The 144,179-nt window shown below is 35.9% G+C and overlaps 1 protein-coding gene across 2 annotated transcripts; it reads right to left on the bottom strand.

Moving 5' to 3' along the window:
* Positions 1-34,809: 34,809 nt before the first annotated feature.
* syndig1l (synapse differentiation inducing 1-like) lies at positions 34,810-87,394 on the bottom strand. 2 transcript variants are annotated; one of them, XM_087812282.1, is made up of 5 exons: positions 87,175-87,394; positions 76,451-77,059; positions 56,406-56,543; positions 37,500-37,661; positions 34,810-37,351 (listed from the first exon to the last, which is right to left on the bottom strand). In XM_087812282.1, exons 2-4 carry the CDS (start codon positions 76,952-76,954, stop codon positions 37,503-37,505), a joined length of 801 nt encoding a protein of 266 aa, XP_087668408.1. In that variant the 5' UTR covers positions 76,955-77,059; positions 87,175-87,394; the 3' UTR covers positions 34,810-37,351; positions 37,500-37,502. The 2 variants fall into 2 exon arrangements, with proteins under 2 accessions (XP_087668408.1, XP_087668407.1); XM_087812281.1 differs by lacking the exon at positions 34,810-37,351 and having other exon boundaries at positions 37,478-37,661; positions 87,175-87,389.
* Positions 87,395-144,179: the final 56,785 nt, after the last annotated feature.

The following is a 144,179-nucleotide window of genomic DNA, read 5'->3' as shown; positions in this document are numbered from 1 at the left end:
AAAAAAGGAAAACTTAAGGATATAATAAAGAAATATTGTATATTAGTTAATTTAAACCCAATATTTATTCATCCATTTCTGTGCCGCTTGTTCTCCCTTATGGGTCTTGCTAATATAAACCAGATAGAACAATGGACCAAAAGTAACATACAAATATAAAATGTTATTTTGACATACAATGACTATTCAATGTCAATTTCTCCCTTTTCTTCATAATAAATACACTCCTGTTGTAAATATTGCAAGAGCTACAAAAAGGTAAAGCTAAAGACTTGTTTAATTTTTTTCTCCAAATAATTCCTCTTATCAAGGTGTCACAACACATTACGGTTTAAGGTATGTTCTTTTTTTTTTTTGGACGAAGATGAAGATTGATTGAAGATGATTACTGAGCATCATTTGCTAGGTCAAAATATACATACATTTTATTCTATGACTTCAAAAAGGAACAGATTACTCTAAAAATAACCCTAACCCTTAGTCGACATAAGGGTGAGTAGAAAATTAGATCATTTGAATTTCAGGTGGTCTTTGACTTTGTTCCAGTCCGTGGTGTCCACAACTCTATTTTGGTAAAATTTACTTCCCTGTTGTTCCTGGTTTTCTTTCTATTTATGTTTATATTTCGCTATGTATTTTGTTCTGTATTCTTCCAAGATCGTTCTGGTTTATATTTTCAATCTTTTTCACGTTTTCTTGTGGTTTTTCGTGTTAAAGAAGAGAAACAGTCTGTTCTAGTTTTGCCTCACTTAAGTCTTATAAACAAAGTGCTTCAACAAGTTATATTAAGAGTCGAACTTGTATTGTTGTATCAGTTTATCTGGCCTCATGAGGGCTGTTTGTGGACCCCGGACACAGATCTGCTCTAGAATACTTAATAAATATTTCATGTTGTTTCAATCTTGCATACTCCATGTTTAAGTATGTTAAATTAGGTATGACTCAAATGTAGCCCTTTGAAGTTAGCATCATGTGAGAATAGGTCTTAAAATGTGTATAGTTCAAAATTCTTCTGTAATTCAAGGCTTAAATCCTGCAGGGAACTCGGTAGCAAATAAGTCCCATTTAGAAAACTTCAGGAAATGTGTGATTAGTACTCCACAGTGGTTCATGGGTGCTGTGGCAGGCAATACTGGAGCACGAAACCTCTGTCACCCCTGCCGGGTGTAGGGAAGCTTAGCGGCATCAAACATCTGGAGTGTGGTGTGGGGACCTTTGAGCAAGGCTTAAGAGCAGCATGCCGTCTGTGCTTCACAGTCAGGAAGGCATTGATGCACGTGGAGCGGTGGCCTTGCTGCACGACGACACCTGCATAATCTCCTTTAATTCTCCGACCACCCACGGCTGTTTGCTCTCTCCAGTAGTTACTTCGGCTCGAATCAGTCATGTTGATGCTGTTATTAGACACTCACATGCACCGAGGCCTCAGAGTACATGAGTGTGATGGTGGTAAACTTGGCTCAAGCATAAATAATAAAGCAAGTGCTGCACTGGAAACCATTGAAGTGGATCAACTACCACTGCAATGCAAATATTGAGCACTTTCTGTCTCTCTAAAGACTTTTTAAAAATAAAATAACAGAATTTAACTTATACCACAAAAGTAGACTATAGAAAGAGTAAAAAAATTAAACTTGACTCATGACTGTCAATCTGTAAAACTCAAATAAAAGGTTTCTGACTGTAGTGATGTAATGAAGCCTCGTGAAACCATATTAACATTTTAAAAGTCCACTAGGTGGCACTCTCTGCCCCATAATTGTTGGCATGACAGACCTTATTTTTTTTATAAACTAAATGTGACATCATTTTTAACAAAATCCGAAAATTAGGACATGAAGCTTCATGAAGCTTCTTCAGGAAATCAATTGCTAATTGAACATTTCTGTCTGTTATTATTTTATTCAACTCCAACTTAGAATTATAATTATTTATAAGTACTTGTTTTCCCTTAAATATTTTGAAAAATAATTTAAAAACCATAGTTCCTTTTCTTTTTTCCTTTTCCTTTTTCCAGTCACAACATTCACTGTACATAATGTGAATGGGTTAATGTCAATTACTTACGGTATATAGTAACTGTGATTTTATTTTCCGACAGCCATTTTGGTCCATATTCGGTCCAAAATCAATTTCTATATTTCATGTTCTCTGGGTACGATTTGTTGTGTATCATCCAACACAACAGTACATACTGAATGGACAATGTCAATGGTCTCAGGAATACACTCACTGAGTTCGATTTTTATATTAACTACGGGACGAAACGTAGCCACAAGCTAACTCAACTGCAATAATTTAACTATGGTACTGATTAATTCAGCTATGATTCCATATTTGATACTTCCCAACACATTGCTTGGCTACATGTACCAACTTTACTGAGTGTTTACTGCATAGTGGGTTGAAAAGATTCACAAAGAATAAAAAAAAAGTTTACAGAGCTAATAATTCAGGAAACGGCTTTGGGGTTTAAGGCAGAAGTGAAATGACCTGTCCAAGGTCCATTTGCTTGTTTGCTGGTCACCGGAGCAGATAAGTGGAAGTGTATTGAAACAAGCTACACACAGCTGAGAAACGCAACCTTGCCGGATAATCCCTGCACACTTGTCAGCTCGGATGTATCACACACACTTTGGGCAATTACCAAAGTTAAAATGATGTCACCGCTGAGATGAAAGTGTCGCTTCCCACTGAGTCGGCGCTCGTCTGCCAGGCGCTCGTCCTGCTGAGTCCAAGAAACGTCTCCAACTGTGCCAAAGAAGATGATCTATTCCTGTGGCAACTATTGCAACCTTTGAATTTTGTTTGGTTAAAGTTAGTCTTTGAGTCAAACGCAACAGCAAGACTGGATCAGTCAGAAAATAAATTAAATAAAAACATTAAAGGATTTTTTCTAGTTATTTTGAAGCAACACATGTTACTTAAGGTTTGTTGTGCTACACATCAGTCAATAAAACAACAACATATCTACACATACAAAAGTCGTAATTTCTTTGGGATGAAATACATGTATGTGTCACAAGCTGAAATACTTAGATATAAAAAAAAAACCTAGATAACCCAAAACTATAAGGCCCCACAATTGCCAGAGATCCTTCTTTCATTAATATGTAATATTTATATAATCTTTCTTTTAAAATATGTTTATTGATAGCTATACAAAAAGTTAGGAAAAAAATATATATAATAACAGTGATAGTGGAATTTAACAATAATAATATAAAATGAAAATAAATTGATATTTTTCAAACCAACAAGCGAACCCTGAAGTGAAGACATTCCATGAAAATACTAGTATGTTACAAGTATTCATACATTCAAGTTGAAATATCTCTACACACATTCAATACCTGTGAACTCTATTCCCACATCGGATCAAACCACTTCAAGTCGACACCTACTGCATATAATCTATAGTTTACCTTCTGTAATTAATACAGAAAGAAAGATAGTTTCCTTAAACCATTTTGAAATGGATGGATCTCCAGGTGACATTGCATTCTTGCAAGCAATGAAGTGAATTATATTGTTTCAGTGTGTGTGGTTATCAGTCCAACAAATATGGTATATATTTAATTGAAATTAGAATTATTTGAATATCCAAATGGGTCTTCTGCCTCGCCTTGCGCTGCCTTACAATTGGTTAAAGTAGGTGGAGCTCTGTGCTGGTGTTCTCTCTTACTTAGTATGCAAAAATTGTTAAAATTACATAGAAATTTGACAAGACAATGACTACTAAGGCTATTTTTTAAATGCACACAGTATCGAAAAGGGGTGAAAATAACTAATTAAAAACATTATTTTATTCAAAGACTGCAGGGGGAAGGAAGGAGCAGAAGGAAGAGGTTCTGTATTGTAATGTATTAGGACATTATAAGATGTTAACATCAGGAGAACGCGGCATAAAAATGTTGTTCCATATACAAGCAAATGCAGGACTATATAGAAACCCTCTTGCTGCTCTATATGTTTTCAATAAGAGGGTCTCTGATTAAAAACCCGGTCAGGAGTGTAGACGAAACCTTTGGCTCCCCCTCATATATGTTTAGTGTTTCATGAAGTTAGACTTCCTGCGCTTGGCTTTCCTTAACAGCAGACTTATTGAACAAGCGTTCAAAGAGGAAGAACCGGTGCAACAGAATTAATAAAAGGGAATCATAACGCTTCTTGGATGAATTGGTTTTTCTCTCATCGTCATCAAAGAAGAAAAACATCTGAGGTTTAAGCTCAACGGTGAGAGAAGAAAAGCTTACTCAAGGTACATAAAAGGCCAGTTCAGGTTTCTGGAGCTGGATCTTTTTTTTTATACCGTCTTGTCCTAGTTGGTTAGAATATCAGATGAGAAGGAAGAAAGGAAAAGAACTCAAAGAAAAGGACAATGGCCATTGATGCGTCACCAACACAAGAACATTTTTTTTAAACTGTTGTCACTCCTTAAATGTTTCTGTTCAAGGTTAGTGTTAGGAAAAAACGTCACGATATAATATGCATCACAATTTTGGAATCTTAATGAAATATATATGTGTGTATTCCGATATTTCTTTATTGTGTATATATGTATACCAACAGAGTTACCCAACCTAAAAAGCCAAAATACTAAAAGAACCAAGAAAAAAGTACTAAAAAGTTTTTGTTTTTTTAAAATGTGTAATTTGTTATTTTATTTGTAATTCTTTGTAATGTGGGAAAAAAGGAAAGAAAATAAAACCATGTTGTGTGTTGCAAACTATGATCAAATTTCCAATAACATTTTTTTTACAAGATAAAGGTACTAACAATAATCAAAGTATTCAAACGGGATTGCATATATACAACCCGTTTAATTTGGAAGCCAAATAACGCCTTTAAAATCTGCTGATTTTAATTTTTGGACCATATTTGCTACTTTTACTTTTACAGTTTTACTACTTCTACAAGGAATGCCGCAGTGGAGTAGCTCCTCAGCGCCATCTACCCTAGTGGAGGTGTAAAGATCATACTTTATTTCAAATTAAACTATTATTATTTACTTACATATATTAGGATATTTAATATCAATTTTAAATCTACGGTCAAAGTATCACTATATTATTGTGTTGCACCTCTAGTTATTATAAGCACAATTTAAATAAAATTCAGGATCTAATGAGACTATTAAAATATTAAATCTAAATTTAATGAGTTTTTATTAATTATTAAACTGTACTGCACCGGTGTTGATCCGTGTCCTTGTGAACAGTGGGGTGAATTATTTTTCCGAAGGTCAAAGGTGTTAGAGCAAGCGACTTCTATATGAAAATGTCAAAGAGTCAGATTTAAATATTCATAGATTTTAATAATAAATGTGGTCCGAGTAGGTGGGAAGAGTGGAAGCAGCACTGAAACAAAAGTGGTTATAAATTATATTGTTTTAAAATCAGTGAACGTTGACACCTTAATGTCATAGCTGGATTCATGCAATGAAAGATTTAATTCCTGATGAACATATCAAAGACAAAATATTGAAGATTACGTCTATAAAATATAGCACTTTATATGAAAATGTTACATCAGCTGTTGATTATTAGTTCAAGTTGCTACTTCCAGGCATGGTTTCTACCTCAGCTCTCAGGTCTCTCGCAGAACCCACGGACCACTGAACCGACTGCGCTGATGGCAAATGTGGAGCTGGTGGCCCCCGCTGGGATCACCAGGGTGGCTTTTCAAATGATCCTTTAATGACATTATAATTACATTTTCATGTCAATGTGTTTCAGTAATGGTCCCCGTGGTTCTGAGATGCTTATGGACGAAAGTCCAGGGAAATATGGAAAAAAAAAGGTATCACATGCTGATGCTGGGAAAAGTGGAGGTAATTGTGGGTGAGTTTAGTTATTCTTCTCACTCATTAGACCCTTTAACTTGAAATCTGACTTCCAATCTATCTGTAACAGAGAACCATCCTCTTGACTTTAGAAATCCAAGCTGGATCTCAACCAATCCTTTTGAAAAAAAATTAAAAAAAGATGTTACAAACTTTACCCTTACGGGGAATAGAATATTTACTTCAAACTCAATGTATATATTGATTCTATATTTTCACATATAGGCAAGTAAAAAAAATAAACATTATTACAATATAGCACGGAGGCGGAGAGACTCAACACAAATGTATGTTTAACAGTTTTATAACTAAAAGGATAAAAATCCAAACAATAAAAAACAATGAACAAAAATCAGAAGAAAAAACACACAAAAAACAGGAAAAAAAATCTGAAATGGACAAGTACTAATATTTGAACAATTGCAGAAAGAGTTCTCTCTCAACACAAAATCACTAGCAAAGCTCAAAAGCACAAGGAAGGTGTACAAAAAACAATCAAGAAAACAGAGGGGAGACCATCATCAGCATAGAAGCAAGGATGATCTGACACTGCAGACTGGAACCAGGAAGCTTAATTAGGAGTTTAGGGAGTGCTGATTGTTTATTGGTTCCGGATGGTTTCAGTAACCTGTCATGGCAGAAACAGAAGAAAGGGAAAAATGTAAGATAATTAAAGTAAATTCAATAACAAATAATGAAAAAAAAATCCATTTGAGGGAAAATAAAACTCTGCTAAAACTTTTCTCAGATTAAACACAAACAAAAGGATAATAAGGAAATTGCACAAACTTGGATTGTAGCTCATGTTTGCAAAAAGTGTTTGAGTTGACAATTAAAATCAAAAATTGTATTTTTTATTGCGAGTTAAGAGAGACACAGTGTCAGGAAGCTGACTTTAACTTTCCCTCTTTAGACAAAACAAAGCTTTTAGTGCTTTTTAGTGATAATTAAAAGAAGCTATAAACATAAAATGTATGCTGAACAACTATCCAACAAATGTAAGTAATCATTTATTGTCGTATTTTAAACAGTTTGCCATTATTTTTTTTAAATATTTTCCAAAGAAAAAACACAATTTCCAGGTGAAGACGATCTCTCGGGCTTGATATCTCAAATTGCCTCTGGTGAATGCATTAATTTACATTTAATTTACACTCGACTTCCCTCATGGAAGATTACATTTCCCACTTGAAAAAAACAATTACATGCTCTCCCGACGAATGATGAGAACAAGCAAGAATTAAAATAAAATAATCTCAGGAATATAAAATACAAAATTAGCTCTGTAATAATAATTGTGATTAATCCTTCACTGCTGCAAAATGAAGAAAAAGAAAAAAGGAAAAACTATTATCAGGGTGAAGCCATTTTGTATTATTTAAGTCTAAATACTACATTGATTAATGCTGTGAGTACAATTCTATCAATGACACATTGTTTAGTTATTACACTCTTTTATCATCAGTTTAATTATGAAATTTAATTTGCTGCCTTAATTTAATCAAAAAGTGATTCATTAAAAGCAGTGAGCTGTGCTGTTTAGCCTTATAATGTTTGATAACAACATCATTATCATCCATAGTAAATGGCAATCATTTTAGAGAATTAAACAGTCATTTATTCATTAATTCCTTTCCCTGGACGGCAACAATTAAATCTCTTACAAAAAGGATAAAAGGTTAAATCTTTAATTCCAGAATAAATTGAATATGATTATGTTCACAACCTTCCATCACATAAAGTCAACTCAAAAGATGCTTCGATTTGACTCTGAAATGTAGATTTAGGCAAATCCCTTGTGGTCTGTTTCACCCTTCACTCTACACTCTATTTAGGAAGAACATTGATTTTCCTCTCAAAAGGTTTGTGGGAAAATTTCTCCGGCATCAATCACTCTTGTTTGTGTTGTGTGACTCGGCTCTATTGGTTAGTTTACAGGCGAGCGCTCATGTGAAACTCATCCCCGTCCCGAGACCACCTTTGTCCCCGATCCATTTGTCACCTCGTGCGGAGGAATGATTGCTTATGTCTACAATATTTCTCCATAGGATTCTAATCTGGGAACCAAATTGGGTCGTGTCTCTGCGAGGTTGTGTCGAACTATCATGCTAACTTGCATTCTGAACCGAGACGGTCGTTCGTCTACATCTTCGTTTTGTTTATTGAACTACAATTTTGATGAACACTGAAACACATTTTGGGTGACAGGTGAAAAAAATCTAACAGTTCTATGGTCAGGAGATTCAAAGCCACAGGAAGATGTTTAAAAAAAACAATCAAGGAAACAGTAGGGAGGTCATTTTTCCCAACATAGATGCAAGGCTGCTCTGACACTGCGGACTGGAACCCCAAAGCCTAAGTAGCAGCTGCAGGTGTGCTTGTTATCTATCGGATCCAGCTGGTTTCATTAACCTGTCAATGGAGAAACAGAGGAAAGTGAAAATACAAGAAAAACATTTTAAACACACAAAAAAACAACAACTTGGGTAGTGACCAAAATAACAGAAAAAAGAAAAATTAGTTTTTTTCCGCAGGGTGTCTGGACTATATTAAAGATAAAGTGAGCAGCTCTGTCATTTAGGAGAGACTCAAAATAGAACGGCTGCTACATAAGGAGACGCCAGTTGAGGTACCTTGGTACCACATCCATCTGGGAGGAGACCTTGGGGCAGACCCAAGACACTTCTGTGAGACGTCTTAAGCATGTTACTGGACGAGTTTTGGATGGAACAGAAATGTAACTTTTAGTTGGAGGTATTAAAGGCATTGAAAGCAAGATGGTAGAAGTTTTTATTTAGTTCTTAAAAAAATGAATCGGAAACTTGAGATTCAAATCAAAAGGAAATGCTATCAACAAAATGTTATCAAATGGTGGCTCATATGGGTGAGTTTTAAGAACTGATACCAAACAGTCTTATCCACATATTTAGAGAGTAGTAGTTGAATTTATTTTTATTTTAACACAATTTATTTTTGTTTTAGTGTCCTTTTGATCTTTAAAATATATACTTTATTGAATATTTTTTTAATTGTTGAAGCGCTTTGTGACCCTGGTCTGGAAAAGCGCTACACAAATAAAAATTACTTACTTACTTTTAAATCATACTCAATATAGTCTTTTCCTTAAGATTGCATTGTAAATATTTGAAGGTACATTTTCTAAAACAGGTTATTTTTCACATCCATGTTCGCCTTTAACCGTTGCATGAAGTCAGTCTCTCTTCTTTAGAGGAATTGGACTCAGACATTTCATTTAAAAAGGCGTCAAAACAGCTGGTGGATAAATGAGGTGCGCCCCGAATGCAAGCATGAAGAGTGACCACAGGGCAGAAACACATTATGCAGAATGCAGCGGCCAGATTGCCCAGACGCATCAGCAGTCACGGCTAAAACAAACCTCCCAAAAAACACCATCGATTGTGCTTTTAGGAAAGGGAAGACTAATGAGAAACGGTTTTAAGGCAATAATATCCGTGGAATGAAGAATGGATGTTCTTCTCTGGAGGTGTTGCAGAAAAACAAAAGCTGGAAGGCATCATTTGAGAAGAGTTCTCGGCCCACAAGTGGCTCTGAAGATGAGCCGGTTATCAGAGCGTGTCTCCACGATTTGGGTGGATCTTCCAGCTTTGGATGAACTATGAATGTCCCGAAATGAACCTGTTGTTGTATCAATTGTGCAAATGATATTTAGACAAAACAACATTTTCTAAATGATTATACGAATCCATTTTTTTGAATTGGTCTTTTTTAAATCCTCAGCAGGTTGAAAAAGGTATTTTTGTTAACATTATCTTAACACGTGACAAAGAAATGACACAGATCTACTTCTTGTTGTGTCAAAAAACATGATTTGAGCTCATGATTAGCAGTTGTTATTTAATGGGCGGAGCTTAAGGACATTTTCAAATGCGAATTAATATATATATACAGTATATATATATTAAGAGTCAATTTAATTGCACAAACCAATGTATTCTATATGAGATGAAGTCTTAATAATGATGATGAATGATACTGAGATTGTCAATGTTCGTTTTCGATTCAATATTTTTTCCAAGATGGCGGCGCACAGTTGTGCTGCACCTTCCTGGTTTCAATATGCAATATAACCAACGACCACTTGTAGGTTAGCAGTCAAAAAGAAATATCCCAAAACCCTGGTGACCCAGTAAAACTCGAAGCCTGTAAATAGATAATTCCAGAATGTCTATCATTAGCACGTCCCATAATGCACTGCAACAGCTAAAGCTCTTTAAAGAGTCAAAATTATAAAGAGATAAGATATAAAGATATTCCTTTATTTATCCCCTAGTGGTTAAATATATATGTTGTCACAGTAGGACAAGGTAAAACATTAAACATGTAATAATTAAAATATAAATAATAATTAAAAAAATGTATAGTAATATTTGTTTTAAATAAAAAGAAACAGTTATAGTACAAAAAGCAGAAAAAAATAATCAACTATATCTAATCTATTATGACAACCCACCGATTTGTTCATCTCAATGACCTGGATTCAAAAGCTGAAGCATATATTTAAAAAAGTCTGGATGCTTTAGTTAAAATATTGATGGTTTTCTTTTGAAGCTGATTTTTTTAACAGCAAACATCAAACATCTCTGGTGAATCAAGTTGATCTCTGGTGAGCCTGAATATAATTCTGGGTCCATTCGACTTATAGGATATGTGAAATCCCCAAAAGTCAATGCTGCTTCAAAGCCAACATCAGGGGTATTTTCAAGGTTACCTACTAAAATCGGGTTGTTCAATATTTAGTTTACACATTAATAAATGTCTCTTTTTATCTGGAAATTGCTTTGACGGAAACTATAATTTAAGGTTGGAATAATGAATTTAAAGCACCTTTGGCCAAGACCTGAATCGTATTTAAAGTTATTTTATGATTACATCTCTGCTCCTCAAAAAAAATCAGACTCAATGAAATATACGTGCAACTGTGAGTAATTTGTTGTTTGAATTTCATTTTAAAAGCAGGATTATATACAGTTTCAGGTCGGCATCAAGAAATATTGAAATGTGGCAAAAAGAAAAGAAAAACAAACAGTGACTGGTGCAGCTTGACCAGAACCCACTCAAGAACTTGAAGGACTTGAAAATAAAAACACAAATTATCAACAAGTTGCATTTGTTGATCGATGTTGTACTACTGTTTGAGAAGAATCATCTCTGCCTATGAGGTTAACTGATGGTTCTGTCTAGTTGTCTGTTTGTAGCAAAATGATTAAAAAACCGATGAAAAGAAACATTAAACAAACAATATTATCGTGCATTGATTGTGTTCAGTAGTTCAATATAGATTTAGGAATTAAGATTACTTCTGACTATTGCAACTCAAAAACCTAAAGTTGTTACAATGGAATCATTACTTACAAAGTGAGATGCTATTTATCCTTCAACAGCTTTAGAATTGTTTATTTTCTATTTTCTGTTCTTAAATCTTAACAATTTTTTTTTAATGTAATTGTATGCTCAATTACGTGAAATGGCAGAAGTATTTGTTCTCTTAGTGCCTTATTTAATTTTGGGGATTTCTAAACTTTTATATAAATAATGCTACCCTTTATTCAAACGGGAAAACACACACAGTTCCATTTAAATCATCAAAACCTGTAGGAAACATCATATAATCTGGTCAAGAAAAAAAATGAAAAGAGCCTCAAAGTCATCCAAACATCCAGGCCTGACTGTTCATAAATTCGCATTAGTGTTCATGTCAGTTTCAATAAAGTCTGAAAGGAGAACCAGCGAAGAGAATATTATATATTAAACATCCATTTACATGAAAGAGGTTGAAATAAACCGGCGAAAAGCCGGGAACATGCACACTGCTGAGAAATGTCCTCTAATCTGATGGAGACATTCAGACTGGAAGAGAACCTCAATCTGGGATTTATGTGGACACACAGATGGACCTGGCGTCTCTCCAGTATGGCGGGATTTTCCAACGGACCTGAAAATGGGCTGGTGAGTCCCATCTGTTTATCTACGTACTCAGTCGGTCAGATGCAATGACTGACAGGCGTAGTCAAGGGGGAATGTTTGTGGGTTAATTTACAAGTTAATTTCGAACTGCATAGATTTCTAGGCAATTCAAAACTGATTATACTGACTCTAACTTCTGACATTTCACTTTTGCCATTTAAGTACTTGATATATGTTAGACAAAAAACTCAATTACAACAATCAGGAATTATAAAAGTCATTTCCAATACAAAGACAAAGAGACACATGGGTCATTCAATTAAACTGGTGCCATTTCCACTTGGCATTAAACAATTCTCTACGACAACCATTGTGTTTTCACTGTATTATTTGTCCACCTTAGGAACATGAATATAGTTCTTTAAGAATTATTTTGATCCAGGGAGTCATTTATTGCAAGATGTTTTATTTAAAAAAAAAATCTATCTTGAACATCCTATTTAAGAGAATATCTACTAAATTGTACAACATTAATCATACATTCATTTAAGAACTTAGGTTTTTGTCCTATTATCTTGTTACATGCTGGTAAAAGAAACAAACCAAAATACCCAGATCCAGTTTTTCTTTGCTTTTTATCTCTGTCTTGACAGGTTGAAAACACCGAGCTGGTACTAATCTGCAATCAGCACCTCTGCAGCTGCCACTGAAAGTACCAGGTTCCAGTCCGTGGTGTCAGATTGTCCTCATCCCTCAGATGATTGAAGTTGACGTCCCTATTGTTGCTCCATTATAATATATTGTGTTGACACCTACATTGCTTAGAGTGTATCTTGCTATTATCTATCTGTGTGTGTTTTACGATTTCCTTCAATTTTTCGACTGTTTCATATTTCCACCCCTAAACGGTTGTGTTTCCTAACCTTTTTGTTCCACCGCTTCTGTTTTTTTGTATTTTATTTGTGTGCAATTTAATTGTTAAAACACTAAGTCTTATTACCTCCACTCACTAAAGGAACTTACGAAAAGTTAGCTGTGTCTGTCCTGAAAAAAAAAGTTCTGGGTAGTACAATACAGTTTAATGGGTCCAATGTAACAGAAAAAAAAAGATAATAAATCTGATTTAATGAGTTATTAACTTCCCTGCTTGAGACCTTAGGTCCTGAAAGGGTTTGAGTCTTATGTTTGGTGATATGTTTTAAAGAGACAGGGTCTTTGTAATAGCCAGAAAATGTAAGCAATATCGGGTGGTATGTCAAACTTCGGGTAGACATTTGGATTTTTTAAATCAAATTAGTGTTGCTGAATGGATTTTCAATGAATCAGTTAATAAATTGGTCAATGATCTCTGTATCCACATTGAAAAGCAACTCTGTTATGCATACATGTAACACGCATGAGTTCACATATTGACTTGTGGTGTCTTTTCCTGTGTCAACAGCCGACGGGCTCCTGTTGCCAAGAGTATATATGTGCTCCGGGTCTGCTGGGACCTGCAAAGCCAACAGAGATCCTCGCTGCTGCAGAAAAGTGAGGCGGCTAATCCCCCGCGTTCCAAATCTTCTGACTGGGTATATCAGGCAAATGAAATGAACACACATCCCTGAGTCGATGAGCTTCTACTCCAGAAGCTTGCGGAATTAAAACGCGAGGCCTCTTTGCTCGCACTCTCGGAGGAGGGAAGGAGGAGGAAATGACAGTCCGAATGTCCCACGGGTCGAATGATGGATTGGAAGTGAAGGGACTTTATGACGGGCTGAAGGAGCAGGATACATTTCACAACCAAAGAAAAGTGTCAAAGGGCTTTATAGCTGGGATATGTTCCCTGCTGTGTCTTTAATAATAGAAAACGCCTGCGAGTCTAAAGCTTTCCAGATATTCCCTGAAAGAATATTCAAATATTACCATTAAATTGTCTGAAGAGAAACCAAACAATATAGAATGTCCACCGACATTTTCTGTTACATTCTGCACTACTCTTTGCTTTATTGTATATATTTACTGCATGGTTACGCAACAGCGGTCAATACAAGTGTAGGTGGATGTTGGAGTAATGACGTGCAAAAGTTGCAGCATCCAGTGTATTGTGCTGGAGGAAGCAGGAAGGTTATGAATCACAATCGTCTCTGTCGAGATGCTTCTGTCACAAGACAAACAAGCCCGGGGTTGCCAAGTTCATCACATCCTCAAAAATCTAGCGGACCAAAGTTTTCTTTTCGAGGAGGAGAATTGTGAAGTCTGCTAGGGAATTAGAGGTTACAGAAGCTGCAGGATAAAAAGTCAAATGAATTAATTGAGTTAAATACTTACATTAGGGTTGGAGGAAGAAGAGCCTGGCGGGCATATGTGGGTCTCTCGGCACCACTTTTTTTTTAATTTAAAGACCTTGAACACGGAGTCAAGATATGGTTATAGGCGAAGGATTAACATAATTTGGAGAAACAAATCACTTGATCTGAGTAGAAACTCAACCTGTGATAGACAGGTACGACAACAAAAAAGAAACAATGAAAAAGGGTACATTTTATACTAGTAGCTAAATAAAAATAAACACAGTATGTTTGTTATATTTTAAACCTACATTATGTGCGCTCTAAAAATGTCTGGTTTGAAAGAGATCAACATTTTAGGGTCTAAAATTCTAAAAAAAATAATTCTGGGAAGAATCCAGACAGGGTTATTTGCTTATTATTGATTTCATCAATAGTGTTATTATTAATTTCCTGACTTTTTACTGTATATAATCCAGAGAGGGTTATTTGAGTATTTGTGGCTTTCTGGAATTGGGATTTTTTGTTACTAACTGACCGTGGCTTCAAATCAGAGAAGGGAAAGTTACGCGGCCCTCACAGGAAAAAGTTTGGGGACTTGGCGACATGGAAAAAAAGTCTAGATTTTTTAGGGTCTGTTTTGTATTACGATGTCAGCTGAGATGCTCCGTTGGCACTAAAACTACGTTGGAACATATTATTAACCTAATCTAAGACAACCTTTAGATAGCCTTCTAGTTTTCATATCATGTCACTTTAGGGGCTCTGTACTTAAGGGTGTCTCTGCAGAAAATAGGATTTGCAACGTTACTTAGGGTTCCTAAGATACCATTTTACAGCCTGTCTACTTGATTTTAGGTAAACTCCCTTGTTATTTATCATTTTATATGTCTCAAAATGTGTCCTCCATGCATTAATGTCTCAGACTATGGTGCCTATGACTGTTCCTTTAGCTCATACAGTGCTGGGTAAAACAGATTCATGATTAATCAAATGGTCACAATATAGCTCATCTACATTTGTTTGGTTTTTTTCTTCTAGATGTGAAGATTCTTAAGCTGTCCATCACACAATGCTACGAAAAAGATAAAAGACAATTATACCAGACAATTTTACCTTTGATCTCTGTCGGAAAAAAGGTTGTAGTTACCAAAAATAACTTCTGACTGTTCAGATCTTGTCGATGCTTTCTGGTAAACAGGGATACACATCTGTATCTTCGTCGTTACGCTCCGCACATCGTTTCAGTCGAGCAACAAGTTCCGCTTTATTGCTCAACCAAAGTCAAAAGAAATCCAATCAAAACTGTCCCGAGGCTTCAGCTAATGAAAATAGTAGATACTATCAAAGGGATTATTTCAATAGTTTGGTTTAAAAATAGAAACAGTGTTAGCATGTAAATGAGCAGCGTGTGCTGATGTGTAATTAACAACCGCACTTAGGTAAACAAAACAGCTCTTTAATCAAAACAATACTATAACTCATGGCTTCTGTAAACGCATATCCTTCTCAAAGGAGGCTGAAAAACACATAGTAAGGAGTTAGTGTTGAAGAAAACGAAGAGGAAATGAAAGAGAAAAGCAAATCCCATCCCTCCTTTCATTCCGCTGATTAATTAGTTCCAAGTTATCCATGAAAGTAATACACTGATAAGAGCAGGCACAAACAGAAGCCAATTACCAGCGTCTCCTTGTGAACCCGGCGCTCCGGCAGCACTGATGAAAACATTTAAGGACGGTTCTCTGGAGCTGATTGAACAGGTGTTGTCGGGCGTTCGGAGCCTCTTTTTTTTCAAGCCCCGGGGCTCGTCTTTTCATTAGCTAGCCAAGTTCATCTCCTCATCACGCTCTTTTGCTCCATGATGGAAGATGAGACCTTGGTTGGGGAAAAAAATGATGTACAAACCACAGATGTGACTGAAGAAATCCTTGAGAACGTCCGTGCACAATGAAAGCCAGAACAGGCGAATAACGACTATTCAGTCAAAACATGAAACACTTTTTTAAATTGTTTTACTGGTGAAAGAAATGATGTGCATCTTCAACTCTTCTAACTCTTAGTCATGTCTCTTGTTATTTCCGCCAGTAAAAGAATGCCAGGAATATTCAGTTTGGGATTATAGAATTTGATTTTAGTGGTACAACCTAACTTTCGGTTTACTTTTTATTTAAATCAATTTATTTTTAACCTTATTTTAGTTTGTTTTTTTTACATTAGTATCCATCTCTCAATCCTTCTTCCCATCTATCCATCCTTATACCATCTATCCATCCTGCTAACCATCCATCCTGCTAACCATCCATTCATCTTATACCATCTATTCACCTTATAGCATCCATCCTTCTAACCATCCATTCATCCTTATACCATCTTTCCATCCTTATAACATCCATCCTTCTACTCATCCATCATCTAGCCATCCTTCTAACCATCTATGCATCCTTATACCATCTGTCCATTCTTATATCCATCTACCCATCTATCCATCATTCTAGCCATAATCCATCTAGCCATCCTTCTAACCATCTATCCATCCTTCTTCTCATCCATCCATCGACCCATCCTTCTACCCATCTATCCACCTATCCATCCATCTATCCATCTTTCTACCAAATTTACTAATTTCTTATAAATAATAAAACAAGCTTAAGGAAACAGCAAAATGATATGTATGTGCAATGACAAATTATTGGGAAAGGAACGGACTAGAAATGAACCTGTAGAGCTTAACATAAATTCCTCTAACAGTATGCCTTCTCTTGGAACTCAAGCCACTGTTAAAGACAGCTTAAAAGTCGCCAATCTCTTCAATTACTTTTTGATTACGTCAATTACACAACTGAGCAGCCACTCAAACCTACAGCCGCCTTCAACGCCACCGCACGCATCTATGAGGGTTAGGGCCTGTGGCCATTAAATCTTCACCCTTGAAGGTATAATGGAGTTTGAACGTGTGAGTGAGGACAGGGTGAAAAAAATAATCTCATCACTCTCAAATTCTCATGGGGACTATATTCGTGTTTCCTAAAGAAATACAAAAACGTTGCTGCAACACCCATCACTCACATAATCAGTCATTGAGTGAGTGTGTAGTTTGATTTCAAAACTGCAATTGTAACGCCCATTTTCAAATCAGGAAACAGAGAAGATATTAAGAACTACAGACCCATCAGTATTCTCCCAGCTGTCTCTAAAGTCACTGAAAAGGTCGTAGCTGAACAGTTGATTGAGCACATTGATAACGGAAACATGTTGCATCCTATGCAATTCGGCTTCCGGTCAAAAGATTCCACTGACACGGCATGCTGTGAGGTCTTCAAATCCTCATGGGAGGAGGGGTGGGGGCCGTGTTCCTTGATCTTCATGAGGCATTCGACACTATCAACCACTCAGCGCTGCTAAAAAAACGTATTCATTTTCATCTTTCTACAAACTCCATCAGTTTGTTTCAGTCGTACCTCGCTTACTGTTTTCAGTGCATTAGAATCAACGACAAAGCGTCACTGTTCAAACCCTGTACTACAGGCGTCCCACAAGGTTCCATTCTAGGGCCCTTACTATTCAGCTTGTGCATCAATATCTATCCCCCATCTGCGACTATGTCGACGTCTTGATATACGCTGATTATACAGCCTTCTTAACACACGGGCCCCGACGCAAATTCTGTAGCAGCTAAGCTCTCTACAGCAATGAAGATAGCAACTGAGTTGCTTGACAGGACCTGCCTTACACTGAACAGAAAACGGTCTCAATGTTTTTCTCGAACAGACGAATCCAAAGTGTCCTTCCAAATAGCTATGTGGATAATTACACAATGACAAAAGTAGAGGAAGTGAAATACTTGGGTGTCATTTTGGACCCTATACTTAATTTTAAAAAACATGTAAAAAAAGGTCTGCAATGTGCTGAAATTTAACATTGCCAACTTTCAACACATCAGGAGCTCCTTATCATTGGAAGCAGCGAGATCTTATTTTGATGCAATGATAATCTCACATTTTTTGTACAAGGTCCCAAGCGACAGTTTAAAACTTGCTTAGATCTTTGCATAATCAGGCATTAAAATCCTTGATCAAAAACCTTGGCGTTACCGCCATTGCAACATACTTGAAAAACAAAAACTATTGAGCTTTAACAACTTGATACTCCAATATCCTACTGGTACATAAAATCCTGCATGATGCTGCTGGGTATTTATACTATCAGTTAGGCTACCCTTGCTGGGTACCATCTGACAGCTGCCACACTGTGAATGATGAATTTCAAAATCAAACTAAACTCTCACACTTTATCTACTTCTGTTCAAATGTTGCTGTGAATAAAAAGAATGCACTTATTTGTACCGTACCTTAATAGATTGTTCTGTGTTTTTGTATATTTCTCATTCTTTATCCTTCTACCAATCCATCCATCCTCCTACCCATCTATCCACCCTCCTACCCATCTCATCATCTTTCTACCCATCTCTTCACCCACATCGATCTATCTATCTATCTATCTATCTAGACAGCATTCTACCCATCTATCCATCCTTAACCCATTCATCATCTATCCATCCTCCTACCCATTAATCCATCCTTCTTCCCATCTATCCATCCTTTGACACATCCATTCATTTATCCATCCTCCTACCCATCTATCCATCCTCCTACCCATCAATCATCTTCTACCCACCTAGTCATCCTTTAACCCATTCATCATCCATCCATCCTTCTACCCATCAATCCATCTTCCTACCCATCTATCTACGCTTCTACCTATCTTTCTATCAATCTACCCACCTATCCATCCTTCTATCCATCCCTCTACCAATTAATCCATCCTTCCACCCATCTTCCCATCCTTCTACTCTTCCATCCATTTATTCATTCACCATCCTACCCATCTATGCATCTTTCTACCCATCTATCAATGCTTCTACCTGTCTTTCCATCCTTCTTCCTTTTTATTCTTAAAGAGACATTCACAATTCACATTGAGTTTGAAAAAGTAAATCAAAACATGATTAAATGGTAAAATACAGCCTCATTCTTGAGCTATTATATGTCTCTTACATAGTTGCTAAATACATGAACTGATTTATTCTTTTTTTATTTTGGAGAATCTATGAGGATAATACATGTAGTTTTAAAACTTTTGCAGATGTGCCAAAAATGACATCATGAATCAGCTTGCAACCTCATCATTAAAAGACTGAAAAGTTCAGTCATGTAGATAAATGGATTCCTCCATGGCGGAACTACCGTTTGACCTCTTTTCTACAAGAAATCCCCAAACATCGTGACTCCTCTGCCTGCGTAAAAAACCCTCAGATTGATTATGTCTGAATGGTCAAGCTGCAAGCTCACAAGCTTTTACCCTCCATCACTCTTGTGGCACTTTGTGAATGTTTGTTCTATAGAAGCTGCAGTGGAAGAATGTTCATTAAGTCCCTCCATTGCAGGTTCAGTCAACACAGCAGGCTCCCCCGCCTCCAGACTTCACCTGACGTGACATTTTAAAATGCCACATCCATATTCTTGTGACTGACATTTGTGATCATTATCTCCCTCCTTGTAAACAAAACACTCAAGTACAATCACACAAGCCTTTTGTCAGACTATCTAAAAGACTTCGGCGTCTTCGTGCGCATATAGACCAACTATTTCTTTAATCCCCCTCATCCCGAGGGAAATGACAGATTTGGACGTATGCTTTAGATGTCAACAAATCTTAACGCACACCGTTGCATAGACATGTGGTTGAGAGATAATGGACCGTCAATTAGCAGCCAAGAAAACCCGGCTTGATCCTGTGGGATTTTTGTTAAATCACTACCTGTCTGCGAGCTGGCCTTGGCAGCTCCTCTTTTGTTTACATTCTCTCTGCGTCGCTTCTTCGTGCACGTCTCAATCCAAATCAACCATGTGGGAGTCGCTCCATTGTTAACATGCCCTGAATCAGTCGCATTGATGATCTATAGAGAACATATTTTTGTGGGTTTAATATGTCACAATGAAGGGACAACCATTTATTTTTGTGTGTATATTACGACTTTCCTTAAAGTAATTGAGCTGGAAAATAAATCTGGAAACCTACGTAAATAATCACTTACACTTACATTAAAATCTCGTAACTGCTCAAGAATGTCCTCAATTTAACTCAAACATCCAGAATACTTTCCTGTAAGTATAAGACAACTTTTTTTCATGTCTTATTGTCATGTATTTAACAAAAATGGTAACTTCAAATATGACTTGTCCAGAGAGATAAATAAAATAGGGAATACACAGAATTATACTGTAAATACCATATGTAAAATGATAGATTATAACTAGATTCAAAACGTAGAAAATCAACCCTTTTTTAGTTTGTTAAGTCAGAATAGAAAAGTTTATTTTCTGCATTGATCCATGTTACAAAATACTATATATTTACCCCTGCAATTAAATTAAAAGAAAGACAAATAAAATTCAATATCAGTAAATATCTGTTTACGTATACCATTGATCCAGATACTGCAGTCAATCATACACAATATTTTCTCTAAAATCATACACGATATAGATAACAATAACCAAATGAGTTCAAGTTGCTACTTACAGTTGTTTTCAACTGGCTAGCCTCAAGTGGAGACTCGGTGAACTGCAGCTTCTTGCATTTCAAATATCTCATCAAAATATCAAAACAAATATTTTACTCATCGTGTACTACACTGTACCCAAAGTGCTGATCCGATTTCCCTTGAACTCATGATCGTTCATTTACCAGGTCAGCTAACGTGATTTAATTCCTTCCTTTTTCAAAGGTCACTACAAGTGATTCCTCATTTTTTAAATGCCAGATGTTCTCTGTAAGCATACATTGTCTCATGTATGTAGTGAACTTTGTGTCTGCTTGTTCATGTCCACATGACGCTGACATCGAACAACATTTACACGCAGAGAACCCGCTTTTTGCTACCGTTATGATAAATCCTCCACTCAAATAAATAGATTATAATGTAAACAGCCATTTAATAAAAGAGGTTTACACACTTTCAAATAACCATGCAACATGACCAGAAGCTAGTTTTGTATTTGCAAACAAACAAGCTCATTATACCGTTATGAGTTTGACACACACATAAATCACTAAGCTGCTTAAATTTTAGTGGAAAACAAGAACTCCTGCGGTCAAATGCAACTTTGCTTTTTTCCTCTTCAAGCAGGTTTTCTTCTTGCTAGCTTTTTAAAGTGCCAACTGCAGGATTGTTTTTCAATGGTCTGCTTAAAGAACGCCTACTTATCACACATAAAGAAACATAAAGAAGTCAAAAAAATACACAAAACCTCTTTCTTTCAAATGTGCTGCACCATAAAGCAGTGGCAGCTGGTGCTTTTACTTAAATAAGGAATAGAAATCAGCTATGGTTTAGTGTCGCACATTTTTACTCGGAAGTAAGAAAGAAGAACAGGTTACATGTCAGTCTGTTTTTCTTTATAGTTTCACAATCTGGCAATTATCTTAGTCCAAGAGTTTAAACCAAAAACATTAACGAGTGAATATTCTCAATGTCAGGGTTAGCTGGTCACGCCTTCAGAAATCATACCTGCGGCACAAAGGCATCTGTAACTCCCCTTATTCCTCTTCCACACAACCAGTGATAAGATATACCATCATATATTAAATATGGATTAGTAAAGTTGATAAACATACTTACTCCAGGACTTTTCACTGTGTTTGATGATTTTGTTGGTTCCTATCTCTATGTCTGCTAAATAATAGTTAAAAAAAATGTTGTGCCTGTCTGTTCATCCCTAAAACTTTTACGTGTTAAAAAAAAGTCAAATGATAACATTTTAATCTGCACAATCATAGGATAACTTTTGGTTCATATTGAATAACGATTAATAAGTATCATACATTTTATCATTATATTTGAATCAGATTTCATTTTGTTTGAAGAAACAGATTAAAAAAAGAAGGCAATATAACTATCCACTATATTTAAAACATGTAAAAGATAATTTTTTCACATTTAAGTGTCAATGTTGCTTCCTTTTTCAACCAGTTACTAATACAAAATAACTTCACATTCTCCAAGAGAAGCTCTGCTAGAATCTTAAATTAAATTATATTCTAGTATTATCGTATCCATATTGTACTGTAAAAATTACACTATAACGATAAATACGACATTGGGACTCTCAAACTCAAAAACAAGTAAAGAAAAAAATCTCCTTTTGTTATAACCTGGAATTACGACATCCTTGAACGCATCGGTGGGTGTTCATGGTGTAGAAAGCATACTGATAGGTTGAAGATCTGTTCATAGTTGTTTCTGTGATATCTTATTGCTGGAAATAATGACACTTTGTTAACAGACAATATTTGAACTGAGCAAGCACTGTTTCCGATTGGACATACAACTCAACAGGCGGTCTGTGCTCTACTTGCTCCCTCATACATTTCAATGAGCTTCAGCAGAGATCGGCTACGGCGCTCTAGCGCAACCAGTTTCATCGAAATGATACCTCAGTTAGTTATTCTATGCTGCTGATAGGTAAAATATGGTAACTCAGATTAATCCTGATCATTTATTTATTTTTAGCCCTTGTTTTTCTGTGTCCTTGAAAATAAGATTTTAAAAAGAAGTGTTGCCATGTGTTGCCATAGCGACAAACCTTCGGATTACAAAAATGTAAGCTTCAATGACTCTTAAAAATCATCGATTTGTTCTCCTAAACCAACACCAACAACAACGACATTTCATCAGAAGAAGGTTTTATAACTAGTGATGTAACGCTGCAATTACCTTGGAGGACATGTGGAGTTGTGATGGGGGAAAAGAAGCAGGTTTGTGTCGCTCGCAAATATATTACATAGACGTTTATAGAGACAGTCGTGCCTTTCAGACATTAATTTGCTCTCAATTAACTTGTGCAAATTGGTGCGATAGAGTTATAAAAACACTGCTTGAAGGGAACCAACCCTCTTGATTAGTCGCAGCTCCGTCGTAACCGGGCTGGTGTGGAAAGAAAGAGGCTCTGGTGTCTTAGCTCATCCCTTATTAATGTTTAAGGTAATGAAGCAGCACTTTAATCCAATTTGTGACACTGAAACTCTCGCGTCTGTTGCGGCGGTGGTCGCGGCGATCATTCCCTGCAGCGGGGCGAGACCAAGAAGTCGAGGATTCTCCTCGTTTATCAGAGAAGACTTGTGGCGTCTCCTCTGGACGATCGTCTTTCACCTCCCCCCCCCGCCTCCTCTCGTACTCAGTTGAGTCGTGGATTTTATTAGGTTTTTATCTCTGCTGTTCTTTGTCCCGAGGAGAGATCCCTTCGAAAATTGGACGACATTTGTAAAGCCGCCTGAAGTGAAGGTCAATATGAAAGGAAGAGCAGTATAGTTTTCACTTCTTCTCTAACACGAACTGATGTTTGCTTGAAGGCAAACAACTTAAAAAAATAAATATTTCCCTTATCTTTTATTGCACAATATGAGGAAAATAAATCTCAGCATCAAACACTTGCAGTCTTTTCTTTCTTTCATTTCATTACAGTTCACGACAATAAAGTAATTACTGCGTGCAAAACAATTTGAGGGAGAATAATAATAGTTGCCCTCTGGCTCAGCTCTTTTCATTGACAGAAATTATCATAATTTTTGGCGAGAACTATTCCCTATTTCACAAGTCTTTCAACATAGTTTTGTAGTCGACTAGAGAGGGATTCAACAGGTTAACAGTGTTCCAACAAGTTTCTACTAAACTCTGGCTGTGTTTGTTAGAAACTTGTGCTGGCATTTGCTATATTAATATATAATATATATATATATATATTAATATCAAATGCCAGGATTAAGATGATGTAAAAAAAAAATAATGCAACAATAACCATTTGAATTTCATTATGTTTCTTTATTGATTGATTTTATCCCCCTCTACAATATTAGTAAACGTCTGGGGACTAGCCAGCTACATAGGGCGACACCCAGAAATGTAGTGGACACACAGAAAAGCTTATCAACAAAGAAAAGCCACCTAGGCTGGGTTTAAAAAATGGAAAAAAGCACCAAACATTTAAATGAAAACACTATAAATTTATATCCTTCCAAAATGTGCTGCAGGAAGATAATCTTCTTCAAATGTGGCTGTGATCTATATCTCAAGTAAAAGGCTTGGTCTCTACTTCTGTGTGTATTGGTCATGTGACTTGGAAGGTCTAAATCTATGTTGTGTATATGGTGATATGGTGAAAGGGTGTCATATTGGCAGTTTTCTTTTCAAAATATGAAATTCTGAAAGAACATCTTAAATTATTAGTATTTATTAATTTTATTATGAATGTTTAGCAGGTCAATGCATTGAAACTTAAGTGCAAGGCGCTATAAAACGTTCAACTGCTACAGTACAAACTAACAATTTGGATTGCACATTTACAATTCACTTAACCAACTTACAATTTTATCAACTTATTTACAATTCGCTAAACAAATTTACTATTTTCTTAACCAATTAACAATTTGCTAAACCATTTCACAATTTGATAAACCAATTTTTACAATTTTCAATTTGATAAACCAATTTACAATTGAATAAACCAATTTACAATTGAATAAACCAATTTACAATTTAATAAACCAATTTACAATTGAATAAACCAATTTACTATTTAATAAACCAATTTACAATTTCTAAACCATTTCACAGTTTGATAAACCAATTTACAATTAGATAAACCAACTTGAAATTTGATAAACCAGTTTACAATTTGATAAACCAATTAACAATTTGATAAACCAATTTACAATTTGATAAATCAATTTGCAATTTGATAAATCAATTTGCAATCTGCTAAAAATAATTTGCAATTTTTTTAAACCAATATACAATTTGCTAAACCAATTTAAAATCTGCTAAACCATTTTGCAATTTCATATACAAATTTATTATATGATAAACCAATTTGCAATGTGATAATCCAATTTGCAATCCGCTGAACTAATTTACAATGTATTAAACCATTTTGCAATTTGATAAACCAATTTACAATCCACTGAACCAATTTACAATTTGATAAACCAACTTACAATTTGAAAAACACAATTTAAATTTTGCAGCAGACATTTACAATTTGCAAAATTAATTTTCAATCTGATGAACAAACTACAAATGTTTATGTTTTTTTAAATAATTAATAAAAAATAAAATTTGATAGACATATTTCCTGAAAAGATTTTGGAACTAAAAGAGGACTGGAATGCGTGTCGCAAGATGATATCAAAGAAATGTTCAATTTAAAGTCTGAACGGTCCATTGTAAATGTGCTTTTCACTTCAGTACCTCTGTTATAACATCTGATTTTGAGGCCAAACTCACTCTTCATCCCGTCACTTTTTTATTAGTAGTATTTCTCTCCGAGCCTAAGAATTTTATTCCTTCACTTTCAAATCAAATCAAACTCATGTCTGTTTGGAAGACCACAAAAATGTTTTCTAAAGAAGACTAAAAAAGAATAAGGGGTCATTTTGTTCTGATAAAGGCAGAAAAACTCAAACTCAACATGTAATGGAGCAAAACTCTTTCACAAAAGCAACTGCTGACATGTTGAGCTGATATTGTCCTTTAATGACTCCTTTATCTTGTAAAAAGACCTGCTCCCCTCACTGCTGTTTTCAATAACCATTTACCCAGAACACAATGTACCACTCTGTACACTCATCCTCTTCAATCTCTGCCTTTTCCTCCCTTTGACTTGATAAATAAATCCTTATAGAGGCATCTGGGTTTCTCCCCGCGGTCCTCGAAATCCATGAAATTTGTTCCGCTGCTGCTTCTTTTCTTTCTTTAAGTTCCAACCCAACAAGTGCAGAGGCAGATAACAGCTGGAGGTGGCGAAAAAAAAGAAAAAGATGAGATTCTATGCTTTCGATGCATTTATAACAGCTTTCTGGGAGCTTTGCAGAGTCATGGATGGAGGTTCAGGTCGGCAAAAGGTTGGACGGAGAATAGAAATGGTTTAAAAATGCCTTTTAGCTTTACCTCAATCAATCGTTGGATGTATTTGAGTTTGTCATTTTGGACAAAGAATAAATAAAAAGCTTAAGCAAAAACAAAAAAAATGACAATACTAATAAATGAATTAATAAAATAAAGATGATAATAGTAACGTCCTACCTACAGTTTGTCAACGAGGAGACTGAGAAATGTCTAGATCTTTAAAGATATCATTGTGAAAATAAAGGAAATAATTAATGGATAATGAATTATACCCCTAAAGTCAATTTTAAGAAAGTATGAGTCCGAATGTAATGTTGTCCTTTCATTCTTGGAGGTTCAATCTATTAGTTGTCGGTTTGACATCCTTCATAAATAAATAGTTTTTGAAAATACCTTTTACTTCTTTGCCAGTTTTTGCTCGTATTAGTAGTCTGTATAGACTGTTACTTAGCTTATTGAAAACATTTGTTTAAATCACAATATCAAAGTATTAATCTACTTGGATTTTGAGCAAATCTTTTGACACAGAGGTTCTATGGAATGTGTATGTGATGATGTCATCACATACTACTGTTAACATTTCATATTTGAGTTATAAAATCTTCGAATGGACAGATTGGACAACATTTTATAGGTTTTATTATTAGAAATAAAAAAATGTCTTTGTCAAAGTGATAGTCTTTTATGCAGATTCCTTAAGGATTTAAATCACTTTTAATCAAACGTATGTTATTGTTTTGATTGTTTAAGCGCTTTGTGACCCTGGTCTAGAAAAGCGCTATATAAATAAGAATTACTTACTTACTTACTTAAAAATGTTCCTAAAATAATGAGTTGCCTTCATAGATATATATAGGGCCGTCCATAGAGTTGCCTGATCATTTTGATCAAACGTATTTGGCAAGAGCAATAGTGATTAATATATGTAATTAAGAGACAGCGATACAACAGGAGAGTTGAGGGAAGATATCAGGCTAACAAATGTGTAGATTTACAGGAACATTTAATCTAACAGGTGGATGACAAATGAGTGGAGCTCCGAAAAACATCCGTGGGTGTTGTTGCGACACTCGCTCAGTTAATAAGATACATGGAGTCTGTGGCTGTGTACTTGGATTTTCCTCTGGCTTTGGATCAATTCTAACAATTTTACTGCTAACAACTGATGAAATCATAAATAAGAGTCAAATCCATTACTGTCATCAAACCAAGACCAATGGCATCAATGGAAAGACGGATGAGTATAAGCTACATGCTTGCAGAGCATCCAGACTCATAATAGACTCCAGGGGAGAAATGGAGTTGTGAAAAAAAGCAAGTCCCAAAACGAGAACGAGATTTTTTTTTTTCTTTTATTTTGATCTATTGCCTGAACCTCAGAGACTGATATGGAAATGCATCTGAAACAGCCTGGAGCTCCGCAAAGTCCCATCATCCAAGAAGAAAACACAACACTAGTATGCAACATCTGGCTCTTTTTCTTACGGTCTGCTGCTCAATCTTCTGTTTGCTCGTTTTTCTTTTTTATTATTTGCATCACAAATGTGGAGCCGCACTTTAGGAAGAACCGGCTCTATGTCACGGGTTGTTTTTGTCATGTACAAGTAAGTTAGTAAGTAAGTAAGTAATATTTATATAGCACTTTTCCAGACCAGGGTCACAAAGCGCTTAAACAATCAAAACAATACTCAATAAAATGTATACTTAAAAGATCAAGTACAAGTATTTCCAAGATAAATTAACGAATATTCAAATATGTTTTGCTATTTTTTTTTTAGCTCATTTTATTTTGCAAACTATCATCTAGAGAAAGTTAGCCTCATGAAGCAGTGTCATTATATTCAGAGCCCACTAGATGGCAGTCTTTGCACCATTTTCCTGTTCTACTTCTAATGAAACATCACATAATTTTTAAACTGATGGCGCCACCTACTGAACTCTTAACAACATGACACTGCTTCATGAACTTTTATCCCCCCATCACTACCATCATGTATGTGACGTTTAAGGAATGCAATAATTATTTTAGAAAAGTCCAAGTCAGTTAACAAATCCAACCCTGCATGAAAAAACACACAAAAAATTAAGAAAAACCTGTTCCTCTTAATGTTATACATCATTTAATTGAGTAAAAGTGCATAGAAAATGAAGAAAAATAAAATAAAAGTACAAAATAAAACAAATGGAGGCTCAAACATCGTTTAAGATATTGAAAATAAAATACATAAATAAACATTATAACTGATGTTCATAAAATAAACATGTGACAAATGTATTTATATTTAACATTTGTTGTTTGCAGATATATTCTGTAGCACTTTTAGGAGAGCACAAAGTAATGAGTGAATACATTGACAGCATCAAGAACTCAATAACCAGCTTAATTAGTTCTGTAACATTGACTTTACAAACAAGTCATTTGTTTGTGTTCCTATACAAACAATATGTTTAGTGTAATTGATTCATCTTTAGCGAGCTGATGCCGTCGGTGCAACAAGGCAAGTCTATAAATTATATTTCCTCTACATTCAATGAAAACTGCTTTATATTTTACCAAAATTAAATTTTCTGCTTTTGCTACATTCATGTTTTTAAATCCTCTTCCCGGTTAATCTTTTTTTCCGACAACTCCCAAATATCATTTGGATATGAACCGGTTGGGTCCGAGTATTGAGCCTTGTTGAACTCCACAGTATATTACCACATATTATTGAAAATGATGGTATGGTATGTTGTTTATTAACTTAATTCAAATCTTATTCAAAGAGATACATTTAAAAATACGATCATCTAAAACCACATCTAATAAAAATAAAAAACAGAGTCTAAATACATTAAAAAATGTATTATAAAAAATAATAAAGGACTGCTCAGCATAGATAAATATTGATTATGTTTTCAGAAAAAAACAAGAATATTGTGATTAAATAGACTCCAAATTATTAAAAATGCATGGAAGTATTTAAAATAAAATACAAAATGTCATTATTTGAGGCAGAACAAAGTTACAAAGCTAACACATTAGTTTAAAGACCTTTATCATAAAAGCAGGGAGTATTAAATTAATTAACTAGATGCTCGAAAGTTATTTCAACACTGACAACAACAAGTTTCTATCCCGAGATATTATCAAGTCACATTCTATTTGAATCATTTCAACAACCGCAGTATACAACAATAGAACAGCTCTTTGGGATGTTCTCTGTGACTCTCCAGTAATAATGCTGAGCTCCATTTGTGCCCAGAAGTGCATTTACGAGTTGTTTTTCCAACTCAAAGTCATAAAGATTCATTAAAACGACTCATCAACCATGTTTAAGGGACCCGGAGCTCACATTCAAACTCTTGGTTTAACCTGTAAACAAGGATCTGAGTTTACACTGTTTTAGCACATGTACTTGTTAGCCATATCATTATGACCGCCTGTCTGATAATGTCCCAGGTTCCTCCTATCGCTAAAAATAATCTCAACCTTATCAGTGAAAGCAAATTTACAGTGAGACAAAGACAGTTTTATCTTGTCATCATCATCGTAGGCCCACAAAAATGTGGGTCACTGAATTTAAGACAAAGTACTTTTTCTGGTTCAGTGTTGGTCCCAGAAAAAAAACAAAAACTAAATGATCCCCATACATCATCCAGTTAGGAAAAATTAGCTGCTTATACGAGTAAAAACTGACGCCCTAATAACTGGAGGATCTTGTTTTGCTGAACGTGTATCGAGTCAAATATTTATGAGGGATTATTTTTGGAAGGGAGTATATAAAATCCATTTCTCACGAGGCAGTCAGACAATAACACAAACAGATGAGAAAATGATTTCTTGTCTGTTTACTCCGAGTCGAGTGCTCCGACACTGTGTAGGAAAACAAATGGACTTTGTTTGATCTGGAGCTTATTAATTCCTTCCGCACGTGCCTCCACTGTAAAGAAGTTTCATTTCACATCAGCACTTTTACGACTGTGAGGAAACAGAGCAACATTATCTTGAAAATGTGTTATTAGCTGATATAAATAAACTTTATTTTTGTTAAGAAATGAAGGATTCTAGCTAATTATGTTCATAAGAAAATTCAGATTTAAAAGATAAATGGCTTCTAGGATCATGGAAACACAACAAATGTGTTTAATTAAAGTCTTATGAATTCCATTGTTTATGTTTCAATGTAAATTTCAATCGTAAATATTCACATTTTAATAAAATTATATTTAGTTATTTCTAGTGTGTGTTCCTTTGGAGCTTTGCGAGAAAAAATATGTTTTTAACTAACAATATTCTAGATTTATGATTATGTAAAATAATTCATTAGTTAAAAATGTCATTAACCATATGTTTAAACTCAGATGTAACAAACACGTCAGTATCAGAATGTGTGTGCCCACTACCTACTGAAATGGAAAACATTCCCATTGTGAAGAACTTCAAAAATATTGAATTATTTGACACTAAAACTCAATGTGTATGTATATATAACAATATTAAATGAGCTTATAATTTATTATAAGACACAAATAAAGACTGTAAATTCAATGAACAAAATTACCTTTATGTAAGTATGTTAAGTATGTAAGTTAATAAGCTGTTAAGTGACACAAGTCACAAGTATAAATGAGGGGCAGAAATAATTCAACTGTTCTTAAATATATATACTGTATATATATGTATAATTTATAAGATGAAAATTGTTTGACCACAGATGAAAACTGTTAGATTTCAGGTTAACTTTTGTTTCACAACAGCTGAAAAGGTTTGATTGTAGCTGAAATATTTACAATTATAACTGCAAAAAGTTAACACTGTAATTCATTTCCTGAAGAATTTACTAAACATACCAGGCAATAAATGCCATGCCATACCATGTCATTAAGTTCTGTAAAAGTATTGTTAACTAAAGACAAGGAGTTCTGGTAAATTGTTGGATTATTTCCCAGTTTTTTGCCGTATACAAATTACAGCAATGTATTGTTGTTTTACAATTTAATTTAATTTTTATTTTACAGTACTTTTACTGCAGTTTATTGAAACATTTTCCCGTTATATTCTGCAAGTTTTACAGGAAATTCATTAAAGTTCCATTACTGTAACCTTGAATTAACCTTTAACCTGTTAGCATTGCTAACATTAGCCAAACAGTGCAGTACATAATATTTCGTATAAAACAGGATTATGGTAAATAAAATGTAACATACAGTCAAACACACAAGGAAAGGCCACTCACCTTTTGTCCCTGTCAGCAACAAATACATGTATTACAAGCATATCCTTCAACTAATAAAAACATGCAAAAGGTCCAATTATATTGCATGCTTTTACTACTTGAATCAGGTTATAATAATATTTTAAGGTTATAATAACTACTGTTACTTGCAACTTACTTGTCATATGAAATCCAAGCAAAAACACAACTGTCCTAAAATTTTATATAGTGATACTACTACATATTACTGTAATATTTGATTTTATCCATAATATATTGCAATATACACGAACAAAAAAATACTATATTTTTATTCAAGTATTCAAGTATAAATAACTGACTGATTTATTTCAGTGTACGAATAAAGGAACACAATTGTGAAAAAATGACAAAGCCGAAAATGTTGGATTGTATCTAAAAAGTTTACGCTTGTAGATGTATAATGTAGAGATGGCTAAAAACACCTTATGGAACGGCTGATCAGGTATCATGAAACAGGCTCTTTATATTGAAAGGACACTAGATGGCACTCTTAGTTAAAAAACAATGCCAGGTTTCAATGGATTAGGAGACAAGATCTTGTTAGTAGTAGTGTAGTACTAGCATGTACTATCCTGTAGTGACACCTGTATTGAAAAGTAAGAGGTCAAGATTATTAGGGATTAAGACTGTGGTGAGAAAATAGTTCTTAGCATAAGTCTTGAATAACGTAAAAGCTTGGCTGGTCCTCGTCAACTGGCGACATCCGGATTGTAGAAGTCACACATTGAACATTGGTCATTTCAAACTAGCTATCAAAACTGTTTCATTTCAAAGGTGACGTGGTTCAATAACAAACTGGAAACTGTCAATACCTTCATATCTAATACAGTCAATGCTGCCCTATGTTATAAAAAATTCAGAACAAAATGTCTTTGACTGTAATGGAAAAGGATTACCTCTCTGTGTCTTTATTTAAGGGGTCTTTATTATGGCAGTTCAAAACAGTATGTGCTACTTAATCACCGGCTTTTAAGAAGCCTGGCTTTGTGCCCGAGTAATCTGGGGACCTCAATTTCCAACAGCGTATACTTCTATTTAGGCATACAATTAACTCTCTGGGGGGGGGGTTCTAAAAGCTCTCTGATAAAAATAAGAACACAACATGAGTCCCTTTTATGCAGTCTGGATTTTAAAGACTGTCATGCATCCTTGCAATAAAATGATCTTCAAATATGGAATAAATCTTGTGGAATTTCATGGTTAAATATTAATTTGAAACTGGATTATTACAGAATATATGAATCCAAATTATGGATCAAAGCTGGTCTGATCGGTGACCAATTTAGTAAGTAAGTAAGTAAGTAAGTAATATTTATTTATACAGCGCTTTTCGAGACCAGGGTCACAAAGCGCTTAGACAATTAAAACAATACTCAAAAAAAGTACATACTTTAAAGATCAAGATAATACTAACAACAACACAGGAGTTCGAGAAATTCAAGGAAAAGCCTGAACAAATAGAAACGTCTTAAGGTGTTTCTTAAAGGAGTCCGTAGATTCCATCAAGCGCAAAGAGAGAGGAAGATCGTTCTAAATTTAAAGGCTATAGAAAAAGAGTCGACGTCATAGGAGGGATCTAAAGGTGCAAGTCTGTGGTGCAAGAAAAGCTAGTAGTAGACACACACATGGAGTTCCTCAGCTTCTTGGTTAAACTCCTCACGTCTCCACCTGCAGTATTGCCACTCAGTCAACAGTGCTGAGCCCGAAAGATGCAGGTTTGCTGTGCCACGATAATCCACCAATCAAATCAAAGCCGAGAAGAGAAGTTACCTGCTGTGTGGCTCACCTCAATCAACCAGCCGCGACTCAGACGTCAACCATCGGCTTCTCTGTGATTGACGAGGACTTCATCCAGGACGCCGGGTCTTCTGCCGGCACGTGGGTTCAATTCTGATCTTGATGACTCAAACACTCTTGATGTGGCTGCAACAGTGGGAAGTTAATCTCTGTTGGAGATAGATGTGTAGGGTAATAACAATTGAAAATAAATTGGTCCAAGTGAGTGAGTTTTTTTTACAATTCTCTATTTATTTTCTTAAAAGGTAAAGGTAACTAATATAAAGTCTTAATATATTAAAGATTCTTAAAGAAAAAAAAAATCTCTGTAATTGCACTTTTTGGATATCTGGGAAAAAAAACCTATTGAAACTACTTATTGATAGAAATAAACAAGTCTTGATTGAAACTTTTTGCGTGAGAATTTGTGAACTTAACATGCGTTACAAAAACAAAAAGTGAAAATTAATAGTATATATATTATTATTAGTAATTGTATTATTATTTATAGCTATTTTCTACAAAAAAGTTATAATTAATAAGAAAATAGAAACCATATAAAAGCACATTTTTAGTTTTAGTTTTGCCCTCTTTGATTCTAACTAAAATGTCTATTAAATTAAAATATTTACATTAGAAAATGTGCTTAAGCCCCGCCCACTGAAAGCCCTTCTTATTTATGGAGATGTGATCTAGTTTACCATAACCACACCCACTCTACTGTGATCGGTCCAACATTGAAGTTTTTCATCACTCTCAGAAGTCTCTACCTCCACGGGACTCGTTGTATAAACAAAGCGGGGTGTGATTACAGCTGGCCGCGAGAGGAGGGAAGACATTATTAAGATATAATGGACTTGTAACCTCTTGTTCGCCGAGAATTCAGACGGGAGAGAACTGTATAAAGTAATTACATGGTGAGGGAATTACTGCATCTTGGAGAGGAGGACATCAACATTTGAAATGTGAGTGAATCAGGAGATTTGAGTTGTCACATTGGAAATATTACAATTAATTTTAAAACAGTGGATGTATACACTTTAAATCTTTTTTTTTTAATGAAAAACCTGAAGACAACTAAAAAAAATCTAGGTTTGAAAGTTAATTATGTATACAAAAGCAAAACTTGTATGATGGTTTAATAATAACCTCTATTGAAACGGATTTAAAGGGTTAAACAGAAAACAAATAAATAATATACACTTTAATAAATAATAGTCATTTTAGAGCCTGACCACTCAAAGATTGTATCTGGAATATCAAGACATACAGTATATGTTCCGTGTACAAAAGGAACTTATTTTCTTTACGAAACCTGCATAAACGATGGTTAAAATCTGTATAACTTATGTTTCTATGTGTGTGTTATAAAATTGTACTTATTTCTCCATGTTGTGTTCACCGGTTGAGTGCTTGATCTTTCTTAATTTATGCAGTTTTCGAACACTAATTGCGCCTCTGTTGGGAGCAAGCACAAACGCTGGATGTGAAATGTCAAGTTCGTCATGCTCCTCCATTATCCGCAGAAGCCCGTGTCGATGTTTGAAGGTGCACTCTCCTTCAGGCGGCGATCGGATTGACGTTGCTACAGTGTTCTGAAGCCGCTTCTCTCAATCTTGTTGGCAAAAATAAAAGCGACTCCTACACTCCGTGACTCAGTCTGTGCCAGCGTTTTCATATCCAAGCTTCTCAATTACTTACCCTATTCATCCGCCCTATGGAGCTCAAATGAACCCAAATACACCACGTTACACAACATTTGACCCTCTTTTGTTTATTTAACTTTACATTTTGACAGATTTTTACTTGCCATATGTACACGTGTTGCCTCAAACTTAAAAAAAAAACAACTTCCGTCTCTGCTGAACACATTACTATGGTCATCGGGGGGGTTAGCATGTGTACATCAGCTCATTACTATGAGTTAGGAAACAGCAATCGGAACCACAGATGGTCGTGACACATCGCACTGTACTGGGTTGCCAGATAAGAACACATTACTGGAATGACACAATATATAACACAAACCATCATTATCAGCAGATCTGGCCAAGAAATGATGGCTAAACGTTTGGTCATTTCTCACCGTGGTGGTCATGACGTGTGCGTACAAACATTCGTCTTCTTTTCAAGGATGGTAAACGGAAAACTAAACATCCTCAACATCGCAACTCTTGGAGCGAAACACACGTTTTAGATGTTTCCGGGGCTCAAGGTGTGTAAAGGGATTGATTACTTGCATGGTTTGACAGCAGCAGGGCGACAGGGAAAAGAACAGCTTATTAGTGAAATTAATGTTTGTGGAGCTATTTTTGGGGCTGTATGCTCCAGAGAGTACACACATTCCCTCAGAAAAAGTCATTAGGAGGAGCTAATTGTCGCTACGTCAAGTATGACTAATGCAAGACCCGCTGAAGTGAAAGTAAGCGTAAAATGTCACATAATGTCGCGTCTTCGCTCGAGCCAGAGAAAGTTTAGCCCTTTTTGCAAACTCGTGAATACTTTTGCCCGTTGTGGTATTTTGGAGTCCATAAATTACACATTACATGGTTGCACGGTAAAAGTAAAGATGCCTGAAATTGTACAGTTGAGCTTGGTTTTGTTTATAATGCATTCGATTTTTTTTACATTTGTTCCTCAAATAATCCTCAAATTTTCTTTCTTTAGTACATACAATTTGACGTCATGTTCTTCATGTTGATATATATATGTATATATATATATATATACATATATATATGTTTGGGTTTTTTCCTATACCGATCCAATACCCATGCCAATATGATGTTCATTTCCCTCTTTTTAATTAATACTAATGGCTACGTTTAGAATTACTTTCTCAATCTGTAAATTTCTGTGTCCTATAAATGTTTGTAAATAGACAATTTATATATCATTGACCAGTGTCAAATCACTAGAACTGCATTTGTTCAAGAAACAATAAATGACCTCAATGATAATCATTAATTCATCTATTGACAGACCATTTACATTTTTTTTCCTCAATACTACTCTGAACATATTTATATATATATATATATATATATATATATATATATATATATATATATTATATTTTCCATAGTTACATAGAAACCCAGAGGTTTTTTTATTGTTGGGGTTAAAATATATAGATTTTAAAGTGCTTACACTCGATAAATGCACATGACGTCAAGTTTGATTTTGTCAGCTGCCATTAGTAAATTAATGCAGTCTTTATCAATGCTTCTGACAATTTGTAGAGTAGAGATTTAACCGCAATTTCTATTTCTAGCTTTTGGAGACACCTTTAGACCATTGAAGGTCCTGGAAATGTTGGGCTGTAAAGCTGATCTACAGTGGCTCAGTCAAGGCAACATCTCTCTCTAACTCAACACCTGTTTTATGTTCGGCTTTTGTTGATAACCATCTACGTAGTGAGCTGTTTCGCTGTCTCACACATTCGCTGCTGGGTTTAAACTCACGTCCTGTGTGATTGTGTGTTCTCCCAAATGCTCCCATTTTACACAGCAGATTAATTCAACCTTCATCTTCTTCACAATTTGACAAGAACTGTAAATAAATGGGAAAGTCGTGCATATATTAAAGTTTAAGGCAGAATATCAAGGTGAGTCCTTCCGTGTGATTTATCCCAGAATGCAAATAGGTTAAAGTGAGTTGTGAGCATTTATGTTTTGAGTGGTTGTAGGAGAACATTCCAAACAGTAGGAAGCAGGGGGAAATAAAATGAAATAAGATGAAATAAAATGTATTTTTTCTCGGGGTGTAAAGGATGAAGATCGTGAGGGCAGATTCTGACACATTTTTAACATCTGACATTGACAGATGCCGAGAGACTTGACGCCCCATTGTAATGATCCCGTTAGATTTCCTTCGAGAACTTTCATCCACTTCATGACGTGAATCATTAAACAGTTCTTAGTTGTCCTTCCATGATTGATGATCACCACGTCCTGGGTTGCAATCAAGGGTAAGAGCAAGGCATTACGGGGGGGGGGGGGGTCTCCGACTCTCAGTCTACGATGACCACCTGTGAAGGGGGTGATTATCGAAATCACCAAACCGCCTTAACTTCTCATGAAGATGCTTCTCCGTGTTCGTAATGAGTCTTGTAAGTCCATCAAGGAGGCCAATAGGGTTTGCGGGGTTGATCGGTGTGATGCAAACGTGCGACAACATGAGAGTTCCTTCCATTCACGCCGACCCACTCTGCGCCTTCACAGACCATCTATACCCATTTCCCCTTCAGCCTGACCTCTGTCCAGTCACTGTGGCTAATCCTGGCTGACAGACGGCCTGCGGGGAGAGAAAGCTGGAAAGACAGGAAAGTGGAGGAAGAAACTATACATCCGCCCCAAAAACCTTCTGCGAAAAAATCTGCGAGGGCAGCACGGATCCCTTGGAGTGGGGTTTCTCTTTTTATTTTTTTTGTATGGGCTCCCTGGAGTGTGAAGTCATACCTGCTAAATGTGTCCTGGTTTAGAAAGGTAGGCGATGAGAGCTACAACCACCCCCACGTACACGCCGGTGCCTATAGTGATGGAGAGGGCGGCCAGGAACAAAGCGCGTCTGGAGGCGATGTTAGCCAGTGGGAAGTCCCCTTTGTGCACAGCCTTAGTGGTCTGCAAGAGAAAGAGAAAGCAAGGGGAATTATCGAAAACATTTTTTTTCATCCAAATGAACATAATTATAAGAGGCGAAGAGGAGGAAAAAAAAAAAGGGAGAGCTCATCACGCACGGCCGAACTCAGAGATGGCAATTAGTGTGAAAATGTCACGGACTGGACGTAATGACCGTATCAGCTTCGAGCTGAAAATGATAAACACCACTGGACGTTTATCATCATTTATCATTAGAATAACAGAAATAGGACACGGCGAGAAAAAAAAAAAGGCAGGAAGTGACATTTAGGAATACAGAGTTTACAGAAAACTGTTGGAGAGAGAAAAAGGGACTTGAATCGGAACATTTTGAGAGAACACAAACCTATAATTGGGTTTTAATAGCGGAAACAAATTCAATTATAGGTAAAGTTCATCCTGTACTTGTGACGGAAAGAAAAAGAAGTATTTGCACTTGAATAACAGAAATAGGAAACCGAAGAAAAAAGGCAGCAAGTGACATTTAGGAATACAGAGTTTACAGAAATCTGTGGACGAGAGAAAAAGATAATTTAAGTCCTCCTTTTAAATCAATATTAGAGACTGTTGAGCGAACACAAAGCTATAATTGGGTTTTAATAGTCGAAAAAAAAGGTTAAATTATAGGGAAAGAAAAACATGTATTTGCATTTAAATAACAGATTTATTTTGTTGGTTTTTAAAGAATTCACAAAGAAATAAAAAAGCAATAAGCTGTCACATCATTTTTATAGCCTGCTTCTAAATTGTATTTACATAAAAGTTTGAGGCTTTATGTGAATATATAATCATGAGAACAAAATCGAGGCAAAACTGCTTCTGAACAGCGTGGGAATCATCAAACGTTCTCAACCACCTCCTTCCTCTTTTTTAGAAATGGCCGCCACTTGAAACTCCAGCTGCTTACACGACAAGTAGCCCATCACACACACACACACACACACACACACACACACACACACACACACACACACACACACACACACACACACACACACACACACACACACACACACACACACACACACACACACACACACACACACACAAACTCAACACCAACAGAGCGATACAGAATGAATAGCAAAGTATTACATATTAAAGTCTATGACCCAACAGATCGGCTGCACAGGCTCCTGCTAAAACTTTATATGTTCGTCTGTGGGCAAGTTTTGTCACAGTGACCGTGAGAGAGTCAGCCATGAAACTTTAATGGATTGAAAGGGAGATTTAAAAATACCTCAGTCTGAGTTCAGAGCCAAGCAATATATTATGTATCAAGCGAGTCTCATCTTCATGATGAATCCGTGTTGTGGGTGTCGGTTGAAGGCTGGGATTCCACATCAAAAGTAAATGTAGCCGATTGAAATAACAAAATAAAAAATGATGATAAGTTGTAAACAGTTGCTTAAATCTGGTAGTTTTCAACAAGAAAGTATAACATAAAACCTTGCTAACACTTGACACTTGCATTTATGATAGCAAAATTTTTATTGGCTAGAATGCATTGTTGGCTAAGGCTAACAAGGCGTCAAGTAAGCAAGCATTCCTCCTACAGCAAGGTCATTGATTCTTATGCGGAAATTTAAAAAAAAAAAGCAGTTTGAGGTTATCATTTTTGGAAGGAAAAAATAGAAATGTACATAATTCCCAAATGCGAAAATCATTTAAACATTTTTTAGAAATGTGTGCCATTGAACGCTGATATTTTTACAGTATCAAACTTGGACTTTGAATTTGTAAATCCATCGAATTTCAAGCACTATATACGTTATAGTTTGGCCATCTATTTACCTTTAAAAGCATGAATGCATTGAGTACAAAATCAAATCTGTAAATAAATGCAATTTAAAATAAAATTAAACGTAAATGACTTCAGTGTGAGAAATTAGGTGAAAACAAAATTCAGTGTGAATACACGGGCAACCAGGGAGAAGCAATGGATCTGACATTACGCTGCAACATCATGCAAAGTTCACGGGAAGAAGTGAGCGGGGGAAGCCATATGATGCTTATTAGATGAGTCTCATTCCTTTATGTGCGTAAAATTGCATATTAGATATTTATTTATATGATATTTAATTTTTTTTTTTCAGTGTCTGAAAATGATATTGAAAATTACATCTTCAGATGTCAGGATTACACAATTTGAGTTTTTTTCTGTTTCATTGCTGTTATTTTTTCATTGTTAGAACACATTTGTTGTGTGGCTCCTTCTCCAATTTCATGCTCTTACCCTTCTTTGGAGTGTACACACAATGTTTTTTTTTATCACAAGAAGAGAACAAAGTTTAGTACACACCAACAGGGATCTTGTTAATTGAGCCTCACTTGTTTACTAAATGGCTTGTGCTGATTGCTAGCAAAAACCTTGCTCTGTATTCAAGCCTCGACTCATTTAACACATGCTTAGAAATACTGAATAAAAAATATTTTTTTGGATACATATCTGAAAAACCAACACTATCCTTTTTAACTAATGCTTGACAAATCCGAATAATGTGGTATAACACATGCTTAACTTCCACCAACTAAATTGACGACTTCAATTTTTATAAATTTATCGTATAGTTTGTTAATAATGTCAGGAATAAAAACTTGTTTGACAGCTTCCTCACGCATGTTAGACAAAGCAAACTTTTCTACATTAAATGGAAGCACATTTCTGTTCCACATTTAGCAGAACTATTGCAATAATATGCAAATTACTAAACAATAAAAGCTGTTAAGTGTGTCCAAGAGACTTTGGCGTTTTCTTCCTCAATAAAAGATCCTATTAACACTGTTAGCTGCCTCCATTTACAGGAAAATGCCTTCTAAATGGTGCCCAACAGCCTCAAAAGCAAACAAATTAAGACTGCTATGTAGTAGCTAGTGCTGGTTAGCAACAAAATGTATCGAAAGAACTAGTCAGTTAGCCAGAGAGAATTGTACTTAACAAGTCAGACTAAACTACTTAGATAATACCGGAATGAAGTTGCATTTTGGCTTGATTAAGATTGATTTCAGGTCTCTCGAAGTAAAAAACAGAACCATATCTTAAACATCACATATATATATCGGTAAAATCTGCATGGAAATACCCCTTTTGCTTTTCAGCCATGTTACGGATTCTGATAATGCATTACAGAACCACTGAAGCTAGCATTGGATGCTAACTAGCTCTCCTAACCACGTGTTTGTTCTAGCTAATAGTTAACAATGTAAAGTTTAGATAAAACAAAACGGTAACTTGCGGTAACACTTTAGAATGGGAAACGCATATAACCTATTTAATAGCTACTTAATAATTAGCCACTTATTAACTATTATATAGTTCTAGCTCACACACCTTGTTGATTTTGAATATATTCTATGCTTAACAGCATGATAACAAAACAACAAATGACTGTTTATTAACAGGAAAACAAGACGTAATTAAAGATGAAATTCTTCTGTTTTAATTTTTTTTACCGCTCAAATACTTGTGAATTAATATGTAGTATCTGTATAGTAATATATAGTATCAATATGTTGCCTCTTTAGAAAAGGGAACATATTCTCTATTATGAATTCGTATTTCTGAGTAAATAGGATGGTATTAATACTTTTTTAGCTGTGTTTTTTACTAAAAGAGACGAGTATTATTCATAGTGAATTAGTTTACTCATGATACAAAAAATGATTAAATAGAGAGAAACTAGTTTTCACCAAAATCTTAATCTTTTATCACTACTTTATTTCCTGTTAATAATTTTTAATCAAGGTGTTGTTCAGTTTGAAGTTTTGGTTATTATTATGCTATTGAGGGTAGAATATAGTCACAATGAACAAGATGTGAGTTAGTACTATGATTGTTAATAAGTGGCTAATTTCCTTTCAATACACATATGAATAAATATGCTATTAGTAGTTAGTTCTCCATTATAAAGTGTTTCCGAATTTGCTTCAGAATTTTCCCTGATCTCTTATTTGCTACCTCCTGACTAACACTTTCTATCAATAAATGATATTTATGTTTAACTATTGTTACAACAATCAGAAAACAGATAAACAAACTTTATTTCAAAAGAACCACAAAACAGGTCGATGCTTTCATTGTGTATTAAACAATTTATCAAAAATCACTTTAGTTATAAATGTCTTTATTGTATTTGTGTTTGTTTGCATTGTTTGAATGCAAAAACATCTTAGAATCTTCAACTTGTTTGTTGTAGCTCTGAACAAACAGCTGGAATGACTTACAAATATAAAATAAAACAAATCAATTCCATTCTTTCATTTATGTTCCCTTCTAGACAGCTGTTGAACGCCAGCATGATTCATATATTGCCTTTGGCTCTTGAGCAAGACCCTTTGCACTACTTCAAGTCACTTTGAGTTTGAGGAATCGTGTATTTCAGTATTTAAAAGTGATACATGAATTTGAAAATGAGGTTCATGGAGTAATGGTGACATGACGGTGGTGATGATGAACGACACCTCTGTCAATACAGTAAAAAAAAACAAAAAAAAAACACATTTAATTCTTTGGTATCTTTACAGAGTTGAATTACGTGGAATTTGAAAGGATAGGACACTGAGAGTTTGTAACTGATACGACAAAATAAGAGAACATCAGACCCTGTCCTTTTAAAAATCAATCCATGTTTCAACCTGGAACTCCTTCCTTAAAGCTGTAAAACTACAAAGCTAAAACTTTCCCTCTTTTAGTCCCCTGACCTCTGGGGCCTCTGCTCTTTTTGAAGTGCTCTGTGAAGTTTAACGCCGGCCCAGTTCTATTCGGATCTATCAACGGGAAACTTCTATTTTTGCCAACTTCTACGGGGTGGTAATTAAAACTGTTATAGTGTCTCATATGCCAAAGTATTTTGCAATCATCCTTTGAGGACTAGATGAATGAAAGTGCAAATTAAAAAAAGAATGAATGATCATTAATTGAAGGTACTGAGAACGAGAGTCACAAAAGGCAATAAAGAGAAAGAGAGAAATTTTGCTAATGAACCTGTAAACCCAACCAAGTTGGTCATCGCTGTCACTGATAAGATGTTTAACTGTAAATATCTGTTCTTCAGTATCAATGATGTTGACTATAAACTCTGATTTACTGAAAATAAGTGACAATACGCCAAAGTCAGACATTTTAATCTGAGAATATGTGCTGTTGACTGTGTTTTGGTGCTTAAAGTCCCTGTTGAAAACAGTTGGAGGTTCTATAAGGATTTGACGCTGGAGCTCCAAGGAAAGCCCTCAGGCTTGTTCATCCAAGCGTGGCCATGCATTCTGGGATGAACTCCATTTACTTCCCTAGTTAACTCTGGAGTGAGATTTTAGAGTTCATGGACTGGATAATGGTGAGGATCCTTTGATGTAGTTGGGACAGAGCCAATTGGAGAGAAAGGGAAGCCTATAAGGTTTTGCTAAACTAAAGGTGTTAGTTGATCATTTGTCCGGGAGATGAAAACTTTCCAAACTTGTTAGATCGTGGACGTGATCACGAAGAATATCTATCCTCTGTCTTTATTGGTGGTGATCGTAAGCTCCACAGACCCCAAAAACAAATGTCAAAAAAATCTTTCCTACTAAAGAAATCTACTCAACATTAACCTCAGAACATTTGTTAAAGAGTTTAAAGTTGCGTATTATTGCCTAACAAGTATTAATCCACTGGTAGTGTTCATCATTTCCTGCGTTCCACTTATTTCAACTTCTTCTTATGACTTTAGACTTTTGTTTTATGTTGGTCATTTCAAGTGATCTCTGCTGTTTAAATCTCCCCCTCTAACCACTTCTAGTCACGTAAAACGTTGGTCGGACTTCAGGGAATACCTTGTACTTGCACAACTTGCATCAACATTTGATAAGATGCACTTTAGGGATGATAGTGTAACAGGAGAAACTTTGAAAAAAAGGTGGTTGGAGAAAAGGGCAGCCATGATGGCAAGCAGGGTTTGCACTATAGTTGAAATCTGCACTAAAGTTTCTGTGATTTATTACTGACTGATAAATATAAAATAACTTTTTTTTTCCACATTTATGCAGGATTTCTTTCAAAGAATTTGCAGTGAAAGTTTACAAGGCTGTTTCTTTACAACTGTAGTTTTATTTCAGTGTATGCTTAATTTGCCTCTATCTTAAAGGGCACCTATATATATATATATATATATACATATATATATATCACATAACTTTTAGTCACTAAGATGGCGGCCGTTTAGGGTAGATAGTGTCCATTGATCCATACTCAGTTTTGTGGCCGTTTTAGTACGAAAAAAAAAAGATATATAAAAAATAATCCATTCTTAAATCACAATCACAATTATTTAACTTAAATTTAAGCCTAAATACAGACAATTCCGATTGGTTAACATCCCGATGTTATCCAATCGGAATTGTCTGCCAGAGTTAATGATTGTTGGCTTCTTCTTCCTTTTTTTAAATTCAGGCTTTCCCGGAGGCATAAAAGTCCCCGAGGGTTCTTCCCGGCTCTTTATAATTGCTAATCACTCAAAAGTGTTGGACAGGAGGTGAAGTTATGAAGCTCCACAAATGTATACATCACCCAGTACGGAGTAATGCGATCTGACAAGTATTTCATTAAAACTAGCCATGATTTAGGTAGTGGGGCACGAATAAACCCTTTGGTTTTTGCGTAACACTCCTTAATCATTAATGATCCTGTTAATGAAGCAAGAGCAGAGAGTAGCCCTCATTTTGAAATGTAAATGATCAATCAACGGCAACTCCGTAACAAGGTGACCCTTCTGTAAACTCCTGATCCAATTATTCTTCAACAAGAAAACAAGAGGAACGCGTGAAGGCTGCATGACACTTCTACATTTTCTGTCCTCATTCTCAAAAAACAAAACAAAAAACACAGTCATATTTTTAATTAAAATTACGTATTTTATTAATAACCATCAATCACTTTATCAAGCAATTGTTTAATGAAACATCATTTTTTAAAACTTTTTTTAATGGAATATTGAACAACAAGCTTCTGGCTCCCCCTCTGTTAAATCTATGTATTTGCAACAGTGTACAGGTTTTTTAGGGTGATCTCAATGTGGGTCATGGTAAGAAAAATCCTTCAGTTTTAGATTGTGTTTCACTATCTAAGTAGGTTGGCACATTTAGAGTCAAACAGCGGGAACATACTATAACTATATTATGATACGAAAAATAATTGAAATATTTACATTAAATAAAGTTTGGAAATGTATCTATAACCACACCCACTCTGCTGTGAATGGTCAAGCATTAAGGTTTGCATCATTAATCCCATAAGTCTCAACCTCCAAGGGACTCATTGTATAAACAAAGAGCATGATTACAGCTGGTTGGAGGAGGAGTGAAGCCATTATTACGTCATTATGGACTCCACTCTCGTAACCTATTGTCGTTGAGATTTCAGACGGGGGAGAACTTTATAAAGTAATAAGTTCAAAACATGGTCACGATGAGGAACTTACTGCATCTTGGAGAGCAAGACTAGTGACAAGTGAGTAAGTCAGGAGAGTTTGATTTTCACATGAGTTGCCATTTAAGGAAGGAAAACAACACATGATAATGTGATGAAACTTTGACTGTGTTTTTATAGTAATACCGGTTGTCTGAGTCATGTTCTGTCAGTATTATTTTTGGTTTGAATTATGTTTGTCAGACAGTGTTCGAATGAGTGTCATGACTATTTTTTTTTCAGCAGCAATTACACCAAAACTGAAACCAAGCACTGAAATATGGCACCAAAGAAATGTGTTGCTTTTTGTTTTCATTACCATTGTTTTTGTCATAACCACCTAGTACGCAACTCTTTCTTTGAACTGCCTTGAAAAGACTGGATTAAGCGTTTATAAATCAACGAAATGTCCACCTCAGAGAACAGCTTCCACTGCTTGATCAACAAATGTTGTTTTTGCATCAGTAAGAATTTTTGCAGCTGAAAAATACAACCGGGCTTTTCCCGCTGTGCCCAGGTGGCTTCATTAGGGCATGCAATTATTGTAGAAGACAAGGCTGAATGGACGGAGACGAAGGCAGCCAGGTGAGAGACAGAGGGTCTCTCTCTGAGCAAATGCCAGGAAATGTCAGGAGTAAACCCAAATAATATGTGCAAAACAAAATCATACGCATTCAGATCTGTCTTTATTCTAATCACGACAAAAGCAGAATTAAGGAGAAGTCTCTTTCTTGAGCAGATGAACAATGTGATAATAAAATTAATTGAATAAAACGAGTTCAGAATCAGAGGTACTCAAGGAAGATGAATGTAAGTTCATACAATAGCAATGACTCTTGGGAAATGGTGAAGCTGTGGACAACTGCCTTGAGAACGGTTTTGTACAACATACTTTAGCACTTATAGCGATGGGTTGAGTATCCTTCTTTTCAGAGCCCACTAGACGTTACTCTCTCCTGTGGCAACCTTAAATCATTGAAGATGGGTCGTTACCTACTGAGCACTGTAGGACACAGGTTTCAAGAAGCTTTGTTGGCCCATCAGGCATTTTCAAGCGAAAAAAGGCATTAATGCAAGTTAAACGTTAAACCAGGGATCTCAATATTAAAGTGATAATTTACCCAAAATTAAATTTCATTTTCTACTCACACTCATGTGGATTATAGGGTTGGGATTATTTTCAGAGTAAAAATGAATGTTCATTTTAACGTAGTGACCGTAGCTCAATTGTCATCATCTTCATTTTCGTCCAAAATGGCGCACTCAAAAACATCCATACACCTCTGTGGTGCTCGTATGCAATGTCCATTTTGGACTGAAACCAGAACAAGATCATTTTATTCTTGAAAAACTTAAATGAAACTGTATTAACCTAGTTTTTAGCGGCCAGCTGCTAAGCCAACATCCATCACGGAAAGGAAGTACTTCAGGTAAATAAGCGCTTCCAATGTACACAGTAGACTGGAAGGGCTCACGGATTACTCTTAAAATACTTCCAAACCTTAGTTGACATGTCAACAACCAAGTCACCTGGTCACCTCCATAAAGACGGCTGCTCTTCAGTTCTCTCTCTCTGAAGCTTGGTATGTTTGAGCTCTGTGGTTTTTGTTTGGCAGTATAGCTGGTATTTGGTAAATTTTAAGTAATTGAGTCTTTGTTATTTCTGTCCGTTCATCTTGCTTTGTCAATGTTTGAGTTTCTGTTTAACTTGTGTATTTTCGCACACTGTAACAGATGACTAGTGCAGACACCCATGGTTCTACATCTCCACTCAGGTTGCCAACCAGCTGTAGCCAACCACTGCCCTCTGTATTTTTGGGGTGCTCTTGAGCCTGATATTGTGGGGAGGGTTTTATGTTGATTAATAAATCTTGGAAACTATTTATCTCCTGGTTAATACACCCTCACTTACTTGACTCGCTGGACTATGCTACGCTATTCTGGTAGAAAATGAGTGAAGTTTGAATATTGGGTGAACTATCACTATATCTGCAGTAGATGTGGAGGCTTCTGTCTTAGGACTTGATAAGATGACTGTCTGTGGACAATATTGGCCATATATTAACTGAGGACTTACTAAGAATATTGACCAAACATTGTGAATATCACTGAGGCATCCTTATTTTCAGTTAAAGTGCATGCTTTCAGGTTATTTCGTAGCTATTACCGTATACATCAGGGGTCTCCAACCATTTATTTTACCGCAAACCAGTTAAATGTCTGGATTATATTTACTGACCGACGTGCAGATAGAAAAAAGTAAAAATACAGTAATCTGCTAAAAAAAAAAAAAAAAAAAAAATTCATGAAAAAAACATCTCACCATAACGCTGAATCAGCAAGAGCTCTGTTACAATAAGATGTTCGTGTATTTGCAGGTATGTATGTTTGATTGTATGCTGACGATGGTGTACTGTATCTGTGTTTCCCAAATCGCGCACTTCTGCACTTACACTTAATATTTTGAGTACAGAAGTGAGTCCACATTGAGCAGTGTGCAAAAAATCCACACTCAAACGGCTAGAAAATTGAGTGTGGATCGATGGAGATTTTCCACCATGAACGGCCGCCATCTTAGTGACGTGAATAACGCTACATCTTAATCTACATCCCTAAATAGACTGACGACACGCCTTCAGAGCAGATACCAGCGTAAATGTCTCGAGAAAAAACTCATTTTAACACAACAACAATAATGAAACAATGAAACACAACTTAATTACTTTTTTCGATTGGCGAAAAATTCTGTCAAGTCTCAGTGATAGTGTTCCAACGGCTGGTACAACTAGCGTTAAAAAGCAGTGTGTAGCGGCAGTGTTTGAATTGAAGCAATACTACCCTGTTTGCACATTATTTATATGGAACTAGGACTCTGCAACAGAAGTTTTGTTTCTAGAGTTTGTGTTTTACTCATTTTCACTAGTCAAGAGAACTACTTACATGCTGAAAAAAAAAGTAACTTTCAGACAGTTATAATCATTAAAACAGAAATTATATAATTTTCTTCTGTGCTACCCATTAACAGATGTCTCAAGGACCAGTACAGGTCCTTGAGACATCTGTTAATGGGTAGCACAGAAGAGGCAGTACAGGTACAGGGGCAATTTGTTTACATTATCATCATTTCCTAAGCATCTGACTTAGTACAAAAAGGATGTGTCTTGTAAAAGATAGAATTACTTCTGTCGGAGTTTGAGATTCCTAGTTCAGTTAAAGGCCCTTCCAATGGCCTAATAATAATCAACTAGCTTAATGCTATTAACTTCACTGCTAGTGATATTAAAACTGAGCTTACATGTCAACATAGATTTTACCTAGAAAGACCTTCACAGAGAGAAGCATCGAAGCTTTATCGCCACAACCTTGACAAAATGATTGAAACGTGGCGTCATGGAAAACAAGATAAAATCTCCAGCTCGGCTGCACGACGACTCATATGTGCCTTCCAAAGTCGATTCTGCTCCCTGAACAGGTTTAACATCCGTCAAAACAACACGTAGAACTCAGGATTTCTAAGCACCTCGGAAAAGACACTGAATCATGAACTGTCAGACAATAATTAGCTCCTTCATTTCCGTCTGTTTCGGGGACGAGCGTGCTGCTAGATAACTTCGGGGGAAGCACTGTTTGCATAGTCATGAAAGGAATCGCTTCAGCTTCACAGTTGAGCAGCGCCGATGTCTCAGAGCACAGACAAACATTTATCAGCATCTCCAAACAAAACATTCACCCTATTAGTGGCAATAATTGAAAGTCAATTCCGTCTCCCAATCAAAGGCTCAAAGCTCATTCTCCCCCAGACTAGCATTCGAGTTATCAGTCGTGCGTGTGGGTGGATAATGTGGAATCTTAACTGTGCCCTGATGCTGTTTACTATCAAGTCATTACGGGGAATTAGAAATGTAGTCCTTTGGCAAACAGGGAACAAAGGATTTTAGAGAAACATTTGACTGCATCCTGGAGTCCCTCTGTGTGGTCTATGCTGAACTCCTTTCTCTCCTCACGACACCAGCAGCTCTCAGTTGGAATATAAGAATGACCTTCCAGTGGGAAACAAAAACAATATTGATCAGCTCTTTTCAGTGTTTTTTTTGACTCAGGGGGTTTGTCTGTTAATGCCATCGGAGAAAAAAGGGCCATGGTCAAATAAAAGCTCTTGTTCACAAAGCATACCGCCTGTTGTTCTCTTCAACATATGACTTAAACAATAAAGTGTTTTTTTATGAGCACTCAAAGCCTGCTTTACTGGGTCTTTAAAGATGAGCTAAGATATTCCTCAAGTGTTTGAATTCAATAACATATTGAGAAAGAGATTAAAGCTGCGATCACAGATGCACAATGATCGTTTACAGCCTATTGTATTTCTTTTTAATGATTTTTAATCTTTAGAGAGTATGTGTGAGGATCAAAACAACATTTAAAATAATGCTTTTGCAAAAATGGATGCCTTCAACCAACTCACAATCGAATACGTTGTATTGGAAATAAGCATTTTGATTTTTGTTCAGTGCCCCTTTGTGAGATGCTGTGGTTAAATTAGCCTTTTACAAACAATAGATGTGCTTAAATTATAGGAGCATTTCATCCCAATAAACAATATTACTTGAATAAATATAATGCCTTTTTCAACCTCATGAACTGACGCTTTTCACATGTTTTCATTGTATCGTTGAGAAGTAAAATTTCCAAATTGAAGCACCATAATCAGTTGCCTTTTATCGGTCAAGTAAGTAAGTAATAGTCATTTGTAAAGCGCTGATTCTAGACCAGGGTCACAAGGCGCTTTAACAATCAAAAACAATACAAAGTTAAAATATATTTCAAAAGGCCGAGACATATAAGACAAACACAGGAGTCCCAGAAAATCAAGGAAAATCCTGCACAAAGAAGAATGTCTTAAGATACTTCTTGAAGGAGTCAGTAGATCCATCAAACACAGATGGAGAGGAAGATCCTTCCAAAGCATAGGAGCAATAGCCTGGAAGGATATCTCTCCTCCGGTCCGGAAGCGTGTTCAGGAACCATCAGTAGATTCTGATCCACAGACCTCAGAGCCCGAGCTGGGTAGTAAGGCTCGATCAGATCAGTGATGTAAGGAAGAGCCTGACCATGAATAGATCTGAAAGTAAGAACCAGAATTTTGAAGTTGATCCTGAAAGAAACTAGTATCCAGTGATCTTCTACTAGAGCGGGTCAGAATTCTCACTGCATAGTTTTGTATCAACTGCAGGCGAAACAGCTCCTTCTTGTTAAGACACCAAAATAAACTGTTACACGTTTTTCCAGGTAGTCCATCAGTACAGAATGAGATTCACTTCCTTACATTCGTTAGGTGACGTTTCACCTCGCTTACATCGTAGATAACTCTTACAGCAAGGTAGCCTTAATAGGCCCCCTTTAAGTAATTCCCCAGCAGCCTTGAGCCAGAACTCTTACGACCCATTTACCGCTGATCTCCAAGTCACCATCGAAGCGTCCCTCAGTGAAAACCGTAGTTGTTTCGTTGAAATGCCTTCAGCACCTTGAAATGACAATGACAAGGTGACATTTGTGCTTGAGCCTCACATTACCTCCTATTTAGAGGAAGAAGCCTCCACGTCTACCGCAGATAACTGATGGCCTTAACCGATTCAATTACTTTCAGACACGAGTCCGTAATCTTACCACACAGCTCCTGAGCACAAGTGGGGATGGAGAAATTCTTTGGTCAAAGAAAAAACAGGTCAAGGACAGCAACGAGGAGTCAAATTGCCTTCAAATACACTTGTTAACAGGTGAAAATGTTTTGATGAGTGACTGGTTCTGTGTCCTGCTATGAACTAGAAATATTTGTTAGGAGTGCCTCCCCTACAGCTAGATTTGTCATGATAAAATATCGACTGAAAATGTTTGATGGACATCATAGACCATTTTTAATCTCACTTATCTTTACAGTGATGATTGAATTTCTCAGAGAGCACTGTTCAACCTAGTGACGAAACAGCAGAAGTACCGAGTCTCCAGAACCAGAAGGAATAGTAGTAAAAAAGACATTTTCTTGAATTCTGCTCAGGAAAATACTGTAGTTAAAATTCGACAAAGGGCAACAATCATTGACGAGCCATGGAGGATTGAAAGGACGAGCTGAACCACCGCTGAATAATGAACTATTGAGCCATATAATGAAGCAACTTCATATCTCCTTTCCCCCTCATACACCTTATAAAAGAAGCAGATTGGCGGAAAAGTCATCCATCCCTAAACACATCTACCACTTCCCCATAATTACACAGGAAGAATCAAATTAGCGCCTGACAAGCGTATTCACTTACGGTCTTCCTACGCTTTATGCCTGCAGTTAAGAAAAGAAATTGTCTGAGCTTTTGACAAAAGTTTATTGTGGAACATTTTCCTCGTCAGTTGCATGTCTTTGGCATGTTATGTCAACTTGACTGGAGCACAACGAAGGTCTTTCCTTCTTCTATTGAATGTTTAAGAGCTTCTATTGACCGCAGGACAAACAGATGGGAGCCACATCCTACTTTGTTTGACTGACATGCTCTTAAGACTTGAATTGACAGCAAAGGTCTATAAGACAAGCATTATGTTTGCCATCTACCAATGACTAGCAACAGTGGCTTTTTAAAATACACCTTAATGGATTCCTATCGACAGACGCAAAATCACTCAGGCTCATTTACTTTGAAAATTACTTCTCTTTCGCTCTCCCTTTAGCTCAACGTACTCTATGTTGTAAATCAATTCCCACAATAGAAAGACCTGTTTTCCCTTCCCCTGGTCATCTTTGTTTAACATCGACACAGTTTTTCTGAGTAGTTTTCTTGTCCTCTGAAGTCAGTCATCGTCAAAACGACAAATGATAGTAAAGTAGGAGATGTACCAGATGTTTATAAAATTTACCGAAATATATCCGTCTGAGCTTTATTATTTAATTGTATCTTTTTGCAATTATTAGTTTAACAAGTAATTGTTGCACAACTATTAATGTAATTAACCGACTAAAAGCCACTACATGTGCCAAATATTTTGAACCCTTGGAATAAAAAAATATGCACCAAATCTGTACATTTTGCTTCCAGGAAGCACTTTAGCAGGAAGGACACAAATAATGTGTCGAGGAAAATAATAGTTTTATTTCGTATTGAAAAGTGTGCTTGTTCATCATGCAAAGCCCCTTATGAGGGACAAAACACAAAGAAGTTTAAGGTAATTGACAAAAGCTTTTAATCAATGAATCAATGAATAAAAGTTGGAGACGGCAGTGTATAGAACTGACTGATTACCGTATTTTCCACACTATTAGGTGCACTGGATTATAAGGAGCACCTTCAATGAATAGCCTATTTTAGAACTGTTTTCATAAATAGGGCGCACCGGATTATAAGGTGCGTAGAATCGAAGATACTGCAGTCAAACGTTTGACTGGGGTTGCATTAAGCATACACTAGATAAAGCTGTGCTAAAGGAAATGTCAACGGAACAGTCAGATGAAGTCAAACTTTATAAAGCGTTCTGACAACTCCGTTCACTCCCATGGTAACGATGTTCAATTGATGGTCAAAAGGCTTCAAGCAACAGGTCTTTGTTTGGCTGTCTTTATGGCAGACATCTAACTTGAGTTTATGTCGAGAGCGGGAGACTGGTGTTGTGAGCAGACAAATGTTGAGTGCGCACACTCGTGCAACCCGGTGGCACTAATCTCACTCCGTAGTTATCCGCCATGATGTGACGTCCGTCGTAAACCCCACCCTGTGATGATTCAATGACGTAATCCCGCCCACCGCATGCCTGCTCAGTCGGCGCAAAGTCATAAAAGGGTTTGTAAATAAGTCACCTACTAGGTCATTTTCGTATATAAGGCGCTCGGGATTATAAGGTGGCCTTTCGTTTTTTGGGAAAATTAAAGGCTTTTACGCCTTATAGTGCAGAAAATACGGAACTTTGAAAAAGGACGAAACCTTTCAGAGGTAACAAAAGCAGATTGACCTGAACATGAAATTACTGTTCTTGTAGGCTTCTATTTTATTTTTTATCATTTTTATCATCTAACGGTTTTACTGCCATGTTACATGTATTTCCTCAAGAAGAAAGATTAAAGTTTAAAAAAAAGTTTCTGAGAATCATATTTTTGTGTAAATATCCAATGTAATAATGTTACAACACCTGTGGCCTATAGTCCAGTAGTGTTCATTTATGTAAATGTACTGTATATTTTTCATTTTACATTTTTGTAATTTAGATTAAGTTGTGCTCTATATTCTGGAAATGGGATTTGCTGATTATGCAGCATGAAATAAGAAATTACAAATATATGATGAACTTAAATATTATACTAACAAACAGTATGTTACTTTTTCTATCAAATCCGATGCTTTGAGCTTAAAGGGATCATTTTTTTTTATGTTCGTATTTAAATTCTGTTTGACTTTGACTTATTGTGAATCCTTGGTCGTCAATTTGACTCTCCCATTCAATTTGAAGGCTAAAATAAGAGGTGAGGCTCATTTATCCTCAGAAACGTTGTCTTTCCTTTGAGCTTTTAGTTTTCTCATTTTCCTGAACCACCATTCTTTTCATTCATCACACGTTTCTCTGATGTAAAACATTTGGGTCTTTGAACACATATTTTCTGACTGATTACGTACAGCTCCTTCATCCACGTCTGTTGGAAGGGTATACGACTTAAACTGCTTTTATTCATTGATGTGGGATTCTGTAAGAAGTGGCCTTCAAATACCTGTCATGTCTGGTTCTTTCTGTGTGGAGAACCATTGATCATGTAGTCAAACATTTATTCATGTCCTGTGCTAGGTTGTGTTAGAAGGAGCATCTGTCTTGATGGGACACTGCAACAGATGTTTCACGATTTATTAGTGAAGCCCTTCAATTTTTAGGGATGTGAGCAGGCAGTTTAAGATTTACTGGCTCCCAATGGGAAAAGTACAAATGTGGATAACAAGTTATCGGTTCTCATGCCATTTGTAGGTTGGTTAGTATTTGTTATCCATTCGCAAATTATGGAAAATAAAGAAAAAATATGGGTAAAAACCTAAGACAATCGAGATTGAGTCAGTCATGGTGATGTTTTTGTGTTAATCTATAGGTTTTCTTGACGTATTAGGTTAAATTCAAAATGTTCCCACCAGTTTAATTTACATTTATGTTGTCTAGGTGAAAGAAGTTGGTCAAATCAGCTTTTTCTTATCTTTTAAAATGATCTATGTTGTTTATATTTGCACTTTGTTCTTGTTCTTGCTTTTATGAAACTATCGTCTGCCGTGCTCTGGAAACCAAAAACTCTCGAAGGAGAACTCTAGAGGGATTAAAAAAGCCTTTTTTATTCATTAATTAATCGAATTGATCTAATATGACGTACTGACAGACTTTAAAAGGAAGATAAAATACCAAAACAATAACTTTCATTTTGTCTTGTGAATAAATGCTCTTGAAAAATTTACCACAGTAAAACTCATAGGTCAAAAAAATGCAGTTTCTTTATTCTGACAGTAGGAGGAGCAAGAAACAATCTTTGCAGACTTACATATTGGAGCTTTAAAGGTTAGTTCACCCGAAAATTGAAATTCACTCATTTTCTACTCACCCTCATGTCGACGAATGGTTGGAATTATTTCAGAGTAATCTGTTCCTTTTTAGAGTTTTAGGCAAAAATGTATGTTCATTTGATTTCAAATATCGCAAGCACTTCCAGCAGACGATATGCACCTTGGAAGCACTCGCGATGTTTAACCAGAGTACTTCCTTTCTGGATTGTTTGTTATTCGTTTAGCTTCTGACACAAACAAGCTTAAAAAATAGACTTGTTTTAGTTTTTCTGAAAAATTCCTCTTGTCGAGGCTTTAATATAAGATGAACGTTACAGACGAGCAGTATGGAGACTTATAGATGTTTTTAAGTTTTTCTTTTTGTATGACGATAAAGAGGAATACAGAGCTCCAGTCACTACTTTAAAATGAACATACATTTACAGAACAGATTACACTGAAAATAATCCCAATTGTTATTTGACATGAGGTTGAGTAGAAAATGACTGGAATTTGAATAGAGTTTCAAATATATTTGCTTTATTATTTCTCAGTCTCAATATGTGGTGCGAAATGAACATAAAGTTGAAATGTGTACAAAGTGTTCATATCCTGCTGTTCTTTATCATTAAAGTCTCATCCTGTACTCATTTTTTTAAGTAAGTAAAGAAATAATGAAATATCTGTACCAACAGACGCAATGAAAACTCAGTTGAATAATCCTGATCACAAATTCAATCAGAATAATCGTGTTTTTTATTCTGGCCATAATAGTTTAGCCATAGCTGGTTGGGTGAATCACTTTTTTTCTATTTCTTGAATCACGATTTTTCTTTGACCTTGTGTGATGCATCAGTCCGGTGAGGCATTTGGACACGCAGAAAGAGAAAAAAGGGTTTCACAAATTGTTCTTTGGTTTATTTATTATTGTCTAAAAGTTGTTTCTATTCTGTGGAAAAGATTAATTGTCACTGAAGTAAATTTACTAAAGAATAAGCCTATAAAGTGATAGTTCACCCAAAATTCATTTTCTAGTCACCATCATGTCGAATGAGGGTTGTTTTTTTTGTTTTTTGAGTAATCCGTCTCTTTTTAGAGTCACAGACAGAAAGAGATTTCATATAAAGGTCGCGACCAGAGCACACTTTTCTTTGTCCAAAAAATACAACAATATACCTCCATGGTGCTCGTCTGTAACGTCCATCTTATATTGAAGTCGAAACAAAAGAACATTTTCAGATTTCTTTTTTAAACAAGTCAATATTTTCAGGTTGTTTGTAACAGAAGCTAAAAGGCTAACATGCCTTCATCACAGTCAGGGTAAATTTCACGCAAGCTCCGTTAGAGGTCAGTTATCTTTTTTGCAAGTTGTGTCATTTCAAAGATTTATATTTACTTATCTTCATCCAAAAATAAATGTCCAAATACCTCCATACTGATCGTCTGTAACAACTATCTTGCATTGAAGTCGTGATGTGAGAAATCTATTTAGGACAAATTAAAAAAGTCTATATTTTAAGCTTGTTTGTAGCAGAAGCTAAAAGGTTAACAGGCTAACAGACGCTAACATTTGTGGGAAATCTTGTGGCGCTTCCAATTTCAACACATTTGTTTTTTGCCTGTTGCAAGACATATTGTTGACCCCTGGTGTGAAGGACATTATGAATAAAGATGACAAATATAGATATAAATATCGCAGATGGAGAAAGAGAATGAAAATGTCTGTGCAAGTTTTTGCGTCCTTACCCCTTGCGAGAAGTAAAACGCTGCGATTCCCAACGGCCAGAAACAGCAAAGCATGGAGAAGATTGCCAGACCCAGGTGATCTCGCGGCGGCACCACGATGAAGTTGTCTTCGCTCTCGCTGTCACTGGAACAGTCGGTCTGCAAAAAAGAACAGCGGCAGGTCAGAAGATGCTCAAACCACACGCCTCAGGACCGAGTAAAGAATTTTAGACTAAGGTACGCTGCACTTCCTCTTCTTTATCGTAAAAAAAAACCGTTAATAAAAGTTTTTGTAAATGCTGAGTGACTTCCATTGTTCGACACAACTCATGACTTAACAAAACCTTGATAAATGAGGACATTAAACTTTAATTCATACCAAATGGTACTATTCTTTCACTTGTACATGTTTGGAAAATGTGGCAAAAACAACTAAAAAAAAACTGATGGAGGAAGATTTAGGGCGAGGAAACAATTCACCATCATTGAAATAGGGGGAGAAAAGGGACATTTGTATAATGAGAAACTGAACAAAAAAACGACTCTGCCCGCGAGATCGTTCGCATCCTTGAAATACCTCGGCTCGCATTCATGGCGCTTTTGCGACGGCCCATTAGTTTCTCATTAGATTTGAGATATGCATATTCCCAGGTTTCTGCATCTAAACAACAGATGGCATTAAGAAAGAGCCACGGTTGAGAGTACACTTCATTTCAGACGTGTTCTACTTATGAATCAAACACACCTCCGACCCAAAGCTTTGTGGAACTATTTCACGCTCCATCCAACATCCCTCACATGGAAACTGCTTTGAGCCAAATGGAAGCGACAACCGCATATTGTTATATTGAAAATTTGATTTGGTACATTACATTTTTTTATTATTTTGGCCTCTTTAGCCTCTTTTAGCTAACAGGATGTAATATTCATGGATGAAAAGACATAAAAAAAAAGATTTGCCGTGATGAAAAAAGATCCACAATCGAGGCCAGGACTCCAATACAAGCCATTAGGCAGCATCGTTCACACGTCATCCTGTTCAGAGGATGATCCCGCGCGGCAGGGGGAACATGAAAAGAATCAGACCTAACAATCTATTTTTGTGATGAATACATTCAGCTTGATATTAGAATAACATTTCAATCTCAGAGATGAAACAGGAAGTGGAATCATTTAAGAGCCTCAGACACATAAACAGAATGCTGGAGCTTTGAAGCCGACATCTCTTCAGCCCATAATCTTTTTTATTCCAGATTCTTTGTTTGTTCATGACCAGAGTTTTTTTATTGAGGTCAGTTTTATGGACTAAAACAAAAAGTTTTTAGACAATAAAAAATGTTTTCAACCAATTTACACCCGAAAACACATTTTTCTGATTTAAGCGCTACATTTGTTGCAGTTCATTATGGGACCTGTACATTGTGTTGTGGGCACGCTCGATCCATAATAATATACTAATTTAAAGAAAATTAAAATTTCTTAAAATAAAATAAAAAAATCACAGTCCCAAAGTTGTACTTAGTAACTGGTAACCCTTGAATGTTATGGCTATTACAATTTTTTCTTCATGCGAAGTCAAAGATAACACAGACTTTTGTAGGAGCCAAGGTCTTATGCAGGGAATTTCCCACACAGTATAACGTTATGTATTATTATTTAGGTCTTTTTCACGATGTTAAGCTTTCCAGTCCCCCAAAATAATATATATTAGAAGTTTTAATCAAAATATATATAGTAATTTACATTGAATAAACTTTTAAAAACAATGAAGTACATTTATCTGTAACTTACCACCAACTTATGATAAAAAACATAATAAAAACCTGCCTGAGGTGGCAATGTATATCTTCTTCTTTCTGCGGGTCATATATATTTTATTTTATATAATGTTATTTAAAAATGGTTTATCCTAAATATTAGGTAGGTTTCTAAGCATGGCCCTTTATTGTCAAATATATTTGAAGATAACAATAATTTTAAATGAATAAATTAAATTGAATACCATAATAAAGAGCCTATTTTGTCAGAAATCGTTGAGGTGAAGAGGAGAGTGCAGGCAGGGTGGAATCGGGCGTGATTTGTGACAGAAGAGAATCCACTAGAGTGGAAGAGAAGTTTTATAGTGTAACCCGGGGGTCTGTATTAATGCGAACCTCATGAGCGCAGACAAAACTACAAAATTGATCAAGTAAAAATCATTCTGACAGCTAAAAATGAGAAGATTTAGCTTTTTTTTTCATTTCGTACATTTTTAGGCCCTTTTCTTTTCCCTCGAAATTTTTAGAAAGCATTTTAGATAAAATATTTGACAAAGGTGTTTATAAAGTCAAATAATAGACCAAAAACATAATTTTACTGGATATTTACTCTTCTTTTCTTTCTTTTTTTCTTTTACTTACAGTATTTATTTCTTTTTTATAAGCTTTTCCAGGAATATTTGTGTTTTTTTGTTTGTTCACATAATGAAATGTAGCCCTAAAAAGAAAAACAATTACCTAAATAATAGAACATCAAAAGGAGAGAATACATAGGAAATATTGGAGACAAGAAGAAATATTCCTATTGATGATGATGACTCCAATATTCCTACCATTTCTTATTTTCTTCCACAGATTACAAAGGATAATAAATCCTGATAAAAACAAGTATTTGTCAGTATTTGTCCTCAATTATATTTCCTGTAAAACATTTAAACTGTTACGCTCAAGAACAGCCGGCGGATTTACAATTGTGTTGGCTTAATACAAAAGACCATCTCTGGAGGCAATTATAAAGAAGCTGGGTTTAAGTGGCTATTTGCTTAAAAGCTCATTTTCTTTGTGTGCTAGTGTTTTATTACCAAAAGTTCAGACTCGGGACAAAAGTGTTTGCCGAGTATTCCTGCTTAAATTGCCGCCACCGTGTGTTTTCGGGAGCAGATTTGCAGGGACTGAGACAGTTTTCAATTTATTTTAATAACATATCCTCCTCAGAGTCATGACACTGGATGGATGATGGGGATTATCGGGAGGGTGGTCAGTGATTTGTGGGGGGGCTGCTCGCGCTAATGGCTGCAGAAATAGAGGATTAATTCACGAGAAAAACAGGCGAAGCTAAACAAGCATTTTTAATAGAAAAGCTGGCGAGGGGAAGCAAAGTAGTTATGATGTATTAGCTTGAATGTTGTTCTGTATGGATTTAAGAGACGTGTGGACAATGACCTCCTGCTGAGCCGTTCTCTTCATGTCACAACACAGATGTAGAGGAAAAGGTCACAACATACATGAGCACAATCTGAATATAGATATTCTACAGCGACGCAAGAGACGTCTCTGACAATAACTGTACCCCTGAACCCCTGTGTCGTTTGTCACAGACTCCATAATTATGTAGTGCTTTTTATTATTTATACATTATTTAATGGAATATCAATGGGATCAGGTACAACTAAATTATTAAAATGATGATAGTAGTATAGTAATAGTATGAATTTTGTGTATTTTTTTATAAAAAGCCTTACACTAATCCTGTGAAACAATACATTTCAACAATTTTCGTAACAATTTTACTGACATCGTGTGATAGTTCCAGTCTCTTTTGATTGAATTAATAAAACTAAAAAGGCAAAATATGACAAAACATCAGCTTTAAAAGCATCTGGAGCGGGCTGTATAGTATCCACTCGTCCTCAGTCATGACCGGGATCTCTCAGGATTTCATTGTTTTAGCTGCCGAGGATATTAAAGATTACTCTAGTGGTTGGAGGATTAATTGCATCCAAAAATGAAATTAAAAAATATGTTAATTTTAAATAAATTTTAGTTATTACACACACTTAATGAATATAAATAAACCCAAGAAATCTATGATAAAAAGAAAGAAATGTTTTGAAAGCAAAAGAACAAATGTTCAAAAACGAATAAATGGAGAAAATATTATGTGATTATTTATGTGATCATAATGTGTGTCTAGTGATCATTTATTTATGTGAATGAATATGAATAAGTATAGAGAAAATATATCAATATAAATATGGGTGTATTGATGTTTTTCGGCTCCCACATTTATTTTGTCGAATCACTCTGGATAGTGATTTAATTTTTTGGTTGATGAAAAGACATGAATGAAAAAAAAAAACAATTGCTCACTTTAAAGCGACATCACTAATTATTTCATTTAAAATGAATGCATTGCTAATTTAATATACAAATAATTTATTTTAAATAGTACGTGTAAAAAAAAGAAAGGAAAACCTTTTAAAGCAATATTGTATGTATTAATAAATATCTTACAAATTTTTTATTAAAATTCGAATTTTCAGAGGGGGCCTTAAGTTCCCTTATGTGCTACTTTACAATTAACAAAAGCAGCTAAAATCCTTCACTTAGATATGGTTTGCTTTTTAATTTAAAATTGTGTGTTTTGTTGGGATGTTGCTGCCAATAAACAAACAGCATCAATGCCCCGGTGCACAGATAATGAGCATGTGAGTTGTTGTTGTTTTTTGTCTTCACCTTTGTTGTAGCTGGAGCCTTTATTGACTGCATGTCACCGGAGTTTGGCGGTGTCATCATGCAGGCTGTCAGCAGGGGACAACACTCTTGACGGGCAAGACTGAGCTAATGGATGGTTGGAGCACTCAGCCATGACAGCGGCACAGAGAGAAGGACTACTTCTGCTGTTCGCTGTCACATGTGGACGTAAACAAGTGGAGTTATTCCGTTAATTCAAAGACCAACGAGAGCTTTTTCATTTGTTTAAGACTATGCTGTGATTGGGATATTTTTATTTATATATAAATGTGGGACAACACTGACAAATAAACAAAAATTTTCTTTAGAATTTGTGATATAGATGGTTTCTCATAACAATCAGAAGGCTGAAAAAACGGACTTTAATAGTAAGTAAGTAAGTAATATTTATTTATATAGCGCTTTTCGAGACCAGGGTCACTTTAATAAACACAACATTGAATATTATTGATAAAATAAATCAAGATGAAAGTAATGTAGTGACACAATGTGTTTTTTTGTTAAATAATTGTTATAGGTTTCCTTTTGAAGACTTAAAAAAGTTTTAAAAAAACAACAACTAAATGCTGTAATCTTTCGGTTTATAAAAAAAAAAAAGCGATTATCTTATTAGGGTCCACGGGGTTAGGGGCCTATACAAGATGTTGACCACCTGGCTTCCAGAAATACATATTCAGTGGTGGAGGTCGTTCACCTTGACCCAGAGACAACACAAAGGTTAAGGTATTTTATTATCGAACCAGCAGTACATATTTTTTTCATATATCCTGGAATTATTCGTTTAATTTTAAATGTATCAGATGCATGTAGTAGAACTATTTTTATTTTATTGATGATCACTCACTTTCAACTTTGAAAAACTGACAAAACAAGAGCATTTACATGGTTTTGTAAATAACTGTACATGCAGTAAAATGGCAAATCAAAGCAGATCATTTATGACATTGCAGTGAAACCATTACAATATCAAGGAAAAACAAAAACAATATTTTATTTAAAAAAAACAACTTCTAGGATAGCTATTGTCACAAATACATAGTCTTTTTATTTAGTCTTGTCAAGCATGAATGTGTATCAAATGGAATATTTTTGTTAAATTTTACATAAAAAAAGCCAAAATATAAATAATAACATGTAATAATAAATACACAACATTGAATCCATTTAATACTTCAGTTTGTTACTTTACTTCACTCTTTACTTCCATTCCATAAACGAACTCATGACGTCAATCAAAGAAAGACTCTCTGGAAGGACGTCAATATAGAGAACTTCAAAGCAGAAGGAAAAGAGATGTTTGGCTGAATACAAAATCAACTTTACTCAGTTATCGTCATGAATGATGCAGTGAAAGTGAGAAAAAGCGAATTCCCAATTCAGACACAATATAAATATCCTTGTGTCATGGTGATTTAAATAAGGTCATGAACCGATATCTGGAGGTAAAAATAGATGCTGATCATTTTTTATAATCCACTGAAATGTTATTTTTGTTGTATAAAAGATGCTCTGCTGCATCTTAAATACGTCATCAGCGGCTGCTCAGTATCTACATGTACTGACCAGATGCTGCTCTTTCTCTTTGTCAAGTCTTTTAGCCAAAGGCTGCGAGTTCTGTTTGATTCAAGACGATCTCCAGAACAAACAAAAACATCTGCTGGATGTACATGAAATGTTTGGATCCATGTTTGAGGCAGAAAATGATAACAGAACAATTCCTGCAACATCTTTAATAACCTGTTTTCAAACCTCCGGAAGGGAGTTCCTGCCGGTGAAGATACAAAGCACAACACCAAAGAAAAAAACATCAGACAATATAGGTGTTGTTATCCAGGAGAACCTTGAGGGACGTCTTTGTCTTCTTCAATCAACCTGGAAACCATTTACCATACATACATTTAATTTGAAACCATGTCACATTGAGTGATTCTAACGACAGTATTTAAGGGATTCAATTAAGTTGATTATTAGAGTAATTGTTTCTATTATCTAGTATTTACTACTTATGTGTATTTGTAATTTTAATGTTTTCATCTTTTTCATCGTTTAATTTGGCTACTCGATCTGATTTTCAGAACGATACTTGAATAATAAAACATTTTGTTGCTACGACCCAAAATCGATGTTATTTATGGAAGATTAGCGTCTCTTTTATTCTCTCATGTTACCCTATTGCCATTTTATCGTTTGTTGATATATGTATTATTCCCTCTGAGCTTTTATCTGAATTTGTTTCTTAGATTAAGGACCGTCTTTGGTTTGTTTTCGAGGACCTGGGGCATTCACGATAGACCAGAGTTGTTGAATTCAGTCATAAAAAGCGGCCAAAATTGTTTAGCCAACAAAGAAAATGTATATTGTCTTTTCAGTCTTAGAGGCTCAATCGATTTTGTTATTCTCTGTGTTTGTCTTCAACACCGAATTCCTTCAATACTAGTTTTATTATAATTGGAAGTCTGTATAATTCATGACATCCATAATCTCTGTTCCTTATATTATCTCAAGCAATGGCATATTCATAGGTCACGATACATCAACCACATAAAAATGACTTGATGAGCAAAATCTGGACCCAGGACAAGTGTGTGATACCTTTAAGTCATATCTAACCACAGAAAAGATGAATCCTTTCTACCGACAGTATCTCTGTGCTAAATTTAAAACGCACAAAACTATCAGAACAAATATTGTTTAAACAACAAAATAGAGCCAAAACAAGGCGATTCAAAGAACCTGTAACAGGTGACATTACATTGTAAGCTGCTGAAGCCTGAGCTGTGTCTCAAATCGCATACTTCTCTGGTTAGTATGCATCAGGATAGTGTACATACTAACTAGTATGCAAATTCTCGACAGACACTTTGACAGCTAATGATGAGTTATAAATGTTTATTATGCTCCTTGTTTAGATACAAATGAAAAGATAATTTCATTATACTATAACATACATCATTAAGAATGATTGAGTTAATTTTGCGGCATGTTTGAGCTACAGAAACATGACGTCACTGATGGGCTCTTCAAAAAGTGACCCACAGTTAGACAGGATATGACGAATGACGACACAAACCAATACTATAATCAAAATGTAGATCAATGAAAATATAGTTTATCAGTGTGAATACTTTTACAAACATACAAAATGATCAATGTTGATGATTATTTTCAATCTAAATAAGCGTAAATTATACCAAACATTTTAAATTAAATTAAATGTAAAAATAGAAAGAAAGAAAAAGAAACAGTTTTAACACTAGATTTAAGTCTCTTTGGACGAAAATGAAGACAACTGAGCTCAAGTCGCTACATTAGCATGGACTTACATTTTGGCCTATAACTCTAAAAAGGAACAGATTACTTTGAAAATAATCCCAACCTTTAGTCGACGTGAGGGGGAGTAAAAAATGAGTGAAATTTGGGTGAAATATTAACGTGTTCCAGGGAGAATGATGAAGCTCAAGCGACACGGATGTCTGCGGATAAGAAATACCAGCGAGACAATGCTATTAATAAAACCTGGTGATTTACACAGTGACTGGGAAGAGCAGTCGTACGAGGGTCCTGCCCACTCAGGAGGCTCGGGGGGACACTCGCTCACCGAGTGTGTGATCCACATGGTAAGAGCTTCGTCGTGACGCCGTCGTCTCAGATCTGTCTTAGAGTCATCAGGGGAAAGGGGGGGGTGCACTACCTGTGTCGAATTAATGAGCTGAACATTTTTTTTTTATTCCGTCGTGTGGTAGCCTGCTGTTGACAGCCGTGCAATTTAGGAAGGTGTAATGAGACGACAACAGCGACGAAGAGCGACTGCTGGTTAGTATTCACGCCGAGCCCGGAGAAAAGGTTGGAGAGGCACGGGAGAAGACGGAGCAGCGAAGCAAGTAAATCAATAATTTAATCTGTCAAAGATGACAAGGAGGTCTTGGGATACAAGAGCGGTATGTTGAGGACGGCGGAAACATACCAAACCCAGTCGAGCCCGGCAAGATTATGCATTAAAGGAAACTTCTATGACAACCCATCAAGGGAGGCGTGATATTCTGTTACAGAAAGTAACTTGTAAGGATATGATCGGAGCTTATTTCTTTTTTTTAATAAACAAATGCATTTTTCCGACAGCCCCGGTGGGGCGACGGCGGTACGCGGCGGCTCTGGTTTCGTAATCACCCCCAAAAGGCTGGAATCACTTCCTGCATCACAGAAGCATCTTTCCTGTGACTCACTTTTAAATACTTTGAGGCGAGACTCCCTTGAAAGACAAATAGATAAAGAGAAGTCGCTGGCAGCAAGTTGTGTAACAACATGTTTCCTTCAGGATCCCCCCCCCCCCCCCCCAAAAAAAAACCCACCATTAACCATCATCTTACATGAATAAACATGACTGAACATGTCCCATTTCTTATGGATGCCTCAGCACTTTTCTTTTCTATTTGGTAGTTTCATACTTAAAATTGATGAGGCCATGCGCAACACAAATTAAACGTTCTTGTGAATTCCTTTAGTAAGCAAAACAAACACAGATAAATAATAAACCAATTTAACGTTAATTACTTTTTTTATTATTAATCTAGCTCAGGGAAAGAATGGAGCGTACATGCAATTCCAGGGAACCTTTTCTATCAATACTTCTTGATAAATACAGCATTAACAGGTGTAGGTTTGCTTCTAAGGGTTCTGAAGGAAAGGAAAAAAATAAAACAAAGACAATTGATCATATAAAAACCAAAACAGAGGAAGAGAGGGAATAAGAAAAGAGAAAAGGTTAAGAGGGATTATGGTCCCTACACATATAAAAAAAGGATCTTAAATCAGAGAATTAAGAGATTGTTTACTTAGAATTTTATACACGTGGTTCTAACTTTCATCCAGTTTTAATTTGATCACAATTCATTCGTTCATTTCCATTTGCACCAGTTGTCAAGCCCGACACAGAACTAGCGCAATAATCTAAAAATATTCACAAAACTCAAACCAGGTATGATAACCAGCAGATGTAAAACTTTAGGGATTATTCCGTCAACCATATTTCTCAAAAGAAGCTCAGTAGTGTATCTCCTCCATAGACTAGAGTATTTACTTTTAGCTTATCTAAGAACCTACTGAAAACCTTGACATAAAAACATGGGAAAGAAAAGAATGTCCCTGATAAATGCTTAGTTAGAGCAACACAAACGATCAGTTTTTTTCTTCTGTGTTGCGTCGTGTGTTTACTTTAATAGAGACTTCCATGTGATCCACAGATAATTGGATCGAGTTTTGATTATATTTTATAGTTATTACATTTCTTTTATGTCCCGTCGTCCTTTAACACATCATCTGCCGTGTTGAGTTATGGTGCCGAGTCTTAGTCTGAGTCTCAAACATAATAAATAGGCTGGTTTCACTAGTTTACTAAAATATCACCTCTATTTTTAAAACGTAAGACTTTATTGCATTAATCAGTGCTGTCAAAAAATGTAGATTCATTATTTAGTTATTATCTTTGATTAATTGATCTAGTTTATCTATTTATTAACTAAAAAATGCTATTGAATAATTAAAATTCACATTTCTTTAGAACTAAAAATTACAACATGAAAACAAAAGTGTCTTTATAAAGGAACATTTTTTTTTAACTTAAATTCGGCTTTATTTGTGTCCCAAGTGATGCTGCTGTAATTTCCACTAGCAGGGATGAATAGTCGTGCCTCTTTTGTCTAAACAATTAGAGAATAAATATAAAAAAAACATCAGTTCTATATATTAAAGGATGTGACTTAATACATTAAAAAATATATATTTTATACCATCTACAAGATCAATCAATGTCAACTTCAGACAACTCTAACACAAGACGACCAACACAAAAAACTGATTTTATATAAAAAAAAAAAAAGACAACTTTAAATGTTAAAATTTGGGATTTAAACGTGAATGTGATTCAAAAAATATATATATAAACAATAATTAAGAGTGTAAATAACTAACCTTACGTTAATATAACACAATAAACTTCGAGTTAATAACATTATTGTAATATTTTACATCATCTCCCATCAGTGTAAAGATTGCAAATATATGTATTAATACCTTTACTAGTACAAGAATAAATATGTTGTCTGTGTTTGTAAATAAAATGTCCATCTGTTATTAAGGATTAATGGTTTCGACTAACTTATATTAGTTAAAATTTGAAAAAGGATATTTTGAAATGACAAAAAATAAACAACCAAACTTTTACTCCTCGTATTTTGAATACTCAGTTCTGCCAAGTTCAATATCCAGACACTGACAGATTCACAACATTTTATAATTTTGAAAAACAGTTTCAGAGACATTCCTGGCAGTCGTTTTGCTTTTCGTTGCCATGTTGAGCAGCTCAAAATCTCACCAAGGTTTCTGAATTGGTTGAATTTTCATAACAAAACACGTCGACTAAAATATCCCGATTATTCATGCTGGTACCAAAGACTCAAAAAAATCGAGCTCAAAAACGGTCCAGTTTTCTGCAGATGTCGGCACAACAGCATGAAATAAATGCAAACTTGGGATAACTTTTGAAGAGAATATGATATAAGGACTATTTTAAGTTTTGCTGTTAATTTAGCCTATAAAAAACATTTTTCTGGGATTATTAAACCGCAGAAATGACTACCACATGCTGAAGTTATTATGCGACTATGAAAGGCACGGATCCATGAAGACTCCATGCACCGGAGATGAGCTCACAGATGGTGGACAAGTAGAAACGGAGCTTCTTCCCCCTAAACTGAGAGGCCTGTTTTATTGAGTCGAACATACGAGGAGAGTGCGACGCTCCACAGAGACAAAGACCACACGTGTGAGCGCCACATTGAACCACATCATTACATTATATCGCTAATCTGACGGGAAATCACTCATTTATTTTCAGCCATTAGTTTGCTGTGTCAGCACATTTTCATCTGAGCGATTATATTGTCCAACAGGAGGATTAAGGCTCAGCATTATCTGCTTTCATGTTAGTGATCACCGCTTGATCGTCAAACTGCTCTTTCATGAGACAATATAGTAACATTTATTCATGCAGATGTCTTTCTTACACTATGATTTTTCACCGTAGCACATTTGTAAGAAGAAAACACAACAATAACTTGGCTTCTTAGTGGCAAAACAGGTTGGAATATAATGCAAATAAGTGCTTTCTATTTATGTTGCATAGTGCAGTGTACAGGACCAGAGGAGAGAAATCCTTCCAGGCTTTTTATTTGTTCAGGCTTTTCCTTGATTTTCTGGAACTCCTGTTGTGTTATCAGTTTTATCTTGATCTTTAAAGTTTATACTTTATTGAGTATTGTTCCGATTGTTTAAGCGCTTTGTGACCCTGGTCTGGAAAAGCGCTATACAAATAAAAATGACTTACTTACTTACTTGCATAACTCAGATTGGGTTTAAAAAAAAAGCTCACATTTTTCCCAAAAGGGCCACATTTGATGAAGTGGAAAAAAAAACCTTGATCAATTTTCCTTAGACCCGTGACCTTCGTTGAAAACTCTTTTTACTTTGTGTAGAACTGGTTAATCAATTGTCCGTGACCTCCACCACTGCATATGTATTTCTGGAACCCAGAGACAACACAAGGGATACTACAAACACATTTGTTCTCGGGCCTTCTGGTCACCTTGACCCTGAGAGGAAACCAGGGATAAAGACAATAGATGTTTGATATCTTTATTAAGAGGATCTCAGTGACATTTGGCCCCCAGCTCGGTCCTTTAACCAGCTTAAAATAAATTTAAGAACTTCTTCAAGGACCAACAGAAAAAAAGATTGTCAGTATTTAGCAATTAGCATTTTTAGCAGCTTTTTTGTTGACTATTGGGATCTTGTCACAAAAAGCTTGTTTGACAGTTTATTTTATAATTTGTGTTTTAAAAAAAAAAAAAATTCATCTATAATATTATTATTTTTACTCCATTATTTTCACTTAAGTCGCTTCATCTCTACACAAAGCCAGCTTGATAAAAAGTGGAAACACAATCCACACACAACAACATCTAAGAAGAGATATCACTGACTTACATAACATTTCAAGGAGGCAAATCTTACTTCAACTATCAGAAGCTAAATATATTTACTGAACCTGATCCATCCATGTAGCATAAGCTCTTTAAACAATATGTTAGAATTATGAATTTCAAGTTCCTTGTTACTTTCTTTCCAACTACATTGGAGTTTTGCTGCCATAAGAGAAAAGGTGAACAAAAACTTTGTATTATTGTGGGCAGAAAATCACTGACGTACTCATCCATGAACGATTCCTGGACTGTAAAGGAGAAACTATACACACTGGACCGACCAGGGAAGTTCGAGTGTAGTGGGACCTCCTAGAGTCGCTTGATCGTTCAATTTGATTGATGAAGCTCCCCATTAGATTATTGATTATTCCTGATTATTGAATATTTTCCTGATTCTTCATCAGCGATAAATGGGTTTTCATAGACAACAGAATTGTTCACCGTTAACATTACATTAATTCAAATATATATATATAGAGTGATACACATTCTATTAGGTAATAAATACATCTATTAGTTCAAATTTAATTTAAACTAACACTCGAGATTAAACTATAAACTAATTATTTTCAACATCCTTAGGACCTTTTTTTATTTTCTCATAAAAAGTTGCTATTTTTTTCTACGTAATTGAAGTATTTTTGTTATCATTTCAAATACTTTTATTGTCGTTAATTTTTTTTGAAACCGAGCAGCAGTACTTTCCGTGGAACTTTATGTTTGATGCATTTCAGGGAGGCATCAAACCGTTGATCTAATTTCACAAGTACAAGTCCATTTTTATTACCCTCAAACCTAATACTTGGAAGTAGAAAATGTGTATTAATCTAGCAAATTCTGAAGGAATGTGCACATTTTATTGTGTACTCCTTTATGGATCCTCCACAACAAATATAAATGCTATATAAAACTTTGGTAGATTTACTTAAAGGACAGACAGAAGGGCTGAACTATCCATCCCTGTCATGTGTGACAAAATGCTTGTATATTCTATATTCTGTCTTTTTTGTGGACATTTTGTAACAGCAACGGATCAGGAAGACAACAAATGTTGATTTCAACATTTGCCCTCATATGGACTTGTGCACAGAATAATAGTAAACCATGTAACACAGTGAAGATTCTGCATTTGTTGTCAATCTTGTCCCGGAGACAGTCAATATTGTGACAGTATTTGTTCACCGTTTATATCAAACAGGAACATTTGAGAGCTACAATAAGAAGATAGGGATCACAATAACAATCCCAAACAACATTTGATGTTTTCCTTTGTCAAGCTTGATCAAATACATTTGCTCATAATGAGTCTCCACAGTGAAGGAAGGAAGCAGAAGACTTGCTGTATCGTAAAAGTGTCCACATTAGCAGAGTTAAGGAGTTTGTACGGCAGAAATAAAAGGAGGCAAAACTAGATTTTAATCAATTGTGTTTCTGAATGTATTTTTTACATTCTAGATAAATGGATCTATATCGTTAACTCTTTATTTAGACTCATTGCCTGAAGTTTGGTTGACATGTGTGTTACACCCAATATTTTGATCATTGTCTGTAAACATTATTTGTTTTGATAAGTTACACTTGTAAAATGTATATTTATAATTTTTTTTAGGTCACGTCATTGTAGTTTAGTTCCTCTCATAGTCCCACATTTGACAACAATCATCACTCCATCACTGCATTTGTACATTTGTACATCCATACATCAGTCCGTCCACTGATCAATCAACTTATCCATCCATCCAACCATCTTTACATTCGTCAATCTGTCCATCCATCCATCCTACCATCTGTTCATTTGTCATCTGTCCATCCATCATCAATCTAATTATATGTTTATCCCTCTATCCATCCATTCATCCATCATCAATCCATCCATCCTACCATCTGTTCATTTGTCATCTGTCCATCCATCATCAATCTAATTATATGTTTATCCCTCTATACATCCATTCATCCATCATTCAATCCATCCATCCATTCAACCACCCTTATATTCGTCTATCGGTCCATCCATCCATCATAAATCCATCCATCCAGCCATCCATCCATACTTCTTTTAATCTGTCATTCACCTATTCAACAATGCGTCCATCCATCCTTCAGTCCGCCCATCCATTCACCCCGAGCCCACCGTTTCACCGACCAACCCATCCATCCAACCATCTAGCTGTCCTACCCATACATTAACCCATGCATACGTCCATCCACCAATAACCCATTAGTTCTTTCATCCATCCATCCATTCAACCATCCTTACATTCATCCATCTGTCCATTCATCTATCCATTCATCATCCATCCGTCCATCTGTCCATCAATCATCAATCTATCCATCCATCCAAACATAGTTCTTCCCATCCATCCATCAGTCTAACCATACGTCCATCCATCTTTCCTTCCGCCCATCCATTCGCTCAGCCGCCCACCCTTTCACCGACCAACCCATCCATTCAACCATCTAGCCACTTGCCGTCCTACCCATACATTAACCCATGCATAAATCCACCCTCCTTTCAATCTTTCCATCCACCAATAATCCATTATTTTCTTCATCCATCCTTTCCCCACCCATCTATCGTTGATTTATTCTTCCATCCATCTGTCCATTTTTTTTAATCCATCAAAACAAGGCTCAGGCCGTGAGAAACCCACATGTAGTTTATGTTGATTTGGATCGTTGTCACTGAATAAGATCATCCTAATAGTTTAAATAATCAATCATGTTTTAATTGTTCGCTGTTCTTGGCTTCCTAACAGAGTCTGAAGACAAACACAAAGCATTGTGTATTCTAAAAGCATTTGCAGATGTAGCAATGATTCATCCAAACCAAAAACAAAGAGTTTTAAAAAATGTACTCACTAACAGCAAACATTGTTCAACATCAAGTATCGTAGGCACGTTTAAAAAAAGTCTTTTTTTTTTCTTATACGGGATATTATTTGTTTTCTTGGCATGTTTTAAAATGATCACATAATTGATTAATGTGAAAAAACTTTAATGCAACTTAGTTGGTGCTGCATTCATTACCCAATATATAAAAATAAAGTTTATTACTGCTCTCACTTCTACTGGACTCACAAGGGAGCTAAGTAAACAAGAACATCTGTCCTAAGCAGACTGAGGCAATACATGCATACAAGAAAAGATACATTGCTTCTCTTCATATCAGTTTCAAGGTGTATCTTATCAAAAATAAATGTTCCATAGTGCTCCACTGTGCTCTAATATCACCTGAAAAGCCCTTGAAATGAGCATAAAAAGGACCTTTAAACTAGAGTTTGGTCACATGCCAGCAGGTAGACGAGAGGAAAGATAAGGAGCAAAGGGTCTGCCTGGCAGACGGCCAGAGATGCCTACTTGTAGAGTCTGGAACTGATAAGAACAGACAGATGTGATTGTCTTAGACGTCCAGAGATAGAAGCAGCGAGGAAAAACGGTCTCACCACGGCTGGGAAAAAAAACATGTCATAATTGCCTAGTCATAAAAAAGTATATTAATTGTCAGATATACATATTTACAGGTACGTGGGGAAATAATCAAAATAGATAATTCAATAAAAAAAAAATACTGAGAACAGAATCCACTTTGATACATGAAGGTTTGATGTTGATCCATCTTGACATTCTTCAAATGAAATACACAATGATTTAATTTGGATTTTTTTTATTTGGATCGCCCTTTAACTGAAATGATCTGTTTTTCCACTTACACTATTAACATCTGCCATATTGCCGGAGTGCCTCGGGAAATCAGACCAGGGTTAGAATCCGTGTAATGAATTTTTCTCCTACTCTTAACTATTCCACCGCATGGGAAATCACTCATTGGTTAATACTCTTCAAGGGTTGGTCCGTTTTAATGAACCCTCAAAGTGCAACGTTTTAGTAACGCGATATTAAACGTATATGCTCTTAAAAGACGCTGATAGTCAGTGAATACAGTCCTGTGAAAATTTGCCGATTTGATTTATCATTTATAGACTTTTAGAGTGATTCAGAAATAAAAACTTTGGACAGAAAGATACAAACTGGATTGAAGGTTACAATTTTAGGTAATACTTTCAACAAGTAAGTTGAATAAGTTAAAAAAAAACATGTATTACAGGTACATGTATTGAAAAATTGCCACTGTAAAGACAAACCTAAACATATCATTTAGAAACTATCCTGACAAAAACACCTGTTGCGATGAAACCATGAACCACTGTGATTCTCCATCATCCTCGCCACACACGTTCTCAAATATAGCATAACTAAGCAAAAAAAAAACAGGCTCCGCTTGAATCGCTGCTCTCGTGCTGACAGTGAATCATTATCAACTAGAATCACTGTCCTGTAGTTAAATGCAACTGTGCTGATACACAAAACAAAGTTTTCACCAACAATACAACTCTACGTCAAAGACAGAAAACAGCAGACCCGGTGTATTAAATCAGGCAAATACAAATGACAAAGTAAGAACGTAGAGTTTTCAAAGAAGCTTGTTTAAGGGCAACTAATGTGTTGATTTAAGTGCGTCTTAAATAGATGTTGGACTCTATTGTATAATCAATATTTGTCTGTTTATACAAAACTCTCTTTTCATTGATACAATAGAAAACGTGCTCAAACCCCAACCGTGCTTCATCTTTCTGGAAATGAATTCCTGTTTACCATAACCACGTCCACTCTCCTGTGATTGGTCAAGCATCTAGGTTTGTTACCATGTGTCATCAATCCCGGGAGCCTCCACCTCCAAGGGACGTGTTGTTAAACAAAGCGGGGCGTGATTACACCTGTATGTAATGGATTCAACTCTTGAAACCTCTTGTTCATGGAGATTTCAAGATTTCATATTACAACGTAATAACTTCAAAACATGGTCATGATGAGATACTTGTTTTCAACCTTAAATGCTCAAAAAATACAAATTGATGGTTTAAATAACTTTTGTACAAATTGTATTTGTGAAAGAAAACCATTAGATTTTACATAAAGATTTTGAAATATCAAAACCTATAAAAAAAAAAAAATCATTATTACGTTCATTGTGTGTCTCAGATTTGTTTCAATTACTAATATCACAGATATTATATTTATTAAGTAACATGGTAAATGGTAAAATGTATTTAATTTTCTAATCATGTGGCATCATTCACATACTACAATCTAATCATTTGTAATAATGATTTAAAGAAAATGTCTCATCCATTTTGATGATATGATTGTCCTTTTATAGTACCTTTGCTAAACAATCTGAGAAAACAACTACATTTGCAAAACCTAAAAGTAAATCCAAGATTTTCATGAAGCTGGCGATCAATTCAATTGCAAATCTAAAAACGACCAATGTTTAAATAACCTTTTCATAGACATCTTCTAGACTGGAGGAGAAACTGCTTCATTTAAAGACAACAAACAACTTGAAAACCTAAAATCGAATGACTATAAATGGTTTAAGGAGTCATTGTTTGAAACAAACAACTGAATGAAATCCAAGGTTTGAGTTCAGTATTCATTATTGGCTCTACATTCACATCTTGGCACATCACAGCAGTGGATGACTTTCACTTCTAAAGTCTATTCATTTAATGACTCATAACAGAAGTCAGTTCCAAGGTTCTTGTTTGCCTCCTTTATGCACTTCAAATCCAATTGCAGTCTTTTGTTTGAAGATTTAAAGTTTTATTTTCTTGTTTTGCAACAAGGTCGTTGACTTGAAAAGAAAACGAAAAAGAAAAAAAGCATCAATATTGAGAGAAATACTATAAAACATACTGGACAAGGCAAAGTTCAGTGTTGAAGGAACATTTATACACTTTCATAAACAAGTAACGGTGCATGTTTGCAGTTGAACGAAACAAGCAGGATTGTGTTTATCACAAGAGTCCTGGTTCATCTCAGTCCTTCCTGCAGGACGCTGGTCTAACATGACACCCTATTTTCTCTCTGTCCAATCCCTTAAATCCACTGGATTACTCCATGCTATTGCCTGAGAGAGGAAATACACTGGCCTGTAACATTGTACTCTTTCCAGGGTAAGTCAATACCTGACAATGAAAACGGCTCCTATGGGAATAAAAGAGGAAGCATAGTCTAGGTTTGTGAAAAAATAAAAACATTTATCAGTGACGGTAAACAGATGGATTCATACAAGGACTGTCACTTACAGGAAACATATTTGGCTCAAGTGTTTCCCTAATTGGCTAAACTTTTGAATGTTTTCTTAATTCATCTTTCATTACCTATTGAAGGGTTGACATGATAGACATCACTAGTCCGTTTATAACCACATCATATTTTAACACTTTCTAAAAAAAGTTTAAAAAAAACCACAGCAGAGCAACCAGAGAAGAAACACCAAACTGAGGGACCTCTTCTTCAATGAAGGGAAAATTTGGGAAAAAGGCATTGACCTTGGAGCGTCGGACGCTGCCCCTATAAGACCTGTAGGGCTGTAGTGACACTTTAATCTCACAATATGATTCAATATTAATTATTTCCACTACATCTACTGACTACTGACATCCTGTGAGTTGTTCGACTGCCTTTTGGTTGATTTAATAGAACTGAAAGCCGATATATCCCTTTAAATAGGGAATCCACTGGGACCCTGTTACATTTCATCTTTCTTTGATGTTTATACTGTATATCAAGGAAAAATATATATATATACATATATATATATATGTATATATATGCATCCTTCCGTGTCCTCTGGTCCTCAGTTATCACTGGGACCCTATTATAGTTCATCTTTTAAGGAAAAAAAATACATATACGTATGTAATCTTGCGTATCCTCCCATCACTTGGATCCCACTCTATTTTATTTTTCCTTGATATATGTATATTGTCCTCAGACATCCTATCATAAAAAGATTACACTTAAAAAACATCCAAAAACGTCATACAGAATGGATGTTAAAGATGTTCACGGCGGAGGAATTGAGATGTTTTTAAGTGTCTTTTTAAACGAAGATGAAGACAAAGACATCTAAACTCAAGTCGCTACATTAAAATGATATTTGACATTGAAATAAGTTTTTGCCTATAACTCCCAAAATAAACAGATTACTCTGAGAATAATCCAAACACTTGGTCGTCATGAGGGTGAGTAGAAAATTTGTTAAATTCGAATTTTTGGTGAACTATCACTTAAAAAATATTTTGAATCCAGTATTTTCTGGCGCAACCTGTAACAGCATCATCGCTCATATTATTGACATGTATTCCAGGTGAACATTAGACCGGTATTGAATACGTTTTCAAACCTCTGGTGGGCCATACAAATGACTTCCTGGATTCCCCCCCCCCCTGGCTTGATAGAGAAAAATCCACAGGGTAAGTGGAATCGCCTGCCTAGATAAAATACATGGTGGGTTGGAGATAACTCTCCACAGGCGAGTGCTAGGAAAGCTTTAGTATAAGCACGTGTAGACTTAATCAACTTCACAAGTCCCACCGGTCTCATTCCGAATGCAACCCTGCTTGTTATCGAAGTACACTCCATCAATAACCATCACAAACACACCACTCACCTCATACTCTACATACTCCTCCTCCTCCACCTCGTAGGACACCGTCTGGATCTTGATGTGCTCGCCGTCCTCCAGCAGCTTCGCCTGGGGGTCCTCGGTGCCCGCCACCTCGCCCGGCGTCGAGTTCGAGGACTCCTTCGCCTTCTTCTCAGTGAAAGTCGTCTCGCAACACTCCGGTTTGTATTCCTTAGCCTTGATGCTTCCGCTGTCCTCCTTGTACAGGATGAAGTTGGGTCTGTAGAAGGCTTCCACGGCCAGATGCAGTGATGTGGCGTCCAGCAGCTGCTGCGTCTTGATCTTGCCAGAAGTGTTGTAGCCTCCTCCGCTCATGACGTTCCCATTACTCACCTTTCCTCCTCCCCCACCCTCACCTCCGCTTCCAGCGAAATAATTGATAATGTTCTCTTGATACTGGTTGTTAGGAAAGTCTCCGCCATAGCCGTTGACCATTGACTTGCTGTTCTTGTCCAACAAAGGGTTCTGGAGCTCACTCAGATTCTCCATAGCAACAGATGCTAAAATGGAACAGGTTCGGTGATGAAAACGCAGCGACGACTTCCTTATTGCTCAGGAAAAGGGAAAAGCAGTCAGCGTTCAGAGAGACAACACCTAGAATGAGAAGAAACACAGAGAATTGTCAGTGAAACAATGTGTATAACCTACACTCACACTAGTTGTAATCCTGCCATTGATTGTTCCTCAAGAGCTGAACAAACTCAAGATGAAATTATGTTTCATTCACCATCGAGTAGAGACACTCGAGGGAACACAGGCGTCTACCCAGACTTATAACAGCAACAATCATTTTCATGGGTGTATCTTTTGTAAACACTGCCAGTTCATCCGTCCAGAAAAATGCATGGACACCCATTGTAAGCATGTGCCGGCCAATGCTTAATTTCTCTACCCTATTACACTTTTTCTTACCAATATTGTCACTATGAGGCACACTTTAAATCCTTTCATTTTCTAAAAAATCGACCTTATAATACCATGGTGTGTGCCTTATGTATTAATACTTGTTATACTTACTGATCTCAGACCAGTTTTATGTGGTAAACGGCGCTCAAAAGTTTGTCAAAATGTTTTAGTACGACTTAAGTTAGCTATGAAGCCACACCACACTCAACGAGCTTTATAATACGGTGCACCTGTATGAAGAAAGACCCCCTGCCTTGTAGCCCAAAAAATTAACAAGTCAAACTATGAAATTATATATTTATACATGATATAATGAAATAATGAAATGTCAATTTAGATAAACATGAATGTGTATTATTTTACTTTCTTTACCTTCTCCCAACCCTGGTAGAACAACCACCTATATGTTATGTACACAATAAGCTTTGCAATTATTTGATTTAAATGATTTCATTTATTTACAATTATCATGGTTTTGTAACTCAGGGTTTTTCAACCACTGACAGGTATTTTAATGAGAGAGAAAAGGAGTGCAGACCTCTGCCAAGCATCCCAATTCTTTTTTGATGTTCACATTCAATATTTATCTCATATTAATATTAAATGGTTTTAGACATCAAAACCACATTGGCACCATATATATATATATTGTATATCAATTTTGCTAAGGGTCAGTAGGTGGCATTCCAAGTCTCCTCTACTTAACCCTGTTGAAAAATGGTCTGTAAAATCACTTTGGGCAAGACAAGCTAGTCTTAAGGATTCCTATAATCCAGAACATAAGAAGATTTTTTTATGAATGTATTCTTGCCTCCGTCAAAATGTAACTTAAAATAAACGTGATGCTTAACATAAGTCAACCCTGGCTAACTTTTAAGTGTCTATGATAAAAACTATATTTAAAACGTTTTTTAGTATGACAGTCCTGATACAGACAAACATGAAAACTGTATTGACGATGCAGTGTGGTCAATGATGTGTTACTATCTCGAATTTCTCTCTAAAGCCAGATTCCCACGGGATAAGTATTACCTGTGGACCAAAGGCGATTTGTAATAATTGCGGGAAATGTAAGAGATTTAATCCCGTCCGAATCCACCATTTCTGTGATTTGTAAAGTAACAATGCCGCTGCAAATTACCTACTGTATTTGACCTAACACTGTGATAATACTAGTCCAGTGCGAATCTGCACCCCTGTGGTTTGTTATTGTAATTGCGCACTTTTCCATCTTGACGTGTATATGCTACCTTTCTCTTTCTGTAAGTGCACGCATTTTTAGATCTGTATCTCTAGGTTATGTCAGTGAAATAGATGTTATAGATAATTTAAAGATGTCGCTTATCCCGTGTGAATGTATTAAAAATAACACAGAGGTGCGGGGTAATATACAAAGGTCCACAAACTAATTCTGTGCGAATGGCTAAGGACGGTTATTTAACCAGACAGCAAAACAGCGAATTTAAAATATCCAACCTTTAAGCGATGCCTAAAATAATTCTGTTGTTTCTGTTGACCTCACGTTGAATAAATTGGTTTGACAATGGAAGAAAGAAAAGCAGATTATACCAAAATACTTCCATAAATCCTGCCATTATCCAAAAAGACCCTAATGCTTTCAATGGAAGTAAATGTTAATATAGATGCAACGCAAATAAAGGCTCTTATCTTGGACTACCTTAGCATGGAATTGTATTTTTAGGTACTTCTAGGGGTCACAAGCAAGAGTGACTGGGTAACAGAGGGCAAATCTTGTGTTTTTATCTGCACAAATATGTTTCGTCTTAACTATATAATGAAAGCTGTGTACATTTTTTAGTTCTTAACCACCTGAGATTGATCAAAAAAGAATCCCTTTTGGAGGGTCGCTTAATATCATCTCCCAGGCCACAATTTGCCCTTCATGTTTTCATCATAAGATTCCGTGTTTGAAAGAACCTTTTTTTGAAATGGAAACTTTCAAAGATGCTACTTCTTTGACTCCCAGCCAGAGAATTCCATCAGGAACGAGCTAAGTAAGAAACATTTGGCTGGAGCTTATGAGATCTGCATAGTAGCTGAGCTGACCGGAGTGCATTGATATTAAGCAGCGGTGAAAGACACCGTTTCATGAAACATTAGAGAAGGGATGCAAAGGAGGTTGATCCCAGATGCAGAGCAGGTAGATGGTGAGACTTAACTGAAGGATAGAGGGATGAGAGATGAAAAGACCTTTACTTTTTCTGGTTATAAAACAAATTCAACATTGTTTAAAGACACAAGGTGCAAGATATAAGATATGAAAGTAAGTACGCAGAAATGTGGAGCACACCTGTGTGCCTTTGGGGTGATCTCAAGCACCCCCATACCTTTGAGGGACCAGATAGAAGGAGAGTGTCAGTGCACCAGAAGAGGAGATAAAGAGAAAGTTCACTATAGTTCACTGCAAGGATGAAAAACAAGATGTGTAAAGCTTTAAGCTAGCCAGGTCAGCAGATGAAAGGAGCAGTACTGGAGAGCCAAGGATGACACGACATTTCATCAATGGAGCTGTTGAAATAGGTACAAAGAATAAACTCTGCTAGGCTAAATCTCACTCTAATTATTTCAACAAGTGTTACAGTTTTCTTTACCGACATCTTACGAGGAAAAAAACCCTTATAAAATCATAATTTTACAAAATTCACTGCTAAAACATCCATCTTTACATTGACACTAATCTATGCTACACATAATAAATACTGATAACAACAATTTTGCACATAGTAAATGGAAACATGTATTTTAATGAGACTATATTTTCTTTTTATGTTCAGGTTCTGTATTCAATCAAGAAAGGTTTATATGACCTTCACTTCTTTTCTCAGCAGGTAACAAGTGGAAATGACTAAATCATTTTTTTCTGTTCCCTGGTTGACGCAATTTTTTATTTTTTATGCTCTGGTGACATCATTTTTAAAGGAGACGCTTTATGTTTTTTTTTGTAATGTTTTGAGATTAATGCAACATTGGAGACGTGTAAATTGGAATGTGAAAGAACAGTTCCCAAGGACCCCACTGTGAAAAAAAAGATGGATGAGGTTTGTTTTTCGGAAAATGCAGCCCAGTTCTACGGAACTCTTCCTCTGCAGTGAACGTTTAAAAATAGACAATATTCCCCCAACGACTTTGTGTCAGTCCATGAGGTATTTTGTGTCGGACCACACAAAAATAATGTTTATATCAACTGCTCTGAAAAACAGACCATCAAATAAAATTAAAATAAGCTTCAAATAAATTAGCAAACTATAGAAAAAACTATGTATGGGGTTAGGTTGTTCTTAGGAAACCAAGGAAGTGCAAAAAGTTTGAGAGCCACTGGTTTAACGGACACGACATCCTACACTGAGGAGAAAAACAAAACCCTTTATGCATCCTATCAGAATCTGTATCCACCTACGCTCAAGGGACCGTCTTTCAAATACCTAAGCATACAAATGAAGTAGAAATAGTTTAATAATACATTTCTGATATACAGTTTCAGTAATATTTGTTATATCATATTAAAAGTACCACATAGATGGGGACCAATGCCTGTGTCCTGTAAACTAAATGTTCATGTTCTTTCTACACTAATTCATGCAATATTTTGTTGACATTTTTAAAACCTCCATATCTGTTGGGCGCCAAATTCACGTCACTTATGGAATGAAACAATGTTTATGTTTTTTTATGGTATTTAGACAAATTATTTATGTTAAACCTCTGGTTTTATAGTTTTTGTGACTTTTTTGAATGTTTTAAAATTGCAATCAATTTTTCATCGTGAAACTTGACTTTACTAGATGGATTTGATTCCAAAACATGATGAAATACACACAAAGTCCTTTCTTAACATAGGTGAAAATATATTTGGAAATATCTAGAAGGACCCCAGGACCTTCTAGATATTTAAACCCACAAAGAACAACACTGAGTTGAATATAAGTGCTGCAACCATCCCTTTTCACAGCTGCTATTCAGAAACACAAAGACCCTGGTCCAAGGCCTATGGAGACTTCTACCTTGCCCTGGGGTCACGCTGTCCTGTTCCAACAAGCCAAGATGAAAAATGTGATGCTGTAATAGAGCCGGCACCAACCAGGTGAAGGCTAAGAACCCGACAAATAACTAAAAGCGATACAGGGGAGGATTCAAATTAAATTCCATACAAGCAGAGATCTTCCATAACTTGCTTAAGTGAGAGGGTGGGAGGAAACACCAGACTGTATTCTCCTCTGATAGGAAGTGATATGTGGAATTTAAGGTCTAAATAATGTTTAATAATGAATCAATCCTGTTTACATGAAAGTGATTTAAACAGTCTTAACTTCAAGCTTTTTCCTCACATTTTCATAACAAAAACTGTGTTCTACTTCAGCATACCCGCGACTGAGGACTTGACAAATACCGTGACATGTTCGTCGACAGCCTTTAATTTCACGAGGACAGTAAATCCATAATAAGGGGGGAGAGTGATTTCCCCTCCACTTAAAAGGATAATAAAAGATAATTGATGTGGCACATTCATTCTGATCATGTACGAGCTGTGCTGATATGTCCAGCTACACATAAAGCAACATTTATTTGGTTTCCTATAGAGCGATCTGTATGTTAAGTGTGATCAATGTCAGTGAAGATATTCCTGCTCGCGAATATATGCCACCGATCGTCTTTCTTCTGTCGTACACTCCAGGGTATAGGCAACCTTTCTCACCCTGTCAGCTGCTATTGTTTCCAGATAATTACCCTCTTTGGGATAAGCGGTAGGCAAAAAGCATTGAAACCAATTGAGTAGAATTACTCAATTAAATACAATTACTATACAAGGACGAGGGGTAGCCAAGGTTTCGGGAAGGTCAGACCCTCACGAGTCTCGACCACAGAATAGAGAGCATCGTCAGGCATGAGCGGATTCATGTGGGCATTCGCTTCAATCGAAAACAGGCATATTGAATAACTTATGACTGATAAAAGACAGAAGCTGCAGCAAGAAAATAACTAGATACATCACAGGGATAACATTACAGGCACATCAGGGAATTAAACTGAAACAAGTTTGTTGATTTTACACGTGGTAAGTATGGACAACCTCATGGTCCAACACGCATCATGACGCTCGTTCACGTATGTGATAATATCTCATTATATCACATTGTTACGATACATAGTCGACACCAAAGAATAACTAATAACCTTTTTCTCAAGTAATTAGTAGATTGATAGATGTATCGATGGATGGATGGATGTATCGATGGATGGATGGATGGATGGATGGATGGATGGATGGATGGATGGATGGATGGATGGATGGATGGATGGATGGATGGATGGATGGATGGATGGATGGATGGATGGATGGATGGATGGATGGATGGATGGATGGATGGATGGATGGATGGATGGATGGATGGATGGATGGATGGATGGATGGATGGATGGATGGATGGATGGAATGGATGGATGGATGGATGGATGGATGGATGGATGGATGGATGGATGGATGGATGGATGGATGGATGGATGGATGGATGGATGGATGGATGGATGGATGGATGGATGGATGGATGGATGGATGGATGGATGGATGGATGGATGGATGGATGGATGGATGGATGGATGGATGGATGGATGGATGGATGGATGATGGAAGTCAATTTTAAAACACTTTTAGCTATATTGCATTCACAAAATATTTAAAGGCTATGACCTTTTTCTTTAACTTTTTATTGTAGAGTGCAAAGAACAATATTTTCTTTTGTGTATTTGTGATAACTCTGTATCTATTTTAAAATATGTGCCATACAAATATTTGAATCAATTGTTCTATTACATGTTTTTCTACATCACAAAAATACTTGTCAGCTGCTATGTATAGTGTGATCTTCTAGACAGTAAACAAAAAAATCTCAAGCACACCCTTACCCCACCCCAAAAGCCTCCAAACCACTTCAAAAATCACTGCAAGTAAAGTAAAGATGCATCAAGTTCGTCACTTGAACTACTGTGAGATTAACAACAGCAACGGCATTTCCTTTCTCTAGAAAGTCACATTTTACTTCCAATTTGGCCAAAATATATATATTTTTTTAACTTTTTACAAGATAAGCAATACTAAGGGATGAACAATTATATTATAATGGAAGTATCTTAATATATTGCCGTGTCTATATGTTTTCAAACCTCTTATATTTATAGTTATTAAAGTAATGAAACATGTGGTGATATATGCAAGTGCATTTTGGTTGTGTTTGTAAGTTTAGGGTATTACACTGTAGTTACCACTGATTCCATCATGAATACTGTGTGGGATCACGATACTCAAAATGTTCAACTTGATACCATTATTCACGCAAATATTTGTAGTCCATACCAATTTTGATACTACAAGAAGAAAGATACCCAAATTCAAAATAAGTAAACATGGCATGAACAAGGCAAATGTAAAAAAAATAACCTCTGTTAAAACAATTGAAAGAACTGCACGTTAAATATTTGTAATAAAAAACAAAACTGCAATAATGATAACAAGTTTTGATCCTTTTGAAGATGAATATCGTATCCGGATACAACATTCTAGTATTGATGCTTTTGACAACTCAACCCATCACACACTCCTACACAATGCAAATAGCCTGAGCCGACAACAGCCAGCTGCCTCACTGTGTGACTGTTTCTCTGCCTCTGAGCTCGTGAGACGACCCAGGCATGTTTAAAACAGTATTATGGTCTGTCTGTCAAGAATGTGCCTCGCTGTAAATATTCGTGCGGCCGTGTTGACGTTTTAAGGTTATTTAAGTGACTGATTTGTTGCACTGTGGCCAAGAACTCGTCCATAAACAGTTGAGCATGACAGAGACAGCGCCACACACTGTAGTGAGCCCCGAGGTGTCTGACAGAGGGGTGGTGAGGGGGTAACAGATTAGCCAACAACCTGTAAGCAGAAGGCTTCGGGAGGGTAAGAAACAAGAGCGCGCCATTGCTCACAACCCACGAGCGCCAACCCTATTAATCCAGTCAGCACTCTATTTCCCTGTGTCAGCCAGTTGCCCATCAACACCGGACCCCTGACCCCGCATCCTGAGGCCGGCGTTATCTGCCGGACCCCGGGGCCACGGTGGCGAGATGCACCTGAATACAAATGTGTCTTAACTGTCCGGCGCTTTTAACAAACCTTTCCATCAGCCAGTTGTTTCCTCCGCGTCTGGAAAATGTGCGCGACTTCTTTGTGTAATTCAATTCAGAGACCCAGTGGCTCGCATGTGATTGGCCTGATAATGTAATAGTCGGCTGTTATTGATGAACTCACGTCAGGATTACAAAGGGGGAGACGATTGCGGTGAGTGCTAATTCGTCATCAAAGTTTATAGAAGGAAATTGTCGAATAAGTGACCAGATTTATATTTTCTCTCCATGGAAAAAACAGATGATTAAATACGCAATAATAATAAGTAATAAGTAATAATAATATTAGCAATATGTGTTCATTATAACAAATGTATAAATCAAACGCACAAGACTCTCCATTATACAGTTTTTATTTACTTTTCAACAATGGTTTCCATTTATGTTCACAATATTAGCCACTATTTTTGTCATTTCTGACCCATTCAACTTTGAATTACGAAGTCTTTTAAATTGGAAGTATGTTTATATATTTTGTTTTTTATTTTTACATAAAGCAATTGTATGTTCAAATCATCCTATTATGGAAATAAAGAACATGTATTAAAATACAACTAAGAAAACTTCACAGGATTAGTTTGAACTGAGAACATCTTATATACACACATCAACACGTAACAAGCCCATCACATACTGCACTTAGATCAGTGGGATAACTCAACAAGGTCATTTCTTGCAGCTCTAATGTCGTGAACTGGTTTTGTCCAACAAACTCGATTTATTCTGTCCAGATGAGAGTTTGTGCCTCAGCTGTTTGGTCTGACACATAAAAATTAATTGTTTTCAAAGACTGGCATCACATGCAGGAGAGAGAAAGACAGATGTCAGGAGTAGGGAGGCAGCCAAGCAATGTCTCAGCAGGGGATGGGAGTCATCATTTTAGGGAGGTTTTAAAAGAAGCAACATTTGTACTTTCATTTAAAGAGGGAGAGTGACATCATAGTTGCATTACACAAATAAGTAACATCATTTAATTACGATGTTGTTCCATTGCTATAACAATATATTTGCTGTTTGATAACAGTGTGTTCTAGCACTTTTAAATCTTTCATATTTCAGATGAGGTTAAACCAAAAGTCTTTTGAATTTTCTTTAAAAAATCTTCCAAAAAATCACTGCAAGATTATTATTTAAATTTATGAAATTTTTACTGGTGAGATCATCTGTGGCAGCCAAGCAATGTCTCAGCAGGGGGCGGGAGTCGTCACTTGGTGGTATAAAAGCATCCCAGTGCAAAAGTGACATCATAGTTGCATTAAAACAATGAAAAACCTTTTTCATAATCTAATTTTATTGATTTGTTGTTCGCTGCTATAACTTTATTTTTGCTGTTTCATAGTCATGTGTTCTTAGACTTCTATTTTTTTTCATATATTTGAGATGAGGATAATCTGAAAGTAATTTATATTGTTTTAAATAAAAATGTGTCAAGAAATGACAACAAAGTTATGTTCTTATTATTGCAATTTTAACTATAGAGAATATCATAGGCAGCCAAGCAGTATATCAGCAGGGGACGGGACTCGTACTTTAGTGGTTGTTCAAAAGCATCCAAATGCAAGTTCAATACAAATAAATTATAGAATTTCAATAAAAGATTGACGCAAAAGTTGCATGACATGAATGAATAAGTATTTCTCAGAGAATAAGCGTCTTTTTCATTGTTTTTAAAGAGTTTTTAAAGAAAATGTGCCAAGAAATACATATTTTTTAAACAAATGCAATGTGTACTATGGAGTTTACCAGAAAGCAAAATCAACACATTCGCAAAAAATATTGATTGTGTTGATACTTTATCTTGAATCCTGCATAACCAACGTTTGCAGCAGACGTGTGACCAGCTCTACTCAACTCTCCTCGAGTCTCCTGCGACAGAAGTATAACATATTTTTGCCACCTGTGAGTCACTATTACGCAACACAACTGCAATTTATTTCACGCACATTCAAACAAAACCATCCTAGTAATGCCTATATACAACGTTTTGACTATTTAAACTATGGTCTACTTTCTTAGTTGACATTAATTATTAAAGTTAATGTATATAGTCAAGATTGTGTTCAGTCTTTTGACTGGATGAATTACAGATTTGTCTTTAGAACTTTGACAACATTAAATGTTACTCTTATTAGGAATGTTTATTATTCAACATGCAAGTTGTCATCAATATTACATGATACCCTGGTGGTAAAATGATTTGGATTCTACCTGTTTTTGTTAATCTGTTGTCAGCCTCACAGTCACATTGTGTTTCTACTTTATTAATAGGTGATCCTGAAATACGAGGCAGACACACACAGTGAGTCATCTGAAGCAATTCCTCGAAAAAATGAATGTGCTCTGGCAATTGTGTGCTGCAATTTCGGAGCCCAAGGTCTGACCCAATGACTTCATGACAAAACACAGACGGAAATTTATGCTGCAGCAGGTGGATGGTGGAGATCTTCCCTCCTCCAGGTCTCCATCTCTACGCAACACTTAGGATTTGTTGTTGTGGAATCAAAAGGGAAATTGACTCATTTATTTGAGTTTATCAGGAGCGTCAGCACGTGTTTAACGCATCATAACAAAGACATGTATTTAAAAAAAAATGTAATATTCAATGTGAAAAACAGTCCTACCTCAGAGTTAAAGACAGTCCAAGTATTGCCTGTTGGACGCAAACATGGGTTTGTTTTGGAGCGAACATCGTTGAAGGAACACTGCAGGTGCGTCGACCAAGAAAATAGAGACATCTCCGACACTTCGGAGCGCGTCCTCCTTTATTTCCCCGCGTGAAGAAGTCCAGATGTGGAGGAGAGAGGAAAGAAAGAGGCGGTCGTCTCTTCCCAAAGTTGAGCGAGCGTCTGTGAGGGAAGGGAGGTGATGCTGGCGCAGCGAGGCGAGGAGGCGAGGAGGAGGAGGAGGAGGAAGAGGAGGAGGAGGAGGAGAGTCCAATAGGCTTCACATTGCAAAGCGCGACAGCAGCGTCCTCCCTCCCCGTCCTTCCCTGTGAGCTTGTATTCACTTTCTCAGAGTGTTTTTTTTTTTTTATGTGTGAACGAGGTTAATCTTCTCTTAGAGTGGGTGGATTTGCCTGCGAATGTTCACCAGGCTGCTTAATCGTCATGAAAACAGCATGTTCAGCTTAATCATGGTTAAAAAAAAAACTAAAAAAAAACATCAGACGTATTTTGAACTAATTTAAAACAGTTTAAAAAAAAAGTGTCTATATTTTCCATCATTGCATTAGTACATTTCAAAAAAATAATCACTTATTTAGGCATTTTAAAGAACAAAAGTGTTGTATATAAACAATAAATTCAATTATCTAAGGCGTTCTACAACAAATTATCAGTAAAACATATGTATTTCTTCAACAAAATCTAATAATTCGGCATAAATATTCAGATTTATAACAAAATCCGATGAAATATATCCAGTGGCGGGCCGTGCATTTCACATCTTTGTGCTCGATGGAGTCTACTGACTCCTTCAAGAAACATCTTAAGACGTTTTTATTTGTTCAGGTTTTTCCTTGATTTTCTGGAACTCCTGTTGTGTTCTCAGTTTTATCTTGACCTTTAAAGTATATACTTTATGTAATATTGTTTTGATTGTTTAAGTGCTTTGTGACCCTGGTCTGGAAAAGCGCTATACATTTTTTTTTACTTACTTACTTACTTACACATAGGCCTTCAGTGGCGCACCTTTGAATCAATCCACCTGTAAATAACTACCTTAAGGTTATTAATACTCCACAGGGATCTGATCGTGTACTGTTATAGGTGAGATGTTTATCATCAAATGAACATCAGTGCATTGTATCAAAATATCACTCCCACTACAGTCTGTGTGGTTTCCATGGCCACGACACACACACTCTAAAATAGAAATATTTTTACACACACAACTTCCAGGCTGTTGGACAACTTCCAGGCTGTTGCTCCTAAGCTTTGGAACGATCTTCCTCTCTCTTTGCGCTTGATGATCTACTGACTCCTTTAAGAAACATCTTAAGACGTTTTTATTTGTTCAGGCTTTTCCTTGATTTTCTGGAACTCCTGTTGTGTTCTCAGTTTTATCTTGACCTTTAAAGTATATACTTTATTGAATATTGTTTTGATTGTTTAAGCGCTTTGTGACCATGGTCTGGAAAAGCGCTATACAAGTAAAAATGACTTACTTAATTACTTACACATAGGCCTTCAGTGGCGCACGTTTGAATGAATCCCCCTCTAAATAACTACCTTAAGGTTATTAATACTCCACAGGGATCTGATCGTGTACTGTTATAGGTTAGATGTTTATCATCAAATGAACATCAGTGCATTATATCAAAATATCACTCCCACTACAGTCTGTGTGGTTTCCATGGCCACGACACACACACTCTAAAATAGAAATATGATTTAGTCTAATAAATATTAGAAAAAATGGTAGAAGGACCATTCTTCGGAATAACCCATCCTGTGTCAATTATGAAATAGTATGAAAGTAGTTAGTAGTTATTTTCCTTCCACACTATTATTTGTATATGTTTGTGTATATTGTTTATTTGTATTTACACATCTTCAAAATGTTGTTAAAACCAATTCCGGAGACGTCCACAATCACGGAAAATTCCATGTATATATACCAATATGTACTCGTAAATAAACCTGCTCTTGAATCTTGAAATATTTCTAAATAGAAATAAAAATGGAAAAAATGTTTTTTTTTAGCATATTCATTTGAAATAATGCCTCTTAATATGGAAAATACAAATGATGATGATTTAATGTTGACACTATTGTACTCATCAGTATGTGTCAAAAACTCTCTTTGCATTAAAATATTTACATTACAAAATGTGCTTAAGCACCGCCCCACTGAAAACACTTTTTTTTTTCTACAGATGAATATGACAGAAATGGAGATGTGGAAATGCTCCATGTTAAACATGACTATGAAGTGTAGAATTCACATAAGCAATGACATTATTTTAGAATTTAAATAACAATTCTGATCCTTAGAGATAAGGTGCAGTCCAATATCTGATATGCTTTCAGGTCTGATAAGAAGGAAAGTGGCTTGTGAATGGAATAGAACAGGTTCCATCACCTAATTGGTCCCTAGTAACAGCCAGGTCTTGAAACCATGCAGAAAGCAGAAATGTTACAGCTTCTGCTACAAAACTGACACAAAAAAAAAGCATCTAAGCATTTGTTCTCTTTACTGCCTTCATGTAGGTATGTTCAATAAATGTGTATGTACATGCATGTACGCGCAAGACAGCGTCTGGTGCCTGTTAGACCCTTATCTTATCTTAGATTAAAAAGGAGAAAAGCATAATAAAGGCTTGATATGATGCTCATAATGCTGCAGCCACACAAGCATCGAGGTTAAATTCCACATTGGGGTTACTCTTGCTTGTTTATGGGATGGACCTTAGCATAAACTACTAGCATAAATGTGTTTTCACTTTTTATCAAACTTTATGATAACATTTTGATGTTTGAAGGTTGATTGATTGATTGCAATTGATTGCAACAACAAATGCTAATGAACCTTCTGTCTCTTTTAGCGAGTTTTTGACCATGAATTCAGGATATTCTGAAATCGCATGTTCATATCAACTAGGGCTGTTATAAAATATTGATATGGCGATATATTACGATATCCTTTACTGTATCAGTATTCTACAACACTGCATTGGTTAGTGAAAAAAAATTGAAATTACATTTTTGAATTCTTAATTATATTTAATGTCTTATCCTAATTTTTAATTATTTTTTTTATGTATTATAGTTCAATAATGTGTGTGTAAAATAAAATAACTGTATCTTTACATGCAAGTATTCATGCCATTTGTTCATTTTTCTGTTGCACTTGAACTTCTGACCACTAGTCATTACGTTCTCAGGCAGTAAAATGAACATTGAAAACCTGCATGATTCCAGTTGTCACTGAGGACGAGAGGATACAGTCGACTCCAGCAGATTGTAAAGATGATGTTGGGACATATTTTGATCATTGAATTACACTACACCACAACCAAGTACCTGGACTATACTACAAATATATCCATGTTTCTACAGTATCGCAATATATTGTATCATTGCCCCTGTATTTTCATATGTATGATGTCCCCAGATTCTTGCCAATACACAAAGATTTGACGTCAAGAATGCGAGGTGGCGGTCCATGCCTTTTCGAAAAGATTCAAGTGTGGAAAAAACAGCTTTGTTTTATTTATGTGTTCTCGTCTCTCTAGACTCTCTGCTCTGATTTTAAATTGCAAACACAAGTAAATCAAATGCATAATAGTTTTCTTCTTCCGTACGAACTTGTAAAGTTGGAACACTAATTAGTAAATAACTGCAAACTTTCTGAAGCGGGGCAAAGCTTGTAATTATTGGTATTTATTTGAACACAAGCGTGCGAGTCGAGCATGTTAATCCACAGCCTGTGTCTGCATCCATCAGACTTGTCTAGTAACTGTGATTCGATTAGACTAATCTGGTAAATTCTCTCGAGGAAGTTCAGCTTGTTTAATTTCCTCCAGCATATTTACTGATATAGTTCTAAAAAACAAGTATATTAAAATATATATATATATATATATATATATATATATATATATATATATTGCGGCTTCTCCAAGTGGTTAAATGTGTCTTTCTGGCAGATTTGTGCTGTACAGTTGATCCACTTCAATCATCTCAGGTCATGGTTTTTATGAAGCCATGAAAGAGACAAGACTGTGTCCCGCGAGGACATAAAAACTTATTGGTAAGAGCAGGCAGGAATGTCAACTGTCAGCAGCAGAAAATAGTTTACCTTTTGGTTCTAGTGATAAAGGTAGTTGGGCTTTTAAAAAAAAAATACATTTGATGAAAATAACAGTAAATCAAATACAATCCAAGTGTATCTATTTTACTGTCACTGTAAGAAATACAATTTGCAAATAGTTGGAACAGACTTTCAGGAGACAGACGGGTGGGAGATATAATGTGGAGAGTTGATTATTGGCAATAATGCACCTAAACATGTGTTTTACAAGTAAAAAAGGAAGATTATAGTTTTAATTTTAGTAGAACATTTAATTTTTGCATCATGCACACCATTCATTATCATTGTTCATAGGGCGAGAGGTAGAGGACACCCTGGACAGGACGCCAGTCTGAATCATGGTGTAAAACACAGAGAAATATACATATATGCAGCTTTTAAATTAGAGGTGATCATTCTGGAAGAAGGAAATAGAGATGATGAATGTCAACTTGGCATCTGTTAACTGATGTTGATATGTAGAGAAGGCAGCGTAAATTACTTATCAACACATAAATACAACAAAAGCCTTCATAGACAAATAAAAAAAAGGTTAGAATCAATAATGTTTTATGTTTATCTTGTTGTTTTACTGTTGTGTTACAAGTACTGTTCAAGAAGTCCTTTATTTAATATAAAAATGTTTCCTTGTACCATCTTTCTGTATCAATATCTAATACTACAGCACCTGCAACTTATTAAGTTATTGTCGCTTTAAAAAAAATAGTGCACTATTATCAAATGAACATGTCAATAAATGAATTTAAAATTCTTGATGTATTCTCAATTTTACTCTCATATGAGGGCTTTAATTCTTTGTCTGTTCCAGGGATTGACAGGCACCAATTATACAGTATATGTGGCTCTTAAAGAAATGGAAAATGCCCACCACTGAATTTGTATATAAAGCAGTACTGTGATGGACACATATGTTTGCAGATGAGACAAAATATGGCCTGCAACCATTATTCAAAAGTAACAAGGCTTCAAGTGTGTTTTAAAAAAAAATAAAAACCACTAATAGACAAAAGCAGAAAGTGTCAAACACAACTGCCTCAAGAGAATAATTGAGTGGCGAGATGAAGAGACGCTAAAGAGTCAGTGTCCTAATTTCACACCTACTTTATATAGCGTTGTAAACAAGCCAATCAGAGGTCACCATTAAACCGGCGGAAAACATTCTCCTCCACAGCAATTAGATGCAGATGTTTAAAGTCAAATATTGACCCCAGTTCCAGACGCGAGGTCCATTATTCCAGACCTCAGTGAGACAAATGATCCAGGCTGGGGGAACAATTGGAGATGGATGAGTGAATGGTTGCAATTGCTGGATAATTTGATCATTTTGCCTTGAAGAAAGGTCTGCAGAAGAGCCGCAAATCATCCTTTGAGAGCCGCGGCTGATATATATAATCTCTCAGGGTCGACGTAATAGCCGTTTAATCACTTTTTTCCTCTAAAGGGTCAGACGTACTTCCTGTGATGTCTATTGTACAATGCTAGGATTTCGGCTCTATTTTCACACCTGACTTTTTCACACTTACCCTTTATTTAACTTTCAATACATGTCGCAAAACATGAGGTGAAACAAAACACATTTATTAGAAATACTCTTCACTTTGATGTTAAATGTCGGCCATAACAAGTCCATCAATCAGGTTTAAATAAAAATGTCTCAACCTGACCTTTTTCAAAAACACACCAAAAGTTTTTGTAATTTTGTTTCTATCGAATAATAGTTTCTAGCTCAACCTCACATGACTTTACAGATATTTTTTATTGAATAGTCGATAAAGTCACAGTGTGGCCCGGGGCTAGATGAGGCCCTTTGACCGTATGTATGCGGTCGCAACAAGTTTAAAGTGAAAAAAGACTTATCTTACATTAGTGTTTCTCACAGCTAACAATACATTTTAAGTATATTTTACTATTTCAACTCTGAATACAAATACATATGTATTTAATATGTTTTTGTTGGACTCTTATTTTAACTTCAAATGTCCTTTTTGTATGTATAGTCCAGTAAAATACGTTATATTTTGAAATAAATCACATATATGTTTAAATAAGATTTATATAAAAATAAATTATATAAGAATAACAAATTAAAACCTAAACTTTTTTATATCCTTTTTGATTTGAAGCTTCATGTAACAGTATCCTTATTTTTAGAGACCACTAGATGGCACTCTCACCTGGTTAACTTTTTGCTTTAAACGACCATCATTTGAAACATAAAGTCATTTTTAAATGGAGATTTGAACCTACTTAGCTCTAGAAGTCATTCTTTACTCACATAAACTGAAAAGAGATACGGCAACCGGTCCGCGTAATTTGAATGTATCAACGCAGTTTGTGATGGATTGCGCATACCCCGACTGCACTTCCCTGTCTTAATAATGTATATAGTACTTCAGGTATGAAACAAAATATTAGTATGTTAAATATTTAATTGTTATTGTTTTATTTTGTCATTTAACTATTGTCTGGTGTTGGATTTTAGATTCTACATGCCTCTACAATCTTCTATATACAGAACGTACAATTAAATATTGTATAGAGTCATTCATTTTTCACCACTGATTCATATAGAAAAGTAAAAATCATATTGAAAAGATCAAAATTGCTGCTCAGGTATATGCGCCTTAATGTAAGTGAATCAACTTCAAAGAAATCAAAAATCCCATTTCATCAAGGAGTATTTGGCCACAATCTTGTGGTTTTCATTTTAAGAATAGAAGCATCCGCGTCTGAAGCGAAGTGATTTTTCTTATTGACAAGTTCTCCTTTCAGGCACATGGCACTGCCTGCAGCGAGGCTCTCTGTGACACGGCGAGGAGGAAAAGAGTCGAACAGAAGCTTGAAAGTACGAAGAGGTGAAGTCTTGTGCAGACACTGATCATCGCCACAGTAACACGAGGGCACACTTTCACAGCAGCTCGGGGGTGAGTCAACACATGCTGGTGTAAATGTTAATGGTGATATAACTTTTCATTTTCTAATAACAGGTGTTATGTGACGAGTTCTGAAAGGTAATCATGGCTGAGAAGTGAATCATTCAATGTTTTCAAGAGAAAAAAAAATAGAAAATTGAGCTTTAAAGAACGATAATGACGCTTTTGTAGCAGCAGAAGGGCTTTTACACCAGTCTGGATTGTACTGCCGGTAAATTATCCATCCATCCTTCATCACTTATCTGAGGTCGATCATGGGGTCACAGCAAAGAGCCGTCAACATCCCTCTCAACAGTAACGTAGTGTTCCCTCAGAAGTCCAATGTCTTCTTTGTCCTCCCAGGTGAACTTACCCAGAGTTCGGTATAAAGTCACCTCAAATGGCCTGTGCAATGCTCCACTGATCTACTCCCAGTTGTGGAATCTCATATAAGCTTCTTAAAGTTGGGTCATTGCCCAAAATTTGGAGGAACTTGGCTTCACATAAATAATTAGAGGTTTGCCTTTTGGCTCAGCCCTTTATTCAGACCAATACAATACCTCAGGATACGACTTTGATCGATCCGCCTGTAGATATCACGGCAATGCTTTCCCTCACTTGTAATCATGCCCTTAAGATGACCTTAGCTCATTCACTCTTTTCGGTCAAAGATGTTCTCAGATTAAAGGTTATATTCACTAAAGCTCCTTCACATTCAACTGCAAATATTCATAATCAGTAAACAAGTTCCTTTTTTTATAACGTTTAATAATTCTGATGTCCCTTAGCTAAAGTATGTTTATCAAATTTACTAACTATATTTATTATTATTAAAGTTGCTGGTGTTTTCATCACTGCTTGGTGGTGACTTCATGCAAGGTACCATTCTTTAAAGGAGTAAATGCTAACATTAATCTTGAACAATTATAATTAATTCAAGTTTGTGTTTGGTGGGAACTTTGGAGTAATAATTAATGGCTTGTCAAACTGCTACGACGGTATAACAGCGGACTGAAAGCTCTCTACTTTTCAGACAGGCATGTACTGCAGGAAGATTGGTGTTTTCTCACTTGTACTAGTAAAAAGTGTGACTTTAAAACTTATCTGATTTTCCTTTGTTTGGGTAAAAGCATTAAGTCAGAATTCTTAACCTGACATTTTCACTATTCAAATTAATGTTGAGGGCCTCATAATCCCTTCTTTCCAAAACCGTCATTAACTTTTTCCACATTCTTACACATATTATAATCTCTCAAATAACGTACATTATTTCAACATCATGCAATTTGCATTTATCTCTCAACGATTAAAATATATATCGTACCATTGGTTTCCTCCTTTTTTATATACTGAACTGAATAATAACTATACACAAAAAAGACAATCAGAAGGTGAACGGTGATGTGGTCAGGGACCACTGCATATAAATACTTTGTTTAAAGTAATGACAATTATCTCATTGCCTAATCATGTCGCTGACATCTCCTACTGATGTAATGATTTGGAAGATTTTCGCCGGTGAAATACTAAATCAGGAAGACGGCGGGGAAGAGCAGTAAATCTGGTAGTTTCTTGACAACTGGGTTCACTGGGTTCTTCTTTTATATTTTGCCACTTAATGTAGTGTAGAATATTTAGATGATTAGTACTGATTTGGAAGTTTCTCCATCAAGTGCCAAAAAAGTCACAAATAAGTGTGTCTGGTTTGTATTGAAGTGGATTTCTTTAAAATTCCTTTTGATGAAGATTATATCTTTACATATTTATCCTTGATGATAATAAATACAAATAGTACTTCTGCATATAATAATTAATACATTAAATTAAATAAGGTGAATATAAAGCATGTCCATGAAAAAATACCCATGAAAAAAACATATTATCCTGTTAAAATGATCACGATGTAAACACTTTTCTCTGCAGCCTTGACTTTGTCATTTCCTTCTGAGAGTTTTTTCTCTGTTTTTTATTTTCTCTATTCGTCAGTGAAATCAAATATGACAAATAGATTCAAAACCTCAGGCCGGTTTTATCTGGGGAGCTCATCAGAAAACCATCAATCACGGACATAATACACACCTACGCCTCTCTTGTTTCACTGCCCCTCCATGAGAACGCAACAGAAATCGCAGCTTGAAAAAAAAGAACTCACGACGTTCCCTGCTGTGCAATTTAAAGGTGGTCACTCAGCTCACTGCTTTGGCTTCAGGCGCAGCTTGCATTGCAGATGAGCTGTGCGATCCAATTTGTTCGTTTGGAGATGACTCCAATTTCTTTGCCATAGAGCGTTAGCGCTACAAATTAATATCCCTGGGCTCAGCGGCTCAGGCGCTCCGGGTTGGGAGACGGATCGACTGGGATAAAGGCAGATAGTGGACTCTTGAAGGGCTCAAGTCTGGAAAAGACTTTCACCCTTTTCCTTTTTTGACCTCAACGCATTTACCTTGATAGACCTTTCTTCCACAAGTGTGTAGCTTATCCTAGGAGCAAATGTTAATAATTGTTAGGGATGTCTAATCGAGATTCATTCATCTCAATCATTATTTGTGTTTATAGTTTTTAATGCAATTTTTAATTTCAAACTTTACCATTACTTTTAGCAATTTCACTTTTAGTAAAACATTTTTTTTGTTTGTGTAATTCTTTTTGGTTTTGAGTTGTCAGGATGAAAACAATGGTCGGTCACACCATAAAGCAGACATAGATTGATCTGGTGAATCTTATAATACCCCATTTTTAAATTATCAACTTACTTAAACTACTTATGTTATTGCGCTTTAAATAGACCTGATGTTTTATTTTAATTTTTTAATGATTTAGACAAAGGAACACAGAAATAATCCCCATACTGATGGAAGCAAAAGGTTTCAGGCAGCGGTTAAATACAGTAAAATGTTAATAACTTGACCTGCATCTGGTCACAATCTTGTTAAAAGAAAGACTTAATAAAGACCCTTTTTTTTCTTACATATAAATATTTTAATCTCCCACAATAATGGCTTTTATTTTTCTTAAACCAAGTAAATGTTTTTTCTTAACTATTTTCAGACAAAAATACAAATAAATTAATAAGATCCATTAACTACAGATTATTAATCTTATAATGCTTTAATTCTAATAATGTAGGTAATTTAATCAACCAACAGTTTACAGAAAGTCGACAAGGATTGAATAATCATGGTCAAATATGATGTAATATGATGAATTTATGTGGAATATGCACGAGAATACAGTGTAGGCGTCTGATTTATGGTTTACGTGGTTAATGTGATTAAATGGCACGAGGAATATCAAACTGACACATTAAATGTAAATACATTCTTGTAGGTTTTTCAAGATTTAATGAGAAAAAACCTACGCAAACATTCTGCTAATTGGGCCTTTCAGGAGTGTTTTAATTGAAGCTACTCTTCTGAGCTTTACTTAAAATCCCATTTTAATCCAAGGTTAATCTTTGTGGATCACTGATGATTCCCTTGACATACAAAGCGCCTTGGAATAATAGCCTTCGACCCATCCTCGGAGCTGAACATGTTTGGCGGTAAGTGACTTTGACGGTTTTTCATGAGTTTTGTTTTGAGTGAGAATAAAAAGAGTCGAGACAAATTACAGGAAGCAAAGCTGAAGCCCATTTGTGAGACAAGACGTCAAATCTCTAGACAGCTGTAGAGCTTCTCAATGGGCTTTTGTGTCCAAAGCTTTTCTTTGAATCTCTATTAAAAGCACTAAACTTTACAGTTTAAAGCTCCTTGAGAAAATAATTGATTCTTTCACAGATTCAATAAATCCCACAGAAAATTCCTAACAAAAGTTTTCACATGGATATTATTGTGTTGGTCAAGCTAAACTAATAATAAAAGATAAATATAAGTGTGTTGTGACCTTGAAATACGATTTTGCCCAATTATTAAGTTAAAAGTTTTTCATTTTTCGTTCTCAACTCGCGGGTTGTGACTTGAAAGTCAGTTGCAGTGATGTTACGACGGGTCGTATTTTGTCCTTTGACTGGGCAAAAAAATAAATAATTGCTTTTATTTTTAATTGAGTTTTACACAGAGTATAAAGGCTGATGGTTATTTTAAGAGAATATAGTCAGTTAAACAAACTAAAGGTGGTGCCAAGGTGGTGTCCCTCTTTTTTATTAAACTGATAAATACACCATATATCAGGAATACTTTAGTACCTCATGAAAGGGGATAGAGTGTGAATGGAAAAGGACCCGTGTAAGAACTTAATTGACTCTGCTTACTTGATTAATTGGTTCAACTTTGGGCAACATCTATTTTTACTTTTCGTTTTGTCAGAGCTAAATGATTGAATGTTAACATCTAATTCTACTGCTTCCTGACCAATGTTGCTCGGTGCAGCATTGAAGGTTGAACTGTATTAACTAGCACTTCAGTAGTTGGACTCAACTGGTTCATTTTTTGGAGCAAATGAAAACCATTGAAGACCAGATGCAGGAATATTGTTATTTGTTCCACTGGTATTGGTGTTGGTCCAAAGAGTATTGTTCTAGGTCTTAATGGTCTTGTTCCTGGTGGTCTTGGTGTTGGTCCCAATGGTATTGTTCTTGGTCTTAATAGTCTTGGCCTTGGACCCGAATCCTTGATGTTTTTTCGGATGGTCTTGGTATCAATTGTTATGGTCCCAGTAGTATTCATCTTGGTCTTAATGGTCTCTGTCCCAATGTTCCTGGTGTTGTTCCCAATGGTATTTTTCTTGTTCTTAATAGCATTGGTCTTTGACCCCGTGGTCTTGATGTGTGTCCAGATGGTCTTGGTCTCAGTGGTCTTGGTCCAAATGGTCTTGGTGTTGGTCCCAATAGTCTTGGTGTTGGTCCATATGGTATTGTTTTTTGGTCTTAATAGTCTTGGTCCTGGACCCGAAGGTCCTGATGTTGATTCAGATGGTCTTGATCTCCATGGTCTTGGTGTTGGTATCAATGGTCTTGGTCTAGATGGTTTGGGTGTTGGTCCCAATAGTATTCGTCTTGGTCTTAATAGTTTTTGTCTTTGACCCGGTGGTCTTGATGTTGGTCTCAGTTGTCTTGGTGTTGGTTCAAAGGGTCTTGGTCCCAACAGTTTTCTTCCAAATGTACTTGGTCCCAACAGTGTTGTTCTTGGTAATAATAGTCCTGGTCTTGGACCCGAAGCTCTTGATGTTGATTCAGATGGTCTTGGTCTCAATTGTCTTGGTCTTGGTATCAATAGTCTTGGTCCCGTTGGTTTTGATGTTGGTCCAGATGGTCTTCATCTCAGTGGTCTTGGTCTCTGTGGACTTGGTCCTAATGGTCTTGGTGTTGGTCCCAATGGTATTGGCTGTTGGTCCCAATAGTATTGGTCTTGGTCTTAATGGTCTACTCTAGATCTTGGTTTTTATGGTTTCATTGGCCTCATTGATCTTGGTATTGGTCTCAATGGTCTTGGTTTCAATGGTCTCAATAATTTAAAAGATCTTTAATACCTTTACGTATTTATTTTAATGCTTACACCATCATCATAATGATAGCTGCAGTGGGCATAGCTAATGTTGACATCTAGTGGCTTAAAGTGTAACGGCAACACAGAAATGTGGGGGAAAAAGCGTTATATAATTGAATTGATGTTTCCTTAAAGTTCTAATATATACCAATATATACTGTATATTGTGTTATATTTAAGAATGTTTAATAAATATTCAATACATTATATAACATGCATTTTGAATTGTAAGTTGAATTAGGTATTTTTTCAAGTAAAACAAAATATGGAACAATTACCTGAATTTAAAAGGTTTTGAGGAGTTTTGGGGCGAACAGGCAAGTTCACTTAATTGCTTCTTGAAGGTTTTTGTAGAATCCTTTGAAGCCCGTTGAGAAGTGCTCGCTCCTCTCAAGCGTTATACCTGCTCACCCCTTCAAGGATTTTACAGGCACATAGAGCTGGGAGAAGAACACAAAGAGACGAAGATGCAAGGCTAACTCAGGAGCATTTTAGGACTTGTCAGTCAAGCTTAAGTGGCAATGTGTTGCTAAAGGACGCGGAGAAACCTTCCCTCCAATACCACTGTGGATGCTGCAAATGATGATAACCGTGAAAATAAGATGTATTTTATGAAGCTTCAAGCATCTCTTAAGGCTTTCATCCTTCTTCGTCTGATGTTACAGGTGTTGTTGAACCCCTACCTCTGTGGAGCACATAATGCCTGCAAGCTGCTGCCTTTCTTTTACTTTCATATAAGGAATGTTGTTAAAGTTTTACACTTGTTATTAATTCCATAGCATGCGGGGGTGAAAAACAAAACAATATCTTGGATTGACGACTTCTCTCATCCTTCTCCTTGACTCCGTCTATTGCATCAGCCTGCAGAGTTTCATTAGGCATCTCTGTCGGATTCTTTTATCCCTACAACCTCCCTGTGTGCGAACACCCCCCAAAGGAGCTATCCACCATCACTGGCCCCGCCCACTGAAACTGAGCCCTCATGTTTGATAACACTTCTCATCTGTAAACGTCCCTGGTGTAAAGCTTGGCTTGGCTTTATCTGATGAACCTAATTGAATCTAATCTGAAGCAGGTATGTTAGCATCATCGGTGCAGACATGTTAAAATTGGAAAGTCTCTCCGGCCAGCTGGAGAGTTGTGAAATTAAATTATGGGAACGGAAATAAGATGAGATGACTTCTCCTTTAATTCAATTGTATCATGTGATCGCAACACAAGGCCTGACGGGGAGAATCTTTAGAATTTTAGCGAGCGATCGCACTAATGAACAGCATGTCGGCTGCATCTTATTAGTTATGGATTCAGTTTTGACTGTCCTGAGTGATCAGTCCAGCGTCTCCACACGTCAGTCAAAGGCCGTAATTGCTGCATCTCATACTCCAATAGAAATTGATCCGCATTTTTTAATACTATTTTCTCTCCTCTATCAATTTGTCGTATTGACACCGGACAGTCATTCACGGATGTTTGGAATTAATTTACATTTGTAGGGCGCTTTTCTAGACCAGGGTCACAAAGCTCATTTTGTGGTCTAAATGGTCCTGGTCTTAATGGTCTTAGCCTAAGTGGTCTTGGTCTTAGAACTAGTCTCATCTGTCTTTGTCTCTATTGTCTTGGTCTCTTTTGTCTTGGTGTCAATGGTCTCGGTCTCACTGGTCCTGGTCTCAATGGTCTTGGTCCCAATGGTCATGGTCCTGGTCTCAATGGTCTTGGTCTCACTGATCTTGGTCTCACTGATCTTAGTCTCAATGGTCTTGGTCTCAATAGTCTTGGCCTGAATGGTTTTGGTCTCAAAGTTCTTGGTCTTAATGACTTGGTCTCAGTGGTCTTGGTCTCAATGGTCTCGGTCTCACTCGTCTTGGTCTCAATGGTCTTGGTCTAACTGGTCTTGGTCTCAATTGTCATGGTCTCAATGGTCTTGGTCACCCTTATCTTGGTCTCACTGATCTTGGTCTCACTGATCTTAGTCTCAATGTTCTTGGTCTCAATGGTCTTGGTCTCACTGGTCTTGGCCTGAATGGTTTTGGTCTCAATGGTCTTGGTCACAATGGTCTTTGTCTCAATGGTCTTGGTCTCAATGGTCTTGGTCTCAATGGTTATTGTCTTGGTCTCACTGATCTTAGTCTCAATGATCTTGGTCTCAATGGTTTTGGTCTCAATGGTCTTGGTCTCAATGTCTTGGTCTCAGTGGTCTTGTCCTCAATGGTCTCGGTCCCTATCGCCTTGATGTCAACGGTCTGGTCTCAATGGTCCTGGTCTTGGTCTCACTGGTCTTTGTCTCACTGGTCTTGACCTGAATGGTTTTTGTCTCACTGGTCTTGGTCTCAAAGGTCTTGGCATCAATTGTCTTGATGTTTGTCTTGGTATTATTCATAATGGTGACTGGAAGCATAATGGGAAGTCATTATTTTTCTGCTCTTTAATTGAAATACATGACACAAATGTTAAAATTCCTTCCTACAGGCCACTCCACAGACTCCCCGCAAAAATTAAAGAAACAAATAATGAAATCTTGGCACACAAAATAATCGATGTGGCCTATTTTACTTAGTTAAACTATTTCTCAAAATAATGTATCTTATGGCTAATGCCAAAAACTGGGAAGGTACGTATAAAGAATAATACATTTCAATTCATATATTGTGGAAATTGTTTGAAAAGTACTAGTTCTCACCAAAAAATTGAAAAAAGAACAATGAAGTTTCTCATTTTGGGAGCTGTGAACTTAGTTATTTTGTATTATGAACTATAAAATTAACAAGATCATTTTAAAATGTGTAAACAGAACTGTCAACTAGTTTACTGATCGTCGGTTCAGTTACCCATAAGTGGATAAAAGATCGAAGTACTTCTGCCATCTTTAAGCATTTTATCAGCACAAACTCAAAATTACATGAATACACTTTTCCAAGTGCTTCAATGTGTTTTGTGAGATTTGGAGTGTGGGAGTAAAGGTGAGGGGAATATTGTGTGTTCGTGAGTCTGAGTGCCCGGGGGAAGAAACAATTGCAGAATCTGTCTGTTCTGCTGCTATCGCATTAGAACTTTTTGCCAGAGGGCAGCGGAGAGAAGCGCGTGAATGAAAACTCCAAGAGAGAAGGAAGGGAAACCAGAACACATGTATGCATATTCATAAAAACGCTCTCTTGCACAAATTCCATGTTTCTGCTAGAGGGTGTTTCCATTTGAAGAAATATGAATAATATAAAATATATAAACATACATGTCAAACATTTCTCCACGTCTCCCTCCATCATCCGCTGTGCCTCAAACTATCAGCTCGCCCACAGAAAAAGCATCATCCCTTTTTTCCTTCTGACAATAAATCAACTGCCGAACACTGACTTCTCCTTTCACCCAGTGGCAGGTCACTCCTGCGGAAACCTTCAGACTCCCCGTCGCTCAGACATGCAGTGTTAAAAATGCTTACTTCAACTCCCTCCCAGTTGCTGCAGGGAACTTGACAATCCGAGGAAAGTTTTGACTTTAAACGTAAAAAGAGACGAGTTCCTTTCCTCACCTTTTCTTTGCAAGGTTAGAAATCAGTATCAGTGTAGACAAAGTGCAACTTAAATAAAAAAAATGATACAGTACTTAATAGGGCTTTAAGAAAATATCCACAAAATGAAGTATCGCTTTTTTTACAATGCCAAATCCAAGCCAAATGTCCCCCGCAGCTAAAGGAACAATGAAATCCGGCAAGATACAGGCGATGACTGAGGTTGAGAGGATACCTTCAACTTTAACTGCTTTTAATCTGGTTGTTTGGACATATTTTGGTTTCAAAACAAATGAAAGCAGTTACAACTTTGTCAGGAGTCACATGGTCTGTAAATTATGTAACCCCAGAGTCAAGTATTCGATAACACTACAAATAAATCCTGTTTCTAAAATACAGCAATATATCGCAATACATTTTATCCACACCCTTGTGTCTAGATACATATGGTATAGTCAGATTCTTGCCAGAACACACTTCTCATCATTAAACAACGAATATTTGAAAGTGATGGAGGGATGAAGATGCTTTTTAAGAGGTTATACTATCAGTATTAATATAACTTAGAGCACAGAAAAACAAGTAAAGAAAGCACTCTTGGATTAATTAGCTTTCTGAAAAGAAACACAAACTTAGTAGCATCATGTCTTTGTACAATATAAATAAAATAATAAAACGGTTGCCTGGGTTATAAGGCTTTTCAAAATAGGTTTTTTCATTCACTGAGGTGGGAAAAGTAGTTCCTGTAGTGCAGATCCAGGGTCAACAATAAGTGTGACGCAGAGGGATGAAGATTCGAACCGATTCCTGATTGAGGAAAAAGGTTGATTCCTGAAGATCGAGAATCAGCTGCTTGCCGATGTAGCAAAAGAGCTGAGCCACAAGACAAAGCTTTTATACTCCCTGGTGTGCTCAATGACACATGAATCATTATTAACCCTTTTGTAACAGTATGTCAGAGTCAAGGTGACCCGGATGCCAAAAAAATGAACTAATGTTCAACCTAAAACAGAAATAAAACAAGGGATACCTCAAACACATTTGTTTTCACAAGAGCTAAGGATGTAGTTGAGATACAAATGAGTTCCACTGGGGCAGGGCAAAAGGGCTATTGGGCACCATTAAATGGTTGTTTGAACCCCGATATATCGTATTGTAAAATCTATGATTCATCTCCTTCATTTAATAGTCCCATCATATGCTGCACAAAATTAATGTTGAAACTCTAACTTCTATTTTGAATTAATTCTTGCCATTTCAACAAGTTATTTGAGTTGTATAAAAACATATATTGTGACTGTAGTGAGGATCCACTATCCAAAAGAAGAAATGCATTAAGAAAAAAGAGCCTCAACAAATTAAATACTATAAAAAAATAATTTAAATTTGATTTATTTAACTTAATGAAGACTTTACTTTTAAGAATATAAGAAATAAGAAAATGTTACTTGTATAATACAAAATACAAAACACGCACTTGCACACATTAAATACATAAATAAACCAAAAACAAAAAATCAAATGTTAAAAATGTTTTTGTTAGCTGGCGGAAACATTTGTACAGCATCAGTCTGGTTGCGTTTTTTCCGTTGAACTATGTTATGTATATTTGCACTTTGTCATCTATTGCACTTTTTTCTTTTATTTGCAGTTTGTTCTTGTTGTTCTTGTTTTTATAATGCTATTGTCTGCTGTGATTTAATCTTTACAGTCACATGACTGCACCTTTGGTTACCTTCTAACATTTGTAGGAGAAATTTGATTCTAGTAAAGTCAAAACAAAAGTTTAGTTAAAAGAAATTATAAAATCTTTGCAATACATTATTTACAATGTTAGCTCCAAAAACATGACAGTATGTGTGCAATATGTTGTTCAAAAAATAAAATGAAACGAAAGTCAATATTTTTAATACTAATAGTTTTGCTAGTGTGTAAAATATGTTGAAACAAATGAAACAAAATGGAAAATGCATTTATGCATGTAAAAATATGCCAGTATTTGCATGTTGATTGCTTTGGCAGAAACCAATTTGTCTGTTTCAGGTTTCAGTGTGATTTGATAAATACATGAGCACCCATTCATTCACTGTGTGACACATCGAGGGCTCTGCACTGTCAGTTTGTTCACCGCAGTGCGCGTTAGAAAAGAAGGAATTAAATACTCTCCTGCAGACTGTACGGTGTTGCCATTTATCACTAAACAGATTTTAAGGTTTGTTTATATTGTATTTTTAAGCAAATTAATTCATAGTTAAATATTAAGTTGCAGCCTTTATGACTAAATGCCTCTGATAGAAGAGGATTCACTGAAATAAGTAGCCATTTATTTTGTGATGCTTTATGAAAACATTTGTTCACTGATTTAATGAAGACAAGGAATAGAAGCGATGAGTGCAAATGTAGGATATTTTGATTTCATGAGTGGATTTATTTTGATGTTTGGCTGCTGTGTAACTCGTGGTCGTCATCAAAGTAATGGGGAGAACACAAGACAACAACAAGAGGACAAAATAACATCAAAGAAGTAGACGCTGAACATCAGAAGAAGTCCATATTAAAGTTAAAAAAAAACACACATCAAACGGCATCAAACAGATGCATCATGTTTTTTTTTCCCCGTTTTTCTACATTTTCCTTTTTGATTTTTAAATGAGTATACTCTCACCCTCAAAATACAATTTAAAAACGAAAGAAAGAAAGCACAATTGTGTGTTTTCAGAAACTCTTTAAATAAAATGAAATGACACATACGTTTTAGGTCTAAATAATTTTTATTTTATATAAGGTCTTCACAACAAACTACAAATAGTTTGTATCCAAACTACAGACTATACTGAAAGAGTCGATTTGTTATTAAATTGCTACAAATTAGCAGTGATTCATTTTAAATATGTTATCTTGTTTTCTTTGTCTCTACGTCTGTGAGGAAATTAACGAAATAACCACACATTTGATTTTTTTTTCACAGGTTTTGTTTTTAAAATATATTTAATTATAAAGTATGAAAACAATAATACATTTTTCTACTAATGTTTCCTTGAACTCAAATGCCATTAACTAGAATTTTTAGCGCATAAGCAAAAACATTCAATCACTATAACCAACATGGTTAAAAAATAAAATGTGTTTGTAGGCAAAATAAAAGGTGGCCTGGATCACAAAGCTATTTGGCACAACATGACAGATGTTGTAGCTCCCTTGCTGTGGTGAGAGGCATTTTAATTTGTTGCCACTGTTTTTTTCTTGTCAATTTGCTCGACTATGTCGCACGCAGAGATGGATGTTATTCATTAAATTTCAGATTGTAGTGGAATGCTTGTCAGAAGGTTTGGAGCACGTCATTAAGTTTGAAATGACACAGGGTTTGTTTTGTTAGTGTTATGGATAATACCTGTGAGTTTTTGAAGTGCAGAATTACTTTGTTCACAAATGAAAATATTCTTAAGTCAGGTCACATGCATCCCAATGAAATGAGAAAAATCTTGAAGCTTTAAACATCAGTTAATACAAAATTCCCAAAATAGTGTGTGTTACAGTGAGATCAAGTGTTTCATATTTATGTTGCTATGCTAGTTTTTAAGCAATAGCTAAATGTGAAATATGAACTAATTTTTTATTCTACAGAATCTGAAAGAAATGTGTTTGACTGTCTATCTTTCATCCATCTATCATTAATCTTTGCACTTTCTGTTCTGATTAAGTTTGAACAACCACAACTAATGTAGTACAACTGTCATGTCTAGTGATTTTATTGTGACACACTTCCTGTTTTTATCCTGCTTGTTTGAGTTTGTTTAGAACCTCAGCGCCTGTTGCTGCAACAGCTGCAGCTCTACAGCAATTACTCCATTAGCTGAAGCCACGCCTTTCCCAGCAGCAGGCGCCAGATTATAATTCCTCGCTACATGGTATGTTCCTTTTGTCCTTGTGTTCAAATTTCTGGATTTGTTCTTTTCTTGTTCTTGGTTCACCTAGTGCCTGTGCCTGTTTTTTGTTGTGTTTATTAGCGTGTGTGAAATTCCCTGAGCACCGCTCTCTTTGTATTTCAGTCTTCCTTACTTTGTTCTCCGCCCCGGTTTGTGGTGCGCTTTAAGGTGGACTGTGATATGCAGACTGACGGTTTTGGACAATCCTTTGTGGAAATCGAATTTACTTTGTTTTAGTTGTTATCTTAATAAACCTGTGTTTAAACTCCATTTTTTTTTTTGCCTGTTGATTCTACTCTGCATTTGCGTCCGCCTCATTCCCGGACCTCACAACAACTTTCAAGCAATTCATTTAACAATGCTCAACACAGTATTTTGTCTGGATGGCACAGCCGTAGAGCACAGCAGTGGGTCATCGACAGGCTTCTCATATGAGGTACTAAGATACAATTTTTTTCAAGTTACCAGGAAGATGAATCCAAAAAATGACAAAATGAGAGCCTAGCTGTGTCTCAAATCGCATAATTGCGTACTTAAACTCAGTATTTGTAGTTCATAAGTGCGTCACAATTCTTAGTATGTGAAATATAGTGCACTTGCACACTAAATTGTCACTAAAACGCCCACAACTGAGTATGGATCGATGGACACTTTCTACCCTAAACGGCCGCCATCTTAGTGACGTTGACTTTGACTACCACTCAATAAATAAAGTTTATTAGCAAACAACACATTTATCCGGTTAAAATATTTAAATATATATATATATATACATATACCTACAGGTGCATTTTCAGCCAGCAATAGGAGGATGATACATCTTTTCTGTCGGTACCGGCGTAAATATCTCAGGAATATTTAGTTTCTCATATTTCTTGATCCAAACTTGCAAAACGTGCTGCTAGCAGGTGTCGGTGATAGCGTTCCTACAGCTGGTTGAATCATCGTTGAATAGTAGAATCTGTCGCGTCATTTCCGGTAAGTGTGTAGCGGCAGTGTTTGATTTGAGACATTCTATCTGTCGAGAATTTGCGTACTTGTTGGTACGTACACTATAATGATGCATAATAACTTCTAGTATACTAAGAGAAGTATGCGATTTGAGACACAGCACCTGTCTCTCCTTATATAATGGTTCAAAGGTTCACAAACTGGCGCTGTATTCCAAATCGCACACTTACAGATATTTTGAATACACAAGTGCGTCCACATTGAGCAGTATGCAAAAATGTAGTGTGTAAGTATGGATTGATGGACACTTTCCACCAATCCATCTTAGCGATGTGGAAGGTACGTCACTGACAAAGCGTCTTCGGAGCAGATACCGCCGTAAATGTCTTGCGGAAAAAACTCATTGTAGTATAAAACAACACAACAACAATAATAACACAATAAAACACAACTTAATAACAAGTTTGGATGGTGAAGAGCACTTTTAAGTGTCGATGATAGGGTTCCACCGGCTGGTTGCAATCAGCTTTAAAAAGTAGTAAAGAAGAAGCTGTCGAGTCATTTCCGGTAAGTGTGTTGCGACATTGTTTGATTTGAGACAGTACTACCCTGTCATAATTTGCCCACTGCGCACATAAGTAGTATAAAGCAGTGCACTTTGAGAAGTTCACAATTTGAGACACAGCACGACTGTTAGTAAGCAACATAGCTAACAGTAGCTATTTGTCAGAAAATTCTACATATTTTCAGTTTACTTGGATACTTTCATACAAGCTATGCTCTCATATGTCCATTTTAAGATAGTTTGATGTATTATTGAAAAAAATAATTGTATTGCAACAGAGAGAAGTGTACGAGAAATGTACGAGAAGTGACCCACCTCCCTAAATAAAAAGAAAAAAGATTCAATAATGGTTTGATTAGAGCAGCATGTGTTCAAACTAGCCAATGATACACAATTTGATAATTGTCGGTTCCAAATGTGACCAACATGCAACAAAAGTTTTCCAACTTCAAGCTCTTATCCGAATGAATCGACAATTTTCGTGAGCTCTGTGCAAACAACTTCCACGTGCAGTGAGGCAGCTCGGGTCATATTTCTGCAGACGCCGACATTCACTGTAGTATTTTTCCAAATCAGCACAGCATTAGTAATGGGGTATCTCGCCAGAAATAGCACAATTTGTTTATAACAACACCCTCCTACTCTTCTCCTGCCTCATCCCTGAACAAGGAGATGCAATTTTCTCTCCATCACGCTGCGAGAAGCTGAACAGACTAAATGAATGAGCCAGAGACAAGCAAAGCCATTTCATTGGGTTTTAGGCAGAAGGCAATTTTTAAATAAAAGGAGAAGATTGTCTGCAAAATTGGCTGTTTAAACCATCTTGTTTTCAGCACAGCCGGCAAATGTGATCAGGATTATAAGGCCTTTCTTTCCCACTCTGGACTGTATTGTTAAGATGAAAAAATAAATCCTTGAATAGTCAGTAAAAAGAACATAAACATTGTTCGTCTCATATATGCTATTTCATTCATTATACACAATCAAGCAGGTCAATCTTATGCAATGTTGTCGTATCTTAGATAATTTGCTTTCTTATCTCTCATGTCTGTGTCCTCTTTTTCCGCAAGACTATTTTCTTTTATCAATCATTTTTTGGTTTGTTTGTTTGTTTTCCACTGCAGTTGCTGTCAAAACAAGGCTCCTTGCAACTGACACATGTTTTCCCAATTACTTAAAGTTTGACTTGCTTATTCAATTCATTTTAATATGTGTACAATGAATTTGTTTAGTTTAGATCCTCAACAATCAGATCTTTGCAGCATTTTAATTCATTTTCTTTTGAGCAGCCCAGGTTTTTCATTTGCGTTGATGTTGATGTTGAGGTTCACATTTTTAATTGTAATGGTCTTTTTTTCCCATAGTTACTCTGTGAATATGGTTTGTAAAAATCTTATTGACTCTTGATAAAGTTGTAACTGTTTTCATTCGTTTCGAAACCAAAATACAGTATGTCCAAACATTATCTTTAAAAGGAGTCGACTGTATCCTCTCATTCTCAGTCATCGCCTGGAATTCTCTGGATTTCAATGCTGCTGAAGACGAAATGACTGCTGCCATCTAGTGGCTGTAAGTTTAAACACACACAAAAGAATGAATATACATTGATTTAAAAAAAAATATATATATATTTATATATACATATACATTTATATATCATTTTTTTTACTCACATTTCTTGAACTATAAAATAAGCAAGCCAAAGAAAAACCCTAAAACTTGCAAATATCAATACAGTATTGTGGAAAAGAATATAACGATATATTGATATTTTCCAACAATCCTAGTAGAGATGCTCTCATTGACTAGCATCAAGGTCCTCTTTGGCACCATTACTTCATTTCCCAGTCAAATTATTTTCTTAAATCACAGTCAAAAGTAGTTTAAGGTACAACCTGGTTCAATTGTCTCAGACTAGATGACAATTACTTTATAATATATATTTTATAGCACCTTTGATGAATACTAAAGAAGCAATACTATACCTCTTTCTTTGTCAATGTTATTACATTTCCTACGTTCATCCTCTCTGGAAAAACTTGCAGTGAGAAACCTTGAAAACCACGCTTTAACTGAGGTATGTTGGTGAATAATGAAAAAAGAGGACATGGGGATAGAGAGAGATATTGTAACTTAGTCTCACAAAGAACAGTTTCAAATTAGTCATGGTCGAGTGGTTTTTTGGAAGAGTCTACTACTGCTTCACTACCTTTTCTTCTTTATGAATTATGCAGTCAAACACTTTCAGTTAAGAGCCAGACAGTCGGCTGGTCTGAGGTCAGTTGGTTGTGTTCTGCTACAGCTGCAGCAACAGCATGACTGTGGCAGCTTCTCATTTTATAATAATAATAATCTTAAAATGCATATATTTTAACTGTTTTTAGTGGTGTTTTGTCCCCGTTTTCCCCTGGTATGAAGTACACAAATACACCTTTTACCATAGCACAGATTGAGGAAAAATGCTGCTACATTTGCTTCACAGAATTTCACTTTGACTTCTTAAGATAACTCTTCTCCAGTCGTTTCTAGATTTTGTAATTAGGTAAAGTGATGCAGTAGATAAAACAATGTAAAGACACAACAAGTATGTTTAATCGTTCCCATAATCTGGCTTTAATCTCACCATTATGTGAGATCACAATATGAGAGATCATTTAAGATTTGAGTCCATAAACTAGTTTTGGATTTTTTTAAAACTGTCTATAAAGTTGAAAATGATTACCTTATTTTCAGTCACAATTAAAACCCTTTTAACCCCTGTGGCCCCAAAACAAATGACCCAGAGGCCACGAAGGGATAAAAAAACAGAATAATGGGTATTCTTTTATTTGAATTGATGTTAAGTGAGATACAGGTGTATCTTTAAGTAATTCCATGCAGCCCAAGCTTAAAAAAAGAAAAAAAAAGCTCACCAGAAGTAAACTGTTGTCGTTACTGGGGCGCATACTAGTTATTTTGTTTTGTTTTGTGGTTCTTTGTGTGGTCTCACTGAGGATTTTGGATGAATTTAAATTGTTTATTTATTTATTTTTAAACCGTTTCATTATAAAAGTACAACGATAACATCAAATCTGTATATAAATGATAAAATGTAATATGATTATATTATAATAATTATACTATTATTCCTAAATAAGCTCAAATTCTTCACAAAGGTGGATTTCCTTCGCTTTACCCATAAGCAATTGGCCATCTAACAAAATACCTCAGGTTGTGAATGGCCCGGGGAACCCCTGCTCTAGAACATTTATAACAAGACCTTTAAGAATTAGGAAGGACTTGCTTTTCAAATAATGAGTCAAAAATGCACTGCAACAATTTAGAAGTTGAACAGTTCGAGTTGAATCCATTCTGTTTTCATTTCGGGTTCATAACCAATGTATCTTTTTCTTCTTCTGCCGCAATGTTTGCTTGAATCAAACTTCAGTGGCTCAGATATTTGAAGAGACTAAATGAGACGGAGTTTCTACTTTTAATCTGATCAATTTTTCTTCACCTACTACTTTTGTCAGTTTGTGGACCGAAGCTTATCTTAGACAAGCAGGCCCGCCCCAGCGCCACACTGCAGATAACATTGTTGAGTGAGGATTTTAAAGTTGGTTTGTGCAAATTCAGCACTTTATTCATCACTCTTGGTTGACTGGATTGTTGATAACACGTTTGTCTGGGACGTTCACTCGAGACGATGCTTCGCAGGTGCTGAGACAGTGGCTTGGTGATGTATAGGAGGGTGAAATGTTTATATTGCGGTGCCTGGGAACAGATAAGATGAACGACAAGGTGGGAAACATTACATCAAACAACAAAATTAATTTGAAAGTCAAACCTGGAGAAAAGATAGTGAAAGTAAATTCCACTCCTCCATCTTGTGTCTAGGAAGGACCCGAGGCTCACAACGGCCTGTCTGGTAAAAACTAGGGAATGTGTATTGAAAGGAATCTGGTGATACGATACACGATCTATCACAAGAGAGTAGAACTTATGATACCCTGTACTTGTAGTATTGTCTGAGTAATTTCCTCTGGTGTTGCAAAATGTACAGAATGCACAATTCTTGACAAAGTCGTGACTGCTGGAATTGACTGTATCCTCTTATTCTCAGTGGTTCAGGAATTCTTTGGATTTCAATGTTCCTTTAGCTGCTAAGGAGATAATGACAGCGATGTCTGTTTCTGTGAGTGTTGACTAAGAGAAAATAGACTTAAATCTTGCTAATGTTGTTCTTGGAATTAAGCTATGTTGTTACTAGCTAACTAGCATATTTGGTAAAAAAAAAAAGTCCCAACCAAAAAATGCTATAGTCAATTTGTATCACTTTTACCTGGTCAAAATCTCAGATCTGAATTCATTATAGAGCAGTTTTGTTGCGTTGTATAATCTCAAAACTCGCAATATTCACATGATCATTTTGAAATATTTTTTCAGACACTATTTTATTTTTATTTTTTTTAGATGAGGCAGCACTGCAGTAGATTCTTGAGCTCCATAGAATTCTCAAATACCAGCTCAAAATGAGCTGTGTACTAAAATTGGCAGATCAAATCTCTGAAGATATTGGCCTTGTAAAGTGCAGTATAGTGGTTAAAAACTATCTGAGCGAAATAACATTAAAATGGGAAGAGATGCTAAATGCTAAGGATGCTAAATGCTAACCTGGTAAAAACAACAACACACGGACCTGTTGTTGGCTTCAGTACGTCTCTTCCCCCGGTAATCTCCTGTTGCCCCTCGTCGGCTCCTTTTTGTTTTATACAATTATTTCAAGATGGACACTTGTTATTTATCTCTCTAGTGGACGTTTTTAGTTTTGTGCTTGTATTTTTTCTTTAATTATATTTGTATTTATTTTATTTTATTCGTTTATATATTATAAACATCTTAAGACGTTTTTATTCGTGCAGGTTTTTCCTTGATTTTCTGGAACTCCTGTGTTGTTCTCAGTGTTATCTTGACCTTCAAAGTATATATTTTATTGAATATTGTTTTGATTGTTTAAGCGCTTTGTGACAGTGGTCTGTAAAAGCGCTATATAAATACAAATTCCTCCTTACTTACTTACTATTTAATTTTACCTTGGCTTGTTTGACTTACCATCCACTTCTGGGTCACCTTGTTCTTAAATCCTTGACAAAAGTAACCATAAACTTTGTAACTTCATATAGAAAACACATTTTCAGTAAAAAAAACGTTTTTAATATACAACAAATAAACCTGTATACATGCCATCAATATCTCTTCATTAACCATACATATTGATGTGTTGCAGATAAAGCTGTGATAATCGATAATGTTATTATGAGGCTGAAAAACCTGATTGGGTATTATTTGTAAAAGGTTTTTGTTTACTTGAAAACAAAAGGTCTCATTAAAGTGTAAAGAGTTTCTGCCTTATAGCTGGTAAGTAGGTAGAAAACATCACTAGCATTGACATAACGTGGCTATTGAGCGGACACGAGCAGTATTGGATCAATACATAGTCATTCTTATGCAGGTGTAATAACCCGAATCTCTCGCCGCTGGCCGCGGACTTCACCCTCAACTAATCACACCGTGTTCAATGCTCGATTTCCAGACGCTGAATAATTCATATTCTCACTCTGGAGGTGATATAAGTGTCATTACATGTTACATGGTGTTAGTCAAGTCAATGGAGCCTAACCTTTCATCAGGTGGAAATGAAAGTCTGATTTATGTAAAACATAAAATCTGTGCATTTAGTTTTTGCCGTGTTTGAAGCTGGAGGTTCTTCTTTTCCAGCTTTTTAATACCAATCTTTATAATCGATCCATTTTTGTTCACTTATGTGAGGAAGGATCTCAGATACTGCCATAGAGATATGATGCATACTCTGGGTTTCTTTTTTAGTCTCTTTAAGATGGATTCTTTCCTTAAAGAAAATCAATTTATATAGTTTCTGTTGTATTGATTATTCATGTCTGACAAGTAAAATAAGCCTTTTAAAATCCAGCACAAATGAGTAAAACATATATGAGAATATCTGGTTGCAGATAAAAACCAGTCCAGGGCTTCTGCTGGCTCGGCTTACTGCGAGATGTATTTTTCCATGCACTTTTCATATTATTAAATTTGTGTGATTTTTATCTGAAGTTTAGTCTATGAAGATGAATGTCAAAATTGAACTGGTCTGTGTAGGCCTGATCTACACCACTGTCCAACTAAATCGAAGAGGTGACACTTCATACAAATAAAAATTACTTACTTACTTAGAAAATGTAGAGCTTTTTTTTTAAGCTCAGCTATTTTGTTAACAATATCTTCTTGACCTAAAGGGATAGTTCATTCCAATGCCACTCGCCCTCATGTCCACTAAGCTTTGGGAGACGTTTCAGAGCAAACCTTTTAGAGTTATAGCCAGAAATGTATGTTTGTATGAAGGCCGACTGGTGCTCACTTTTCTACATCCTCCTTATCCAAAAAACACACACTTGAAAACTTCTAAATGCCTCCATACTGCTCGTCTGTAATTTCCATCTTTTATTGAAGCCTTGACAAGAGAAATTGTTCCGAAAAAGTTAAATAAGTCTATTTTTTAAAGAGGAACTAACTTTAAAACCTGACTCTCCTGACTCACATGTTTCAAAGGTGGAAGTATTCCTCTACAAGATGCAGTAAGTCACTCATCATGACCATGTTTTGACATTATTACTTTATAAAGCTAGTCTCGTCTCGGCGAACGAAAGGTTACGAGAGCGGAGTCCATTATGATGTTATAATGGCATCACTTATCTGTAATAATGCCCCGCTTTGTTTGTACAAACAGCAGAGTTATTGTAAGCAAGATTTTAGAAACTTTGTGTACAAAAGAATACCAGCTGCTATAAAATGACACAAACAATTATTTTGGTTTTGTTCATTCTGCCAGAAGTACTCCAGATGAACTAACGTACCTACTGTTGTGCGCAGTTTTATTTTGTTCTAAGCCAAGTAATTGCTAAAAGCACTCAATTGCCCGAAAATATCTCTCAAAATGTTAATGATGAATCAGGGCTCTCCTCAACTTCTATAAGGAAAGAAACACATTATAACAAATCAAGTCATATTTGAAATGAGTACAATCCTGATATCCAGCCTTTATCATTTGTAACGCTGACCGCTAAACCTATTTTCATCGCTAGATTTCCAATCCAGCCTCCGTTTCCATGACAACCATTAAGTAGTCATAATGTAAAGACTGAGTGTATATTGCAAAGAAAACCTTTCGCTTTACCACTAAACAATAAGAACAATTGGCGTATTTATTGATCGAGTCAAAATCAAATGTAACTTAGAAAAGAAAAGACACATAGAATACCTGAAAGAGCTGATTTTGACAGTGAAATATCAGATAGTCATCATAGTATCAGTTCAAAAACATACTCTAGTTGTATATATTAAATAACACAATAAAATCTACTATAATTGTTTTTAAATGACTATCACTTGCCTTTTGACCTTTGAAGCCGGGACAGGCACTGTATTGGCAATAAGCAGAACAATAATAATCTGAAACAAATGATCCAGCAGTATTCCTGAGAATGGAAAAAGAAGCAGGTATATGAAATTGAGAGAAAATGTCAACTCCTGTTGTGAGCTAAATCTGAAATGCACCAGAGATGCAAAGGTGAAGTAGCAGAAGCACTAGTTGGTTTCATTCACACATGCAGACACACAAAACAGTCAACAATGAGCTTATTAGACAGCTCATGTCAGAGAGAGGATTGATGCTTATACACACTGTTACGTTCACATTTGACATCGACAATCAAGTTGATCGTATCCGACCGCTCTATTGAAGATACCATAAGGTTGAACAATATAAGTGGATTCACCAATTCATTCAATCTAATTAATATATTTGTAATGCCTGTATCGTAACCACAATAAAAATGGTCTCCCAAAGAAATTTCACAAGGCCTTCTGGTCACATTCTGATTTAAATGTTTGTGTTTTTATTTGGACATGCACTGTATTTCTGTAAGTACCTGAAAGTACATTTAAGTTTGACGGGTACAAAATAGATTGAAAGGTTGTCTAGATTTAATTGATTCGTGTGAAGGGGTTACATTTCCAATCTGAAAGTCTGAGGGATCATAAAACTATATTTCTGCAGCATTTTCACAATTAAAATGATTTTGATGTTTTTGTTTTGAATTCAGCGGCAGAGAGGAGACTCGTTCACGAAGGTATCTGATGTCAATGTGTATGAAGGAAGATAAATGACTTATGTGTAAATAAATGTATAAATAAATGTATAAATCTGTAACAAAATGTATAAATCCGTAACAAAATGTGTAAATGTATAAAAAAAGGTTTGGATAAATATGAATAAATAAATGACATCTGATTAATTTTTTGTAAAATAATTAGAGCTATTTTATGTATAAATACACATTTTGTCATTTATATATTTTGTCTTCTTTTTATTTAGGTATTTATACATTTTTGACATTTCGTTGTCAGTATGTTAATTAAGTGGGTGGGTCGAACATCAGTCTAAGGCAGTGATTGGTTTCAGCCTTGGATCAACTACCACTGCCTTGAGAGCATCACACGTTCATCAGACGTTTATCTTAGCTTTACGGCTAACTTTTGATAATCCTGGGAAAATGGACTGTGTCCATGCTAGTGCTATAAATGTATGATCTGATATAGATGTGAATTAGATAAGATCACAGTCCAGTGTGTAATGTATTTAGTTGTGCTGGGTTTATGTTTGTAAGTCCAGTTAACTGTGTCATTTTAGTGATCAGAGTTATTCCTTTCCTGCACGAAAAAATTATAAAATGAAAATTAGCAGCTTGGAATGGATCCCAGACATCAGGGTCCAGAGGGCGAGGACTCTACCACTGGGCCACATGAGCTGGTGCTATAACCTTGAGATTCACATACTTCATTCATTAGGGTCGTGGTTGTTAAAAAAAATCCATCTCATTCACATGAACAACACGGACAGCATATCAATGGCATATGTTTGCCAAGATTTCAGAAATGATTCTTCCACTCTTCGTGCAGCGTCGCGACCAGTTGCTTCAGGAGTGATAGTTTTGAATGTCAAAATGTCTATTTAGGTAAAATAGCTCCAAAAAAAAATTAAATTAGAAGTCATTTATTTATTTTGACATATTGATATTTATCCACAAATTAATTTGTACATTTTGTTACGTATTTATGCATTTATAAATGTATTGATAATTTTTTTAATACATTTATATAATTATTTATACATAAGTAATTTATCATCCTTCATAAATGTGGCATTTCTAGAGTTGTGGGTGAACACGTTTGTTCATACTAATCAGATGTTCATAAGATAATAGGAAATGCATTTTAAATCCACGTAAAAAATGCATCATTTGGGTTTCATCATCAGCATAAAGAGAAAAACCTGTGATTAAATCCTGTGATTAAATTGATGGTATAAAGCTAAAGCCAAAAAAAAGGTCCTCCCTGGACACCTGGAGCTAATTGAGCAAAACCTTTTTTTTCTTCATCCAATTGAACAAAGAATGAAAGACACAGCTTGTCCTCATATCCATCCAGATTCCTCAATAATCTGCTATATCATTTTTTCAAAAGGTCGTTATAGATCCAGCACGGTCGTCCATCTGTGAACGCGTTGCCTCGCAATACATCACATCCTGCCGATCCGACGTCTGGTCGACAGCGTTCCCTCTTGATGGAGGAACCGTTTCAAATGAATCCTCCTCAACTCACTCGTTCTTCACTGTTACGTCCCGGCTCATATCATATCAAAGCTCGAGGATCAAAAGTTGTTTTTAATTACTCAGCCGTGACACGCTTCTCTCCATCAAAAAACAACAAAGTTATTTTTTAACAATCCCGAGCTAATTATGAATACATGCAACTAAAAAAAAAAAAAAGGCTTTGAGGAAGACTTTCCTCTGATGATGCAACAACAAAAGCAGACTAAAAGAGATTTTTGGAGAAACTTTAATCAATGAACTGGTTTTGCCTCCTCGCAGGGAGTTCGCATTGTCACTGGCATAATAATGGTCCCTTGGAGATAAGAGATGTCAGCTTATTAATGCAAAAGGAAACAAAAAACTAATCCAAAAAAAAAAAGGCAGCTACCATGAGAGAACTAATTGAGCCACTCACAGCGGATTGCACGGCGGTACAATAAATTCCAAGTCTTTCCTTAAGGAATTTTTATCCAGACACATATAGTTTCCCAGTTTGTGGGTAGCTAACTAAGGCTTACTTAATCTTCCAAAAAAAACGAGTATTTTCTTAGGCATTTAAGTAATATCAAAAGGATCTGAAGGGCCTTCAAAGAATCTCTACTAACAAGGGGGAATCAGGCCAAACTAAATGAAAACATGCCAACTTTACTCTGGCAAACGAAGGTCTGAAGAGCCTTGGGAAAGGTAGCTGATGCTACAACTAAGCTATCCAAGTTGATGTAAGATTAGATACCATATTTTCTGGATTTATCTATATATGGATTGATTCGCTCAAGGCGCTACGTCAAATTGTTTTTGTACGATTTTGCCAAACCACACAGTTGCACTGCTAGCAGCAATATGGCTACAGTAGTCAGGAGCGTTGCTGAGTGACATATACTGTAATGTTTGCTGTTGTAGGGTGAATGACTCAAGAAGTAGGTATAAAAAGTGTTCTTGGCTTCATTTAACAACTCACAGACTTTCTGCCGTGCAGATCACCCTCAAAACACACACAACACAACGCACCCGGAAGCTCAATTTTAGTCACGCTTTTCTTGCGATACAAACTGTTACCATAACAACGTGAACACGAACATGTAGAACAGCCTCTAAATAGAACGTCCAAGGTTAAACTGTGAGTTGCGTGGGAGCAGTGAATGACAGAAGGTGAACACACCTTCACCAAGAAAGGGAGACAGCGCCGGGTGACCTATGCCACTATCATCCGCCAGTGGATCGATGATGCCTGGGCTAAGGTATCAGTCTCAAATGTGGTGTCACCGTACAGCACTGACATTGACTCGGATAATGGCGATAGGGATCCGGGCATGCCTGATGCTGTTATCGCCCAACTTTTGAAATTAATAAAGTTTGACTGAGTGACTTATCTGGCTTTTTTGTTTCGCTTAATACACATTATAATCAAGTGCACTTTGAAAACAAGAACATAGAGCATTCAGTGACAGTGTGCCATAAAATCCAGTGCACAGTATAGTGTGGAAAATACGGTTTGCTGAAGGGGTGAAGTAGTTGCGCTGTCGGCTCACAAAAGTTTTTGTCCGTAGAATTTTTACTGTATATTCCCTCTGTGGGTTACTTAGGGAACTCTGGGTTTTCCCTCTACAGTCCAAATACATACAGAGGTTGATTGAAAAATTTAAATTAAACATGGTAGACCAACTTTTCTGAGAGCATCTTAGTATGTTAAAAGGCACTTGGAGGCTAAATTAACGAAAGCAGAATTCTAGCAGACCAACGATTCCAACCCCTTTAAGGGTGATAAGCGGTAGAAGATGGATGTTTTGTGTATGTGCCCAGTGGTAGGGTAGGTGTAGGATGAAATATGCTGCCTCTTTATCTCAAGGGGAGCCAGCTAAAGTGATTTGGGAGTCGTGTCAGGTAGCTCTTGACAAAGCGACTCTCGATTTCCCCAGGATAGAAACAGAAGGTAGAGTCCGGAGCAACGGCACTTTAGGCTGATGTCTTGACGGCCAGATGTAGATTGAAAGAGGATGAACATAGCAGCATAAATGCTCAGCACAAGGATTTTTGTTATTTTAACATTTGTCCTGCTTTTTATGAGATAAAAATATAATAAAACTATCTATGTTAATACTTGCATGCACCATTGGATCCTTCCTCGATGCAACATCAAGTAGAATGATCATCAGAGTCGCACACTTCATTTACTTCCTTATTTCTTTCTATTATGCTCTCCCCTCAGTCACTCTGCTGCTGCTACTTCCTCCTCTCCCTGTTTTTCACCTGGGCATGAGCAGGATACCTTATTGCAGCTGCATTAAGACCACTTTAATCTGTGTGGCAGCCTGGAATGGGCTGTTCAATGGCTTTTTCTGGTTTCGTGCCTGAGAGGGTTCTGTGTCGTGCTAATGGACTGTGAGGATGCTGCCTGACCCCCAAGGTTGAGCATCACAGATACAACTCCACCATGCCACAATCTCGGTCCAACACGTGTAGCTCCAACTCAAGTTATTTTTGTAGTAATAATAATAGCCTCAACCTTTACCTCTAAGGTCATTAGAGTTCAGGAGGTGACAATACCATCACTTATGTACTGTAAGCCACTACTTCTTTGACACTCTGTGGACCCTAAAGCTTATATTATGATGACGTTAATCTTTAGATCTTTATTGGTCAATGACCACCAGGAGGCGCTCTAAGTAAGACAATCGTTTATATTTTAAAATGTTTAAGGGAAGTTTTGCAAAAGTTAATTTGTTCTATTGTCTGGAAATTACTGATTTTATGGAATGGAAGTTAGAATTTTGCTGTAATAGACGGCTATTCAGGCAAGTTGATAATAACTAAAAAACTATATAATCAAATTTACCAACTACTTATATTATTAAAATTGTTATCACTGCTGGTATTTTCATCACTGCTTGTGTGGAAAAAGATAGATAGATAGATAGATAAAACAGGGAGTTAAGATGTCTGTGTGTCAGGTACGATCTCTCAAGGAGTAAACGCTAACCCTGATCTTTAGAGATTATAACTCATTCAAAACCTTTTGAGTAACATTATTAATGCCTTGTGCAACTGTCCTAACAATGCTGTGCTTCAAAAAGGGTTCCGGCAGACATGTAAACTCTCTCTCTTCTTTTTTACCACTTCAACAAGTAAAATGTTTGGCTTTAAACCAGATCTGATGTCTATTCTTTGTTTAAATAACAGCGTTAAGTTAGATTCCTAACCTGTCAATGATAAATATGCACTTAATCCTTTTTGTCTTTTGAATACTATGAATCTATTAAACTTCATACTTTCCGTAATGTACTGTTTCAAAGAAACCTTTTCTTCCTGTTGCTTGACTATTTTATTATTGATCATTTGTGATCCCTCACTTCATATAAGATTGATTTGTATTTAAAAACCACGGTCATCAAGTACAAGCGCAGAATAAAACTTTTTTTCTTCTTTTGATTTCACAGTACTACACAATGTTATTGTCTGACTGCCAGGTCACCTATTGCTTCTGAAATATTCCAGAGGAAACAAAGCACACCCAGAAAAAGTTCAAATTGATCATAGAAATGATAAATAATATTGCAAAACATCATATATCAAGTTGGAATTTGTGTCTAAAAAAAAGGATTATTAGCATAAAAGCGGTATCTTGCAGAGCTGAGAAATGATCCTCAGGAAGTCAATTTCCAAGTTGCTGAAATGAAGTAACTTTTTCGAGGACACTATGTCACTTAGTGAGATAAAGTGTGAGAAAGTCTGTGTGTGCTCTCCTAAATCAGCCAAAGTCAGACTCTCTTCACAGTCAAAAACTCTAAGATGGCTTACAGGTGTCGCACTAAAAAGAATTCCAATGAGAAACAAATTATCCAAGGTTGGCATGAAATATCTTATTAATAAGGAACAAAGTTATGGATGCCAAACTTGTTCAAAGGATTTCTGAAATAGTAACAAAATGGTGACCATGGCGAATTATAATGTCCGTGAAGAAACAAAATTGGTCGATAAGAAAACTTTAATCATATATTAGCATTTGCATTAGCATTATATTAGCATTTGAGATTGTAATAAGACTAAAACCTTACTGACTCATTTCAATAATCTGTTCTGTCAAGAAAACTGAATTTGTGTGTCTGTTCGTGAAGTGTATGTTTGAAGAAAATGAAAAACATTATAGTAATGATCAATTATTAGATGATATCTCTTAGTTAGCATTAGCCTAGCATTGTAACGAATCATCAATGGAGGGTTGTGAGGCTCTTTATCATCAGCTCATTCAAACACATTATTCTTTTTTTAAAGATGGAATTTTGGTGCGTTACGCTTCGACTTTTATATTTTATTGCTTAAGGCGAGACACTTCATTGACAATACAAGGTCACAGAAGCAATGTTTGTTCCAGTCGATTATTCTTCTCCTTGTATTACATGAACCAATGGTTTCTTTCTCAAAAGACCTTTTGAGTCAGATTGCCGTAAGATTTTATTGGATCTGCAAGCTGTCAATCAAACAAGCCTACTTGGCATTTAAAAAGAAGGATTTGTTTGGTGCATGCTTTCTGGTTTTAAAGTAATGCCATGAATTAAATGTGATATTAACTGAAAAATGAACAAACATTTTTGTCTATAACTAAAAAAAATAAACAGAAATAATCCCAACTCTAAAACGACATGAGGGTGAGTAGAAAATAAGTTAGAATTTTGGATGAACTATCACATGAATGTCTGCAAATACTGTTTGACTTTTTAAATTCACCTGACTCACTTACTTCCTGCCTAACTGATCCTATCATTATCAGCGCCGTGATGCAGATAAAATGGAAGTTAATCCTGTTTTAGCAGCACGGAGCACCTCTGAATACGGGGCCTCTGTGTTTCGTGAGTCCTCTTGTAGTTAAATTTTCTAGACGACAGAAATAAAATTGTGTCTCCCCCCCCCCACTGCTTGTATGAGTCAAGGGTTATAAGTCCACATTCATTAGATAAACTTGCTTTAGCAAGTCATAGATAGAGTAACAATTATTTCTTTTTTTATCACCATCCAACGGTTTCAGTGATTCTTAAAAACTACACAAGTGTGTTTTAACAAATTGCTTATACAGCTCCAGGGGCTAAAATATTACGGCTTTAGTCCTGCAGTTGCCATAGCAATTTTGTGAAGATTTTTTTGTGAAGAAATACAATGTACACTCTAGTGCAGCTGAATAACATTGACTGTCATAATATTAAAAAAAAAAAAAACTTAAACCCCCTGGCGGCAAACGGATGTCTTCAATCTAGAACATTTTATTTGATTAATTTAAGTGCTCATCAAAATCGAAATAAAATAAAATAATTAACTTCAGGTAAAATGAAGTGTAAAGTAGATGATTGAACATAGTTAACAGAGATTAGGTGAATTGGAATCAGAATCATGCACAAGAAAATAATAATCAAAGTATCATTGCAACAAGGGGTAAAGAAAAGTATTATTAAAGAGTTTGAAAATCCTGAGACATAATATGTGACCTTTAGATTTTACCACTAAACCATGTGGTTCATCTCACTGTTGCCCAGAGTTATTCTGTATAACTATTTCAAGTTTGACCTGTGAGTCCCGAACTGGTAATGCATTCTATAATAACACATTGTGAATCTTAGCTAACCATGGAGATGCTTCATGATGCTTTGCTGCCCACAGAATCACCTGATAAGTGAGTGGAAGTATTTTCTCTTTTTGGTTCTTTTACTTTTGTTGCTAAACAACATACACTGCCTGTGTTTTGCTTGCAAAACTTCGGAGCTTCAATAAAGATGTAATCCGAAATTGCTGGATCAGTTTTTGATAGTTACTATAATTTATTACACTGTGAATTCATCTGATACAAAATTTAAATGTTGTAAATCTAAGAAAAAGCATGGAGAAATTTTGGGGATTTTGTTGTTGCCAATCATCTCTGAAGTTTTTATTTTAATATTTGATGCTGAAACTAATGCCATGCTAAATGAGAATGGAATTGCTGTGTCCTTAAAAACCCAATTATAGAAGGTATCGGGAGCTATTTGAGTCGTTTATTGTAAAAACTATTGAAGTTTAAAAAGGGCTATGACAAGTAGGATAAACAACAAGCAACTTCTACTGTGTACATGTGACTATGGGTTTAATATTTAATATATTAAAAATATCAATATAATATTATATTGTGATATTTTTTTCACAATACTTTATTAAGATTCAATAGCACTGTATGGATTTTAAAAAAATCATATAAAATTTAAACTAGTTATTTTATGGTTTATATTTCAATAGTGTGTGTATTACAGACAGTTTTTTAAGTATAATTAACTAAAAAGAACTAAATATTTAGAGAGTTTATTCTTTTTTGTGTTGCAAAATCAACCTTCGGCCACTAGTTGGCAACATTTGTCCATGTCAAAGGATACACCAGCAGCTTTGAAACTGATGTTTGGACCGATTTTGGCTTTAAAACAAAGCAAGACAGGGGCGTTGTCGATGAGAGCCATGCAATTTGCATTATGAATTCTGGGCATGTGGAGCAGCTTGTCTTTCTCCACAAAAATCTTCAGTGAATGTTTTTTTCTACATCTTACTTATCATGTGCATCTAATGTGGCTGACGTTAAGCATCTAGTTGCATTGGATGTTTACTATGTTGGATGGTTTTTGTAATACTTTTAAATACTTATATCACTGTTCCTACAGTATTGCAATATATCGTATTGTCACACATGTATCGTGGTACGTATCCTATCACCCGATCCTTACCAATACACGGGCGTACACGTGACCATTTAAATGATAATGTAGAATAAAATTGAGTTCAACGACTTAAACAAATTAAAAAAAAGGGAAAGTTGGATATATTTTCGAATTGTATAAGGTAGCGTTAAGATCTTCAGTGAGTAAAATATTGAGAAATGAATTAGTCATGACTCAATGTGTAATTAATAATCTAAATAAACTATTGTTTAATCTCACCTAAAAATAGAACAACAAAACAGAACAACACACGATAAAATATGAGAAAAATAAACTTATTGAACAATTAGATGAATTAATGAATTAACTAAAAGTAAATGTCTCTGTAATTATTCAATACAAATTATTCAAATAATTTGACATTCCTAGTGAAATGTAAGTTTAAGGAACTTCTTTATTTAAAAACATACATATATTATTAACTTGTTTATTCTCTATTACTTGACAGGGTGGCCAAATTATTTTTGTGTTAAATGTGTGTTGAGAGTGGATCCGGAAAGTGTCCAAAAATTCACAAGGGGATGCATTAAGCTGTTTCTCTGGTGTCGTCTCAATCCATATAATTAATGGATTGTGCTCGCCCTGAATGTTAATTATATGTTTCCGCCATCACTTTTTTTTCTTGTTAGATGTTTGTTTGGAATTCAAATATCAGCTCCGGTATTCCTCTCCGAGCCCCATCAATTTTCATTATGGAACCAGCGACGTGTTTTGTATTCTCCCCGCCTTTGTCATGAAGCTAGCTGCTATAGTTAATTCTGTCTGGTCTGTCAGTGATAAATCCACAGGTGAGAAACACCGGCGGTCCAAAGGGTGTATGAAGCAATTTCCAAGGAGCCACATCCCACAACGACATGGCTTTAAAATAACTAATCCCACCGCAGCACCTCAAAGGCTCCCTTTCTTCTCACTCTGGGCTTTAAAATACAAAGCTGACTCAAATTTGGGGAAATGAAAGCCTCTGGGTGCAAAGGCATTTTGTCAAGACACCTTCATTTCGGCTGTATTTGGAGAATATTCAGTCCAAAGAAAGACATTTCTGGACAGCTTTGACTCAGTGATTCTGAACAGTATTGTGTCTTTTTAAAAAAGATCAACCAGGTGACCACGTCTGTTGATGTGCTTGAAGACTTTGACTTGTAGTTGAAATGGTTTTTGCTTTCTTTTCTTACCCTGCCTTACACTTCATCCAATAGTGTATTCATGTTGCAACATGGGCTACTAGTGGCGGCTCCTGACTACAGATTTATGTGTAGTTGTGATTATTTATTTATATTTCTTCTACTCGCAATGGAATAAAAATACAGAGCAGGAAACTCATTCGTCCTTGATAATCACTAGTGACCATGGAAAAAAACAGCTCTACAATAATCTCACGCAGGCAATTATTCAGGAACAAACGTGTTGATTTATTGTAAAAAGTTTACTGAACCAAGATATCTTAATGGTGTTTAATTAATTAATTAATTAATGGTGCTCAGTTTATTTTGGATTTTCAGTTTTTTGCGTGAGTTAACACAACAAAATGTGATTTTTTTTATTTATTGCAACAAGCTGTTTAAAGGTTGCAGATCTCTGCCAAGCAGCTCACTTTAACCAATATTGTGACTCTTTATAAAGATAACTAGATATCTTTATTTTTAACTATTTTAGGAAGCAATGTCAACATTTATAGTGAAGTCTGACATGGATTTAAATGTCATCTATTGTCATCTGCATTTCATGTATATAGTTAGCATTTACAATTTCCATTTTGCATCATCATCAAAAAGGAGTAAAAGGATGTTTCGATAATAGTCACATTCTTATAAACTCAATGGCAGACTGCAGGTAGACATTGCGTTACGGAAATAGTTCATGAACATTGATGAATGAACATTACCTGGTGGGTGACTTGTTTACAAACACTTTCATGACTCTGCGCCGAGTGAGCCGACACGCCGTGGGTGGGATTACATCATTGCGTCATCAGGGGGTGGGATTAACTACGCACGTCACATCATGGCGGACGGCTAAGTATAAAAAGCCAAGTAAGATTACTGCCACCAGTTTGAGCGAGTGTGTCTTGGTTGTTGTATACTCAAAATCACTCAACCAGTCATACACGTGGCATGCTCTAGCTGTCATACACGCGCTCAACTTCACTGCTGCTCGCTCAATATTTGTCTGCTCACAATAAAACCATTATTGAAACATTATAAACTATTGATTATGATGATAACCACAATTTTCTAACCTTTTTCTTCAAAATTCAGCACCTCTTAAGACTTTAAATAGGCTTGTCTCGTTTCCATGAACGAGTACCACTTAATCAAAAAATTTAAAAAATGATGTGTATTTTATGTAAATGCTTTGATTCAGATTAATGTTTTGAGGAATTTCTATGTTTATAATAAGGAGGTTGGTTGCCTCACAGCAAAAAGGCTAATTTAATAATTAAATACATGTTTAATTGATTAAGATATATACATTAAAGAGGTTATTGCTTAATTAAAGATACATTTTTATACAATGGTAGCAGGAAAAAAATGTTAAATGAATGTGTCATTACTTAGATGTATTTGATAAACACTTTTTTTGGGGGGGGTCACAGCGCTTGATTAATTGACACTGTTGCTTTATTAAATGACAAAAGTGATTATCACTGATCATTTGTGTAAAGGAAAGACAGGGAGCAGTGATAGTCGAGTGTATGACACAGAAATACACATTATAAAGTGGGATTTGGGCTTAGCAAGCACACTGCAGTTCTCATTAATTACATGTTTCTAGCAACTTTGCTATATTGTCAGCACAGTCCCCAGTGGAGAACCCTGGCAGGAAAATACTGCCTCCCTCATTTTTGTAAAACACAAAACTCAACAGAATCAAGTCCATAAATACAAGGCTACCAGTTTCTAAAAAGGGATTCATGAATCAATCAAAATTTAAAAAAAAAGAACATATTTGTTGAATGAAGATATGAAACCATTTTCAATATCGTTCAACCAACAAACCATTCATTATAAATTTGGAATCATTGCAAGCAGATCAAGGTTTATAGACAAAGATTCATGTAAACACTGAAACAAATATGTGTAAAGAAGAACCAAACCTAGCCACTGATTTCAATTCCATCAATAGCTTTTAAAAAAAGGTAATCTGAGAAGTAGATTCTTCACATTACTTTGTCTTCCACAAGAAGCTTCACTCTGTGTTGCCACTACAAGAGTCGACAAGGTTCAATTTTCCCTTGGGCCTTTTTAAAGGTTTTTCAGTCATTTCCACTTTCCAGAATTCTTCACATTCTATTACATGATAAAAACCTTTTTTCACCTTCGAGGCGGTTTTAGCAGCTTGTTCTTGGTCGAGAACCCAGGAGAGAGGTCTGCATTAAAGGAAGGAGACATAGAAAAGTAATGTTAGGTATACAGGTCACAGGACCGTTTCCGACAAGTCACTGTCCAGCTGTACAACATTTTTTATTTAAAGTCCAGCCATGAACATTTCATAATGGTCAAGAAGTTTTACACAATTTTGATAGTCAGATTTTCTGTTGTTTTTGTCCACCTGCATGACGACAATTTTGTTCTATTTAACATTTATAACTTTGATATTTATCTCTTATAATAAATTATGTTGAAGGTAATCCCTGTAGTTTTGTAGACCACAAGAATAGATTATACACAATTTCACCACTATAGAGCCAATCAAATTAAATGCTGTTCCAACTTGATTTACAAATTAAATAATAAAATAAATAGGACCTGTGTGTAAGATGCAGGTGATTCTAAACCAGAAAGATTGTACACAGCAGTAACGCAGCTAGATAAAAAAAAACTAAAAAAAAACAGTATATCATAAGACTCATGTTCAGACCATATGCTTTTTAATATTTTTGAAAGCCTTTGTCGTCCTTTTGCAATGAGTAAGTTCTTTGTGTTGGGCTCCAGCCATTTAATCATTGTTGCCAAGTGTATGTCCAGCAGCTCCATTTTATTTTTTGACAGCAAGATTGATCGTCATTCAAAATGGAATATTAAAAGTAAAAAAACTTTGGGATGATATTCACCTCTTTTTCTGGAAACTTTCGTCTTCCTAAAAACATCTTCTCTACAACCTATCTTGCTATAAGCTTCCTAGTAAAGTGCCTCTTGGTTGACGTTAACCTGTACAATTCATACATTAACTATTGTTGTATAAGCCAATGATGAAAAGTTTTGGGGAAAAAGTAGCCACTTTAGTCCAGTAATTATGGAAATTAACGGATGAAACCAAGTCTGATGTCTGTTCTTTGTCTAAGTTCATGGCTGTAGGTCAGATTCCTAACCTGCCACTAACACAAACAGACATGAAACCTATTTTGATTCAAACTTGTGAGTTTTTTCACGATGAATTATACGCTAAAATAAATTGGGGAAGTCTTTTTTGTGTGCCTATCGTATACTGGCTTGCTAAACATAGAGAGGGTTTCAAACTCATTGTCTTTTGGAACAAGTTTATACTACAACGTTGCCTCTAACTCTGAGAGAATCTGCACAATATATCTCACACGACCTCGACTGAACCCTAATGATGTGAAGCCCCAGAAGATATTCTGAAGGAGAATTAACAGACGGTGAAATGCTTTTTACCTCAACGCTGTCAGGTTCCTTTGGTTAAAGTGGCAGCTGTGGCGTAGGACGCTTTGCCCCCCATCAGTCTACAACCACCGACGCACCGAGACTGCGGTGGCTGTCGGGGGAGCAGGAGTGACAGGTCAGTAAAGCCTGCTGAGAAGGAACAATGGCAGCTTAATGGAGTCAAACTGGCTTGTAAATAATCCAGCGGCAGCTCCGCTGTCAAGCCCCTGAACCCCAGACTCTTAATATGATAACAGACTTAATTAACCCTCACCCTTTAACCCTCATCACTGGTTATTTTGCTTTTTGGGGAGTGGATCAAAGATTGTGGTTCCTCTTTGTTCACCAGCATCATCCTGCACTTAATATCAGTCCATTTTGTTGCTTAGCAACAACCTTTTTTTCCAATTGACCTTGTCAGACAAGGTTTCGCTCTTTTTAATCAAAATGTTTAGTGGACTATAATACTTCATCATGATTTCATGAAGTTTGTAAACAACAATGTAAACAATTACCAACCAAGTGTGACATGAGAAACTTTATCATATTTCACCTCAAGAAGGCGCGGATTCTGACTGTATTCAATACATTTTTTGCCTCAAAAGGAACCTGCAGCTTTTTAAAAAGTGGGAACGTTTGGTGTCAGAGTTGCATAAAAACTGCAAAAAAAAAAGAAAGAAAAATGCTACTGCGTAGGTGTTAGATTAATCGAAATAAGACGTCATGGACTTTTTATTATTCATTAATTTGTGCTCAAGAAATATTGGTGGAGTATATTTGATTATATCACATTCACAGTCACTTAATCTGCAACGTGAAACATGTTTGGACAGTACATTGTTGAGACTTCTCAGTTGTGTTTCTTGTAAGTAAGTAAGTAATAGTTATTTGTAAAGAGCATTTCTAGACCAGAGTCACAAAGCACTTAAACAATCAAAAGCAATACACAATTGAAAATACCTACACATTTAAAAACTCTAAAAGGCCAAGACATAAGATAAACACAGGAGTCCCAGAAAATCAGGGAAAAGTAGACTCCATCAAACGCAGAGAGTAAGGAAGATCTGGGGTGTAAGGCTGTATCAGATCACTGATGTAAGGAGGTGTCTGACCATGAATAGTTCTAAAAGTAAGAACCAGAATTTTAAAGTTGATCCTGAAAGAAACTGGAAGCCAGTGAAGAGTTTTAAGGATCAGGGAAATGTGAGTTCTTCTACTAGAGCGAGTCAGAATTCTCGCTGCAGAGTTTTGTATCAACTGCAGGTGAGACAGCTCCTTCTTGTTTAGACACCAAAATAAACTGTTAAAATAGTCCAAACGAGAAGACACAAAAGCATCGATAATGATAATCGTCTTTTGACAGCATTTTAGTTTAGAGATTTTTCTCAGTTGAAGGAAACAGTTTCTGGTCAGTTTTCTGCAGTGTTGAACTAGAGACATGTCTTTGTCAAATACAACACCTAGGTTTCTCAGGCTCAGTTTGACAGACTGGCTAGTCACCCAAGTACTGACTCAACCCTGGAACCTTATCATCAGGGTTCTTACCTTGTAAGTACATCAAGACTACCCTTCTTCAGATAAATACCGTTTGGACGTGTGCCGTCAGATTTTTCTGTCGCAAAATGGCCTCAATTAAAAAAGGTTGGGAGACACTGATCCAACCTTATGAAGTTAAATTACAGCAATTATACATTGAGAAGAAATTAAGAGTACTTTCAGATCCCATCTGAGAAACTATGCTGCCTTGTTGAATTAAAAAAAGAAAAATACACTTCCAAAAAGCAGTTCATTTTGTTATTAAACAAGACAATCCAAATGTACAATGGTTAACTTTGGTTATTATTCTATACTTTTCTTCATGATCTATCTTTACAACTTAATTACCAACAACTATTGGGAGATATTTTGCTTTCCTGAGCTCCAATCATGCTTTTTATTAAATAATGTATGGATTTTATTCGATTTTTCAATTTACCTTCTTCACATTAGTCACTTTTATACCCTACACGCCCCTTCTTTACTATAAAACTATTGTTTTCTTCCTCTGAAAGAAAATCTCTGTCTGTGTTTCTGTCTCAGGCCTTTAAACCTTTTAATCATCAACCGACTTTTTGAGAACAAGTGTTCGATCATTGCTCTCACTCTTAAAATATGTTCATCACTTTATACGAGATGCTTAATAGAGGCTTGATTTCTCCACCGCAGCAGCATATTCATGTTCAAGCATTTTTCTTCTCAATCAATTTTTGTGCACTACATGGAAATAACCAAGCATCAGACATGCGATTTATGCAACATCTTGACGATGTGTGTTTATGTTTAAGAGATGCAGGTGTTAACATTAAACACTCATATTAATGTGTAGCAAATACATGACATCTTTAAATTGTTCAATCCATCAGATATTGGCAGCAATGATCTGATCTGATGAAATCTTGTAAACTTTTGTCAAAGCTACATTCTGTAAACCCTCCTTCATATGGCAGGTCTCTCTTCTCTCTTATAAACCTTCCCTTTCCTTATTGCTGATACAAAAATCACTGACAGCAATATCAACCCCTTCCACCCCGTCTGCAATCTCCTCTTAACCTTCCTTGAGGTCTGCCCATGACTCTTAGGTAAAAGAATAAATACATGTGTGTATATAAGGCACAAGATGTCGACAGGGAAGCTTGTAAAATAAGAGTTTACATATTTAAGATCAGTCTTAGCTGTAAGTTAAGTAAATATATGTAGCTCATTTTGTCAGACATTAATCAGAATAGAAAGGTGTTTGAGGTTTAAATTAATATTTTAAACTCCTGAATAAATCTGTGTCGTTCTGTATTTGATACAGCAAGACTTCTTTAAATACCTTGTCAAATACATTTTGGAATAGCAAAATATCCAAGTGGGAAATATGCCAAATGATTATACAAAGCAGCTATTTTAAACCGTACCTTTAAAAGACTCTGTAATCCTTGAAAAGGTATTTTATCTGTGCAATGTAATCCACGCTTTTGCCCGACAGTCTGCCATGGCGTGGATTTTCAGCAAATACAACTGCCGCATATGAAAAGTTGCAAAATAAAACAAATGCAAAGCATTTACTGTGACATATAAATTTGATTATTGATTATAATTAAGATAGCAATAACAGTGACCATTGTAAAAATCTTAATAGCGAAATGTTACCTTCATAAATAAAAAAGAAAATATATATATTTGCTGAACCAAGGTAAAGTTTAGTTTTTGCACTTCCAGGTCTTTGTTGTGCCAAAATTCACAATTACGGAGGTTGTTATTTAAAAGGCGTTGTGCGCTTACTACCCCTTTATTTTTAGCGATTACAATAGAGTAACAAGAGAGATTTTATACTAAATTATTCAGCAAGTTACAGCCTTTTAAAAGACTCAAACGTTTCAGGCCGTGTTTTAACCCATAGATACTTCAGCGTCAATTTTCTGAATCTGTATGAAAAATAACGCTTACATCTTTTTGAGTCCATGAAACCATGTTAATGGGGCAATAAAATATTTAAACATAAATTACATGGCCTGCATATTTTCCATTTAAAATAACTTGTTAAAAAACAGTTGTCTTTAGCTAATATTATCTTATAACTTTACTTTAATATTGTTGGATGAAGATGATCTACTCCGTCATTGTTGTGTATTTGAAGTCTAACATTTAATATATTTAAAAGAACATTTAAAAAGGTCGGAAACAAACCTGCTGATGCCAGTTACTCTCTTTGAGTCGTGTGCTACACCTTCAGCATTTGGACGAGGACATGTGCAGAGTCTTTTCAATCTCTCCATCATCCACTCATAAGTGCAATCCTTTATTTATACAGACAAACTCCCAAAAGTCTGGAATCACACGTCTCTCACATCTCCAGATGAGCGGCAGAGATCGGACTGAAATACAAGGATGACCCAGAGCTCCATCCATCCATGAAGCCTCCAACTACTTGAGAGAGAGAAAGAGGCTTTCTTTGAGCGTGAGATCAACCACTTTGCATTATAAATCAGATCCGTGTATCAAATACCATAAATCCATTATCCCCACAATGCAAGAAGATGATAGTGAAAGCCCTTGTGGGCTCCTCGGGTCCTGCTGAAGCTCCTCGCCTCTGGGCAAGACTTCAGAACCTGTTTACCACCAATATCGATTTGAATCTTCCACCTATATAACATGCTAAGTAGAAGCATCTTCTCTGTACATAAATGATGAGGTGGTCGAGCAACATATCCATCACCCCGACTGTGAAAGGGTGGTATTAATCTGTCAGGACTTTTATCTATAAAGGGATACACGAGAGAAAGAGACAATCAAATGAGGAACATTCTCAGAAACCTTCATGTGTTGGGCACATATCATGAGCTCTTGAAAATAGAAGATTTTGTTACATTTTATGCAACTTAACACACACAATTTGAGCCATTCTTACACCTCGCGCCAGACCTAATTTCTCATGCTTATATTGACCCATACAATACTCTTCATAACAAAACAGTGACATGATGTGGTCAAGCTATCAGTGCTTCGAATTTCTCCAGTCATGAGCCACACTTAAATTGAGTGTTCTGGCCTAAATTCCCCAAACCTTATTTAGAAGCAGGAAATGGACTTTCAAAATGAGAGATTTCCTAGCCTTGCAACGGATAATAATATCTGAAAAGTGTTAAAATAAAGTTTTCTTTTTTGATATGTGTTTTTTTTTGTGCTGCAATGAAAAATAAAGGAAGTTTAAAAATCGGGATTTCATACTATAGCTTGTCAGTGCTAACTGCAGTTATTTCAAGGTGATATTTTCTAGCCTTGCAACGGATAATAATATCTGAAAAGTGTTAAAATAACGTTTTCTTTTTTGATATGTGCTTTTTTGTGCTGCAATGGAAAATAGAGGAAGTTTAAAAATTGGATTTTCATACTATAGCAGTCAGTGCTAACTGCAGTTATTTCAAGGTGAGATTTACTAGCCTTGCAACGGATAATAATATCTGAAAAGTGTTTAATATATTTATATGTTATACGTTTTATTTTTCAAATGTTATTACTGGTATGCTTGCTAGTCATTAACAGTGCTAACCACCCTGTTACACCTGATATCTTTGTACATGTTAAAGATAAACATATTGAATCTATAAACCTTATAATTTAGTTTATCATGTAAAATTTTCTATTGATCATTGAATGTTTTACAACAAATTTGGATGTTATATATATGTATCTGCTCTACAAAAAACGACACAAGAAGCGCAAAAAAAAGGTATTTATTTTTCATATGTTTGCAGGCCACATGAGTTCTGAATGAGAATCTCTGAAAAAATGGCTTGTCCTTAATGAACGAGTTTTTAATTATTTTCACAGCAAACACCTTCGTATTAAAAATGTGTCTTGTTTCCTAAAAAAAAGTCTGTTGATCTCATGTTAGCTTGCCTGTCTGAAAGGATTATACAGTCATATTTTCAGAGGAGTAAAAATAATGATGTTTTTTTAACTAGTCATCTTTTTATGCATCACAAAAGACATATTTTGAAAGCATCAACAATGTGCTCTGATTGTATTTCTCTCCCACGGGTGTAATGAAGAGGAGGCTCAATGTTGACTCACACAAAAGGATAAATTGATCATTTTGGCTGCCGAAATGCTGAGAAAAAGAGACATGCATTTTAAATACCAGTGACTCATCTTTTCTACTCTGGTATGAATGGGATTTGAACTACTATTAAAACAGGGCTTTTTTATTATGATGGGTTTTTTATTAGTACTATTTAGGCCAGATATTTATCATAGAAATGCTTTTGTCATTCAATAGACAATATTCTCTGGTTCTTTTTAAAAGCTTAAGGTTAGCGAAAAATGGTAAATTGGTCATCTTGCCTCAGCATTTCAGATAATATCGGGATGATCTTTGACTGTGAGCAGAGCATCAGAGTTAAGGATCAGATCAGATTTCCTTTCTGAAAGCTGTGTTCTGGTTCATGAGATGAATATGAAAGCAGCTTTTTTTTAAAAAGAAAAGAAAAAGGAAACTTCTTAAGCCTATTTTCACACGCCAGCCTGCCCAGTGTAACTCAATTTATTTCTGGCTGTCCTTGAGAGTTAACCCTTCCTTTCTGTCAATATTTCGCTTCACCCCAGTAAGCATATATCGCACTTTTTTAGCATTAAAGCTAATTTAAAAGGTAATATGTCATGGGTATTATGCATTGATCTCACAAAATGACGCTATTTATTGAGTTCACGAAACGATTTGATACAGCATATTTCAACACACTTGCATAAATTTCGTAAAAATTGCAGGAGACATGTATACTAGTGACTGTTCCACTCTCTTTTGGTTTGATTAATTGAAATGAAAATATGCCTAAACATTAACTTTAAGCGTGTATCCTCTCATCCTCAGGATTGCAATATTCCTTTCAGCTGCACAGGAAATATTAACTGCTGCCATCTATTGGCCAGAGCTGTAATTGAACTGTAAAAAGAACAAAAACTGTGAATATTTGAATTGTAAATATTATTTTTATAAAAATAAATAAATTGATAAGGTGCTGTAGAATCTTGTGGAAAACATGGATTTTTTTATTTATTTTTTAAACACTTCTACTCAAGGTATTAACCATTTTCTTTCTGCTCCTATACATTTTGGGTCATAGATCATTGGGATACAGTCACAAAAAACAAGTTCATCCTCCATATTGATTAGCCATCAAACTGCAAATTGAAACTGTAGTTCAGATCTTCTAACCTGAGCATTAGATGGCGCTTGTGTCTGCTGCTCAAAAACACCCATAGAACACAACCTTTACAACTAAACCGTTTCGTTTGACACTTCCTCAAGAATAGTTGCAGACCATAATTCAGGAAATGTTGTTTCATATGTGGGCGTAAACAATGGATTTAATAGCTAGAAATAGAGACCGTCTTCTGCCGGTGTGTGTAATTGGAGGGTGAGCAGATGGAGCTTAAGAGTGTGGGCTGTACTTCTAGATCAGTGGGTTCACATATGTATGCAGCATAAATATTTAGCGTTTCATGGCTCGGAAAAATATCTATTGAGAGTTTGTTGGAAAATAATTTCACCTGGAGAATGAAGCTCTCGACTCGTATCTGTGTCTGTTGGAGCCCCCTGTTACCTCATTGTATCCTTTCTTTGTTGCATCTGCACACATGGACACTATTCATAATGTAGAGAGGAGGTGTTTTTACAATAGTCTTTTAGTTCCCTAGCAACAGAACAATTTCCCAACTATTATGTCCATCTTAATTAGGGCTGATGATGGCAAGAGCAGAAGATACCAGACCCAGTTTAGAATCCTTAGTGGAGCTGGTCTTCATCACAGTCACCGATTTCCTCATCCTTAAAGAACGTTAACATCTACTGGCCTGTTCAGTCTCATAACCTCACTGGGGTATATTTTTAGAGAATGTCCCTGAAAATTACAGTTGAAAATCCAACAATGAGAAGAAAAATCAATACTTATTTTATAGTTCAGGCTTTTCATTTAAAAAACTGTACTTGAAGGGTGAGTTGAAATGGATTTTTTTCTTAAACGTTTGTCCAAGTCAGATTGGTCTTTACTGGGCCAGAGGAAGAGGGGATGCATTTGTATAAGGCAGGGGTCCTTAACCTTTTTTACCCCATGGATGGGTTCAATGTTGGCATTGTATTCAAGGACCGACATTCAGATAAAAACTAATAATTTCATCTAAAGCCCTTAAAGGGCAACTCATGCCAAAACCCAACTTTTCATTGCAATTTTGAAGTCCTCCTCTTTAAGATGCAGTAAATTTCTGATCATGACCATGTTATGATCTTATTACTTTATAAAGTTCTCCCCCATCTGAAATCACAGCAAATGAGAGGTTTACAAGAATGGAGTCCATTGGCTTCACTCCTCCTCCAGCAGCAAAGAACGCCGTGCTTTGTTTATACAATAAGTCCCTTGGATATTGATATCGCTGCGTGACAAACCTTAATGTTTGACCAATCACAACAGAGTGGGCGTGGTTATAGTAAACAGGATTTTTAGCTTGTAAAAAAATTGCGTATTTTCAGTGGACGGTTCTTAAGCAGATTTTGTAACGTAAATATTTCAATGAAAAGAGATTTTTGTACAAACACAGACACATACTGATCATACAATAGAGTCCAACATCTATTTGAAGACACACTTAAACACACATATTTGTGTCCTTTATGTGCGGCTCGGTAACACATGCTCCATGGACTGGTATGTCCATGTACTGCCATGGCTTGGCAAAACTTAGGGTTCAGATCTAAAGGTCACTGAAGAATATTTTATTCTGACTCTACAGTCCATAGTTTCAACAAAATACCCCCAAATGGGCTAGGGAGCAATGACAACTGGCTCTCGGGCAATTTCGGTAAAGGGAAGTGGATGTTCAATCCGACACAGGACTGATCAAGGTGAAGAAGTGCTCAGTTGATAAAGGAATCCCAGCCTAGTCATTTCTGAAATCCGCTCAGTTCGAAAGCTCAAACTATGTTCCAGCAACCGATGCCAAACTGTAGATATATTACTTGTGATCTCAGGGTCTTGACAGAGGTTGGTGTGGCGCCATTTGAGGTGCGATTATTCTGATAGTGGTATATTTTGACCACATTCGTGTCATTTTCAAAAGCAATATCGACGTGGTTGACCAGTTAGCGATGCTCGCGGTACGAACGGGCGCTCAGTGCTAACAGGAAAGACTATTTCTCAAATGAATTTCCATGGCAACCTGCACTTCCATCACATAGTTGCTCGGGGTGGTAGACTCACCCAGCCTGCCATCTGTCACGACAACATGGACGTCTGTTTCGTGTTTGTTCCCCACAAAAGACTAAACCGGGCTTTTAGGTGGAAGAGACAGAAGAGGGAAGGAGTTGGCAGAACACCAAACAGATTCCCTTCACTTGTTTCTGTGAATTATTCATGTTCTTGATGCATTATGCAGCCTGTATGAGACACATGCAGATTGAGCAGCAGTGTTTCATGTTTTGTCTCTGTGTAAGCAGGTAGTCATTTGGCCGAGGCACAGTCACTCAGACTTCTGTCAAACTGATTTTGGGGGCTACTTTTCTAGCCCTGGATCTCAATCCCAGTCATATTCATGTAGAAGTTTCCCCCTTGGCTCATGCGATGGTTTTTCACGTTAAAAAAAAAACCTGCTTTGAAAAACCATAAGACAAAAGCATGAAGGAGGATTAAAACTGTGGGTCGAACACAAGGCAAACGTTTTGTATCACAAATTATACTCATGTCCTTGGAAAAAATAGGACTGAAACATCTCGCAATATATTAACGATACATTCAATGGCATTAAAATAATCATTCACACAGACATTTTGTCATTATTTTACTATTTCAAAAGTTCATGACCTCCCCTCAAGATCCTCCATAAAATGACCTTTGCCCATCTGCAATACTTATCTGGGTTGAGTTGTTGTAAACTTCATCCTGTGTTTTGATAATTGCTAGTATGTTATTCATCTTGTCGTAATCAAACAAGATTCATATCAAATAAGTGCAGAAGAATCAAGACGTAAATGTAAAGAGTTAGACTGATGGCATCCCACTCATTTGTTTGGCAAGATGATACTAGATGGATTCAGGAAAAAATATGTGTTACTCTCATCAACACTACCATGTGTAAATTGTGTTCCACTTAAATTATGATTAAAACGTAACATCGAAGATTGGTCTTGACACTGCCTTTTATTCACATTACACAAGATATATTTAGCTCACAATATGATATATTCAGTTCATGATCGGATTCAAGACGATATAGTCAACTCCTGATTAAATGCAATATATTTAGCTCACTATATGACCAAATACAATATATTTGGCTGAATTAATAGAATTAAAATAAAAAATGTCTAAACCTCAGCTTTAAAAGCAGCTGGAGTCAGCTCTATACTATCCTCTCGTCCTTTGTCATCAACTTTATCTCACAAGATTTAAATTCATTCATGTAACTGCTATCTTAATTAAAATCAATATTACGTTATGTTGGAAAATTGTTATAAAACTTTAAATTATAATCTCCTGAAGACAGATTTACGGAGCCAGAAATGATATGTTTGCAACAGAGGCTGTAAACTGGATGAGACTTCTGAGTTAAGAGCTGACTGTCTTTTACTGTACTGTCATGTGTTGTTCTGGAGCAAAATTCACAATAAAATAATAATAATTCACATAGTAGATCATTCCTGCATTCATTTTTTCTACAGTTTAACTCTTTCTCACACACACCTATTGGCAATTTAGAGTACTAAATCAACCCCTGTAGGTTTTGAAGAAAGTACTAATCTCTAAAGAAAATAAAAAGTTATTTCATCCTTCTTTTTGAGGGGAATCACCCATATCATACCGCCTCAATCTTGGACACAGCTGGAGAGAAATGAAAGTGAAATACATGCCTTATTGTTCAAGGCTATGTCGGAATGGGGAACAATCTGTTCTGGTGTCCCGCGTGCCTCAGAGCAATAACATTGTTTCATGCATTTGAAAGCATCCAGCATCACGCCAGAAAACAGAGCCAGACAATTTCCCAGTCTCAACACAACCTGGACGAAGGACACGGAAGGTTCAGCAAAGACCGAAAGCTGCGAGAAACGTTAACCTGAAAGATTCCACAGATTATTGCAAATTCCCTTCCTCCAGCCAGATTTGTGCTGCTTTGTAGCACTAGAGCAACAGCATGAATTTCAATGAAGCTTTTCTAATTAACTGAAAATTAAAGATCACACTTAAATGGTGAAGATCACTCGCCTCCAGACAATACACATAGTACTCTCCTCCGAGTGAATTCAAGTTTGAAGGTAAACCATTTACCACAGAAAAAGATGCCGCAGAATAATCTTATAATCCCCATACAAAACTTTGTAGTTTGAAGAGGTTTCAATAATCACATTTGTTTAATGGTATTTGTTCGGGTGCTGTCATGGAGGAGTAATATTGTGAAAACGTTATTTACTTTTATTGGCTTCAGAAGATTGTTCTAAAGAATTTATGTCTTTTCATTTCTTCTAAATCGGAAAGTTTGGAGGAAAACTGTGGAAATGTTTTAAGTAAGTTATCTAACTTGTGGGTCGTGACATAGACTGTATATATTATAATAATATAGAATGGTTTTGAAGCCAATCCCTGAGGCAACAATCTTTGAGAAGACTGTTGAGTGTTTAAAGTTCGACTTATTTTATTCCAATCTATTTATATAGATTTTTTATTAGCTAAAAATAATGTTATATATAGTTGTTTTTTTTAATGGAAATTAATATAATATTCATTTATTTGTTTTACTGATTGACATGTAAATGACTATTCTATAAATGTTTGCCGATAATAAAAACAAAATCAAAATGAATTAACATCGGTGTGATTATAAAAGTGGATTTAAGCAGAGATTATAGCAAAGGTAACAGACCCGTCACAGGAACAACAAGATGTATTGGACTTACATTGTTCAGATGTCTAATATGAAAGTTATGCAGGGAAGCTTACCTTAAGTTACTTACTTACTTAATCAAAGTGCAAAGATCCCTGAAGAAAGCATTTGTGGAACTTGCCTGGCAGTCTAAATCAAGTTAAAGTCAAGAGGCGAGGCTTAGAACTAGCGAAAATTAGCATTTTATTAATGATTTCTAAACATTGAAGATGATTGCCATTAAAAAATACACCCCTCTGGTTGTCTTCACCATTTCACCCCCACTTTAAGATCAGCATGATGCTTAAGACAAGCGGTTTTGGCTGGCTGTGTGCGTGACTTCCACCTTTTCAACAGACAGCCAAGCGGATATTCGATAAACTTCAGGTTTTTGCACTTTTTTGCACAAAGGATCAACTTTAAAATTCTGGTTCTTACTTTCAGAGCTATTCATGGTCAGACTCCTCCTTACATCACTGATCTGATCCAGCCTTACACCCCAGCTCGGGCTCTGAGGTCTGTGGATCAGAATCTACTTATGGTTCCACGCACACGGCTCAGGTCCAGAGGAGAGAAATCTTTTCAGGCTGTTGCTCCTAAGCTTTGGAACGATCTTCCTCTCTCTTTGCGCTTGATGGAGTCTACTGACTCCTTTAAGAAACACCTTAAGACGTTTCTATTTGTTCAGGCTTTTCCTTGAATTTCTCGAACTCCTGTGTTGTTCTCAGTATTATCTTGATCTTTAAAGTATGTACTTTTTTGAGTATTGTTTTGATTGTCTAAGCGCTTTGTGACCCTGGTCTCGAAAAGCGCTATATAAATAAATATTACTTACTTGCTTTTTTTTGCACATCCTCCTTCTGATGTTGCACTTGGTCGTGACCCAAAAGAATCAGTCTTAAACATTTTTTAATGAGTCACTGGCATTTAGCTGCAAAAAATGTGCTTAAAAGTGCTTTTCATTTAAATATACTGTATATATTATGGTCTATTCGCACTTTAAAATACCTTAAAACAACAATACAAAGCAAACAAGTAACATAGGGTCCGTGAACCATTTGTTAAATCAATTTTAGTTTTCAAACAAAAAAAAGATTATTCATTTAAAAAATGGATTGCGTAAAGCAATTTTCCAAATAAAGACATTTGTTTTTGTGCAAAATAAACAAAGAATATATTTTATTGAACTGATTTAATAAAAAATGACACTTTCAATGGATTGATTAAAAATGAGTGAACTATCAGTTGTGAGTAACGAAAACAAGAGAAGGGAATGAATGGAAATACGTGCTATTCAAAAAGAGCAGTTGGGGTAAATAACTTGTGTTGTTGTTGTTCCATATATTTCTAACATTTAGATTCCAATTATCTGACGGAGCAATTATGGTAATTATGTAGGTTAATAAGACTTAACGACCAAATTTAAGGATGCATTAAACGCTCCAGAGCAGGTTCCAAACACAACTGGTTTACATCAGCGTCTGTGATTTTTTTTTATCCTCTTAATTAAATTGCATCCTTTAATAGCATTGTTTTGTATATGCATAATAGAATTATCAATCCACTAAGATCAGAGAGGAATATTTTCAACATCATCTTGCAGAACAAAGAAAAAGAAAAATCCACACGAGCTGCAAGTGGGATGTTTGAACTGCTGGGCTCAGGTTGACAGTAGAACTCATTACAAGGTGGAAGTAATGACCTCCTCACAGTGTCTTCCTGAAGGATACAGATAAACCTTCATTTGTAAAATGATCAACACTTTTTTATGCTAATGGAGCCCCATGTCATTTGCACTTTTATCATATTTTTGCTCCTACCTGCAGTGTTGTACATGACTTGCTGTGTAACACCATCTAATAAAGAGCTTTGCGTTTCAATTAATTTTCTTGAATTTCCACAGCTTGGTCAGGAATATATTAGTTTCCTCATAATGACACCAGACATCTGAATATATTTGATCAATTAAATGTAGTTGAAGTTGCACTGGTGTTTTCTTTTATGCTCAATTATAATTTATTTACAGTTAAAAAATATTTTCCCCAATTTCCCTGATATTTCTGAATCATTGATTTAAAAAGAGGACCACAAACCCCGGATCAAAAGTGATACGAGGACAAACGTGTTCCCCCAGAAAAAACCTACGGTTCAAAGATGGCACTACACTTTCACTGAAATGAATTATCACCGGTGTTCAGGGGAAAAGCGGGGACAGCTTCTAGTCCCCGATTCATCAGCCTGTCCAAATACAATTGCGTAGCCGGCCCCCAGATCAAGCGCACCATTTATTAACAGTGGCCTCCTGGTGTTGGGACCAACAGCTCATTCATCCCAACACTGTACCGATCCCATGAGCCTATTTGTCGCGGACGACAAGACAGATCCACCCATTTACCGCTTCTAAAGTGCTGCGTTTATGGTTTTGTGGTTCTTCTTGCCTCCATTAGTAGGATCATGCATCTTTCCTCTCCACGTGATGAGTAAATTAACTGTTTTTGCACGAGCATGATTCATGCTAGCGTGAAACTAAAGGTGTTAAACAATGCAAATTGAGGGGGAAAACAACGAAACACCCGGTAGGTGGATGTATAAGCAGATTTTCTTAATTTAATTATCCGTTGAAAAATCACCGGGGGGTGAGTTTAAGATGTATTTGTGGATGGAAAAAAACAAGCCTGAATATATTTTGATTAAAGGATTTGCTTCTTCTTTCCAAGATACATAACCGTAATTGTTGTTTAGACCATACGTTGAAAAAAATAATAAGAGTGACACAGTCTGTCAAAAAAGTAGGGTTTTTAACATTTAATATTGATTTATAAAGATGATGGTTTCATCTCCATACAAGTCTTATGACCGATTTATGATATTTAAAACATGATCAGTAGTCAATATCTTCTAGAAGAGACGTAAGACGGTCATTAAGTGTAACATATACGCTAAAATATGATGTTTTATGATCAATTTTTGCCTGATTAAAAATGTTGTAATATTTTATGGGATGCTAGTCCACA

This window comes from Callionymus lyra, chromosome 17, assembly GCF_982586985.1.
Source record: "Callionymus lyra chromosome 17, fCalLyr1.hap1.1, whole genome shotgun sequence".
Lineage (NCBI taxonomy): Eukaryota > Metazoa > Chordata > Actinopteri > Syngnathiformes > Callionymidae > Callionymus > Callionymus lyra.
Note: the sequence above shows the minus strand (reverse complement) of the source record. Positions and strands in the feature narration are given on the sequence as shown.

Excerpts from the sequence above, each read along its gene's own strand:
- syndig1l (XM_087812282.1), bottom strand. The coding sequence starts at position 76,954 with ATGGAGAATCTGAGTGAGCTCCAGAACCCTTTGTTGGACAAGAACAGC. Across the intron at positions 56,544-76,450 it reads AGGAGTATGTAGAGTATGAG|ACCGACTGTTCCAGTGACAG; the intron begins GTGAGTGGTGTG and ends TCTTTTTTGCAG. Across the intron at positions 37,662-56,405 it reads CGTTTTACTTCTCGCAAGGG|ACCACTAAGGCTGTGCACAA; the intron begins GTAAGGACGCAA and ends TTTCTCTTGCAG.